Source organism: Phocoena phocoena, chromosome 1, assembly GCF_963924675.1.
Source record: "Phocoena phocoena chromosome 1, mPhoPho1.1, whole genome shotgun sequence".
NCBI lineage: Eukaryota > Metazoa > Chordata > Mammalia > Artiodactyla > Phocoenidae > Phocoena > Phocoena phocoena.
Genome location: NC_089219.1, coordinates 20,911,277 through 21,041,326, shown reverse-complemented (window position 1 = coordinate 21,041,326; position 130,050 = coordinate 20,911,277). Strand labels below are relative to the sequence as shown.

The window sequence follows — 130,050 nt, the reverse complement described above, 5'->3', positions numbered from 1 at the left end:
CCTCTAGACCCCAAATGACCCAAGTAGCTTTGGAAGGTCCTCTCCCTCTGGGGAGGCCAGAGGATGCCAGGGCCCCTCACTGCTCTCCCAGTCCACAAACTCTCAGAGTCTGTGAGACCTCCTCCTGGACTTCCCTTCCCCAGCTAAGAATGGGTTCAGGAAGTCCTGGCTGTTAGCTGAGAAACCAGGCAAAAAGTTTGGTCTGGGGAGAGGAAGAGTTAGCTGGGGGAAGGACAGGTGAGGGCCCCTGGGTCTCTACCTTTCAGAGCAGTGCACCTGACCCTGAGAACTCTGGGATTACACCAGATTCCTGTGATTCTTAATTATCTCATTCTACACTCTTCTCGCCATTCCTAAGCCCTGACATGAGGAGGGACAGCTACATTCAGAGAAGGACTGAGGAAACTGGCCCAAAGACAGGGCAGAGTTGTTCTAGGTCACACGGCAGACAAGCTGACACCAGTTCTATCTAGTCCCTGCCCCTGGACAGCAAAGAGAAACTGCGAGAAGGACACACACAGGCCTAGGACCTAGTTCTGTCCCTAGCTGACCTGACCTTGCCACTCCGTAAACAGGACTTTAAATCAGCTCCTAGGCTCCGTCAGCAAAAGCAGTGCCTGTTTCTAGGTGTGATATAAGAGAATAAAACATTTTTCCATGATTTATGGAAAAAGACAGACCTCTGCCCTGTGTTAACCTCACTACAACCCTTCCAAGAGGTGAAGATACCCACATCACAGACTGATAAGTGAGGTTGCAGTCAACTCAGCCAGTGAGCAGCAAAGCAGCAGCCAGGCCATTCACAGCTGAGTGGGGCAGGGGAATGGGGGGCCTGAAGGGCGTGTGGAAAGGAAGAGAAGCAGATCTCATTTCAGGTCTGGCCCTTTAAGGCCCCACTTTCTAGAATCTAGAAGCCAATGACATATCTGCCCCCCTGGGGCCTGTTAAAGGATGTCACCTGGCTCCATCCCTGGCAGAGCCATCTTAGTGACAGGTTGGGAGGGAGCCCCTAGGAGATCCGGCAAAGCTTCAGGCAGTCACCAAACACCCCACCCTGGTCATCTGAGTCAGACTGTACTCTTAGCGAAGCTGCATGGGGGCCTGAGAAAAGACCTGTCTCCTAGAAGTGGAACGTCCTAAGTATAAGTACGATGGGAGCAAATCCATAGCCTCTCTGGGATTCCATCTCCCCGAATGGGAAACAGGGGCTTAGGAGAGGAAAACTCAGAGGTACATCGCTGTGCCAGCCCCCACCCCATCCTGGGGCCTCATTATTCTGGCCTCCCGGAGGGTAGTGCCAGAAAGCAGCAGCCTCAAGGGCAAGACTCTTCTTACAGCCCCAAGGGACCCAGGAAATGTAGCGCTGGTGGAAGGTGAGGGTGGGGTGCTGCGTCAGTGCAGGAGGCTCCAACAGGTAAAAGTTTGCTGGCAAACCCCTTCTGGGATCTGAGCAGCCTCCATTTGTTCAACTCTATAATGGGGACTTGGTGCTACTACCTCATTCCGCCGGAGGTCTGGGAGTGGCGGCAACAGAAAGCGGACAGCTTTATTAAGGACCCAGCGGACTCCAGAAGCCCTAGGGAAGGAGGTCTGGGAGCCTTGCACCGCCCCGCCCCGCCCCACGGATGCACCAGCCGCTAAGACCGCACCTCAGTTTAGCCTTCTATACTGGGCCCTCGGCCCCCCGACTGTCTCCTCCTGGGGTCGGGCAATCTGTCCATCCGCGTCGGTGACGCCGTCCATCCAGCCGGCGTCCACAATCCGTCGGTCGGCATCTCCGCAATGGCCTGTCGGGGTGGCCAAAGGTCCCGGCGCGGAGGTCAGCGCTGGGGGGAGGCGGGGCCGCGGGGCGGGCTCCGGCGGAAGGGCGAATCGGGCTCGGGGCAGTGGCCCCGCCGCAGGCGCCCGGCGCCCCAGGGCACGCAGCCGCCCAGACCGAGCGCAGAGGCAAGCAGCGCGGGCGGGCGGCCGCGGCGGCCGCGGCGCGAGCCCTTCTTGAGGCGTGACCCGTGCGCCGCCAGATAGAGCTCGGCCTGCGCCACGCCGCCCCCCAGGCGGCCCAGGCTTTCGGCGCGGTGCGCCAGGCGCAGCTCGGCCGCCAGGAAGACGCAGTGCAGCTGCAGCACGCGGCTCTCCAGCTCCGACACCAGGCGCCGGCGGCCCTCCACCTCCAGCAGTCGCCGCCGCGCTTCGGCCAGCTCAAGCGCGCGGCCCCCTGCCGCCGCCGCCGCCGCCGCCGCCGCGCCCGGGCCGCCGCCCGCGCCCCCTGCCGGCCCGGTGCGCCCCGCGCCCCCGCTAGCGCCCTGGCGCCAGCGCTGCAGCTCCTGCCCCTCGGCCGAGCCCGCCGACTCCTGGGCCACTTCGGGCTGCGGTGAGGCCTGAGCCGGGGTCGGGGTCAAGGTCGGAGTTGGGGACGGGGGCTGAGGGGAGAATAGGCGCTCCCCGGGCGGCAGTGATGGGGACCCCGGTTCCGCCGACCCTTCCTGGGCCCCCGGGCCGCAGGCGCTGATGCGGCAGCCCGGCATCCCCCGTCCCCCGGCGGTCCGCAGCAGTAGGTCCGCGGGTCTGGCCGGCTGTCCCCCACGCTGGGAAGGACGGAGGCCTCAAAACGGAGAGAGACGCGGCCGCAGCCCCCACACTAGCGCCAAGGCAACCGCGGGTGCGTCTTATAGGCCATGGGGCGGAGCGAAGGGCAGCACAGCCAATCAAAGACTAGCATGCCCTGAACCCTCCTCCCCTGCCCCGCCCCGTCAGGACACTGCCCAAACCCTTCAGCTCCCTGGTCCTTCGACCCAGGCTGCTCTGCTAGGGCATCCAGTCCCTATCCACCTCCTCCAAATTTTGGGTGGAAAGGGGACCGCATCTTCTCTAGCCTGGCCCCTGAGTCATAAGCTCTAGTAGCTAGTGCTTATAAATCATGGACTCCAGTCCCCACCTGTGGTAGGCTTTTGCCTGCAGCCACACTATGTGACAGTGAAAGCCTGAGACACAACTCAGGAGGCTTGTCTCCTTGCACATACCAAACGCTGCACCTTGGCTGAATCGGCTCTACCTGGTCTCCTGGGCCGCAAACTTCACCAGGACCACCTTCTCCAATCTCCCTGCGGCCATGGAGAGGTTAACACAGAGGGGCGACTGGCCTCCTAGTGGGGATCTGGCAGTGTTGGTTCCTCACCAGGCAAGCCCTTCACTTGCAGAACAAACCTCAGCACTGCTGCTGAGCTTGGCGCGGCTTTCGCAAATCTTGGTGGCCCCCCAGGGGAGCCCCACCCCTCAGTGGGCAAAATTCTTTCCAAGCCCCTGCTCCTGTCTGCTCCTGCCAGTAGGTGTCCCCACACCTATCACACAGCGGGAAACAGACCCAGAAGGTGTAGTGGAGCCTTGCCCAAGGTCCGTGGCTCAATCTGGACAGCCGAAAGCGACAAGCTCATCCATTCATGCCCTCTGGGAACTCAGATACCTGGGTCTCCTCACTGTCATTGAGGGGACCCTGCTTAACTGGGACTTTAGTCATACTGGCAAAACGATAGAACTGAGCTCTAGCCATTTTTCCCACAGCGGAAGTGATCTTGCCATACCCCCTCCAAACATTGACCCAGACAACATGGCACTGCCATCCACTTGAAAGTGCCATCAGAAAGGAAAGAGCTCTGTGTTGGGCGGTGGCAGGGGCTGGAGGGCCAGAAACCAGCTGAGACCAATTGGGAAGAACTGCAGCAGACCGTGGGCTCAGGGGACCTGCCGAAAGTGTGGCCAGTGTGATTACCGCCCCAGGCTGAAGAGGAGGCTGATGGGGGCGCTGCACTGGCTTGATGTGGAGGAGAAGGAGGACGTTAGAGCACACCCCACCCCCACACCACCCCGCCCCACCTCCGCATCATGTTCTCTAAGTGCTTTTAAGTGCCTTAGATTGAGTGATTGGGATTCGTGGGCGAGACAGCTCGGCTCCTGAGAGGCAGCTCAGAAGGGGCTCAGAGAGGACGGTGAGGTCCATGAGGGGGCGTCAAGCTCAGTGAAGGGTAAGGGAGGAGGACTTTGAAGGAGGGAGTGAGGGGGAGGGTGTTCAGTGACGGGAGTAGCGGAGGCTCAGTGCAGGGCGAGGGGAGGGGCTCAGTGAGGGAGGGGCTCAGTGAATGTGATGGGCTCAATGAGGGGAGAGGGGTTTAGTGGGTGCATTGGTGCTAGAGGCTCACAGAGGGAGAAGAAGGGAAATTCAGTGAGGAGGATGGGGTTCAGGGAGTCAGAGGGGCTCAATGGGGATGACGGAATGCCCTGCTGAATGGTTCATCCCTTTGAATGGTCTCCTTTGTGTCATCAAACTTTGTGTCTTTCTCTGTGCCGAAGATCCCTCCCCCACCACCGTGGGGAGATCTACAGGTGTTTTGCCTGCATCAGGCAGATCACTGCTCCCAACTTCTGGGGATGAACCAAGAGGAACAAGACTAGGACTTATCCCCACCTCCCACCATCAGCCAGATCCAGAGAACCAGTCAGATCTGAGTTCAAATCCCACACACACTGCCCATCTGGGTTACCTTGGGCAAGTTGTTTCTCTGAATAGAAGGAGATACTCAAACTATATTTGTTGAATAGATGAACATTCTCTCTCCACAGTACCCCTAAAGGAGGGGCATCAGCAGCCTTTGTTCCTGATGAGAAACCAAAGCCCAGAGAAGTGAAGAGACTCGCTCAAGGTCACACAGCTGATAAGTGGCCAAAGATTCAAACACAGATGTGACCCACCCCAAAGTCATAGCTCACCTCCCTGCTGTTCTCTGATATGTCCCCTGTTCCTATCCTCTATGGCATTTCCCACTAGTCATATATAAGTATGTATTTATTTATAGTTTAGTTACTTAACAGTCTCTCCTTAGACTGGTTTTGCTTAGCATGAGATTCCCTGAAGTTAGGTAGAGTGCCTGGCCGCATAAGGCCACTCAAACAATATTTGTTTGAATTGAAAAATAATACAAGGGTAGACAGAGCTAGTTGAGAATAGAGAAGTCCCCTTGTTCATTCATTCATTTATCCATTCATTCTTTATTTCACTCACTCAACAAATTTGATCATTACCTTCTCTGTTGAGCTGGCTGCTGAAGGTACAGCAGTGATCAGATGGGGCCCTGCCCTCAGAGAGCACACAGCCTAGGGAGGACACAGGTGACTGCAGTTCAGTGAGGTATCTCTTGGGATAGGAGAAACACAGTGGCTGTGCGAACGCAGAGCAGACACTGAGCTGGGTGGGGAGGGGATCAGAGAGAGTTCCCTGCAGAAGACGGCATTTAAACTGAGACCTGAAGGATGAATCGAAGTGTGAGATGGATGCACAGATGGCGGAGGGACAGGAAGGGAGAAGGATTCAGGGTAGGAACAGCACGTGTACAGGATTAGAGGTTAGAGAGCTTTGGCATCTGCCAGCTTCCTTCCCAGCTTCCTTAATTGCCCTGAGCTCCATGCTCCCAAGAATGGGCAGGGGACACAGCCAACCACCTCTTAGGGCACAACCAGCCTGGCAAACATAACATTAGGAATTAGAAAATACACTTTTATTTATTTATTTTTTAATTTATTTATTTTTGGTTGCATTGGGTCTTCATTGCTGCACGCAGGCTTTCTCTAGTTGCGGCGAGCGGGGGCTACTCTTCGTTGCAGTGCGCAGGCTTCTCATTGCAGTGGCTTCTCTTGTTGTGGAGCACGAGCTCTAGGTGTGCAGGCTTCAGTAGTTGTGGCACGCGGGCTCAGTAATTGTGGCTCGCAGGCTCTAGAGCACAGGCTCAGTAGTTGTGGCACATGGGCTTAGTTGCTCCATGGCACGTGGGATCTTCGCGGACCAGGGCTCGAACTCGTGTCCCCTGCATTGGCAGGTGGATTCTTAACCACTGTGCCACCAGGGAAGCCCTAGAAAATACACTTTTAAATTATAATGATTATTCTTTTTTTCCGATCTTCATCAAAGTTATGCATTCCTTTTGTAGGAAAGATAGGAAATAGAGAAAATACTAAAATATAAAAAAAAGAATAGAGAGGAAAGGCATCTGGAATTGGAGAGACTTGAATTTGAATTGAAGCTCAGTTCTTTCCTAGCTGCACAACCCTGAGAAATGCACTTTTTCTCTGTGAACTTCAGGACCTGAGGCATGGAACCACTAATACTTATGGCACAAAGACATACAAAGATCAAGGATTTGTCCAAGGTCTCACAGCGAGTCATGTCTCTCTGTGGTCTGAGTCAGAGACCTTGAAAGAGAAGAGGCAGCCCAGGGGGGACCTGGTTTCAGAGTCCTGTCCATTATACACACTCTCCTTCCAGGACAGCAGCCGGCGGAGACAGAACCTTACGGAGGGAATGGCAAGTGCAGCTGTGGCCCAAAGCAGGATCCACTCCATCAGCTGAGAGTGGGGTGGGGCAGGAGGTTAAGGCTTGAAAAGTCAACTTCTATCCCAGCCTAGAAGATTCAAGGCCTCTGCTCAGAGATCCAACCCCTCCCTTTCAGTCTCTTCCTGGCAACCTGGGCTGGCACCCTCTAGGATGTGATATCAGTTTAATAATTTAGCAGATGCAGACAAAGATAGCAGCTCTGAAAATAACCCAGCTAGGCCCCAGCCTCCATCTCCTCTTTCCTCAGCAGACTCCCCTGCCCTCCCCCCAAGGACTCTGGTTGCCCCACATACCTGTCAGTGCCCCTACCCGCCAGCGGGCACCTGATCCAACACCTCTTCCTTCTTCCAAACTTCTCCTCCCCCTCACCTCCCCTTTCTCTCCATTCTCATATTAAGAGCTTTTATATTAATTAGAGCTTAAAGGAATCTTGGGCTAGAAGTCAGAAAACTTGAGTTTAATTCATCATGCGGACTAGAGCAAGTCCCTTCTCCTTGCTAAGCCTCTGTTCCCACATTTGTCAAATGAAGCCGCTGGATTCCTAAATGTGGCATGAACAGCATGTTTGGGTGGGGGGCGGACAGCAGCTCAGACAGGGCACTGGATATCTTTCCCAGGAAGTCACAACTGCAGTGTCAGCCATCTCAGTCAACAGCACTGCAACCCATCCTGCTACTCCAACCAGAGAGCTCACAGGTTTCCTTTTTCTTCCTTTTCTTTTAAAATTTCTCTTGTGATGAAAAATTTGCCCTGGTTCCTATTCCTAGAATAAAAGGCTGTGACTTGTGTTCACAACGGATGTCGGGCTCTGTTCGTTCCATGTGCTTTTGGTGCTTCATCACGTTTCTGACAAGTAGGAGTTTTACTTCCCTCTAGAAAGTTGGAAAGAGCAATACCCCTTCCGCCTTGAAGCTTTACTCGAATCACCCCACCTTTATGGGTCTCAGTTTTCACAGCTCTAAAGTGGCCAGGTGTTGAAGGGTAAGAAGGACAAGGTTAGATTCCATGCTCTCTAGATTGTAAGCTCCAAAAGGGGTGAGTTCGAGTCTGCCTTTGTGCATTCATTCCGCAATGTAATTAGACACATACCATGTACCAGCCACTGTGCAAGGTGCTAGGGGCACACCAGTAAATAAGAAAAGCACAAACCCTGTTCCCACAAAGCTTACATTTCAGAAACCAAACTAATTAAATCCCAAGAAATGTGCCAGGAAGGAGCAATAAAACACCTGCCAATATTTACCTAACACTTACTCTGGGCCATGTACAGACTACCTATCCTTTGAGGCATATTATTAACACACCACATTTTACAGATAAGGAATCTGAAGGACAGAGTGGTTAAGTAAATGCGGCCAAGGCCACATGGTCAAGGAGTGGCCAAGCTAGGATTCAACACCCAGGCAGTCTGCCTCCAGAGCCTGTTTTCAACCACTAGGCCGTAGTGCTTCCCTAGAAATCATGAACAAGGTCTAATCTGGTGACATGAGGGACTTCCCCGGGGCTTCCCCGGTGGTCCACTGGCTAAGACTCCATACTCTCAATGCAGGGGGCCCGAGTTCGATCCCTGGTCAGGGAACTAGATCTCACATGCTACAACTAAGAGTTCGCATGACACAACTAAAGATCCTGTGTGCCAAAACAAAGATCCCGTGCGCCACAACAAAGATCCCGCGTACCACAACTAAGACCTGGCACAGTAAAATAAATAAATGTTTTTTAAAAATCTGGCTATCTGATAGAAAGGGGAGTCAAGGAGGGCTTCTCCTTAAGAGGTGACATTTAAGCTGAAACCTGAAAGATGAGCAGGAGTCAGTTATGTGGAATTGAGGAGAGAGATTTCCCAGCAGAAAAAATAGTATGGGCAAAGGTCCTGAGACAGAAAGATCAGTGTGTTCAGTGCCTGGTAAGCCAGAAAATGGGGAGAGCTGAGATCAGAGGAGCTGGGTCTGGAGGCCAGGGTGAGGATTTGGGGTTCTACTCTAAGTGCAGGGGAAGCCTTTGAAAGGTTTAAGTGGGGATCAACATGATCTGATTTGTTTCTAAAAGGTCATGCTGTTAGCCATGTAGAGAATGAACTGAAAGGCAACAAGAGGAGGATGAGGGAGACCAGTTAGGAGATTACTGCAGTAATCCAGCTGAGAGAGGATGGAGGCCAGGCCAGGAGTAATGGCAAGAGGTGGGAGGAGAGACGATTTGGATTTTATTTGGAGATGAACTGAGAGGACTTGTGGATGATTAGTGAGGGGGTGAGTGAGGCACCATTAGGTGTGATACTCTTGACTGAGATGGGAAAGACCAGGGGAGGAACAGGTTTCATAGAGAAATCAAGGTCAAGAGGTTTTCTTTTCTTTTCCCCCTGCATGATAATTGCTTCATTACAAAAATAAAACAAAAGAAGTCAGGACTTCCTTGGTGGCGCAGTGGTTAAGAATCCGCCTGCCAATGCAGGGAACACAGGTTCAAGCCCTGGTCCGGGAAGATCCCACATGCTGTGGAGCAACTAAGCCCATATGCCACAACTACTGAGCCTGCTCTCTAGAGCCTGCGAGCCACAACTACTGAAGCCCACGTGCCACAACTACTGAAGCCCACGCACCCAGAGCCCATGCTCCGCAGCAAGAGAAGCCACCGCAATGAGAAGCCCATGCACCACAACGAAGAGTAGTCCCAGCTCACCACAATGAGAGAAAGCCCAGCAAAGAAGACCCAACACAGCCAAAATAATAAACAAATAAAATTAAATTTAAAAAAAATAAAAAAGAACAAAAGAAGTCTATAGTAATAGCCCATTGTATCTTCCCATTTTTTAGTCTAACTAAGAAAGAATATACCTTGCAAGGGGTATACATTCAGTTTCAAAGGTGGAAAGAGGACTTCCCTGGCAGTCCAGTGGTTAAGACTCCACACTTCTATTGCAGAGGGCACGGGTTCGATCCCTAGTCAGGGAACTAAGATCCCGCATGTCACACGCACAGCGTGGGCCCCCCCCCAAAAAAAAACATGGAAAGATTATTTAAAATAATTGACATTAGCACAGCAGCATTCAGATGTTATGGTTTGAGTTACTGTGCACTGGAAAATGAAAGTCTGACTTGTAAAATCCTCTCTGTATCAGTCTGATGCAGAGAAGCAAAACTCAATTAAAAAAAAAGTAACACAGAAAGGGAAAAAAATATATTTTACTAGCTAGTAAAGGTCTACACACATAGAGGATAGGTAAACCTTTGGAAAGAATTTTGTTTTGGATGCCTATTTTGGAAAATCTTTTCTGTTTTTCTTCTCTATTCTCAATCCTCTATTCATAGAATCCTTCACTTCTGACACTTCTGGTCATTAAATGTGTGTGTGTGTGTGTGTGTGTGTGTTTTCCTGCACCAACCAATTCTTCAACCCTAGCCGGGTGTCCTGCAATTCAATGTGATTCGATTCTGACACTAACCGGAGTTAACACAGACCCCACAGGTTAAGGACCTATTCCTACAAGAGTGCCCTTCACTTGAGACACCAATCACAAGTAGTAGATTCCCCCCAAGTTATCCACAACTTCTGTCTGACTTACCTACAAATCAGAGGTTCCCACGACCCCCTCCTTGGATTCAATAATTTGCCAGAACAGCTGGAAAATTCAGGGAAACACATTTACCAGTTTATTATAAAGGATACAGATGAACAGCCAAATGAAGAGATACGTAGGGTGAGATCTGGAAGGGATCTCTGAGCACAGGAGCTTCTGTCCCATGGAGTTGGGGTGCACCACCCTCCCAGCATGTGGGTATATTCACCAACCCAGAAGCTCTCCACACCCTGTACTTTGGGGATTTTTATGGAGGCTTCATCACATGAGCATGATGGATCATTAACTGAATCTCCAGCCCCTCTGCCCTTCCCAGAGGTTGGGGTGGGGGTGGGGCTGAAAGTTCCAAGCTTCTAATCATGCATTCGTCTCTCTGGTGACCAGCTCCCTTCCTGAAGCTATTCAGGCACCCACCAACAGTCACCTGGTTAGAATAGAATATTCTAGAAATTCCAAGGGGTTTAGGAGCTCTGTGTCAGGAACTGGGGGCAGACAACAATACACATATTTTTTCTATTATTTCACAACACCCAAGTTGGATATCCATGATAAGTAGGCAGGTGTATAGAAGCTTCTGGAAGTCAGCACTGGAGAGTCAGAGCTGGAGACTTGAATTTGGGGAGTCATCCATAGATGGCACTTGAAGCCGTGGGATAAGATGAGTGCCCTTGGGAGAAAGTATTGATGGAGAAGTGAACAGAAGTCTGAGACACCACATTTAGAAGCCAGGATGATGGGAACGAACCAGCAAAGGAGCCTGAGCAGGGATGGTTGTCAATAAAGGGGGGAAACAGAAAAGTGGGCAGAGCAATAAATTGAGATTAAGGAAGCAATTATGGCAAACACAGACCATCCTTCTGTGTAAGCTTTGTTTTGAAAAGCAGAGAAATAGGGTGGTAGCTGGCAAGAAAGGGGGTTGAACAGGGGTTCTGTAAGATGGGAGCTGCTAGGAACACCTTTGTATGTGATGGGATTGATCTAGTAGAAGGGGAAATATGGCTGCCTTGCATGAATAAACTCACGTGGGAGATTCTTTTTTTTTTTTTTGGCTATGCTGCCCGGCTTGCAGGATCTTAGATCTCCAACCAGGGATTGAACCCATGCCCCCTGCAGTGGAAGCATAGAGTCTTAACCACTGGACCGCCAGGGAAGTCCCTGCATGGGAGATTCTTAAGACAGCAAGAGAGGATGGGCTGTCCAGCAAACTCATTCCTACCACAAGCCTTCATTAAGCACTTACTATGTACCAGACACTTCTAAGTGCTAGAAATATAGCAGTGATCAAGACAGGTAAGGTCCCTGCCCTCTGAGCACGCTCAATCCAGAGGAAGAGAGAAGGCCATAAAGAATCAAAACAAATATCATTTCAGATTGCATTATATGTATACTTTGAAGGAAGAAAACAGGGTGATACGGTAGGGCATAACCCCAGCAATATACTTTAGATAGAGAAGTCTAGGATGTTGGAGTGGGCAGCTGTGGGCTTTGCCTTCCCACCATTTATGTCCTACTTTTGATAACAATGCCTTTATATTTTGGGGGGAACCACTTCTCCTATATGCTCTGTGCATGTTTCTTGTGGGGCTGACCCCAGCCTATCTCCAGGAATGGGGTTATGATCCTGACCTGGCCAGTGAAACTCAGTACTAGGAAGTTTACTAGAACTATTGAGAAAGAGAAACTTTCTTTGCCCAGGAATTGTTGACCAAGTAGACTATAAACCTGGAGCTGCAGGCAGTCATCTTGCCACCACAAAGGAAGTGTGGGCCTGGTGCCTGGCAGGAGAGCCCAGAAACAGAGACCTGATGAGCATGGAAATCACTTGAGCACCTGATTCCAGCTGTACCTGAAGGTACCCTTGGACTTTTCACTTAAGTGAGACGATAGATTCTCCTGTTTTTCTTAAGCTATTTTGAGCTATTTGAACTTATAATTGAACAAATCCTGATTGATGAAGAAAGCAAAGGAGTGCTTTAGAAGTGCTAGGGAGAAGCGATCCAGGTAGAGCGAACAGGAAGTGCAAAGATTCTTTGCAGGATAGTTTGGCACATTTGGGGAACACAAAGGAGGCAAGTGAAGCTGGAATATAATGAGCTGTGGTAATGGAATGAGATGGGATAGACCCTCAGGAAGAGAGCTGCATTTCCAGCAAAATGGCAGAAGAGGGGATCAGAGAAATGCTTCCTCACATATGGCACTTAAAAGTGATGGATAAATTTTTAAAATTTTTCTTGTGAAGCATCAGTGAGCTGACTACAAAGTAAGGGAATTAACAGAGGTCAGAAGTGACAAGAAAGGGCAATTCCTCAAGAGTAAATGAGTCTTGTAGCTGGTGTTTGCCCTGAAAGCACCTGTTGAACCCTGAGACCTAGACCAGTCAAAATTTTTAAATTTAACCCACAATAAGACATTTCACAACATAATCATTTCATGACGTATATAAGACAAATCAGGACTTCCCTGGTGGTGCAGTGGTTAAGAATCCGCCTGCCAGGCTTCCCTGGTGGCGCAGTGGTTAAGAATCTGCCTGCCAATACAGGGAACACGGGTTCAAGCCCTGGTCCGGGAGGATCCCACATGCCGCAGAGCAGCTAAGCCCATGCGCCACAACTACTGAGCCTGCGCTCTAGAGCCCGCAAGCCACAACTATTGAGCCCGCGTGCCACAACTACTGAAGCCCGCGCTCCTAGAGCCCGTGCTCTTCAAAAAGAGAAGCCACCGCAATGAGAAGCCCGCGCACCGCATCGAAAAGTATCCCCCGCTCAACGCAACTAGAGAAAGCCCACGCGCAGCAAGGAAGACCCAACACAGCAAAAAAAAAAAAAAAACCATTCTGCTGTACACCTTAAACTTATACACTGTGTGTCAATTATATCTCCATAGAACTGGAAGAAAAAAAGACATTTTTACACCAGAACCCGGCATGCAGACAAAAATTTCACAAGCAATATTCACCCTAATTACATGTGAGGCAGGCTGATATTCCTTGGTCTAGTCTATTCCATACTACTCAATTGCCTTTTTTTTTTTAATACTGCTTTAGTTCCATTAAACAATGGAGTGCTAGGAGCTGAAGATTATTCTATTTGGGGAGGGGAAGCCAAGTTGCAATCAAACTGCAAGTTGCAATCAGGAAGCATTCAGAAGAAAGGGACCATTTGGGTTCCCAGCTCCAGCATTTTGTTGGATTTTTCTTTTCTAGGGAGTTAAAGTTTGACCATGTTGAGTTTGAAATGTCAATTAGATATCTGAGCAGAAATTTCGAGTGGGCAGTTGACTTTATATGTCTGGGGCTCAGGAGAGAGGGCTGGGTCGCAGGTGTGAACTCGGAGTCAGATAGGCAGTATTTAACTGGATGAGATGACCATGGGAGGAGAGAAGGCAGAGGAGAGACGAGGACAAAAGACTGAGCCTGGGGCACTCAGATGTTAAGCAGCCAGTGGGAAGAAGTGACCCGCAGCCTCTACCTTTTTCTTTCTTTTCTCCACCTTGCTGTCAGAAACACAGATGTGGTGGATGCCATCAAGGACCTTAAGACCAGGGCCTCACTCTAGGGATGGTAGAACAGTGAGCTGCTGTGCTGTGGTGGGGGCGGGGGGGGTCTGATACTTCCAGCTGAATCTAATTCCTAACTGACACAGAAACAATACTGAGAAACTCCTGGCAAGATTGACCAAGGGAAAAAAAAAAAAGGAAGGTGGCACAAATAAACAATGTTAAATTTGAAGAGCAGGACTACAGAACTACAGCTATAGCAGAGATTTAAAAGATAACTGGAGAATATTAGAAACAATTTTATGACAACAAATTTAGAACAAAGGTAAAATAGACAAATTCGTGGAGAAATAAAAATTTATATCAAAAATGATCAAGTAGAGTATGAGAAAGAAAAATTACAGAACAATATTACTTAAGAACATAGATGTCAATGCCCTAAACAAAAGATTAACAAGCTAAATCTAGCAATGTATCTACAATATAATAAACACAGGAATTCCCTGGCAGTCCAGTGGTTAGGACTCAGCACTTTCACTGCTGACGTCCGGGTTCAATCCCTGGTCGGGGAACTAAAATCCTGCAAGCCACGCGGTGCAACCAAAAAAAATAATAATAACATAAAAAATGATAATAAACACATCATGACCAAGATGAGTTTATTCTAGGAAGTTTGATTCAACATTAGAAAATCTACTAGTGTAATTAATCATATTAACGTTAGAGGAGGAAAACCAAGTGAATATTTCAATCTATACAGAAAATGCACCTGATAATTCAATTTTTTATGTTAAAAATTCTTAGCAGGGCTTCCCTGGTGGCGCAGTGGTTGAGAGTCCGCCTGCCGGTGCAGGGGACACGGGTTCGTGCCCCGGTCCGGGAAGATCCCACATGCCGCGGAGCGGCTGGGCCCGTGAACCATGGCCGCTGAGCCTGCGCGTCCGGAGCCAACGGGAGAGGCCACAACAGTGAGAGGCCCGCGTACTGCAAGAAAAAAAATTCTTAGCAAACTAAAAAAAAGAAAGAAAAACGAATTCTCAGCAAACTAGGTATAAAGCACCATTAAGCTGATAAAGTGCCCCCTCCTGGAGGGGAGGTTATCTACATATATCTGGAATTCCATAAGGAAAATGTCTCTTCTCCCCATTTATTCAATCATCTCTGATTTTTTTTTTTTAGTTTTATTGAGATATAATTAACATACAGTTATGTACAAGTTTAAAGTGTACAGCATAAATCAGCTCTCATTACAAAAGAAATTAAAACGTTTTTGTGGACCCCCTAAAAGTATTGAGACTCCTAGGTACGATGCTTATTGTGTCCAGTGGATAAATCAGCCCAAATGATTAACACCATTAAGGGAATGATTAACACTATTTTCAGGATGTTTTTCTCTGGAAAGATGAGGAAAGGGGAGGCCACAGAGGAGGATCATACAGAGAGCTTCAGAAGTACTGAAATGTCCCATTAAACTAGTGGTGGGTGTCTTCCTTTTTACTGTTTAAATAATACATATATTTAATATTTTTATATGTATGTATATATACATGGATATACACACATATATTCTTCTATATGTATATTTCATAGTAAAATTTTTACAATAAAATATGTAAGGACCAGGTCATGGGTGGGTGGGTGGGGGGGTCTTAAAGACCAGGGTAGGTCCTGGCTGACCACAGGCACAGGTAAATTTGCTCTGAATACTTTAATGACCATCTGGCTCTGGATCAAGTCCCTCCTGCTCACTCACAACGAGGGTCCTGCTCTGCCTGTCTGCCATCCCCAGCACCACAGGGGTGGCTGGTGGCGGTTCTGGGGATCATCCTCCAGGCTCCAGAAGGACCACTGCATTGGCCTCAGCTGCTCAGCTGCAGGATGCTAAGGAACAAGGACTCTGCTAAGGGACAGATTCCCAGACCCAGGGTTCAGGATGATGCAAGGGTATGGCTCTGGGACAGAAAACTGCCCGGAGCTTCCGGGGACCACAGTGGGAGGCTCTTTCTCAACCTCTTAGATAAGGGGTGGGAGTGGCCGTTCAGGCTTCCCGATCCCAGGAAATGGATGGATCTAGGCCCTGGATTCAAGGGGACAAGTGGCATTCAGAAGACTGGACCCCATATTGAATGTCCCTTAGATCACCAAAGATTCCATGTGCCAAGCATGGCTGGCACTGAATGGCACAGTCCCTGACCTGATAGGGTCATGCTGGTCAGGTGACCAGGGAGGCCTGGTGACCAGACTGAAGGACCTTGTTCATGTCTGGTTCTGTAACACCTCTGGGCCTTGGCCCAATCCTACGGGCTGTCATGGGCTGAGAGAGTCCAACAATAATGGAAACTGGATTTCCCACCAGCCAGATGGAATGAGGGCTCTGAGTGGGTTTTTAAAAATAGCCTGTATCTTCCCTACCTGATTGTGTGCACCCATCTTCATACCCACTACACCTGCTTCAGCCTTTTTTCTCGCTTCTGTCTCTTTCTGACTCTCTCTAGGTGTGTCTCTATCTTCCTTTCCAGGTCTTTCTCTGATTCTGCCTTCCCCTCCCCCCAGCCTCCCTCCCCGGCCCCACCTGCTGCAGAGCACTCTGGCTCCAAGGAAAAGAAGCTTTTGCTGTGAGCGCATCAGATGCTAGGACCTCCCCTCCCACTACCTCCATCTCCTCCATGTGCCCCCTCCTCCTGTATCTAGGCCTGGGCTCAGCAGCCACTGCCCCCACTGCCACCCCCAGACAAGCTGGGAGGAAGGAACAGCTTGGATGTGGGGCTTGGATGGGGGTCGGCTTGGATGCAGGGCTGCCTTTCCCTTCTGCAGGGAGGCCAGAGCCCAGCTGGCTCGTGAATTATTGAGCTCCTGTGCTAGTGGCTCTACTTGGCGGAGCGCTGGGACCCACAGCACCAGCCTAGAAGAGTGGGACAAACTCAAGGTCATAGAAGAGTGGGACAAACTCAAGGTCATTCACGTTGAAGCAAGACTCTAAGCTCTCAGCCTCCCCCCTATCCCCTCACTTGAGCCCCCAGGGCTAAACCTGGCAACTCCCCACCTTTCCTCACTTTATAGGGAAGCCATCCCAGCCCTAGTCAGTGGTACCCCATGCTCTCCCCTGGCCTAGGCCTCTGACCTCCACACGGTTGCCCTCCATCCTTTGTCCCTCAGACAGAGGGCCCCTGAGGGTGGGACTCCACAGGAGGGGCCTGAGGGCAAGCCTGCTCAGACTGGGGGCTCCAAGTCTGGGTCTACCCATCCCCAGTCTGTGTCACCACCTCCCTTAATGTCTCCTCACAGGGCTCTACCTTACTTAGGGGAGGTGGCACAAAGCCAGGACCCAGAGAGGGGCACTCCACAGCAGCTCCCACGCCAGCCTCTGGGCACATCCCTGCAAGCTCAAGAGAGAATCCTCCCCTTCCCAACCACCCCTATGATTTCACCAAGAATTGGACAGTGTGGAAAGAAGCCCAGGATGTGAGCAGCTGGGTCTCGGTTGAATGACTTACCCGCTCTGAGTTCCAGTTTGCTCATCCATAAAATGGGGAGAATAATATCTGCAGGTGGTCTTCCCAGAGCCTCCTTGTGGGCCTGCTTTCACCTCTCCACTGCCACGGCCCAGGCTGGGGCCCAGGCTGACCTCTATCTACTCCAGCTCCACTGTCTTGTCTATTTATTTTTCTAGTACTCCTCCATCGGGAACCACTCCTGGAATCCCTCCCCTGAGACCCCAAAATGCCCTGGACAACCTTCCACTGCAGCACTAAGCTGCCACCTCTCACACTGTGTTGGCACCTGTGGGTATGATCTGTCTTCCAAGGTCACATGCCAAGTCTTACTCCTCTCTGTGTCTGCAGCAGTCAGACCAGGGCAAGGCGCAGAGTAGGGCCTCAGTGATGCCTGTTGAGTGAGGGAATGGCCTAGAGGCTTTTCAGGTTCTCTACCTTGATTACCATCCCCTCCCCTGCCTCACCATACTTGCCGGGGACTTTGTCCACTGCTGCTGGCTCTCCCAAGCCTACTGTTCTCCTCAGTGGCTCACTTGGGAGATCTGGGGGGCGGGACACTGCACCACCACCCTACCACTTCCGACAAACCCTGTTCTTTCCCCTCTACCCTTGAATTTCACCCATTTCCTTAAACCACAAACCCAGGGGGTTGTGCTAAACTGTTACTTTGGTGGCCTCCAATGAAGCAGGTCTCCATATATCCATGCCCTTGTGTGTCCCCTCCCATGCTGACTCTGGGCTTGGCTATATGACTTGCTTTGGCCAATGGGATGCCAAGAAGCGTGAAGTAAGCAAAGAGCCAATAAACACTTGCACAGTGGGGCTTGTCCTCTTGGAAGCCAGGTGCCTCGCTGTGAAGGTCAGCTAGACTTCTTTTTTGTTTGCTTGTTTTTTGAATTTTATGACGAATTTTATTCCAGAGTGGCTCTAGTAGTAAATACCAGAGACATTTATGTAGAGTTTGAATACTGTTTCAGGTAAAGTGAAAATGGATAAAAGCAATATTTCTAGTTAATATGTTTTTAGATAATATGATTTTAAATGTGTGACTTAAAATGTAATAAAATATTAATGAACTTATTTACAAACCAGAAACAGACTCACAGACATAGAAAACAAACCCATGGTTACCAAAGGGGAAAGGAGAGGGGGATAAGTTAGATAAACAACAAGGTCCCACTGTATAGTACAGGGTACTATATTCAATATCTTGTAATAAACTATAATGGAAAAGAAAAAATGTAATAAATATTTAAAATAGGAGTTTTACTATTTTATCTATTTTGAAAGGTTTATGTATTCAGAATCATAGGGGAGTTTTTTTTTTAAGGAGAACCACTTTATTTTGAGTAGTACACAAAACTCCATTTATAATAAACAAACCTTCCATCAATTTCTTCACAGTTAGTCCAAAGAACAAAACCTCTGGCTTAGTTAGAATTTACACTTAACCTTAAATATTCTAAAATCCATCCATGTCAATTTTGGAATTTTAATCTTGCCTGATACTATGAAATAGGGCAAACCTTGATCGATGGTCAAATTTCTAATTTTTGCTGTTAAGCCACTTCTCTTGACCTTGCTCTTGATTGTGTAACATTCCAGAATGTTCAACGGATTTGTAATAAACTTCCAAGATGAAGGGGAATTTCTTGTTCATTGTTTGCCTGAAATCTTGGCTTGTGTTCTTCTTCTCAAACAAAAAATATATTCCAAAAAATGCTCACAGTTCAGCTACTAAAACTCCTTTAAAGATCTTCTTTGCCAGAGGATCCATAGTACGGGCTACCCTGAGGCACGTACTCGTGGAGCTGTGTAGCAGACTTCTGAATGGTAAGAAACCGGGTGACGAGAGGTCCTGAGAGAGGCGATGCCCTCGTGGTAATTGAGCCCCCGCTGCTCCCAGCTGAATGCAGACCCATAAGCAACACCAGGCAAAACCAGCAGAATTAGCCAGCTGACCCCCGCTGAACCACAGAATTTTTAGAAATAATATATCATTTTAAGCCACTAAGTTTTGGGGTGGTTTATTTCTCAGCAATAGATAACTGAACCAAGGGCCATCCTGAGCCCTCTCTGCCAATGTCTGGCACATCCAGTCCTGTGGGATCCACATCCAGAATATACCATGTATCCGACCACTTCTCACCTCATTCCCAGGCACACCCTGGTCCAGGCCACTGTCACTCTCGCCTGGATTATTCCCAAAGCCTCCTCACTGGACTCCCTGCCTCCACTCTTACTCTCCGGCAATCATTATACAGGGACCAGAGTGAAGCTTCTGGGGTATTAGTCAGATCAAGTCACCACCCCCCACTCGAGACCCTCCAGTTACTTCCTATATCACTTAGATTACAAGACAGACTCTTCGGTGGCCTTTGAGCCCTGTGCAGTCCAGTGCCCGCCACGTCCCCACCCCACCACCAGTCACTCTCCCCTTGCTCAATGCGCTCCAGCAATGCTAGCTTCCTTTCTGTTTCTCGAACATGCCAATCTCATCTCCATCTTATGCCATTCGCACCAGCTCTTTACTCGGCCCAGAAGACTCTTCCTCTAGGTCTTTCTGTCTAAGTCTTCCAGTTCTCAGCTTACATATCCGCATCCCAGAAAGGCTACTTATAGAAGAGGGAACTGAGGCTTGGAGAAGTGAGGTCATGTCCCAAGTACCCACAGTTAGGAAGAGTCTGGGCTGAGTTTTCATCCTAGGTCTATGTAAGCCCCCACTCCAGGGTTCTTTCTGCCACATCAGTGGTTTGGGAGGGCTCCCGAGAAAGGGAGCCCTTCACTTACTCCTCCCACAAACACTCCCAGCCATAGCCCTTGGACCCTGTCCTGAGCTGGGTGCTGGGAACTCAGAGATGAATCAGACTAGACTTTACTCTCTGGGAGCTCCTGTCTTGGGAGAGGGAAAGCATCAGAGGAGGGCTCAGACAGCCTTCTGCGGTAACTCAGGGAGAGAGCCTTCTAGATGGGGCCTCTCTGGGAAGGCTTAATAGGGGATGTGAGACTGGCTGGGGGTGGGCGGAGAGAGCCAGAAACTGGGGGTGGTGTTCAGTGACCAGAGCTGCCTATTGTTCCCTGTGAGGGACCGGGAGACTCAGCATCGACTATGTGTGTCCAAGCCGCTGTGTGTGTGTGTGTTGTGTGTGTGTTGTGTTGTGTGTGTATGTGTGTAAGAGAGCGAGGGAGCAGTACTAGGGGTGAGGTAGAGGCTAGGCAAGAGAAGGGCTGAATGAATAGATTTTACTGTTGTGGAAACTAAAGCCCAGAGAGGCTGAGTTGCTGCCCCAGCTCACAAAGCACTAGGCGGTAAAGGCAGGATTTGAACCGAGCCTGTCTTGACACCACCTCCTCCAGGGCCCACTGCTTATTCACTATGTGACCTCAGCTAAAGCCATTCTCTTCAGGAGGCTTATTTCCTCATCAGTAAACTGAAGGAGTTGGATGAAGTTTCTTCCAGCATGAGGACGCTGCAGAAAATACCTCTACTAGAGCTTCGAACCAAATTCAGAACCAAAGAGCAGCCACTGGCTCAACCTGGTACAGGACGGCTTCTTAGCCTGCAGCTCCCTCCAGGCCTAGCAACTGGGTGCCATGCAAATTAAAGCCAGGGAGCCCCAGTAATTCCCCCAGTGTCAGGTGGACCTGGGTTCTCCCTCTCAACAGCCCAACCTAGAGTTCCAAAAGCACTTATAGCCCAGCTCCTCAGAACTCCAGGGCTCCAACTACACCTCTAACCACATTATCAGCCCAGCCCAGAGCCCAGCTTACTTGTCCAACATTCCCCAGCATAACTCCAGGACTCCCCTGGTTCTCTCCAGCCTCCAGGAAAACCATCCTTTAGCCAAAGAAGGAAAGGGGAGAGGCAACTCTGAATGGTCATTGGCCCACTGTTTGACAAATATAGACAGACTGACCAATCAGAAGAGCCAAGACAGCCTCAACTTCCAGGTTCCAATTCTGTTCATCCTCCATCATTCTATTCCCATGGGGTTCCCTTTCAGGTGGTTCCATTCCATTTATGCCATTCAGAATTCCAGGAAATTATATCTGGGAAAGAGAGGTATGGTTAAGTAGAATTAGAGCTGATTACAGAAGGGAATTCTTGAGGGGAGAATTCCCCCATTCTGCTGGGGCCTGGGGCATTCTCCAGAGCCCAGTTTCAGTGGTATCCAGAGGAGCCACTGCAAAGAGCTCAGGCTCTGAACAGAAAGAACTTGGGCTCAGTTCTGGGCTCTGCCCCTTAACTAGTTGTGTGAACTTGGGTAAGAGGCTTAAATCTCTGAACCTCTGTTTTCTTCGCTATAAAATAAGGAGCTGGGATCTATATTCACCTAGTTATTGTGAGGATTAAATGGGAATAATATACCTGACACATAGTAGATGATTATGGTCAGTCATAGTAATGTGTTCTCCTGCTTATTCTGGCCTCTGAGAGTCCTGGCCCCAGAATAGCTGGGGAGGCAGAGGGGGGCAGGAAGAAGGGGTTAAAATAAAATAGCTGTCATTTAATTACCATGTGCTGGCCTCTGTAGTAATCACCACATGAAACTATTACTACTTTAACATTGTGGACAAGGCGTCTGAGGCACAGAGAAGTTCAGTAACGTGGTCAAAGTCACACAGCTAGCACGTGGCAGAATTGGGACATAAATTCAGGCTCCCTGGCTCCAGAGTTCAAACTCTGAACCACCGTTCTGGCCTACCTCACATGAATCCCATTTTAGGATGAGAAATGCTGAGGTTCAAAGAGATAAGTTCACACTGCTGCTGAACAGGGGTATATCTAGGACTCCAACTTAGATCCTGTGATTCTGAAGTTCTGGTAATTTCTGCCATTGAGTGCTGCCCCCTAGTGCCCCTTATGGGAGAAGCACACCAGAGGCACAGAGCACATACCCACGGATCCACACTCCACTGCCCACACTCCCCTGACCCACTGTTTCTCCTTACACCCAAAGCTGCAGGTCTTATAGCTTCTGAGTATCACTGTGAATGTCATCCATATATACAATCATGATATTTCTTGGCCATCTCACAAATCCTTAAATTCAACAGGTCTAACTCCATGTTTATACTTTTATACCCCAAACCTGCCCTCCCCAGTCATCTCCATCCATCCACTAGCACAAGCCAGAACCCCAGACATCCTTGACACCTCCCTCTCCCCCTCATTCTTTCACCAGTCCAGGAGCCTGAATGGTGGCCAAGGAAGGAGACCAGAAAAGTAAACATCGATCAGAACAGAGCAACAGCAGTGGAAGCAGAGGATCAGGACAATGGCCCCCAATTGTGGCCAAGAGGGAAAACTGAACTCAGGTGGTTAGAAAGGCAAGACTTTCTGCTTAGAAAGAAGCCCAAACACAGCTTTAAGGGCCAGGAGGAGGACACAGTGTTTCTTACTGGGAGCCAGAAGGACTGGGTTCCCACCCAGCTCCACTACTAACTCACAGTATGGCCTTGGGACCTTGATGTGCCTCAGTTTCCCCATCTGTAAAATGAATATGACCATGGCTACCTCTAGGGCTTGATCCTTTGTTGTAAGGTTCAAATTTAAAGGTGTTTGCTTTGTAAACTGTAAAGAGAAGTGCACAGGAGAGGAGGACTATTATCTGGAAACTTCACTCCAATAGACTTTTCTCCTTTGTTATGCTAAATGCTGGACCCATAAGGTACCTTGTTTTGTTTTCAAAGAATGTCATCAGTTTGGGGGCTTTTTTTTTTGGCCAAGCCAGGATTTTAGTTCCCCGACCAGGGATTGAACCCAGGCCCTCAGCAGTGAAAACACCAAGTCCTAACCAGTGGACCTCCAGGGAATTCCATTGGGGGCTTTTTTTTTTTTTTAATCTTCTCTTTTCTTTTTTTTCAATTGATTTATTTTTGGCTGCATTGGGTCTTCGCTGCTGCGCACGGGCTTCAGTAGCTTTGGCACGCGGGCTCAGTAGTCGTGGCTCGCAGGCTCTAGAGCACAGGCTCAGTAGTTGTGGCACACGGGCTAAGTTGTTCCACGGCATGTGGGAATCTTCCCGGACCAGGGCTCAAACCTGTGTGCCCTGCAGTGGCAGGCAGATTCTTAACCACTGCGCCACCAGGGAAGCCCATTGGGGTTTCTTTTGTTTTTTTTTTTTGCGGTACACGGGCCTCTCACTGTTGTGGTCTCTCCCATTGCGGAGCACAGGCTCCGGACGCGCAGGCTCAGCGGCCATGGCTCAGGGGCCCAGCCGCTCCGCGGCATGTGGGATCTTCCCAGACCGGGGCACGAACCCGTGTCCCCTGCATCGGCAGGCGGACTCTCAACCACTGCGCCACCAAGGAAGCCCTGGGGTTTCTTTAATTGTGGTAAACAAACAAACAGAAACAACAACATATATATATATATATATATATATATATATATATATATATATATATATACAGAAAAATTGCCATTTTGCCCATTTTCAAGTTACAATTCAGTGGCATTAATTACCTTCACACTGTTGTGCAACCATCACCATTTTCTATTTCCAAAATTTTTCATCATCCCAAACAGGAACTCTGTACCCATTAAGCAATAACTCCCAATTCCTCCCTCCCTCCAGCGCCTGGAAACCTCTAATCCCTGTCTCTATGAATTTGTTTATTCTGAATATTTAATATAAGTGGAATCACAGTATTTGTCCTTCTGTGTCTGGCTTATTTTACTTAGCATGATGTCTTCAAGGTTCATCTATGGTGTAGCATGTATCAGAACTTCATTCGTTTCACGGCTAAATAATACTCCATTGTGCGTATATACTATATTTTGTTTATCCACTCATCTGTTGACAGACACTTGAGTTTTCCACCGTTTGGCTATGGTGAATAGTGCTGCAATGAACACTGGCATATAAGTACCTGTTTGAGTCCCTGTTTTCAGTTCTTTTGGGTATATACCTACACTGTCATCAGTTTTTGACAGAGTTTTTCAGTATACACTGTGGCAGGGGTATGGGCCCTTGGGAACAAGGCCCAGTGTATTTGAGTGTGGGAGGGAGAAGGGCAGATGAGGAGAGAGGTTTCAGTGTGGCTATGATTAAAATACCAGCTAACTTGTGCCTTTTGCAAGGTACTCCACAAAACACTCTGGAGGAGGAACTACTATCATCTCCATTTTACAGATGAGGAGAAGGGAAGTGGCTTCTCCAGGGCCCCACAGCTGGTGAGAGGCAGGGGCTCCAGAGAAAGGTTCCCTCACACATCAGCAAGTGCAGGCAGAGGTTCAGAGATCATATTTCCCTTCCTTCCCCTTTTTTCTTTTTTTTCCTTTCTAGACAAAGAAAGTAGTTCTGAGCTGCTTCAGTCATCATGTTCCTACTTATTAATCTACAGCATTTTAGGTACTACAGAATCAGAATTTTGTAATGTACTTTTACTAAACATGGTCTGGAAAAAGCAAAACTATGAAGACAGAAGAAAGATCAGTGGTTGCCAAGGGCTGAGATAGTGGGGAGGAACTGACCGCAGAAGGGTTTAGGGAAATTCACGGGGGGGGGGGGGCGGGGGGGGGGGGGAGATGAAATTGATCTATATTTTGATTTGTGGTGGTGGTTATGCAACTGTATGTATTTTTCAAAACTCACAGAACCATACCCTAAAAAAGGTAAGTTTTACTGTATGTAAATTATACTTTAATCTTTAAAAAAAATAATGAATACATGAATGGGGGAAAACTAAATAAGATTCCAGATGCTTGGATTTTTGCTACCTTGAAAACCTGGCAAGTAACCGTGCCCTTAATTATTTAGTTACAGCATAAGTTGCTATTTTTTTCACGCATTCATTCATTCATGATAAAATGAAAGTCCTTGAATCCAACACAAGAATCAGAACATCACGAAAACTTAAATCTGCTTATGGTTCCCCACCATTCCTGACCCCTCCACTACCCCACCCCCCAGGCAATCACTATTCTGAATTCTGTGTTCCTCATTCTCTTGCCTTTTTTTTTTTGTTTTTTTTTTCACACATAAATTACGTTTAACCTTCTGAATTTGCCCTCTCCCCCTGTTTTTAGGTCAAAACAAGTCAAAAACAGCAACTTCATATGGTTCAACCCAATATTATGCCTAAATATAGTACTTCTAGTTGTATTTGAACTTTATGAAAAGGATACCATTCCACATGCACTCTTCTGGGACTTGCATTTTTTTCACTCGGTATTATGTCACCGTGATCCAGCCATACTGCTATTTTTCACTCATTTTCTACTGCTATGTAATTATTCCACATTTCTTTACCTCCTGTCAACGGCATTTGGATGTTTTCAGTTTGGGGCCACTGTGAACAATGTTTCTACTACCATTCTGGTACATGTCTCTTGGCATATGCGTGAAATTCTTGTGTCTGTAACACAGGAATGCACTTACTGGGTCTTAGGGCACACAGATGTTCAATTGTACACTATGTGACTCACTTTCTGAGCTCCAGATGAAGGTACAACAGCCACTTGCCCCAGGTGAGAATGTGAACAAGATCGGTGGGAGGGACTGCCAAGGAGGGTCTCTGGTGGAAATTGAGCATCTACTCTGTGCACATGGCACGGCACCTGTGGAATGAGACAATGGTGTCCTGAGAGGTGAGATAGGGAAGGAAACCCCCCAGTTGCCATGGGAATTAGCTTCCAAGGAGTGTCCCACCCTGGCTGGGCAAGGAGAGGACTAGGCAACTCAAACAGGGCAAAGATACTGTCCTAATTGGCAGTATCTCCATCTAGGCTTAGGAGGTTGTGTATCTTTGGTACACCTGGAGGGAAAAGGGCTAGGCAGTACTGAATTCCTCCCACTTACCAGTCCTTACCCCAGTGATCTCTTCCTGTATCCTTTAACTCATTTTGCAACCATTATCTTTTTTAATTCACCCAGTTGGAGAGAGGTACTATTATCTCCACAGATGAGACTTAGAGAAGGAAGTGTCTTGCCCAAAGTCACACCATTTGGGCCAACTGCCTGAGCAAATAATTTCCCCGTCCTAAGTCTCAGTTTCCTCACCTGTAAAATGGGAATGATAACACCTGAGGTGTTATCCTCAGGTGTAAGGACTAAATAATACTATGCAAGTAAGGGGGTTAGCATGGATCGTGAAGATGTTCCCTAAAAGTCACTTGTTTATTGGTGCTATTGTTGTTATTAAGTTGGTATTAAGGGAAGCAGGAACCCAGAATAATCCAACCCCTGACTCTTGCCACCCAATGATGTTGCCTCTTGCAGAGACCCCATGGGATGCGGTGATCAGGGCCCATTGTGGCCAACTCTGCTGATCTGGGATGTTTCAGGACTGCACAGCCCAGTCTCCTCCTCCACCCGCCCCAGAGCAGAGGCCTCTGTCTTCCTCTGCAGACTTCCTGGAAAAAAGAAGGTGAAGTGATCAGAGCAGAGGAACCAGTCCCCCAGTTCTGCCTCAGGACAAACGGAGAAATCAGGTCCCAACGATTCAATCAGTAGAGAATATCTGCTGAGCGCCTAGGATGTGTCAGGTCCTGCTCTGGGCACCCGGGGCATTTGGGAACAAGAGCATACCCTAGTCAGAGGCTAAAGGAGGAGACGGAAGACAAGAAAACAGTGTGCTGAGTATTATGATAAAGAGTACAGAGAAAACCAGAGAGGCGTAGGGGTCAGGGAAGGAGTTTCAGGAGACATGCCCTTTGAGCTTAGCCTTTAAGGCCCGGCAAGTCCTCCGCAGCAGCTCAGGGATTGCTGGGCCCATCTGTCCATTTAACAGAAAAGCAAACTGAGCCCCGGCGTCTGTCCACCGTGCCCGCCACACCTCATTTACCCGGACTAGGCCGAGCGCTGCTCTCGCAGTCCGCGGACCGAGGGCCAGAGGCCGGCTGCAGTGCCCGCCCAGCTCCCAGGGCGGGGCCTCGGCCCAGGTGCGCGGCGGAGGCGCTTCGCGGAGGCAGGAAGTGTGTCCCCAGCGGCGACCCGTGCAGAGCTCCCGCGAGACGCTCACCTGCGCCCCAGGTGAGCGGCGAGGGGGGCGGGGGGAGGGCCGAGCTGGAGGCGGCTCACCTGGCGGGACAGGTAAGCCCCGCGCGGGCCCGAGGGGGCGCGAACCAAGGCGGCACCGGTGTGGAGAGACCCCCGAGGCTACGCCCGAGCGTGCGAGGGTCCCGGGGCCGGTTCCATCGGTGCCACCCTCCCACTTCCGGGGTGCGCGGGCCGGGCCGGGCCAGGGAGCGGCCTGAGCGGGCCCCTGGGCTGGGCGGGCAAACTGGGGTGAGGGGGCCGTGTTCGCCCTTAGGGCTGCGCTGGCTTGGGGTGGGAGCCGTGCTTGCCGGGGAGGCGGGGGCGGGAGGGGAGAGGGGGCCGTGCACACCCTGAGGAACAGTGTCGAGAGGCTGGGTCCGCCCGCGGGAAGAGGGCCCCTGCATCTGGAGAAGCTGGTGCTTGCCCCGAGGGCATTGCTGCTGTAGGGGCTATGCTAGTCCGAGCGGCAGTGCCTGGGTCTGCTTCTCCCTTGCCCCCGGGACAAGGTGCCCGCGGATGCGGGAGTCCCGGGCTGAGCCTTTGGGGCAGGAGATCAAGGGTGCACGGATGCCAGGCACGAGAGCCGACGGCTGTTTCGTGAGCAGGGCTGGGGTGCCCCTCTCGGCCGGGTGTGCAAGACTCGTGTGGGTGGGACACAGGCTGGTGCGACCGGTCCTGACCTGAGCACCTTCGGAAGAAGGGGATGGGACGGGGACAGACCTCGGCGTGTGTGTGTTCTCAGGGACTAAGGGGGAGTGGGAGAGCATCAATTAGAAGTTTGGGGAGGGTGTGCCTGGGGCCTGGGAGCTTCTGACCCTGAGGAGGATCCCTGCAGTGCCTTGGGGCGCCCAGTGACCCAGCCCCTCCCAGATGCCAGGCACAGCTCTAAGGCCCCTGGGCAGTAAGATCTCATTTAAACCTCAAGGTGGCCCCTGAAGATTCTCCTCACTCCCCTTGTTAAAGACAAGAAAACTGAGGCCAGGAGTCTTACCCCAGGCCACAACAGGAGCCCCTGCTAAACCAAGAGACTGGTGTTCCTAGGATTTTGGAGGTGGGGGCAGCAGCAGTGAGGGGGAGATATAGCCAGGACAAAATGGGTTGAGATTGACTTTAGGAGGGTTTAGGGCCTAGAAAGGAGGGGGAAAACTGAAGTCAAGCACTGTCCTTACCCCAGGTCTTCTCCCCCTTTCCCCCATCCCACCCCGCCCCACCCCCTCCTCGAGATGTGTGGCACAGAGCAAAGTACAGGGGCTCCAGAGTCTGGCGGACCACAGTACAAATCCAGCTCCATTCCTTTCCAGCTAGGTGTCTCTGGGCAAGTCACTTCACCTCTCTGAGCTTCAGATTCCTGACCTGTAAAGTGGAGATATAATACTCAGCGAGCGATTGTGAGTGTTAGATAAAGCAAAAGTCCTCTTGGGCTGGAGCCTATTTCTGGCCCATTTGCTGCTGCTTCCTCAGCATTCAGTACAGTGCTGAGCACGTGGTAGGTGCTCAGAGAATATTTGTTGGATGAATTTAATGAATGGTAGCGACTGCTAAAGCCTTGGAGGTAGAGGAGGAGACAGTAACCAAGACCACGAACAATAACCTCTTGCTGTTCTTACAAACCCCAGGTACCCCAGAGCTCAGTGTGCTTCAAACAGTGTAGATGTGCCCACCCTCCTGATCCAAGGGCTGAGCCTGGAAGACTCAGGGCTCTCCCTATGCAGGCCCTCCTTGGGCACAGGCTCACCCATGGAGCTGGCAGCTGACCACCTTGCCCCCTTCCTCCCAAATAATAGATGGGATGGGGTAGTGGATAAGAGTCTGGGCCAGGCCACTTGCATTCAAACAGCTGTGTGGCTTTGGACAACTTAGTTAAGCTCTCTGTGCCTCTGTATAACAACAACGACAATAATACCTACAAATAGGGTTGTGAGAATTAATTAGTTGAATACATTTAAAGCACTGAGAATAATGTAAGCTTTCAATAATTAACTCTTTCACTAGAAGGCAAACTCCTGAGGTTAGGGAATTTTGTCTGTTTTACCACTTTATCCACAGAATTTAGAAGTGTCTGGCATACAGCAGGCTCTCAGTAAATATTCGTTAAATGAGTGAATGAATAAATCCATACCCACCCCAACATTGCTCAAACCCAGGCAAAGGTTTTTTTTTTTTTTTTTTTTTAATTTATTTATCTTTGGCTCCGTTGGGTCTTTGTTGCTGCACGCGGACTTTCTCTAGTTGCGGGGAGCGGGGGCTACTCTTCGTTGCGGTGCGCGGGCTTCTCATTGCGGCGGCTTCTCCTGTTGCGGAGCACGGGCTCTAGGGCGCGCAGGCTTCAGCAGTCGTGGCTCGCGGGCTCCAGAGCGCAGGCTCAGTAGTTGTGGCGCACGGGCCCAGTTGCTCCGTGGCATGTGAGATCTTCCCGGACCGGGGCTCGAACCCGTGTCCCCCGCATTGGCAGGCGGACTCTCAACCACTGCGCCACCAGGGAAGTCCCCAGGCAAAGGTTTTTAACCGCTTGCTTCTCTGGATTGTGAGGGACTTCCAAGTCACCTATTACAATTTCAGTTTGCACACCTTTGGAGGGGGACTTCACCTTACTCTCGCCAGACTGCTGCTCCCCCCACTCTGGTCAGCCTAGAGCCTAAGTCCTTTCTCTTTCTACCTAATGGTCCTGGTTCTACCCAGAGGTCACACAGAATGTATCAGTCTCCTGAAGTACTTACTGTACCAACCCTGTTCCAGACACTGATGCAGAAAGGAATCAGACACAGTCCCTGCCCCTCGGGGTCATATAGGCTTATCTTCAAACAATTGGTTCAAAGCCAACTCAGCTGACCAAGAGCCCAGCAGAATGCTGTGGGGAGAGGGGCTCCCATCTGACTTGAGGTTCTGGAGTGTCCTTGGAGAAGGACCAAGCGGGGCTGGGGGAATGGGTTGAAGAGTTGCAGGAATAGTTAAAGAATTCCTGTATCCTCCTCATCCGCATTCACCATGGCTAACATTCCCTCCTTTTCTCTGTCTACACACATATACCTTCTGTTTTGGGGGGAACCCTTTGAGGTTGGGTTGCAGGCATCATGCTTCTTTACCCCTAAATGCTTCAGTATATGTTGCCTAAGAATAAGAACATTGTCTTATTTAACATTGAATTTAACATTGGAAATTTAACATTGACGTAATACTATTAAATAATATACAGTCTATTTTTAAATTTTACCAATTATCCAATTTCTCCTTGTGATTCAGGATTCAATTCAGGATCACACAGTCCATTTAGAGTCGTGTCCCTTAACCTGGGCTTGTCTGATGTTTCTTCATGATTACATTCAGGTTATACATTTTTGGCAGGACTACTCCATAAGCGATGCTGTGTCCATTTTAGTGCATAGTATCAGGAGACACATCATGTCAGTTTGTCCCATTATTAATAATGTTAACTTTGATCATTTGATAAGTAGTGTCTGCCAAGTTTCTCCAGATTTGTGTTTTGTTGTCGTTGTTGTTGTTTTAAATTGTTCCTGGCTGCCATAAGTAGAAGGGAATAGAGGTGGCCAGAATGGGGGCCTTGACAGTATGTGGGTGAGAGATGGTGGTGGGCCAGTTTAGGGAGGTAGCATTGATTTGCCCAAAGCACATTGCCTATTAGAGCCAGATCTGGGACTAGGATACAGATATCCTGATGCCCAGTCCCAGGTTCCTTTCACGTCACCAGCTCTAGGACACTAGTGCCATTAAATCAGGGATAAATAAAAAGTTAAGAGATTACTGTCTCAGAAAATCCAGGCTAAGGATAGTGACTCCCCAGCACACCCCTACATGTGATCAAGGACCCTCCCAAGTACATCACTATGTAATGTTCCCGCAGGCAGGGTTGTTTACTCCCATGATGCCCCATATATCCTAAACGTTCCAGCTCATGAGCTTTTAAGCATCTGTTTTCCCTACAAAACCATGTGTGAATCACAGGAACAGCGCCTATAGTCCATTCATTTTTGGTTCTTCTGTACCTAACACAGGGCCAGGTTCAGTGAAATCTTAGCTCTGAGATTGCTAGCAACCAAGTCGAAAAGGGAAAGAAGATGTATTTTGAGGCTTGGCTTTCTCGTCTAGTCAAAGGAAGCAAAACAGTGCTTGATGTTAAATGTTGATAGGAGAGCAAATCTGAGCCATACTGAAACATTGACCGGGGACCTGTTGATTCCCGTGTCTGATTTGAAAGAGGAGGGGAAGAAAGGGACGGTGGTAATGATCAGGTTCTGTAGCAAGTCAATGGAAAGGCATTTGTTGAGCAGCCTCGGAGGCTCTGTGCTGCTGGGCTTACCAACAGTGGGAAGAAACTCAGGGAGACCATGGCCCAGAAAGTGAGATCCCAGGAGCTTTTTCTTTTTATGTGGTAAAACATGCATAAAATTTACCATTTTAATTTTTTTAAGTAATTTTAACGTTATGGTTAGTCCTGTGACGTTAAACACATTCACACTGTTGTATAACCATCACCACCATCCATCTCTAGAACTTTTTCATCTTCCCAAACTGAAACTCTACCCGTTATATACTAACTTTCCATTCTCGCCCATCTCCAGCAACTACCATTCTACTTTCTGTCTCTGTGAATTTGACTGTTCTAGATATTTCATATAAGTGGGACCATACAATATTTGTCCTTTTGTGTCAGGCTTATTTCATGTAGCGTAACGTCTCAAGGCTTATCAATGTTACAGCGTGTATCAGAATTTCATTCCTTTTTAGGGCTGAATAATATTCCCTTGTGTGTATAGACCACATTTGGTTTATTCATTCCTCCATCGATGAACATTTGGGTTGTTTCCATCTCTGCCTATTGTGAATAATGCTGCTGTGAACCTTGGGGTACCAATATCTGTTTGAGTGCCTGTTTTCAATCATTTTGAGTATATACATAGAAGTGATATTGTTGGATCAGATGGTAATTTTATGTTTAACTTTTCAAGGAAACTCCACACTGTTTTCCACAGCAGCCATACCACTCTATATTCCCACCAGCAATGCACAAGGGTTCCAACTTCTCCATATCTTTTCCAATGCCTGTCATTTCTGTTTTTAATAGTAACCATCCCAACGGGTGTGAAGTCCTAGGAGATTCTGATACATAGTTAGACCACAGAGAGAGCTTCCTCTCTGGGGAGCAAGGGGATACTAGACAGGGTTCGTGAGCACACTTGGGCCCATCCACATCCCAGAGCTCTCAGAAACCAGAAGTCTGAAGCTCCTCAGGTCATAGCGCAGGAGCTCGCCGCTGACCTCTGATCCTGACTCCTTCCCGGCCTCTCCCCCACAGGTGCCTGGCTACGGCAAACCATGCGGTGAGCCATGCCCCGCCCTGGACACCCCCGCCCATCATCTGGGCCCCCACGCTTGGGACCCTGGGAGCGGCCAACGGAGCTATGCCTGGAGACATATGACGAGCCATCCTGGGCCCCACCGAGCCGCCGCACCCGGAGGCCAGACCCCAAGGACCCCGGCCACCATGGACCCGAGAGCCTTACCTTCATCTCTGGCTCTGCTGAGCAGGCTGCTGAGGCCCCAGCCTGCTGCCTGCTCTGGCGACCCTGGGTGTGGGACTGGTGCCGGGCTGCCTTCTGCTTCCGCCGCTGCCGGGATTGCCTCCAGCGCTGTGGAGCCTGTGTGCGGGGCTGCAGCCCCTGCTTGCCCGCTGGGGACTCCCCTGAAGGGGCTGCTGAAGCCAACTGGGTCAAGGAGCACAACGGAGTGCCCCCCAGCCCTGACCGTGCCCCTCCCAGCCGGCGGGATGGCCATCGGCTCAAGTCGGCCATGGGTAGCAGCTTCAGCTACCCTGACGTCAAGCTCAAAGGCATTCCTGTGTATCCCTACCGCAGCACCACCTCCCCAGCCCTGGACGCGGACTCCTGCTGCAAGGAGCCACTGGCCGACCCCCCACCCACGCGGCACAGCCTGCCCAGCACCCTTGCCAGCAGTCCCCGAGGCTCTGAGGAGTACTACTCCTTCCACGAGTCGGACCTGGACCTGCCCGAGATAGGCAGTGGCTCCATGTCCAGCCGAGAGATCGATGTGCTCATCTTCAAGAAGCTGACAGAGCTGTTCAGTGTACACCAGATCGACGAGCTGGCCAAGTGCACCTCAGACACTGTGTTCCTGGAGAAGACCAGTAAGATATCGGACCTTATCAGCAGCATCACCCAGGACTACCACCTGGATGAGCAGGACGCTGAGGGCCGCCTGGTACGCGGCATCATTCGCATCAGTACCCGAAAGAGCCGTGCCCGCCCGCAGACCACAGAGGGGCGCTCGGCCAGGGTGGCTGCCTCCGCTGCCCCTGCCCCTGACAGTGGCCATGAGACCATGGTGGGCTCAGGGCTCAGCCAGGATGGTAGGTGGGGCCCCACAGGGCTGAGGGGCAGAGTAGAGGAGGCTCTGGACAGGGAGGGTTGCACTGGGGTCTTTGGCCACTGTGGGTCCCCCCTCAGCCGGTCCCAGCTCTTCCTCCTCCTTTTTCTCCACTCTTCTACATCCCCTAACAGGTTCTTTGTCCCCTGCTGCCACCTGCCAGAGTGGCTTTCAGGCCCAACCAGCTAGCCTAGTTAACAGGACCCAGGAACCCATGCGAATTTGGACCTCTGGCCTGGCCTGGCCTAACCAAAACCCCTATCTACCCACTCATCCCTGCACAGACAGACCAACAGACACACACACACACACACACACACACACACACACACACACACACACACACACCTCTCTCTCTCTCTCTCTCTCTCTCTCTCTCTCTCTCTCTCTCTCCCTCTCTCTCCTCTCTCTCTCTCTCTCTCTCTCTCTCTCTCTCTCTCTGGCCCCTCTCTCAATGGGCTGGGGGCAGAAGTGGGGAATAGGGTTGAAAGGATGTGATAATGACCACTGCCCCTTCATGTTCCCTCCCTAGAACTCACAGTGCAGATCTCCCAGGAGACGACCGCAGATGCCATCGCCAGGAAGCTGAGGCCTTATGGAGCCCCAGGTTTGGTCCTGACATGAAAGTGTGGAGAGGAGAGGGGACTGCCCTAGCAGCCCCCCACCTGTCCCTCTCTCAACTTCCTCCTGGGGTGGGTGAGGATGGGATCAGAAAGGGACGAGAAGCCTGAGCAGCCTTATACCCCATCCCAGTCCTGCAAACTGGCTTAAAGGTTCAGCTGGGAGAGATTCAGGGGGATGCCCCTGAACCAGAGGGGAGGGGGGCAGGTGCCCAGAACCTGCATCTAAACCCAGGTCACTGGAGAGGAAAGTGGAGGGCGGGTGAGGGGGGCCATCCATTGGTGCTGAGAAGGCACCATGTGTGGTTTCTACTGCTATCCTCTTGGCTTTTACAAGCCCTGGGAGCAGGGTCATTACCCTTTAGAGAGCGAGACTGGGGTTCAGAGGGGTCAAGAAACTGAGTGGATCACCCAGCCAGGATCAGACTGACCCAGGCTCGAGTTCCCCTCTGCTCCTTCTCAACAGGTTTCTCCCTGCCTGAGGGACTTGCATGAGCCCCTCCCCACCTCTGAGCCTCTGTTTCCTGCTCCCTTTCCCCTCAGGATACCAAGCCAGCCACGACTCATCCTTCCAGGGCACCGACACAGACTCTTCAGGGGCACCCCTGCTCCAGGTCTACTGCTAACCCGCACTGGGCCCAGGGGCCGCAACCCCTTCTGAGAGAAGCACATCTACTGCATGAAGAGAGGGACCAGAACCCTCTTTGTGGGAGGGAGGCCATGAGCCCAGAAGCAGTGCCCACTCTGGCTCCTCCTGCCTTGGCTGACTGGTTCCTGGACCACATGCATTTCACTGGGCCACGGTGCCCACATCCCCCGGGTCCTCCGCTGGCCTGACCCCTGCCTGGGCCTGTTCCTTCCTGCCCACAGTCTTCAGGAAGCCTAGGTCATGGAAAGCGAAGACTGAGGGGTTAATTTCTGGAACTGGATCCTGACTCTGCCCCCATAACATGCTCCCCCTGTAACATATACCCCATAACCAATCATGCAAACCTCCCCCTCCCCAGGACAGCTGGGAGGGAAGGTAACAGGTAAAAGAAGCTTGTCTTAAATGGATTGGGTTTGGGGGCAGGCAGGGCCTCGGGAATTCTGTGGGCAGTGCCCAATCCATGTTACGTTCTGTCGAGCAGTTAGGTTCTCGGCTGATGTTCTACATGCTAACATGACTATAGTACAAAACTTAATAGACATCTGTCTGCTCATCTTGACTGTGATACTGTCCTTTCCGTCCCATTTGCCTGACTGCTGCCCGGAGCAGGAGACAGCATAGAGTATCCAGCCTGGCTTAGTGTCGTGGGGCTGAGGTCAGAAGGCAGTGATGCCCATCTCTCAGGCTCACGGGGAGTTCTAGGAGATAGAGCCAGTTACAGTGTCTGTGCCTGAGAAGGGTTTACCAAGTGCTTTCTGTCATTGTTGAGAGGTCCTTCTAGGCAGGCCTGCCTGGACTCCCTCTGTTGCCCCAGTTCACTGCCTGTAGGCTGGCCTGCTTCTGGCCATCCCTGCAGTTTCCGCAAATCCCGGAGCACACGTCAGCCCACCCCACCTCAGACCTGCTGCTCCCTCCACCCCCCCCTGGTGCGGACAGCACTCAGGGTCACGGGTGTCTGCTCAGCACTCCCAGGAGTGCGGGTCAGTCTTTCACAGGTGCTGGGGCTCAGAGGTGTCAAGGAGTTTAGTGGGTCATGCAGCTAGTAACTGTGGCTCTGTATCCGGAAGCTGGCCTCTTGGCAGTTGTGCCCCCAAGCTGGCAAGCTGACCTGCTTGGGGTAGAAGCAGGCTCCCCCCATTTGGACATCAGAGCCCAGCTGGGTTCAGAAGGACCCTACTTGGCTACTCCTCACACACAGGGGTGTGTCTGTTCTCTCAGTGAGACCGGAGCAGGCCCAGCAGCCCAGTCTTGACTGATGATAAGCTAGGTGTCCAGGATCCCTCACTGCCCCACTTCACCTGCAGTGCCCCCACCCCCGACCTTCTATTGCCCTCATGGGCACCCTTTGGAAAGGGACGGGACAAACTGTACTTGTCTGTTCAGTTTCCTATTGGACACACAGGATGGTCCCTTGTGGCCATGACCACAGGGCCCAGTACCAGTGATAAAACTGGCCCCTTTCCTTAGGCTCTGCTGTCTCTTCCAGGTCAAGGCCTCTGCGATTGAAAATGACCACAGGCCGGGAATTCCCTGGTGGTCAGTGGTTAGGATTCTGCATTTCTACTGCAGGGGGCGTGAGTTCGATCCCTAGTCGGGGAACTAAGATCTCATATGCCATGCCACATGGCATGGCCAAAAAAAAAAAAGAAGGTAAAGAAAATGACCGTGGCACTTCCCTGGTGGCGCGGTGGTTAAGAGTCTGCCTGCCAATGCAGGGGACATGGGTTCGAGCCCTGGTCGGGGAAGATCCCACATGCCACAGAGCAACTAAGCCCGCACGCCACAACTACTGAAGCCTACATGCCTAGAGCCTGTGCTCCGCAGTAAGAGAAGCCACCGCAATGAGAAGCCCGCGCACCGCAACTAGAGAAAGCCCACGTGCAGCAACGAAGACCCAATGCATCCAATAAAGAAAGAAAGAAAAGAAAAAATGACCACAGGGTACTGAAGCTCAGGGATATTGCTGGACAGAGTAGGAGAGTGATGCCACAGTCCTTCCACCTTAGCCTTGGCCCGAGAGCGCAATTTTCCAAGCTTAGCCTTGGGAACTACTACTGGCATTCCCGGGAAAGAGGGTTTATAAGTTTGGTAAACAGACAAAGCCAAACACTGCATACCTTCTTTAAATCTTTAACAAGCTATTCTGAAATGCCAAAAGGACAGACATGCTGTGTTCCAGAAATTCAGGGATCACCCACGGCCCACAGAGCATAGCACCCTGGCCAAGCCAACCTAGACATTCTTGCTGTAACCATGACCTCTGTGGCACCCTGCACTGTGACCTGTACTCTCCCACCAAAGGGTCAGCTCTGGTGGCTGGATGTGGACCGAAGGGAACACCTCTCCAGCCCTGGCACTCCCTCGGTGGCTCACTCTGTGAAGCCCTAAAATCTGCAGAGGTCCAGGTCAGAGACACACAACAGGCTCCACTGGGCTTCACCCTGCCTTCCCGGCCAGATCCCCACCACACACACAGCCAATCTGAGGCCTGGGCGGTTCCCCAGCCTTTGCTGCTCTCTGCCCCTGGGAAATAAGAGTGTAGTTTTAGAAACACTTGCTCCAGGGCTAGAGGACAGACCCATTGCTGTGGGAAATTGTCTTAGAGATGAAAATGGAATCAAGCCGGGCTGGTCTTAAACTTTGCTGAGTCATGGGCCCCTGTGAGAATCTGACATATGTTCTGGTCCCTTTGGCCACTTTTGCTCAGAATCATACACAGACTAAAAGCCTTGTTTAAATCCTCCATTTAAGTAATGAGAAACCGAGCCCCAGGGAGGGGCAAGGACTTGCCCTTGATCACATGGCAGAACCTGGGCCAGAAGACAAGCCCCCAGACCCCAGCATCAGCCATAAGAGGCCTGTCCCCCAGGGAAAGGCCAGAGGGAAGAGAGGACACAGGTGGAATTGGGTAAATAGTTTTAATGTGTAACAGCAGGCCAAATGGAACAAGACACCCCCAAGGCCCCAGCCCTTTTCCCATGATGCCCTCAGACCTGTGTGGGCCAGCCCCATGCCTGCCCCAGCCCTGAGGCCCACAAGTCCCAGGGAAGGGTGGGAAAGGAAGGTGGGTAGCTGGGAGTTCAGCCCCAAGAGTTCAGGGAGGCAAACACAGGGGCTAGTTGAATTTGGCCTTGGAAAAATCCATCTCTGGATGCTGATCCATGAACCTGGGGAGGGAAAGTAGGAAGAAGGTGAAACAGGCCATCCCTCTCCCCCAAATTAGTCCCTTTCTCTTAGCTCCCCACATGAGGTCTAAACTCTTTAGAACGCTGAGCAACTTGGAGCCAGGCCCCAAGGACTCTCTCTAAGGCCCACTGGAGGACCTGAGGCTGAAAGCTGAGGTGCCAACACTGGCACTGTTTTTCTGTCGGTGACAATGACCGCCTGTTACCCCTTCCTACCCTGAGGTGGCCTTGCCCTCAAGATGACCTCACCAAGTGATTACGGGAGGCAAGCCAAGGCTATAAAGCCATAAACTTGGCTGGCTCATCCTGGAAGGGGCAGGGCAGCTCCTGTGTTCCGCTCAGTACACACTCGTTGCTGTCACCCAGGTCCAAGCCCCAGACACCTTCCCCAAACCCCCATCTCTCAGTTGCTCACTTCTTCAGAATCTCCTGTTTCTTCTGCTCATCTGAGGTGGGCAGCCCCATGGACTTCTGTCTCTGGTCGTACATCATCTTCTCCACCATGCTGCGGGTCTCACTGTCCAGGTCTGACAGCTGGGGGGCAGGCATTGACAGGGATGGGTGAAGCTCTGGGGCCACCTAGGCCCCTCACCTCCCAACCGAAGCTCCTCCAACCGGCCAGGGCTCACCTTGGAGTTCTCAGGATTGATCTTCTTGGTATTGATCTCGGGGTCACTGGACACCAAACGGCTCCACCACTCCATCTTGTTGATCTGAGAGGAAGAGGAGGACCACCGGGGGATGGGTGGTGGCTTGCTCTGTGCCCTGGGAACAACCACCCAACCCTTCCAGCACCAAACTCTCTCCCATCCACGTCCTGCACTGGGGACCTGCGAAGGCCTGTACTGGGACCTAGGGTGCAAATGAACAAGACCTCTGCCCTCCCCAGTGGCTGGGGGAGACAGACACGGAGACAGTCACACATCAGCATGATAACGGAAAGAATAAAGTACAGAGGGAGGACTTCCCTGGTGGCACAGTGGTTAAGAATCCGCCTGCCAATGCAGGGGACACGGGTTCGATCCCTGGTCCAGGAAGATCCACATGCCCCGGAGCAACTAAGCCCATGCACCACAACTACTGAAGCCCGGGCGCCTAGGGCCCATGCTCCGCAACGAGAGAAGCCACCGCAATGAGAAGCCCGCGCACCGCAATGAAGAGTAGCCCCCACTGGCCGCAACTAGAGAAGGCCCATGTGCAGTAACGAAGACCCAGCGCAGCCAAAAAATAATAAATAAATAAATAAAATAAATTTATACCAAAAAAAAAGTACAGAGGGAGATATTCATCCAGCATGGAGGGAGAGGTCAGAGCAATACATGGATGGGCTAGGCCTTTATGGACATGCAGTAAACCACATTAAAAAGCAGGGAAGGACATTCCAGGTGGGAGGAAATGCAAGTGCAAGGGCACAGAGGCAGCCAAGGCCAGTCAGGTAGGCTGGGTCAGGTGGTATGTGCCATGGATGCCTTCCTTGGACCCCTGGCACTTTACAGAGACCACATTCGTTTACTGGTGTCTGTAATCCCAGCTCTCTGAGGGTGTAAGGGAGGGAACATAGGCTTCCTCAGGGCACAGTTTTCTACGTGTTGTTCACTGTTCTCTCTCCAGTGCTTAGAACAGTCTCTGGCACGTAGTAGGTGTTCAAGTATTTGTTGAATTGAATGCATGTACAAACCTAATGGAAAGGAAAAGGCTTTGGTACTAAGGACAGTTCTGATCCCAACTCCACCTCCTCCTAGAAGCAAAAGCCTGGGCAAATCTCTGAGCTACCCTTTTCCTGACTCTAAAACTAGACAGACCTACTTTAAAAGTCTCGTTGTGGGGATTAAAAAAGGTATGTCCATCAGGGCCCCAGCACGGTCTCCGAGTTCATGAGCAGCCCCCCTCCCTAAGTCACAACACAGGCCAGGAGACGGGGCTTCTCGCACCTTCTCCAGATGCACCGTCACCACCTTGCCGTCCTCGATGAGCCACGAGCTCTCCTCCACCTTCACCTCGTTGTAAAGCTCCCCGTCCACGATCGCCGGCTGCCCCTTGAGCCCCACCCGGAGGCGCCTCCGCTGGATGTCCACCACCACGTCCTTCCCCTTCAGCCGGAAGTTCACGGGGAAGGGCACTGCCAGCTGCACGGGGCAGGAGCAGTCAGGAGGGGCCCCGGGCTGGCTCCCTCACCTCAGCCCCAGCCCCTGCACTCACGTCCAGCTCCGACAGGGTCTGGGTCCAGCGGTAACTGGGCAGGTCTGCCCCATTGCCGAAATTGGGCTTCAGCTTCCCTTTGTCCTTCTCGTCCTCCTCCTCCTCAGCCTCTTCAGCCTCCTGCTCACAGTTGGGGTGCTCAGCTACTTACTTGACAGACCTAGACTGAACCCCACTGGGCCAGGCCCAGGGCTGGCACTGGGCATACAGCCACAGAACAGTACAGACCTGTTCCCTGCCCAGTCCACGGCCCACTAGGAGCCTGAGCTCAGACTGCTAGACCGTGTGACAGCTGGGGGACGGTGACAGTCAGAGATGGGCCCACGGGACCCACCCAGCTGGCAGTTCAAGCCAAAGGACTCAGGAAGAAAGCCCAGCACAGAACAGGTCATGAGGTGGCCGTCAGTAGGGCTGTTCTAAAATAAAACCAGGCTGACAAATGATCAACTTCTTTTTTCTGTGTCTCTAGGGTTGAGACCCTAGTCTCAGACCAGAACCTCTGCAAAGCCAAATGAGTGCCCCAAGGATTATCTGGGAAGCTGGACTCAAGTCAATGGGAGGAGCCCTGAGGGGAACATGCCCCAGGCGTGTCAGAGTAATCCACATGAAGGGCCAGGCTGGGCCCACGGACCCAAGCCCACCCAAATGGTGCCTGGACAGGCACTGCCCTCCCTGGCTCTTGGGCTTTCCTGCCAAGGCTTAAAGCCAGTGGGTTTTGTTTTGTTTTTTTTAACCCACTTTGGTCCAGTGTGGAATCTTGAAGTATGGGGAGGATTCCCAAAGCTAAGGAGGGGTGGGGTGGGGAAGGGGAAGGCTTTCCAGAGAAACGGAAAGGCTGAAGAGTCCCCGGAAGTTCCCAAGCCCCCTGCTAGTCCTGAGCGGCCCCAGTCCATCTCACCTGCTTCCCTGGTGAGCCGAGACTGCCATTCTTGAGCTGGGCTTCATGACTCTCTGCATCCTTTTTCTGTAGCAAAGGGCAAAACATTTGGCAAGAGGGTACCCACTTCTAGTGCCAATGGGGATCAGGGGGGCAGGGGAGAGAAGCCCACTCCTACTTGGTCAATTTCCAGCTGCAGCCTCTCGGCCTCCTCATCAGTCAGTTCCTTGATCTGGGGCCCAGAGGTCTCTGACTTGGCCTCCTTGGCCAGCCTGGCTGCCCGCTCCGCTTTCTCCCGCCGCTCAGTCTCCTGCTGAGCTCTCTTCTCCCGCCTGGCCTTCTGTGCCAGCTGGTTGTGGTGGTTGAAGGTCTGTGTGATAAGCTGAGGAAGGAAGAGAAGGCAATGAGGCATCAAGGGACGGGACATGTCCCAAGACGTGAGGCCAGTCCTATCCCTATTTGCTGAGTGCCTGGGCAAGGCACTGCACTCAGAACCTCAGTTTCCACATCTACAAAATGGGATTTAATACACACCTATATCATTGAGTTGTAGTAAGAATACCTGCAAAGAATCTGCTTCAACAAACAGCGACCACTTTAAAAAAAACAAGGCAGTCCAGGGACTAAGACCAAACACTGAAGCTGGACAAACTGCATTCTGATCCAGGCTTTGTCACGCACTAGCTACTGTATTTTTGGCAAATTACTTAACCTGTTAAGAGCTTCAGATTCCTTATCAGCAAGGATGAGTCCCTACCTCACAGGGATGTTGTGCAGACCAAATGATAAGTGCTCTGAAAAGTCCTTCATTGTGGAGTGAAGCTGTTAGAAGCAGAGCTCCAGCCTCAGCCCCTCTGAGCAGCTTTTCCCCAGCTCTCAGGCCAGAGAGACCTTTCTTGAGGGAAAAGGTAGTCTCCTCCTCTCCTCAGCCTGCAAGCTATCCATTTCAAATCCTACCTCTCCCATGAAACCTTCCCAGGATGCTTCCAACGCACATCCTGCTAGCTGGTCCTCCTGTTGCCCAAGAGCAACCCCAATACTGTTGCCACCTGTCTGGCTCTGTGGCCTTGAACAAGTAAACAACTTTGACACTTTCTGAGCCCCAGTTTCATCAGCTCTCATGACATGTGTCACCTGGCTGAGGCTAACTCAGTGTCAGCTGGTGGAAGGTGGGGAGAAGCACCTTCTCTGCTATGAAAATACGATGGGAGAAATGGTTCTACCTCATGTTTTACACCAGCAGCTCTCAGTGTGCGCTCCCCTGACCCACAGCAACAGCGTCACCCAGAATTTGTTAGAAATGCTAAATCTCAGGCCCCACTCTAGACCTCCTGCATCAGAAATTCTGGGGATATGACCCAGCAATCTGTATTTGTAACAAGCCCTCCTGGCCAATTCTTGTGCATACATGAGAGTCACACCTACATTTGAGATCCTGGTCTACTCCTACCTGTGTGACCCTGAGGTCATCTCTCTGTGCTTCTATCTTATTTCTAAAAGCAGTCTTACATAGCTATTCTTTGCCTATAGTGTCCTTGCCCCAATTCCCAGGTTGCCTGGCAAACTCCTACTCATCCTCCAGGACCAGCTCACGTGTCTCTTGAATTTCACCTCTTCACCTCTGGCAGGCCTAGGAATCTACCCAACTTAGGAAACCCAACTCTGTGTCAACCCACACACCTGGAGGAGGCCTCACAGGGCACCCACCACATGATCAGCGGTCAACAAACCATCTTTCAAGAATCTCTGAGCCACAGCTGCAGGGAGAAAGGGACCTGCAAGAGCTGGGGGGAATCACGTGGGGCTCAGGGTCACTGGAGTCAGCCAGGGGCTCCCAGATCTAGGGTTCTGCCAAATGCCCTGTGGCCTCTCATTCATTTGAGGCCAGTTCCTCCTCTTACCCTTAAACCTCCAACCTCACGCCACACTTCAGTAGCTCCACACTCTTCAAGGTCAAACGGTACCAAAAGAACCCCCAAACCAAATGGGTTAACAAAATGAGGTGTGTGTAAGAAAGAAATGAGCCACCTGAAGGCCATTCTGCTTCAACAGAAGGGATCAGTCATGGCACAATTACGCCAGCAGAGGCTGTTCCACCACGGGGCCTTGGTCCCAAGTCCCTAATCAGGACCTTGAACTCAAGCCATCTGCCAATGAGTGGCCAAGGGGAGGCAGGAGTGGAGCCATCCCCTCTTCCAGCTCCAGTGAATCATGTTACGTCCCATTCCGTCCTGTTCTTTCCTAGCTCCTGGAGGTTAGATGAGGGCAGAGCTGAACCACCAGGCACAGTCAAGGCCAATGACAGCAGCCTCTGATCCCCTCCTCCCAGTCTCCTCCCACCAGCTTTACCCAGGCCCAGCCCCACGTAGAGATCGCTGGGAGCACGTAGCCTACGCAGGAGTACCAACTGGCAGGCTGTCAGAGCCAAGCTTCTGTCACTGGACACATCTTTGGGAACCACAGACCAGCAGAGTGGGGAAGCGGTAAGGAGGGTTGGGCCAGTTCTAAAAGACAGCCCCAGACTGCTCAGTGGGCATACCTGAACACAGCGCTCCCTGACCTAGGCTGGGCGATAGGGGAGCAAAGGGTGGTTCCCACCAGCCTGGCCGGGAGACCCCAGAGGGAAATGTAAGCTAAACCCAAAGGCATGAGGTCCTGATCCTGACCATAGGGCAGGGGGACACATCTGAGGGAGAAGACACACTCCTGTTCTAGAACTTCATATAAATGGAATCATTCAATATGTGCTCTTATCTGTCTTCCTTTAAAAGGCTGAATAATATTATGTGTATACATGACATTTTGTTTATTCATCCATCAATGAACGCTTGGGTTGCTTCCACTTCTTGGCTATCATGAACAGTGTTGCTATGGGTGTACAAATCTCTCTTTAAGACCCTGCTCTCAATTTTGGGGGGTATACACCCAGAAGTGGGATTGCTGGATCATATGATAGTTCTATTTTTAATTTTTTTTTTTTTTTTTTTTTTTTTTTGCTGTACGTGGGCCTCTCACTGCTGTGGCCTCTCCCGCCGCGGAGCACAGGCTCCAGATGCACAGGCCCAGCAGCCATGGTCCACGGGCCCAGCTGCTCCGCAGCATGTGGGATCCTCCCGGACCGGGGCACGAACCCGCGTCCCCTGCATCGGCAGGCGGACTCTCAACCACTGTGCCACCAGGGAAGCCCTATTTTTAATTTTTTGAGGAACCGCCATAGTTTTCCACAGCAGCTGCACCATTTTACATTCCCACCAACAGTGCACCAGAGTTCCAATTTCTCCACATCCTTGCCAACACTTGGTGTTTTCTGGGGTTTTGATAGAAGCCATCCTAATGGGTGTGAGGTGACGACATCTCATTGTGATTTTGATTTGACTTTCTCTAATGATTAGTGATGTTGAACATCTTTTATAATAAGTTTTTAAACAGCTATGATAATTCACTTTTACCAGCAATGTCTGAAGAGTACCCTTTTTTCCACATCCCTGTAAGCAATTTTTAAAAAAATATTTTTGTCAGTTTGACCAGAAAAAAAAGGGCATCTCACTGTTTCTTTCTCCTCCATTTCCTTGATTACTACTGAATTTAAGCATCTTTTCACATGTTCTTCAGGGAACTGCCCATTTTTCTGTTTATCCTTTTCTTGTCAATTTACAAGACTACCTGCATATTAAGTTGGCTATTAAATTTTATGTCCTCTGCAATGCTTTTCCAGATCTATTGTTTTTCAACTGACTTCATATGTCATTACGTCTCTTTTGCCACACATGTGTTCTATGTTAGAAGAAGCAAACAGCTACCTTTTATTCTGTAGTTTCCAGGTTTCTATCCTTGCAAGGTCTCCTCCACACAAGGTTATACATAGTTGCCCAGCTTTCCTTACTAAGCTCTTCTTGACCTGCAGTTCATTTTTAGATATGAGTAAAACAGATGGTACAGTATGGTACACGTTTTGCTTTTTTACCAGTAGCCAGTTGTAGCAGCATGAATCATTAAATCGTCCTTTGCCTACTGAACTGAATTACCTACCTTATGGGACACATCTTAAATCCTCATACGTGCTAGACTTTTTCTGGATTCTCTATTCTGCTTCACTAGTCCATTCGTCTCTTCCTATGTCAATAACATACTGATTAGATCATTATGGCTTTATCTGAATCCATAATGCCTAGCCCCAAAGCTATAAAAACTAAAAGTATTTTTGTATTTCTCTAAGTTTGTAGCATGAAGGTATTTACAGTCATTTACAGTGGGAGCCATATCTCCCACTTGGTATAAATATTGCTACACATTTCTCTGTAGAAATATTAATGTTTCATTACATGATGCTGCTCCGGCCCCTGGACTGGGCTACTGTACGTAATGTACAATATATGCACTGTACTGCCTCCTAAAATCCGATGAATTCTAAACCCCAAAACACATCTGGCCCCAAGAGGTCCAAAAAAAGGGTCTGTGAACTTGGAGCCTCATGTGCCAGCCACACTATATGACCTCTTTTTAGCCTTAAAACAGCCCTGTGAGGGAAAGATTATCCCCTCTTCCAGGGAAGAAAAATGAGGCTCAGAAAGTGATTCACCCAACACCACACAGCTGTCAAGCAGGAAGAGGGGGAGACCAGGACCCATTCACATCTGCCTATAGCTCCAGAGAACATGTTCTTAACCAACGCACTTGGAAACGATGCATCTGGCGGCCTGGTGCACAGTAGGTCCCCAATACAAAGAAGTTACCGGTGTTACAAATGGAGACCAGGCAGGAAGGCTAGACAGATTTCTGCCTGCCTGAGAGTCGGACCAACCTCCTGGGAAAGAGCTGACTCTAAGGGAACAAAGAGCCAAGGAGCGTAACGAGGTCTAAGAGGGACCAGCAGACATCCAGTACGCAGCAGTGACACCATCATCCCGTGACACCTGAGACACCACTTCTCAGTATTATTCATCTCTCTCCCTTCCGCCTGCGATCTTACTCATCCTTCACACCTCAGGCACCTCTTTCTCATCAAGTCTTCCTTGAGCCCCCAACCTAGGTTAGTCCCCATTTTATGCTCCCAGGACTTCCGCCCTAACACCCATCACTTCCGCCCTAACACCCATCACTTCTTCATTGTCTTTTTTTTGGGGGGGCGGGGCGGTTTGTAAGGGGGCTACACTGTGAGATCCATGAAAACAAAGACCATTGTCTGTATTCACCTCTATAATCCTGAAGGCTCTGTCACAGTAGCTAACACAGGCAAAGTATTTAGTGCTCAATAAACATTAGTTTACAAATGAATGAATGCAGATATTACAAGGTCGTGGCCCACAGAAAAATGGGAGGTGCTAGTGCTAATACAGAAAGAGTATTTGAGCCACAAAGGGCCCTACAGGTCAGTGAGTCCACCTTCTTTCATTTTACAGATGTGAAGATTAAAAGGACCAGAGAATTGGTGGGAAATCAACCAGGCCACACAGCTAGACCAAGAACCCAGGACTCCTACTCCAGGCCAAAGTGTCTATAACAGAGTAGCCTCAGACCATCAAGACACATTATCAAGCATTTCAGCTTGTTAGAACCCTGAAGCCACAGAAAGCAGTTTGCAAAAAATCTCCTTCTTGTTATTATGTCTCTTAAATTTAAGTGAAAACAAATATCAAGGTTATAAAAATCACGGTTCAGTGAGGTGACATCATTTACCAATCTTCAAAAACATAATCACAACCTAAGGAATTAGAAGATGTTCAAGGTATCAGAACCCATACCACAAAACACAATTCTCAGGAATCACCTCACATCCGTCAGGATGGCCATCATCAAAAAGTCTACAAATAATAAATGCTGGACAGGGTGTGGAGAAAAGGGAACCCTCCTACACTGCTGGTGGAAATGCAAATTGGTGCAGCCACTATGGAGAACAGTATGGAGGTTCCTTAAAAAACTAAAAATAGAGCTACCATATGATCCTACAATCCCACTCCTGGGCATATATCCAGAGAAAAACATGGTCTTCAAGGATACATGCACCCCAATGTTCACTGCAGAACTGTTTACAATAGCCAAGACATGGAAGCAAGCTAAATGTCCATCAACAGAGGAATGGATAAAGAAGATATGGTGTGTACACACACACACACAGAGGAATATGACTCAGCCATAAAAAAGAATGAAATAATGCCATTTGCAACACCATGGATGGACCTAGAGATTATCACACTAACTGAAGTTAGTCAGAGAAAGATAAATATCATGTGATATCACTCATGTGTGGAATCTTAAAAAGTGATACAAATGAATTTATTTACAAAACAGAAATAGACTCACGGACACAGAAAAGAAACTTATGGTTACCAAAGGGGAAAGGGGAAGAGGGATAATCCAGGAGTTTGGGATTAACACACTGCTGTATATAAAACAGATAAAAAACAAGGACCTGGGGCTTCCCTGGTGGCGCAGTGGTTGAGAGTCCGCCTGCCGATGCAGGGGACACGGGTTCGTGCCCCGGTCCGGGAAGATCCCACGTGCCGCGGAGCGGCTGGGCCCGTGAGCCATGGCCGCTGAGGCTGCGCATCCAGAGCCTGTGCTCCGCAACGGGAGAGGTCACAACAGTGAGAGGCCCGCGTACCGCAAAAAAAAAAAAAACAAAAAAAAAACGGACCTACTGTATAGCACAGGGAACTATATTCAGTATCTTGTAATAACCTATAATGGAAAAGAATCTGAAAAAGTATATATATATATATCTCCGTGTGTGTGTGTGTGTGTGTATATATATATATATCTGACTCACTTTTCTGTACACCTGAAAACTAACACAAGATTGTAAATCAACTATTTCAATTTAAAAAAAGAATTTTTTTAAACCCTGCAATTCTCAAATCCTTGAACTTTTGCTTATAGCATCTGGGAAGACTAGGATAGCCGGCTTCGAGTTTTCCTATATCTCTGTCTTCTAAGCTCAATTTCTAACATTTGCCTACTCTCATCTCCCAGCTAGGTAATTAGATAAAACCTCAATGGAAAAGGAACCAAAAAGCATGGTGTCAGGGGCAGAAGGCAGTTTTACAACAGACTCTGGCTCCAATCCTGGGTCTCCCATAACTCAGCTCAAATATTTGGACAACCCTGGCTCTCCCGTAACTCAGACCAATTTCCTCACTTGTAAATGGGGATAGTAACATCTGCCCCTCTCAAACTTCTAAAGGACCATGGGGATAGGGCAGATAAAGCACTTGGCAAGGAGAGGGGCTTCAATAAATGACAGCTTGCTTCCCTTCCCCGACTCTTTGCCCTTGGCATTTTACTTCTGCTATAGGTTATTATTATGCCAAAGGAAGGCCAAGTAAGCTCTTCTTCTGGAGAAACAGAGCTGCCCAAGGGACAGTGGTCCCCAACACTCACCTTCTCTGCCATCCCCTCTTCTCCTCCAACGAAAAAGTCTGTTTTGCGTCGAAGGAAGCTGAAGAAAGTGTTCACGAGCTGAAAGAAGACAAAGACCAAAGCTGTAGAGATGCCATATTGGGAGCCCCTCACCTACACAGAAGCTAACTTCCTTAGTCTAGAAGGGAACTTGGCACTGGACTGTTTTGCCCCGAGCCTCCCCACTGAGAAAACAGGCCCTGACTTAGTCACTTCTGCCAGGAAGCCTAGCCTAACCTTACCTAGATCACCTGAAAGGCAGATTTCTCATTTCTTGTGTGCATGTGTATATGTGTTCCACATTTTTTGTGGTGCTAGAAGCAGCCTGAGGATATTGGACACTCCTCTGCATCCAGGGCTTGAAACACCTGGGATCCAGCTTTCCTCTCCACAAAATAAAAAGCCCATCCAGGGTGGCACTGGCTGAGTTACTAGGGCAGAGCTAGGAGGAGGGGAACAAATGAAACCACTTCAAAGAAGGTTAAAGGGGCTTCCCTGGTGGGGAAGAGTCCACCTGCCGATGCAGGGGACGCGGGTTCGTGCCCCGGTCCGGGAAGATCCCACATGCCGCGGAGCAGCTGGGCCCGTGAGCCATGGCCGCTGGGCCTGCACATCCGGAGCCTGTGCTCCGCAACGGGAGAGGCCACAACAGTGAGAGGACCGCGTACCACAAAACAAACAAACAAAAAAAAAACAAAGAGGGTTAAGACCAACTAACTCTGGCTGGGTTATCAGTGCAGCCAAGTCATTTAAGAGCATTGGTCTGGGTATCAGACTGATACACATTAGCTCTATGGCCTTGGGAAAGCTTCTTAACTCCATAAAACAGAACCAGCAGCAGGACCTATTTCTAGGGATATAGGTGAGGATCCTCTGTGAGGACCAAAGGAGGTAATGGAGGTGAGGTGCTTAGCAGTGTCTCACCCAGAGCGAGAGACCCTCTGCGGGAGAGTGAACTCCTCACAAGCAGGCACTGTGAACCATGACTTTGTCTACATCCCCAATGCCTAGCACCAGATCTGACTCAGAGTACATGCTCAATAAAATTTTTGCTGAATGAAAAGACCTAGTAGTGACCTAAGATTAGCACATATAACTAAGCCCCCCTTCTTTTTTTGGAGGAGAAGCCAATGTAATGGCTAGTCTTTATTGGAAAGAAGAAACTTTACATCACATTTTGAGTGAGTTAGTGCAGGGGCTCAGTGGGCCAGCTGGTGGGGCACCGGCGTGTAATGGGTTCCACAGCTAGGGCATCGCTGGGCCTCGCCTTTATGCAGCCAGAACCAGATGACAGCACTGTTGTCTTCTTCACAGATGCAGCCCACTATCCGCTTACTGGTGATGGAGGGGACTAGATTAGGGTCTTCCTTGGTACCTGAGGCTGCCTTTGGGGCGAGCATATTGTATGGGTCTAGTCCCTGCGTGCAGCCAGCATGACCTCCCTCTCCAGCCCAGTGGCCTGCTCATCATCAGTAGGAACACCACCTCCAGACGCCATAGAGTGCACCACGGAGACTCTACTGGGACCGCGGGCCCTCAGGGCCTGCGTGGCCAGCGCTTCAGCTCCGCACAGTAACCTTGAAGCCTTCACGCCAACTAAGCCCTTTGATTTGGCCAAGTGAGTGGTTCTAAATCTGATGCTAGAATTTATCTCAATGGTTTCAATTCCTGCTTCTAGACACTTTTTCAATTCACTCAAAAACAAACTCACTCCCAAATCCAACTGTGTCAACAATTTAGGGGGGTGGGGGATGGGAGCCTTTCACATCTCCAAATTAATAGCACTCTTCCCACCTCAAAGGGCTTAGGAGTCCTTGGCCACCACAGGCACCTAAATGAGAGAATGGGAATGGAAAGCTCCATGAAAACTTGTCCCCAGAGAGACACAGAATCAGAAATGGTCTGTGGAAAGCACACACTGGCCTAAGGATTCTGGTCCCCTCTAGGTCAGGACCCTTTTGGATGATCTTGGGCAAGTTCCTTCAGTTTCTTTATAGAAAGACTGATTTTGATAGGCTTTTCTACCTTTTGAACTTTCCATGGTTCAAAACAACCAACTCTAGAATCTCGACTAGTTGGTTTTTATCCTTCATACACTACGTGTTATCGGGTCTGGTCACTACGCATGAATTATGTTCTTGTACACATCAATCACTCAACAGATACTTGCTGAATGTTCAAGCCTGATTACTGAGAATTCCTCACTGTCCTTCACTTCAAGACTACTCTCCTACAAATTCAGGAAATAAGGATTCGTAGCTCTGTCTCAAAGAAAGAAACTGAGGCCTGGAGACGTGGAACGGTCTCAAGCTGATAGGTGGTGTAGAACAATTGTGAACACAGGTCTCCTATTCCCTCATTCAAGCCCTAAAAAGACCACGTGTTAACATCACCACCCCACCCCCACCCCCACACACCGCACACATTCTTCCGCTCGTTCCAAGTCTTGGTACATGCAAATCTCAATGTCTAGAACAGTTCATCCTAAAGGATGCTCTTCGGGAGCGGCCAGCAGAAAAGAAACGGGACCAGAAGTATGTGGGAGAAAAAGCGTGGGGGGCGGGGAGAGATCCCAAGACTCTGGATCTTTTCCAGGGGCGGGTGCAGGGACGCCGAGCTGCTAAGACAGGAACTACTGAGGGGCCCCGGGGTCCCATGACTGACACGAGTGCAAGACTTGAGGCAAGGAGGCCAGGCCGGAAGCTGGAGTGCAGCAAGAATGCGGGGGGGATCCCAAAGCTCGCGAGGCCCAGCGGTGTATCTCGGCCCTTGAAGGCAGAGAAGGGCTGAGAGAGCGTGGCTGGGGCATCCCGGGTGGGCCAGGCCGAGCCAACGCCGAACTGGCCGTTACCTCCTGCACGCCGCCCTCGTGCTGCTGCGCCATGGCCAGCAACATGCCGTCGAACCGATCCTCCTCCTGCTCTCCGCCCATCGTGCCGGCCGCTAGCCTCACTCCGAAATCTGAGCTCCGCACACGCGTCCCGCGCTCTCCGCTCCTTAGGGTCGCGTCCGGCCCAGCCGCTCTAGTTCTCGGCCTTCCGCAGCGGAGCCGGAAACACGCACACGCCCAGCCGCCCAGGCCCGCCTGCTTGTTCTCTCTTCCCGCCTCTCTTCCGGCCTGCAGCCATTGATCGCGAGGCAAACAGCCCGCTTCGCCGGCCATTGGTCAACGTGCTAAGCCAATCAACGAGCTCGTCAGTGAAGCTGTGGGCGGAGACGAGGGCCCCTGAGTTTGGTGTGAGTTGCTATGGTCACCAGACGCTTTTTATGGAGCCTTCCAGAAAGCCCTGGGCCCAACTCCTGCGGGTTTGGAAGCTAAAAAGGCACGAACTTTGTTCCTATGGGAATGACCTCCCAGCTTGTAGAACAGTGAAGTGGAAAGTGTTCTTAGTCATCTCTTCTAACCCTTTAATGAGTCAATTGAGGCCCAGAAAGGAGAAGGGACTTGCCCGAATGACAGCCCACCTCCGGCATCATCACATACTCCATACAAATCTGGAGGGTCCCCGAGCTTATAAGGGCTCTGTGTTTGGGTTAATCTCTTCTGCTGAAGTCCTGAAATTTTTTTTTTGGCCCCGAGGCATGCGGGATCTAGTTCCCCGGCCAGGGATCCAACCCCTGCCCCCTGCAGTGGAAGCGTGGAGTCTTAACCACTGGACTGCCAGGGAAGTCCTCTTAAATTCTCAATAATTTTTGAACAAGAAACTCCACATTGTCATTTTAAACTGGTCCCTGCAAATTATGTGATGAGTGCTTTATTCAACGTTCAATTCTATTAATGTGCGGGACGGGTCCCAGCCATCTAAGGCCAACCACTTTACTTTTGTATTGAATTTCATCATCTTAGTCTTTTCAGGGATTCTACTTTTATTATCCTTTTCTAAATCTCCTGCATCACAATCTTCTTTCTTCTGGATCATTCCTTTCAACTTATAAACGCAATTCAATGTCACTTTTTTTTTAAATAAATTTATTTATGTATTTACTTTTGGCTGCGTTGGGTCTTCATTGCTGTGCGTGGGCTTTCTCTAGTTGTGGTGAGTGGGGGCTACTCTTCGTTGAGGTGTGTGTGCTTCTCATTGCAGTGGCTTCTATTGTTACAGAGCATGGGCTCTAGATGCGCAGGCTTCAGTAGTTGTGGCGCGTGGGCCTCATTAGTTGTGGCGCACAGGCTCAGTAGTTGTGGTGCACGGGCTTAATTGCTCTGCGGCATGTGGAATCTTCCTGGACCAGGGCTCAAACCCGTGTCCCCTGCATTGGCAGGCGGATTCTTAACTGCTGTGCCACCAGTGAAGCCCGTCACTTCTTTTTTTACTATTCTATGAACCCACCTTCTCCTCCTACCACCCCAATTTTCAGTTCTCTTTCGCAGCAAAATTTGAAAAGATTGCTTGTTTCTCCACTTCCTCACCTTCCATCTCTTCTTTATTTACTCTAATTAGTCTTTTTTTAATACTCTGACCAAGGTTACAATGACCTACTTATTGCCAAAGCCAGTGGACCACTATTGCTTTACTTGACTTACCTGCATTTGACACAGTTGACCCCTGACTTACCTGCATTTGACACAATTGACCCCTTCTTCCTTCTGGAAATAATTTTCTTTTTCCTTAGGCTTCTGTTATGGACGGAACTGTATTTCCCCCAAATTCCTATGTTGAAACCTTAACTCCCAGTGTGACTGCTTTTGGAGATAGGGCCACTTAAAGAGGTAATGAAGGTTAAGGGAGTTTGTAAGGGTGGGGCCCTAATCCAATATAACTAGTGTCCTTACGAGAAGAGGAAGAGACCCCAGGGACTCATAAGCAAGCAGAGGAAAGACCATATGAGGCAGCTATCAGCAAGCCAAAGAGAAAAGCCTCAGGAGAAAGCAAACCTGCCAACACCTTGATCTTGGACTTCCAGCCCTGAGAACTGTAAGAAAATAAATTTCTGTTGTTTATCACTCAGTCTGTAATAGTCTGTTATGGCAGCCCTAGCACACTCATAGAGCTTCCATGTCACCACACTTACCTGGTTTTCTTCCCACCTCACGAACACTCTTTCTCAGTGTCCTGACTTACTCAGATTTATAACTGTTGGGGGCTTTGTCCTTTATCCCCTCCTCTTTTCCTCTATCTATACTTTCTTTGTAGGTGATCTCTTTTCTTTTTTTTTTTAATTTGGCTGGCTGCATTGGGTCTTAGTGCTAAGATCCCTTAGTACACGGGATCTTTGTTGAGGCATGCAGGATCTTTCATTGTGGCGCGCAGGCTCTTCTTTGTGGTGCGCAGGCTTCTCTCTAGTTGTGGCATGTGTGCTCAGTAGTTGCGGCACGCAGGCTTAATTGCCCACAGCATTGTAGGTGACTGCATGATGCCTCTGGCCCAGACCTCTCCTGAGCTCCTGGAGAGCCCTACTTGGGTCGATTAACAGATATCTCAGAACTCACATGGCTGGTGATGGATGGTGGTGACGGTTGCACAACAATGTAAATGTACTTAATGCCACTGAACTATAGACCTAAAAATGGTTAAAGTGATAAGTGTAATGTTACGTATATTTTAACACAATAAAAAATTTATAACTTTATGAGACAATCTGAAATTTGAACTCTTAATAGATATTCTATTATATTCAAGAATTATTTTTTTTTTAAAAACCAACATGGCCAACACTGATACTCCCACACACACACACAAATTCCTCCCAAATTCTTCCCCATTGAGCTAAATGGCCCCTTCAAGCACCAATTTGCAAAAGCCCAAACCTCCGCTCATCTATGCATTTGGACGAGCCAAAATCTGACCTCATCTAATCCATTAGTAAGTCCTGTTAGCTCTCCTTCCAAAATATATCTTGATTCTGTCTCCTCACCTTGCTGTGTGAAGCAAGATGCTGGGACTACTCCAGTCTAAACCAGCGTCATCTCCTGCTTGAAATCGACTCCGACAGCTTCCTCTCTGGTCTCCTTACCTCCTTTCTTGTCACTTTGTAATCCATCCTCCACCCAGCAGCCAGAGCAATTGCTCTTAAGGATAAGCCAGGTTTTGTTATTCCCTTGCTTAAAATTAGCCCTATTAGGGCTTCCCTGGTGGTGCAGTGGTTGAGAGTCCGCCTGCCGATGCAGGGGACATGGGTTTGTGCCCCAGTCCGGGAAGATCCCACATGCCGCGGAGCAGCTGGGCCCGTGAGCCACGGCCGCTGAGCCTGCACGTCCGGAGCCTGTGCTCCGCAACGGGAGAGGCCACAACAGCGAGAGGCCCGCATACCGCAAAAAAAAAAAAAAAAAAAAAAATTAGCCCTATTGCCATTGCATTCAGGATAGATTCCAAGCTCCCAACCATGGCCTCCGAGGAGCAGCAACATCAGGGCCCTGCCCACCTGTCCAGTCTCATCTTGTCCCACACACTCCCCTTCACACACCAGGCTCCCTCCTCACTGGCCACTTTTACTTCCTCGAATGCCCTGTCCTAGTTCCTAGGCCTTTACCAGCAACTCCTTTTCACCCATCAAGTCTCAACCCAAATGCCACTTCCTCTGTGAGGTCTTTACTGACCTTGATATACAGATTAAGTCTCCATCTCCATGATTTTTGCTTTCAAAGTACCTTGTGCTCATCCTGTGTAATTACTTACCACAATTGAAATATACAGTTAAGAAATTTTGGTTCTAGGGACTTCCCTGGTGGTCCAACGGCTAAGACTCCGTGCTCCCAATGCAGGGGGCCCGGGTTCGATCCCTGCTTAGGGAGCTAGATCCTACATACATGCCACAACTAAGAGTTCACGTGCCGCAACTAAGACCCAGCACAGCCTAAATAAATAAATAAATAAATAAATATTTTTAAAAAGAAAGAAAGAAATTTTGGTTCTATATCCATCCCCTTTCCCTGGAATATAAACTTCAAGAAAGATAGAAACTGTCTGATTCATCCGAGCATTCAGCTCAGAGCCTCAAATGTAGAACCTCAATAAATATTTGGGGAATGAATAAATGGTCTGTGCCTGTTACTGTTGACTCTCATTATATAACTTTTCAATAAATATTGGTAAAATTTATTTTACAAATTGGTAAAATTTGTTGGTAAAGTTTAAGTGCCCAGTACCGTACCAAACACTTTATAAACATTATTTGACTTAACATAATGCTCCTATGTTGTTATCCCCATCTAGGGGAGGAGAAAACAGGGCCAGAGAAATGAAGTCATGTGCCCAAGGCCACACAGCTGAAAGGGTAGAGCCAGGATTCAAACCCACGCAGCCTGAGTCCAGCGCCCACACACTTACCCACTTCTTATCTCAGAGTTCCGCCTCCCTGAACTGGCATTCTGATTTTATAAATCAGACCCAGGTGCTTGTTTGATGTGACTCCCCGCTGAGAGACCTAGGCCTGATCTTGAGCCCCGGTAAATTCACTGAAATAATCAACGTTGCCCAGGAAGGCCTCTTGGTGATAAGTCAGCCTCCCCTAGTCTGACCCCATCTATATTTGAACACCATCAACAGCAGGTAAGTGCGTGATTACACCACCATGTGCTAAGTTCTCTATTGGGGGGGTGAACCCGATGACCTGGGAACTCAGGGAGTGAGCAAATTGTTCTGCCAAAGAGGTGGAGAGGGAAAAGCTGTGAAGCCTGTGCTAGACCATAAAGGGTGACCAGGAACTTACCAAACAGAAAGGGTAACAGAAAGACATCCCAGGCACAGGGAACAGCTTGGAGGCACAAAGTTGCATGACGTGTTCAGAGTATGAAAAGGCATCTAGTCCTGACCCTGCCTCCCAGTTCCAGTCCTTAACCCAGGCCCTCTGCTGCCCAGGGTTTCCCAGCTGCATCCTCAAGTAGTCAGGCCTCTGTACAGAGCAAGAGCATACGTGTGCACCGTGGTCATAGGATTGCAAAGCACTTTCACCCACATTGCCTTGCGGGGCACCCTTTAATTTACAGATGATGCCCAGCCCAATGCCTGACACTGGGCAGTAGGTGCTCAGTAAGTGTCACTGTTTAGAATGATGATGGTTGTTGTCCCTGTTTGAATAGTAACACCTTCGTCCCGTTGTCACATGACGATTAAATAATTACTGGGAAAGCACTTTGTAAACCATAGAGTGCTGTACAGATGAGAGAGTGTTGTCATGACCTTTTCCTCCAGAAAGCCTTCCAAATTCAAGCTACTCAGCCCCATGGCTCCACTGTAGGGTTCCCGCCCCCCACCGACGCTCCCCTGTTAGAGCTACTGGGAGCAGGGCTGTCTCTCCCTCCTCAGAATGGGGCCTCCTCAGGGCTGGCCTGTGTCTCCCCATCACACTGAAGACCCCCAAGAGCCAGGCTTATCTCCTCTATCAGACTAGGGTCTCTGGGGCCTGGCCTGTGCCACCCCAATTAGGTCTGGGGTTCCTAGAGCTGTGTCTTCCTCTTGAGACTGGGGACTCCTAAGGGAGACACTCCTGTGTCTCTCCCTTCAGATAGAGGGCAGCTGATGGACCATCTTCCCCCAAGAGGCCTCCTACCCCTCTGAGTGAATGGCCCCAGTCAGGCTCCAGGCTGTGGAGATCCCAGCTGAGGCCTTTCCTTACCCTCCAGGGCCTCCAGGGCTGACTCTGGCCTTCAGGCCACACACAGGGCTCAGAAAACACAGTTCCTCACGGTGCAAAAAAATGCAAGACTTAAAACCCGGAATCCCAACTTCCAGCCCAGCTTTTCCATGACCCCCAGTGAGGGTTCTCCTCCCTCCTCTGGGTCTCCTCTTCCTCAACTTCTTCCTCAACCTCTTCCTCTAGGAAACAAGGGTGAAAGCAGCAACAATAACAATTGTCCTCTTTTACAGAGCACTTGCTGTGCCAGGCACTTTATGTTCTCACAGCACCTAAGAAACGCATTATTAGAAGCAGGTTTGCTGTAAAACTAATGAAGCTCAAATTCCAGGACCTTGCATTTGCATGGGCCCTTCCAAGGCAGCAATGCCTTCTTAGGTCCCAGCAATGTCTTCTTAGGGTCAAATACATGTATATTTTTTTCTTTTTAATTTGCAAAAAATAAAAATTTAAACTACAACTGGTCAAGATCACTGTTTTTTCCCACTCTATCCTTCTTCCCAATATAAATTACTCCCAAGGCACCTGGAAGTATGCGGGTGGTGGAGGAGAAACAAGGATTTGTATGGAGCAAGAAGCAAATCTGTGCAAAATTCTTTCAATCATTCATCACTAAGTTGTCATTTCATATTGACACCAACTCTAAAAGGAAGTTCCCTCCTATAAGGAATAGGCAGCATATGCAATTATAAATGTTCCATGCATGTTTTTCTTTTCCCATAGGCATTACACAATGTAGAATCTATAAAAATTCTGATTACAAACCTACAAGCAGTACTACAGGTAGCAAATACTGGGTTGGCCAAAAAGTTCATTTGGGTTTTTCTGTAAGATGTTACGGAAAAACCCAGATGAACTTTTTGGCCAACCCAATACATCTATGTGTGAAAGGGCATGTTTTACATCTCCTTACTATCAAGAATAAAACTTAAAAAAAATTAACATTGCAAGAGGAAAGACAGAATCATCTCTCTATTCTCACTGTAGAAATTTATTTTTAAAAATCATTGACAGCTCTACCTCCTTCTCTTCCTTTGTCTTCCTGAAAATGTCCATCCTAAAACTATTGGGTAGAAAGGAACAAGGTAAAAGCACACACCAGTGAAAGAGGGCACCACGGTGGCCTCAGCAGGGGCGGGAGGGTGTCCTCAAAGAGCAGCGACCTGGCATAGAGGGACAGGCCCAGCAGGGTGAAGAAGTCCATGAGTGGGAGGGGGCAACCTGACCCGAGGAATCAGAGCCCAAGTGGGGAGAGGAAGGCCTCTTACAGCAGAGAGGGTTGTGGCGGAGACGGCAGATTGGTTACAAATGGAGGCTTGATCCAATGAGTAAATAAGTTAAAAATAATGAAAACCAGATTTCTCAGTGTCAGAGAAGAGAGGTATAATATAGAAAGGGCGAAAACTAGAATGAATCCCATTATAGTGGATTAATATTACAGGTAATAGTATGAACTCATGTTTTTCAGTATGTGTAAATAAACATAGGTATAAATGTGTGTGTGTGTGTGTGTGTGTGTGTGTGTACATTCCCTAACTCTGGGAGGGCTGGGAAGCAGTGGCACCCTAATAGCGATTAATAGATCGTCGTTTCTAAATATGATTCTGGTACCCAGATCATGGTGGGGTTTTTTTTGTTTTTGGGGGGTTTTTTTGCGGTACGCAGGCCTCTCACTGTTGTGGCCTCTCCCGTTGCGGAGCACAGGCTCCAGACGCGCAGGCTCAGCGGTCAAGGCTCACGGGCCCAGCCGCTCCGCGGCATGTGGGATCTTCCCGGACCGGGGCACGAACCCGTGTCCCCTGCGTCGGCAGGCGGACTCTCAACCACTGCGCAACCAGGGAAGCCCCCCATGGGGAAGCCCCCCGATCATGGTTTTTAAATACTATCCTCTACTAAAAGATTAAATCAGAGCTACACGTAGTACTAGTTGATTCCAGGGGCTGGAAAAGTGATATCTTCATATACTAGGAAACAAAGGATGTTCAAAGAGTAATGGGGGCATGTCAAAAGGACATAGACCCCAGCTTGAAGGGGATCCCATCGGCCAAGTCTGTGACAATCTGAGCATCAAAATAAATAACGATAGTAATGACTACAAGCCACTGAATAAAATAGGAGACCATGAATTCATAGTTAAATACAAACACACACAAGTACATTCAATGTATGAGGAGGAATGTTTACATAGTTTCAAAGTACCTCCTCAAGAAATACTGATTCAGGGACTTCCCTGGTGGTCCAGTGGCTAAGACTCCTCGCTCCCAATGCAGGGGGCCCAGGTTCGATCTCTGGTCAGGGAACTAGATCTCACATGCTGCAACTAAAGATCCTGCATGCCGCAAGGAAGATCCCGCATGAGCTGCAACAAAGATCCCGCGTACCACAACTAAGACCCAGTGCAGCCAAATAAGTAAATAAATACATATATATTAAAAAAAGAAAGAAATACTGATTCATTTAAAAGGGGGAAAGAGTAACTGGTATACAGAAGAGTCTGACAGAAATCCCCTTAATCAAGTGACCAAGTGAACCCTGGGACAAATGGAAATGTGTCCTCCCTGATATATCAGGGTGTATCAAGAACACAACATCACTTCCAGGGACAGTCTAATCACAAGAAAGCCACAGACAAACTCCAATTGAAAGCCATGAGACAAAATAACAACTCTTCAAAAGTTTCAAGGTTGTGAAAGGCAAGGACAGACTAAGGATAGTTTTCCTGACCAGTAGGGGCTAGTCATGGCGAAGAAATGCAATGTGTGATTCTGGACTGAGCCCTTTTACTATAATGATTTCACTGGAGCATTAAAGGCGAAAACTAGAGATTAGATATTAATTTCCTGATGTTCAATGAGATTAGATGTTAACTTCCTGGTTTTATTCAATGTTAATTTCCTGACGTTGATGATTATGTTGTGGTTATGTAGGAAAATGTCCTTGTTTGTAGGATTTACACACTGAAGTATTTGGGGGTGATGGGGCTCAGGTTGGCAATTTACTTCCAAAGCGTTCAAGGTAAAAAAAAAGTTCCCTGTACTGTACCTGCAACCTTTCGGTGTTTGCGTCAGTTTCAAAATAAATATCATTAACGTGTGAAGAGGCGAGCAAAGAGTGTGCAGCTAAAATATGTAGGCAAATATTGTCAGGCAATTGATCAGTAAAAGTACTTTGTTATTCTCCTGGGTTTGTGATGTTTGTACTTTGTACTGATTTGTTTTATCATTTATTAAATGTTCACTTTCACACCTGATTTTCTATTCTTAATGAAGGCCCTACAAAATTGTATCAGCTCATGCGTGGGCTTTCTTACTACCCTTTTAAAGATGAGAAAACTGAAGCACAGAAATATAAAGAGACTTGCCCAAGGTCTCTCAGTTAAGTGATGAAGAAGAATTTGGACCCAGACAGTCTGACTGTAAACTCTCCTTCCATGGGATGTTGTGAAGACCCAGTAAGATAAAAGGGCATTAAAGGAACTTTATAAACGTAAGAATGAAGATTATTATGCAATTGTAATTGCATGAAAGATGCGTGCCTGTCTGCTGGGGCCTGTTTGCCTTAGTTCCTTAGTCAGAGGGAAGGGGGAGCAAAGTCCTCCTACTGTATGCCAGAAACTGCTTGGAATTCAACACGTAGGATCTCACTTTGTCCTCACAGCATCGCTGCAAGCAGGCGTTGTCCCGGATGAAGCTTCTGAGGCCCACAGAGATTTGGGGTTCAGCCCACAGTCACATAACTGAAAAGTGATAGAGCCAGGAGCAGATGCCAGGGATGGTGATGGCTGCCCAATAGTGTGTTAGCAGAAGGGTTGCCAGGCTGGGCTTGCCAAGGTCTACAGACATAACGCAGCCAAGGGCCTTCCCACCAGCTCTCACAACCCATGCCCCAGCATCTGAGACAGATGCCTGGGACAGGGGAGCCATATGGCTGGTGGCAGAGCAACGTTTCTGCCCAGATCATAAGTGGGCAACATCAGCAGACCAGGAAGCAGCAGCAAGGCAGGGGCCCAGGTAGTCACCAGCTCTGGCTGCACAACTGGGGCAGTGGGTCCAGGGGAAAAAGCAAGGACTTTGGAGTCAGACTGGTGTGGGCTCTGTCTCTTCTTAGTGGTGTGAACTTGGGCAAGTCACTTTACCTTTTGAGTCTCAAAAAGTAAGAATCGTGCCTCATAAGGAAGCTCTGAATATTAGAGTGGGAAGTGCCTGGCACATAGTAGGTGCTCAGTAAACAGCAGTATTTCATTGTCATTCTGCAAGGGCTTCTCAGCAGATATGGCCCCTCAGGAGCCCCAGGAATCCAGGCTGGGGAGAAAGAGCTCTTAAGGACCTTATTCGTGCAGGGCCCCCCAGAACTGGAGGAAGAGGAAGGCAGCCTCCTAGACTGCACAGTGGGCAAAGTCCTCCCAGCCCCCCAGGATCCTGGCTCCCTTCCCCGAAGCCTATTCCTCACCAACAACAGGAGTAGGGCCCCAAGGTTAGGCAAACAAGTGAGAGATAAGGCGCTTCCAGGCTGGGCCTTGTATTCAAGGCTTGTCCAGCTCTGGGGCTGGCTTCCTGGCTGAGCGAGAGTCCTGCAGGCACAAATAGGGCCACCTGCCATGGCCACCTGCTGATCGTGCACCTGAGGCCTTGGTGCCCTGGTACAGCCTGGGTTAATGACCCTGTTTATCCACTTGAATCATCTGATAAGGGGCAGCAGGGCCAGCAGGCAGGTGACCCTGTGCCCTGCACCCGCTGCTTCATTGACTGAAGTGATATCAGGGCCACGTGGAGCTTCCAGGCCTCCCTCCCCCGCCACTTCCCCACCGGTCCTGCCAGGGTCAGTGTGAGTTTCTTTTTTTTTTTTCAATGAACATGACTTCTGGAGTCAAGGTTGTTGGGCGGTTCCCCCCTCCCTCCCCCATTTGCGGATATAAATAGCACCCACAGCACAAAGCAGGGGGCGGGAGAGCCTGGAGGAAGGAGGAACAGATCCTCAACCATGAGCTCCAGCCAGCCAGGGACCTGCCCATGCCAGGGTGCTGCAGGCCGCCCAACCATTCTGTATGCACTTCTGAGCCCCAGCGTCAGGGACTGGCCCTCTGTGCCCCCAGCCCGTGGCCACTGCCTGTGCAGGCAGCACCGGCCCGTCCGGCTGTGTACTCCCCATCGCACCTGCCGGGAGGCCTTGGATGTTCTGGCCAAGACGTTGGCTTTCCTCAGGAACCTGCCGTCCTTCTGCCAGCTGCCCCCCCAGGATCGGCGACAGCTGCTGCAGTGCTGCTGGGGCCCCCTCTTCCTGCTTGGGTTGGCCCAAGACACTGTGACCTTCGAGGTGACTGAGGTCCCAGTTCCCAGCATACTCAAGAAGATCCTGCTGGAGGAGCCCACCAGCGGTGCAGGCAATGGCCAGGTGTTGGATCGGCCCCAGCCCTCACTGGCTGCAGTGCAGTGGCTTCAGTGCTGCCTGGAGTCCTTCTGGAGTCTGGAGCTGGGCCCCAAAGAATATGCCTACCTGAAAGGGACCATCCTCTTCAACCCTGGTGAGCTCCCAGACATTCCTGGATGGGCCAAGCTGGAGTGGGGGGCAGGGCCCAGCCAGGGACAGCGCCTTCTAAGGGCTTGACATCTGTGATCACTTTGGGTCCTGATTATCACCAAGTAGTCATCTCACAAAAGAGGCTCAGAGAGGCTAATTGACTTGGTGAAAGCCACACAGCCAGGTAGGGGCAGAGCAAGAATGCGGACTCAGGTCTATTCATATCAGTATCTAGTCCTTGCCACTCTGCCTAAGAAATTGCCCTGACCCTCAGGGAAGGTGGAAGTGGGGAAGGGGAGGGTGGGCAGACACAGCTGTGCCTCAGTCACGCCTTCATGAGCGGACTGCATGGGGAAGTTCTGAAGGTGAAACTCTGTGGGTTCAGAAAGACCACATAGAGAAGAGGAATAAAGATGAAGGAGTGTAGGGGAGGAGAGGGAGGAGTCCCCATAAACTTCAGCTGGGAGAGCAACGGATAGAGGAAGTGTTCTTTGTAATCTGGAGAGCATCTAGATGAGAATTCCTCACCAAAGGCCCTCGTAGAATGCATTATCATAATTCATTATAATCATAGTGAATACTCATATTAACTTACCATATGTTAGGTCCAGTTCTAAGACTTTTACATATACTAGCTCATTTAAACCTCATAACAAGCCTAGGAGATAGGTACTATTATTTATCCCAATTTTACCAATAAGGAAACCGAGGCACAGAGATTGAGTAACTTTGTCCAAGGTCACACAGTTAATAAGTGACAGTGTGGGATTCAAACCCAGGCAGCCTGTGTCTTAACCATTGCTCTATACTGCCTCTCCATAAAGGATGGAAAAATGAAGTGATAAATAAATAAATGAAGGAGGTAATAATGGGGCCTCAAAGACCAAGCCGGTGGCCTCCGGTCTTGGGCCAGTCTTGCCCCGTGGTGTCAGAGTAGGCTACTCACCAGCTATCTGTGCCTTCTCTGCCCGCAGACGTGCCAGGCCTCCACGCCTCCTCCCACATCGGGCACCTGCAGCAGGAGGCGCGCCAGGCCCTGTGGGAGGTCCTGGAGCCCTGGTGCCCAGCAGGCCAAAGCCGCCTGGCTCGTGTCCTCCTCACGGCCTCCACTCTCAAGTCTGTTCCACCCAGCCTGCTTGGAGACCTGTTCTTTCACCCTGTCATTGGAGACGTTGACATCGCTGGCCTCCTCGAAGACATGCTTTTGCTGAGGTGACCTGCTCCAGCTCAAGCAGAGACTGGGTGGAGGCTGGCAGCACTGATTAGGCCTGGTCGTTCCCTGGGTGACCCAGTGTTCCCAGAGGCTTCCCATGAGCAGCTGGTCCCGGCCCAGCCAGGTGGGCTATGGGGCCCTCACTCAGCCCAACCCCATCTTGGCCTTCCTCAGTTTGGACACAGTGCTCCAGCTGTCTGGCCAGCCCTTGGTGGTCCCACAGCCTCTGGGCCAAGACTCCTATCCCTTCCTGGGACGGGGTTGGAAGTTTCTACTGCTCATTGGGCCAGGAGTCCTATTGACTTTGTACAGAACTGACTTAAGTTATTGGGTTTTGTAATAAAAGGTGTGATACACTTGGAGCCTGACACTGTAATTTGTACATGTGGAAGGGACCCGTTCACCTCCCGAGCCACCCTGCCCCTGTCAGTGGGAGCCCAAGAGGAAGGAACTATAAGTGGCACAGAAGCCAGACCTCAGGAAACTGGAATTTTAATTTTTCAGAGTGGGATGATGATTTCATTTCTGGGGGTGAGATTTATTTCACGTGGGTCCGAGTTCAGGGGGCAGTGTCAGTTCAGGACCCTCTCATGTCCTTGCCTTTATCTTAGGGGGTAGGGAGTGTCTCTCCCTGTCTTCAAATCCCCTGCTGACCCCTCCCTCAGCTCCTGCCCCAGCCTCCCTCTCACCTCAGTGAGAACTGCCAATTATAGCCAATAAGGAAAATGCAGCAGCCCATTTCCAAATTGAAACAGGTTACAGGAATTTCTTCAGTTTGGGATCATTTGCTTCCCCCATTCCTTCAGCGGACAGAGGAGTCTAGTCCACAGTTCTCCCAATGGCAGGGGGCAAGGGCAATTAGGGCTGGCCTGGAGGCTGCTTGGAAACCGGAGCAGACGGAGGCTTAGTTACCACACCAGCTGGTAAAGTCCGAAACACACTTCCATGACAGTTGGCTCATAGCCACTGCCTGGAGCTCCCCTGCCCCTCTGTGCCAGCCCTTCTCCTGGAATCCATCCCCATGTCCAGCAGCTAGAGGGCAACGCTTGGCATAGCCACGGCTTCCGGGGCTGCTCCATTCAGTGCATGGCTTGTGTCTATTCTGATTAGTCAATGTCTGTGCCTCACTGTTTGTTAAATAGTTTGAACATCACTCAGGTCAAAGTCACTGACCTGCAGGGTGGGCAGGAGGGAATGATAACAACACACATGCCTATAGGACCCCCTTTCAGGTCTCCTCCTTTCTCCAGCAATGAGGCCTGTCCCAGCCAGGCCCCACCCCCCTCACCACCACAGTTTGGATTCTTCTCACGGCGGGGCCAAGTTAATTATTACTCAGTGAGAGGTCATTCACTCAGGGACAGCAGTCTAGGAGTCATCATCACTCAGACCTTTCCCTAAAGCCACAAAGAAAGGCACCACAACTGAACCGGCCATGTACCCATTATGGGCACCCAGTGCCAGCAGCAAGGGCACCCCGTCCCTTACCCAATCACCCACTCACCACTCAGACACCCAGAATGAGACAGAATGGCAGAGCTCAGACCCCACAACGAAGACACTCACACAACTCAGACCTACAACCCTCTCTCACAGGCACACTAAGTTGAACAACTCAGACACGCTTACATAGACCCACAAAACAGACCCTCCATCGGCCCACACACAGCACAGAAATGCACAGTCCAGATACACTCACTCAGCGACATACGGCAAACACATCCACAGAGAGGAGACGTGCCCCCAAGCCAGACGTTCACACCTACATCCCTCCACCCATGGGGGGGACACACCAGAGCATGCTCTCCACCTTCCGTATTTCACAGTAAAAGAAAAAGTGGCCCCCAGCGTAGGGGGACCTGAGTCCGTACACTTCAGGTTCTACCCAGAAGCTGCAAGTACAGGCCAAACTGCTCTGTCCAGCATTTAGGGCCTCAATCACTCCCTTTTCCCACGGCGACCCCAATATCCACCCTCCTCTCAGAAAGGCCATGTCCTGCTCAGCGACACCCCCCCAGCCAGGACCTAATCATATCCCCAAGTAGAGATGTCCTCTAGAGCCCAGGAACAAGCCCTGCACCCCTCTACCCCTTCACCCTCCACCAGAACCCCAGACCCAGACCTCAGTCCCTGACACCTGTCCCTGCCCTGCCCCTCCCAACCCTTGGGCCCATCTCACCTTGCAGACTCATGAGTCAACGCGACGCTTTCAAGAGCAGATGACTCATCTCCCCATAGGAGTCAAATCCTGCAGATTCAGGGATTTGGGGTCATTCTATCTTTCATGTCCTTTCACCAACTGCCCCCATTAGTTTACTGTTGCTCCTCTCTGAACTTCAGACTGAGTCTTCCTGCCTCTCACCCACCCTCCCTAACCCTGAGCAGGCATTAGAAAGCGCTCCTCTCCACTCTCCACCCCAGCCTTTTCCCTCAATTTACCTAATGTTTCCATCATCCAAATAGCTTCCCTATTAGCCTACCTTGTTCTTTTGCAAATTTCTTCCCTACCCCTACACACGACTGGGGAGATACACTTCTATTTCTCGTCTGTATCTTTTGAGTCACTCCCTGTACCCTACCCAAGCCTTCTAGAGGAACATAAAGACAAATTTAGCAAAACTAAAGAGAAAATTATAATACAGTTTTTAAAAATATTTTTATTTATTTATTTGGTTGCACTGGTCTTAGTTGCGGCACGCACGATCTTCGTTGCCGCATACGGGCCCTTCGTTGCAGCATGTGGGATCTAGTTTCCTGACCAGGGATTGAAACCAGGCCCCCCCTGCATTGGGAGAGTGGAGTCTTAACCACTGGACCACCAGGGAAGTCCCTATAATACAATTTTTAAAAATAAATTTATTTTATTTATTTGGCTGTGTTGGGTCTTCGTTTCTGTGCGAGGGCTTTCTCTAGTTTCAGTGAGCGGGGGCCACTCTTCATCGCGGTGCACGGGCCTCTCACTGTTGCGGCCTCTCTTGTTGCAGAGCACAGGCTCCAGATGGGCAGGCTCAGTAGTTGTGGCTCACGGGCCCAGTTGCTCCGCAGCATGTGGGATCTTCCCAGACCAGGGCTCGAACCCGTGTCCCCTGCATTGGCAGGCAGATTCTCAACCACTGCGCCACCAGGGAAGCCCCTCCTATAATACAATTTAATAAGGGCAATAATGCTTTCTCCATGAGACTGCAGGGTTTCCAAAGGTGGTAGGTTGTCTTCACTATCAGTATCTTCACTATCAGATGGGAACTGTGTCACATCAACCAGAGAGGGTAGAGGAAGAAACAGGCTTAGACAGGGTATGCAAGGTTTGGACTGATCACCATCTGTGCTGGGATTTGAACTCAGGCCTGTGTGACTGTGGAGGCCAGGCTCTGGCCAGCACAGGCTGGAGTGAGTCATGGCCAAGCTCAGGTTGTCTGGAGCCAGCTCAGCCACTGTTTACTGACTGTCTCTCAGCCTGATCCCTGTCCTCAGGCCCAGCCAGGGCTGACGCACTAGGAAGCAGGAGAGTGGCTGTGGCTCTGGGTCAGCCTCAGGTACCACTTTATTATCATCATTATTTCTACCTTCATTAGCCATATCATTGACTGCTTATTAAGCAGTCAGGCTGTTGACGGGTGCTGTGCCCTGCACTGACACACCCTGCCCTTGGTACAGTCACGTAACCTAGAATTTATGATGCCAGCAAAAAGCCAACACCCAGGTATCTATCCATCCATTCATGCCATTTTCAACATCTTTCTTGATGTCCACTGTACCAGATCCTGTGCTAGATGCTGAGGAGCACAGAATAAATAAGATACAGTCCCTGCCTTCATTGAACATCCTGCCTATATGGCAGAGAGACACACAAGTAACTGTAACACGGAGTGATCTGAACTGTGATAGAGGGACATCCAACAGGCAGCAGGGGCTCAGAAGAGGTAGTAATTAAATCTGCCTGGAGATGGGAAAAATGCTTCAGCCAAGTGGTAGCTGCTATGAGCTAAAGAGATTGAATAGGGAGCTGCCAGGCAAGAGGGAACGATAGGTGCAAAGGCACAGAGGTGTCAGAGTTCAAGGATGTTTTGCTAACTGCCAGTGGTCTGGGGCAACTGGGTCCCAGGAGACCTAAGAGCAAGAGAGGATCCTGGAGAGTTGAACAGGGGCCATGTCACAGAACAAGGCAGCAGAGAGAGTCAGTCCCAGTGAAACTGGTGGAGGCAACAAGGCTAAGGTCTCGGGGAATCAGGGTTAACAAAGGGGACCATCCATTTCTGGCAGGTCATTCTGGATAGCTACTAAACAATAACCAGCTAACAGTTATGGAGAGCTATGCTGTAAACATGTTATATGGATTATGTTATTTAAGTCTTACAACTCTATGCTGGAAGTACTATCATTATCTCCATTTCACAGATGGAGAGACCGAGGCACCGAGTTAGGTAACTTGCTCAAGGTTACACAGTTAATAGTAGTGGAGTCAGGATTTGAACTCAGCTGGTCTGGATTTAGGGCCTATGCTCTTAAATGCTATGCTATCTTGAGTCGTTAATGGTCAGAGATGATCAAGTGGAGAATAAATAACAGCACCTAGACTCCTTCTCCCCACCTCACTGTAAGGTAGAATGAGAGTGGAAATGTAGTCTTGGGACTTCCCTGGTGGTGCAGTGGTTAAGAATCCGCCTGCCGAATAAAGACACAGACCTACTAGAGAATGGACTTGAGGATATGGGGAGGGGGAAGGGTAAGCTGTGACAAAGCGAGAGAGAGGCATGGACATATATACACTACCAAATGTAAGGTAGATAGCTAGTGGGAAGCAGCCACATAGCACAGGGAGATCAGCTCGGTGCTTTGTGACCACCTAGAGGGGTGGGATGGGGAGGGTGGGAGGGAGGGAGACACAAGAGGGAAGAGGTATGGGAACATATGTATATGTATAACTGATTCACTTTGTTATAAAGCAGAAACGAACACACCATTGTAAAGCAATTATACTCCAATAAAGATGTAAAAAAAAAAAAAAAAAGAATCCGCCTGCCAATGCAGGGGACAGGTGTTCGATCCCTGGTCCGGGAAGATCCCACATACTGCAGAGCAACTAAGCCCGTGTGCCACAACTACAGAGCCTCCGTGCTGTAACTACTGAAGCCCACGTGCCTAGAGCCCATGCTCTGCAACAAGAGAAGCCACCACAATCAAAAGCTGGTGCACCACAACACAGAGGAGCCCCCACTCACCACAACTAGAGAAAGTCCCCGTGCAGCAACCAAGACCCAACACAGCCAAAAATAATAATGCTAAATAAAATACACAACACACACACAAAATTTTTTTTAAATGTAGTCTTGGTTACCTTTGAGTTTGAGTTTTTGATGAGAAATCTGGCCTGTTTGTTCCCCCAAGGAAGTGGCCCACTTTCCCTGGAGAAAGTACCCAGCCACACTCAGCAGCACATCCCCATGTTAGTGCCAGGAATATTCATTCCATCAATGATGATTTATTGATAATCTACTACACACTGAGCATCCTGTGAGTCTCGGAAATTTCATCCCACAAATGGCAACTGTGTGTAGTCATAAGTGCGTAACTTCTTGGGTCATCTAACAGCTTTTCCAGAGCACACCATTTTAATTTCACTTCACATCCTTTTTTTTTTTTTTTTTTTTTTTTTGCGGTACACGGGCCTCTCACTGTTGTGGCCTCTCCCGTTGCGGAGCACAGGCTCCAGACGCGCAGGCTCAGCGGCCATGGCTCACGGACCCAGCCGTTCCGCGGCATGTGGGATCTTCCCGGACCAGGGCACGAACCCGTGTCCCCTGCATTGGCAGGCGGACTCTCCACCACTGCTCCACCAGGGAAACCCAGTTCACATCATTTGTTACGTAACACTTATTTTTCAATTTTCAGATTTTTAAAAAGATAGCTTTAACTAAGCCTTTTCTGTATGATATACATAAAAGTATGCAAATCAGACCTGTATAGCTTGGTGAATTATCACAACATGAATACAACCCTGTAACCATCACCCAGCTCAAGAAATAGAGCATTAGCAACGCTCCAGAAACCCTCCCCATCATTACCACTCTCTCCTGCCCAAAGGGTACCACTAACCCCTGATTTCCAACATGATAAATGAGATTGCTTGTCTCAAACTTTATATAAATGGAATTGTATAGCATGTACTTTTTTGTGTTTGTCTTCTTTTACTTGATATTATATCTGAGATCCAGATATAATCTATGCTCTGTGTAGCAGTAACCCATTCACTTTCATTGTTGTAAAGTATCCCATTACACTAAAATACTGCTGAGGAACATTTGGTTCATCAAATAATAATGCTAGCATTATTCTCGCACACCTATTTTTGGTGCACGGATGTTTGCAGAACTGGTGCTATATAACAAGAATCGGAATTACCGAGTCATAGAACACGTGCTCAACTTGAGTAGATCTTGCTAGTTTTCTAAAATAGTGTACCAATCTAAACATCCCTCGGCAGATTTTAAAATCCAGACATAACGTTGTCCCTTTTCACAATTACCCAGATGCTCGTTAGAACTGTTTTTATTTTTTATTTCTTGAATAGGTGGATATTTGTGATCACCACAATGTAATTACTTGCTTTATTGCTTTTTGAAATATTATTTTCCCTTTTAAGATTTTAAAAATATTGAGTAAAATATGGGACTTCCCTGGTAGTTCAGTGGTTAAGAATCTGCCTTCCAATGCAGGGGACGTGGGTTTGATCCCTGGGCAGGGAACTAAGATCCCACATGCCACGAGGCAACTAAGGCCACGTGCCGTTAGTACTGAGCCCATGCACTCTGGAGCCCTCGTGCCACAACTAGAGAGAAGCCCGCGCACCACAGCGAAAGATCCCGCGTGCTGCAACTAAGACCCAACACAGACAAAAATAAATTAATGTTTTAAAAAAACTTGAAAAATATTGAGTAAAATAAGATATTTATAAAATATATGTAATATATAAAGAGTAACAGTACCGAGAATTCCCCGGCATTCAGTGGTTAGGACCCAGTGCTTTCACTGCCACGGGCCCAGGTTTAAAAAAAAAAAAAAGAGTAGCAGTACAAGAACCCTCATCCTTTTTCCACAGATCATTATTGCCATCAACTTTTGACATCTTTCTAAATCTATCACCCAAAGGTAATGACTACCCTGAATTGGGGGTTAATCATTTCTTGATCCCTCCCAAAGGCAGCAAGGCCTCCAACAACCAACCAGCTTTCCCTAAGCACCTACTATGTGAAAGGCGTACAAAGATGAAAAATTAAAATAAGTAGGGAGGGACTTCCCCAGTGGCTAAGACTCCACGCTTCCACTGCAGTTTCCATCCCTGGTTGGGGAATTAAGATTCCCACATGCCACAACTAAGATTTCACATGCTGCAACTGAAGACCCTGCGTGCCGCAACTAAGACCTGGAGCAGCCAAATAAATAAATAAATATTTATAAATAAATAAAATAAAATAAGTAGGGAAAGCCCTCTCATATTTGTGGCTCCCCATTCTCATGAAAATAACAGGTAACGTCTAAGGAGGGTTTACTGTATGCTAGGCATTTACCGGACGCGCAGGCTCAGCAGCCACAGCTCACGGGCCCAGCTGCTCCGCGGCATGTGGGATCTTCCCTGACCAGGGCACGAACCCGTGTCCCCTGCATCTGCAGGCGGACTCTCAACCACTGCGCCACCAGGGAAGCCCTACTGAAGACTTTTATACGCGTGATGACATTAAATTCTCACCACAGTCCTCTAAGGGTAGGGACTATTATTCCTATCCAACAGATGAGGAAATTTAGGTTCAGAGAAGTTAAGTAACTTGCCCCAAGTCACACTGCTAGCTAAGGATCAAATTTCTAAGCCTTTTTTTTTTTTTTTTTCTTGGCAGCGCCACGTGGCTTGCGGGATCGCAGATTGAACCGGCCTGGCAGTGAAAGCCCAGAATCCTAACCACTAGGCCACCAGGGAACGCCCTTTATGATCTTAAAGCATACTTATATGTGTATCCTTAAAAAATGTTGATTTGTATTTTTTGAACTTTATACAAGTGGAATATTCTGTTTTCTGACTTATTTTCACTCAGTATCATATACCTGAAATTATTGGTACTGAATGCCAGTTTTTGCTCTTACAAACACTGCAGCTATGAATATTCATACATACTGTCAAATAACAAACAAATCTGGACTTAGGAAGGAGGGACTTTATTTGAAGTGATTATTGCAAGGAAGGAAAGGAACTACTGAAATAGGGAGAAGGAAGCTATTGCAAAGAGAGAAGCTCTAACCATAGACCTACACGTGTCTCAAGGGTTAGGCAAAGAGGTTTTCTTTCACAGGGAGGAGTAAATAAGGCTAGAAAGAACTGGGTGAGAGGAAGTGGGATGACCAGGAATGGCTTATGGCACAATAGATAAGAGAATGTTTTACCCTGAACCCAGCCTATTCTCAGGAGGGGCTGTTAACGAGGGGTTGTGTACAGCTCAAGCTGGGGGAGGGGGACACAGTGCAAAGTTCATGGACCTGGAGGAAGGAGAGAAGCTTAACCAAAGTTTAGTTAACAAGCATTTTGTTTTCGTTGTTCTGTGGGGAAAAGCAATTCATCTAAGCGTTTATGAGGCAAAGAATTGAAATTTGGAGTCTGTGTCTAGCCTTGCCATAGGTAAACAAGGGGGCACCCATGAGTTTTATCTAAGTAATATAAGGAAGGGTGTCTCTTTGCAGTAAGTTGTGTTCCAGAACACAAAAGGGTGGGAGGGGTTTCTTAACTTTTCCAGGATCACAGGGCTTGAGCGAGGTTCAACATTGTCAGTACATCTCCTGATAAACATACTTAAGAATTTCTTTAAAATATATAAGTGGAATGGCTGGGTCAAAAGGTATGTGTAGTTTCACTTTTACAGGGTAATGTCAAATTGTTTTCCAAAGTGGTGGTACCAGTTTACACTTCCAACAGCGTAGGGGAGCTCCAGTTGCTCTACATCGTCAGGGTTTAAAAGAGGATTTGAGGATTTAAAATTTTTTGCCAACCTGGTGGCTATGAAGTGGGTCTCATTACATTTCCTTGATGATTGAGATTGAGCATCTTTCATTGTTAATTGCATGTGTTTCTCTTCTGTGAAGGGTCTTCGGCCCACTTTTCAATTGGATTATCTTACTGATTTTGTGAGAGTTCACCAATATGTTTTGGTAGCATAAATGGATTTACGACTGAAAAGGCCCTAAACTGATAAAGAATTGCGATTAGGTTTGGGAGATAAATCTTAAACACTGCCTCTCCCTCAGGCTTCTGATCTGATCCTCACTAGCGTCTTATGAAACAGAGCCGTAACCCCACTTCTCAGGTCAGTTTTACCCATCACCACCGGCTTCTGTCTGTGGGAAAGGGACCTAGCGACTTCCGTGCTTTCCCAGCTCTTGGTTCCACGTCCTCAATCCCGGCGAACTAATCACCGGTTACGCAGTATTTATTGCAGCATCTCAACGCCCCTGGCAATATTCTCGCAAGTGTTGGTTCCAGCCGATCATGTGACACCCAAGATGGCGGCGTCCAGTGCGGCGGAGGAGGCGGCAGTTTACTTAATAGTGAGCGGTATCCCGTCGGAGTTGCGCTCAGCCCAGCTACGGAGCTACTTTAGCCAGTTCCGGGAACAGTGCGGCTGTGGCTTCCTCTGTTTCCACTACCGGCATCGGCCTGAGCGGGCCCATCCCCAGGCTGCTCCCGACTCTACCCTAACTCCTATCCGCCAGGGTCTCGCCCAGACTTCACTCAACGATGCCCGCACTGTCTCCACTCAGGACTCTGCTCCCGCCCAGACCCGCACCTGCTGCTGCGTCATCTCGGTACGGGGGCCAACTCAAGCCCAGAGGTTTCTCCGTATGTACTCGGGCCGCCGGTGGCTGGATTCTCAGGGGACTTGGTTACCTGGTCGTTGTTTCATCCGCAGACTTCGGCTACCTACTGAGGCATCAGGTACGCGTAGGAGAGATAATAGACTGGGACTACTAGAGGCACTGGAACGGAGGCACCGTCCCTGAGGATTGTTGAGGATAAGTCAGGTCTCTCGTTAGGGCTCTTTAGGAGTTTATATCATTTCTGGACAAAGTTTCAGGCTCAACTCTCACGTTAGAAAAACTCGGGGGAAAGAAAAAAGAGGCCTATTAAGATGATCGTTCCAATTTATTAAGTCTATTCATTAAGTCTATACCCTTTTGCACTGACATAGAAGGGGAAGAAGGAAATCAGATATTGTCTTTGTTGCTCCCCACCCAGTCCTCTGTTGGCAAGATGCAAATGAAGAGACAAACTCTTTTCTCTGGACAGCTCCCATTTTCATGGGAAATCACTTTGATAGGGAAACGGGAAGCACAGTGCAGGGCCCTCTAATTTATTCATTCAACAAATCTAGCCTGTATTGCTAGACGTAGTGTGACTCTAGCTGGTGTGCAGAGAACAGTTGGACACAGTCTGTGCTCAGAATCCAGAGAGGAAGACAGATTTGTAAAAAGGTAAGTGTCACAGAGATGCCATTCTAATTGTTAACGTTTACTGAGCACTTCCTGTGCACTTACTGGGCACAGTTCGAAGTCTTTTCGTTTTCTTATTGACTCTTCACAACAATCCTGTAAGGTAGGAGCTATTGTTACCCATTTTATAAGTGAGGAAACTGAAGAATACGGAAGTTATGTTATATTACAAGGTAACAGAGTCACAATACTAACTGGGCATTTTGCTCCAGAGCCTGTGCTCTTTAACACCAACTGCTGTGAGATGACAGGGAAGGGAGAAACCCATTTCCTAGAAGGATTAGGAAATGTGGTTTTGCATCTGGATCTTGAAAGATAAACAGGAGTTGGTGGGAAAGAATGGTGTTCAAAGTAAATGGCATTTGCAAAGACACAGATATGTGAAAGCCCATGAAACTCTCAGGGCATGTTAAATTGTTTGATGTGATTGGAACACATGGTATGACAGTGTGCAGGGGGTGAGGGTTGGTGGCAGTTGAAAATCAAAAGGTCATCAGGAACCAGATCTGGAAGAAACTTGTGAGCTTAGCCTAGGTGATGAGAAATGGCATGTGATTACTAGGTGGTTCTGGTCAGGGAACAGAGGAAGGGACTCTGGAAAAGTTTGAAAGGGAGAAACAGCATTAGGCTAAAGGATTTAAACCTTGAACAGTTTCTGACTCAAGTGTTGCTGGAGACTTCTAGGTTTCAAGAGCTGTTCTTCTCCCTGCTTCCCAAGGTTGGGACTCCTTTCCCTTCAAGACCCGGAAGGAACTGCAGAGTCGGAAGGCTGAGAGTGAAGCCTTCACGCTGGCCGACCTGAGGCGACTGCCAGAGCTGAACCCACCGGTGCTGATGCCCAGCGGGAATGTGGGGACTCCCCTGCGGGTCTTTTTGGAGTTGATCCGGGCCTGCCGTCTACCCCCTCGGATCATCACCCAGCTGCATCTCCAGTTCCCCAAGACAGGTTCCTCCCGGCGCTACGGCAATGTGCCCTTCAAGTATGACGACTCGGAGACTGTGGAGCAGGCAGAGCTTGTGTACACAGCCGAGGGTGAGGAGATACCCCAGGGAACCTGCTTGGCAGACGTACCAGCCAACCCCTGTGAAGAGCCAGAGGAAGAAGAGGAAGAGGAAGAAGAGTCACACTCAGATGACGTGAGTACAGGGAGCCACCTTGTCCTTGCTGGCAGCTTAGAGAGGCCAAGGCGTTAACAGTGCCACTCTTCAATTGTGTATTACCAGAGTTCTAAACCTGGGGTCCTCAGGAGGCTTCCAAAGACTTTGAACTCCCTGACATTGAATGTAAAACTGCATTTGCACGTGGAGGTATATGTTTCTTTCGGAGAGGGGCCAGAGCTTTTATCAAAAGATTCTCAAAGGGGTCTTCTTTTCATTCCTTCAGAAGAAATGTAAGGAGGGTCCCTTTCATTGATGAAATCCACTGACCAAGAGATAAGATCACCTAAGGAAGCAGAGGCACAGCTGGGATGTGAACCCAGTCCCCTTCGCTGCTTGTCTAACTTCTGTGTGCTTTCATTATGTGGTTGAGAAGTCGCCTCTATTTTCTGACCTTGAGTCTGTGGATTGAACACTAGCCTCCACTCTAACTTTATCAATGAAATAGACATTTCTTCTACCTCTTTCTCCAAACTTGTTTGTTCATCCATACAATCGGGAGAGGTGTGATTTGTTGGGAAACTTTTTTTTTAAATGCATACTCTGGGTAAGAAGTAATTGACCTGTGTCTTCAAAATTCCCAGCTCAGAGTTGCTAACACATCTGGACCACATCCTTAGTGTGTGGTACTGTCCTGCCTTTTCTCCAGCCCCTGCTCTGTAGCAGTGATTCCTGAGACCTCCTGGAGTTTAACTGGGGCAGGAGTCCCCAAGATTTCAAGCCAGGAGTCATTCTGTCATTCCACAAGTCCAGTCAAGCAGTTGTAAACACAGGGGCTAGCACAGGATTCCAAAGACATTTTAAGACTCATTTCCTTCCCACAAAGAGCCTTCAAGCTCCCTGAAGAGAGAGAACCAGCATCTGGAAAGGGGATGTGGTATGGTATGGGTTTGAAAGCTGGCTCTGCCCCTCTCTTAGGCAAATCACTTTACTCCTCTAAATCGAGGTTTCATCACCTGTAGAATGGGAATAATGGTACTAACCTCACAGCGTTGTTGGGAAGATTAAAGGAGCTAAGGTATGTGAAGGGCCTGACACAGTAGACGATAGGTTTAGTTCCTGTCCCTTCTTTCTTTGTGACATAATGTAGAAAGGCATAAACAGGGTGTATTGATTAGCAGTGAGAAATTCAGAGACCAGTGAGAGTGGTGGGGGACCTCATGTGAGCTACAGAACTTGAGGAATGAGGAGGATTTAACCAAGTGAAGAGGAGGTGGTGGTGGAAGAGGAGGGCAGATATTCGGGCAGGGAGAACAACATGGCCAAAAGCACAGGGATAAGAGTGAGTCAGGCTTGTGGCGGAAGGGGCCAAGTATGTTGAGAAACAGGGCATGGAGAGATGTTTTGGTCCGGCTTAGGGGCCAGAAAGTGCTGCTTCTCAGAGAAATTTGGAGGAAAGGAGCCGAGGTCCCATCTATGGGACCTCCTGTGCACTGAGCTGCCCTCCTCGTGGGCCTGAGGTCAGGAAGCTGGACAGGCAGGTCACCTCTCCCCACCTTCTCCCAGGACGACGAGCGGGGTGAGGAGTGGGAGCGGCACGAAGCGCTGCATGAGGACGTGACCGGGCAGGAGCGGACCACTGAGCAGCTCTTTGAGGAGGAGATCGAGCTCAAGTGGGAGAAGGGCGGCTCAGGCCTGGTGTTCTACACTGACGCCCAATTCTGGCAGGAAGAGGAAGGAGGTAACACTGGCACCCGGGCAAGGGCAGGGGTGATCCCTGCTGCGTTCGCTCAGGGCGCTGTGCTCCACACGGTGGGTTCCCTGGCAGTGAGCCCAACTAAAGAGGCTTACACTGGTCATATATGAGAGACCAGCCATCCTTTCTAGGGGTGAGGGATCAGTGGAGTAGAGAGAAAATGCCCTCCTACAAATTCTGAATGACCCCCCTTCAGAGGAGAGATTTGAAGATAAAATCAAAAGCCCCAAGTTCTAGAAAGTCTAATTTAATTTAACTCTTGACAGAACTGAGAGTCACTCTGCTTGATGCTTTTCTATCTGCAGACTTTGATGAACAGACAGCCGATGACTGGGATGTGGATATGAGTGTGTACTACGATGCAGGTACTGGGCCAGAGGTTGCAGTACTGGGAGGTGGAATGGTGCCCTGGCCTTGCAGTGACACTTTACCAGACCTAATTAGCAGAGGCTGAGACAGGGCACCAGTTCCCTTGGGGTAGCCCGCTAAGAGGTTCCTCTCTTAAAACATCGCTAGTTGAGTGCATTAAGTGCTGGTTGTGGGCAGAGCCTTTTTCCTTTCTTTGTGCAGGAAGGACATGTGGTGACAGCCCTCAGGGAGCTCTGGTTCTGATGGGCAGACCCTAGTAGAGTGGGAGGGTCAGGAGTTCGGGCTCTGGTTAAGAATTTAGATTCTGGAGTCAGAAATGACCTAGGGTGGTTGGGGGGTGGGAAGGGAAGAACTGGGTCCTAATTCTCTCTCTCATTTTTTGGCTTTATGACTTTTCTGTACTTCAGTTTCCTCATCTGTAAGATGAGACAGCTGTGGTTCTTATTCTTGGTGAGCTCCCAGTCTAATGGGAGAAATAATAATACAGTAATAACACACCATAAAAATGAATATTTAAATCTTGTGAGGGGGGCCTAGAAACCTGATTTTCCCCCCTTCTGCTGAGAGAGACCCTTCCACAAATTGGGCTCTACTTCCTCAGATGGTGGAGACAAGGATGCCCGAGACTCTGTCCAAATTCGTCTGGAACAGAGACTCCGTGATGGCCAGGAGGCCGGCTCCGTGATTGGACACCAGGTGGGCACCTTCGAGCGCCACACCAAGGTGAGCACTGTGCCAGCCCGCTGACCCCTCTCTTTGTTCCTTCTTTACCCTCATTCCTTTCCCCGCCCCCACAGGAGCCCCATCTCGAGTCTCCTCCCTTCCCTCTGCAGGGCATTGGGCGGAAGGTGATGGAGCGGCAGGGCTGGGCCGAGGGCCAGGGCCTGGGCAGCGGGTGCTCAGGGGTGCCCGAGGCCCTGGATAGTGACGGCCAGCACCCCAGATGCAAGCGTGGATTGGGGTGAGTATGGGTGAGGGACTTCCCTGGGAGCCCAAGTGAGCCTTTCAGCTGTACCCTCTTCCCTCTGGTTTTGGATTGGGTGCTAGAGACGCCTAGGGAATGAACTTCAAAACAGAATTAGAAGGAAAAAGTATGTCTGGCGCTAACGTTTTCAAGACCGAGTCCTCAGGCTTGACACAATCATTAATCTCCTGGGGGAGTCATTCCCCCAAGTCTGAGGAGTTTGGACTTGATGATTGCTATTAGAAAGTGACTGTAAGTCACAGAGTGGTGACAGTTGTTCTAAATTTCGTGTACCATTTAAAATGAAAGCAGTATGTGAGGCCTGTGGTTGCTGGCACTGTCAATGGATGGATAAGGAGGCTGGAGAGCAAAGATCCAGATTTAAATGCTCAGTCTTTGGGACAAACCACATATGAAGTAGCTTCTACCCTGTTCTTTCTCAAACCCTTTACTGCTGTGAGATAGCAGCCCTCTCACTGAGAGCTCTTTTTGATCCAGGTACCATGGAGAGAAGCTCCAGCCATTTGTGCAACCAAAGAGGCCCCGTGGAACTGGCTTAGGGCTCATCTCCACCATCTACGATGAGCCCCTACCCCAGGACCAGGGGGAGTCGCTGCTCCGCCGCCAGCCACCCACCAGCATGAAGTTTCGCACAGATATGGCTTTTGTGAGGGGTTCCAGCTGTGCCTCGGACAGCCCCTCAGAGCGTGAGTGGCAAGTTCAAGGGCTTCCTTAATCAGGATCACTCATAATTGCACAGCAGCAGCCCTCTGCCTGGCCCTATCTCCCACGGAAGCAGAAAGAACTCTGGGAGCAGCAGTCTGCGCGGCTTGTTCAGAACTTGCCTTCTGCCTGTCTACCTCAGGGGCATTTTTATAAAAAGCCCCCTATCCTCCCCTTTGATGATAGGGCTTAATGACTTGTCCTCGGTGGTCTCCTAACCCTAGTCCCTGTTTGGGCTTGCTCCTGTTGCCTCCCCCAGCACCTTGAAAACTGGATTGACTGAGGTTATCGTCACAACCTTCCTGGGGGCAAGGGGAGGGTGGGAGTGGGTTCAGCCTGAAGCCCAGAAAGAGGGGAAAAGGGACATGGAAGAGGAGAGGATTTGTGGTTGGAAGAGACGGTCTTGGGGCGGGCCCTCCATCGCCTCTACCCTTAACTGGCTGGGACCGGGCAGCGGAGAGTCCGCTGCAGGTGTCCCGGGTCTGCGACCTGACGAGAGAATAAAAAAGTTTACTACCGAATTTCTCTTTCTCTTCTAATTCGGCCGGGAGGAAGGTGGAGAAATCCCCAGAAAGGTAACCGCCCCCTCCCCCAGGCCCCCACGTCCGCCCCACGCACCGACGTCACCACGCCCTTCGGCGCCAAGCTGTGTCGTCGCCGTATGGGCGGGACTTCCTCTCCCGGCCCTACTGTTTCCGACGTCGTCCGGAAGTCCGGTGCTGGTCCCGTCAGTACCGGGCCATTTGGTCGCCTCACATCGCGCGGGTCTCTACTCTTCCTCCTTAGGCGACCCCCGGGCATCACCGCCGGCCCCCGACGAAGTGCACGTCGGGGATCCCGTTGCCCTCGGCTCTCGTCTTCGGCTTGGCTCCTGCCCTGCTTCCCTGCCGAGCTTACCTGCCCCGCACGGGGCCGTGTGCCGGCTGCCCATGGCGGGGGCCGCTCCGACCACGGCCTTTGGGCAGGCGGTTATTGGCCCTCCGGGCTCGGGGAAGACCACGTACTGCCTGGGCATGAGTGAGTTCCTGCGCGCGCTGGGCCGGCGTGTGGCGGTGGTGAACCTGGACCCGGCCAATGAGGGGCTGCCGTACGAGTGCGCCGTGGACGTGGGCGAGCTGGTGGGGCTGGGCGACGTGATGGACGCGCTGCAGCTGGGGCCCAACGGCGGCCTGCTGTACTGCATGGAGTACCTGGAGGCCAACCTGGACTGGTTGCGTGCCAAGCTCGACCCCCTCCGCGGCCACTACTTCCTCTTCGACTGCCCTGGCCAGGTGGAGCTCTGCACGCACCACGGAGCCCTGCGCAGCATCTTCTCCCAGATGGCGCAGTGGGACCTCAGGGTGCGTCTGGGGACGGGCAGGCCCATTTTGCAGATGGAGGAACTGAGACAGGGAAGAGAACAGATGCCACGCCCCCATGTCCCACAGCGAGGTAGGGGCCGAGACGCTTTGGAGTAAAACATGTGAATTCGAATCCTGGCTCTGCCACTGCCACTGACTCGCTGTGTGGTCCTGGGCAAGTCAGTTTATCTCTCTGAACCTCAGTTTTCTCATCTGTAAAATGGATGTGTCAGTACCCAATCTGGGATTATTGGGAGTATGGAAGTAGTTATGTGGAAGGTGGTATGGTAATTGTTGTTGTGACTTGTGGGCAAAAGAAAGTGAAAGAATAGAGTCAGGTGCAGTGTGAATTGAACCAGTTGCCCACTGGGAGGCTCAGTGCAAGGCATCTTGTAGGAAAAGATGCCCCACATCTCCTGGAATAAGGAAATGACTGTGGCTATTAGAATGAAACAGAAGCAGGAAAAAACTAATGGGAAGACTTTCCCTTTACCCTCAGAAGTCCCCAGTCTGATGGGGGAGACATAGGCCCTAATGTTCCCTGCCTCCCCAGGCCACTCTCACCCTGTCTCTTCCTTCCCTCCCAGCTGACTGCTGTCCACCTGGTGGATTCTCACTATTGCACAGACCCTGCCAAGTTCATTTCGGTACTGTGTACCTCCCTGGCCACCATGCTGCATGTGGAGCTGCCCCATGTCAACCTCCTCTCCAAGATGGACCTCATTGAACACTATGGGAAGCTGGGTAAGAGATCCTGTTCTGACAGGCAAAAAGTAGGGCAGCGGCTGGGCTGGAGTGAAGCAGAGATCTCAGCTGAAGGAAGCTGCTTCCAGGGACCATGCGTGGCCTGATGATAGTAGCCACGGTCAGGTCTGACCCCTGCGCATTTATTTTGTGGCACTCTGTGCCAGATACTGTTCTGGGTTTTGGGGACAAGAGAGCTACAGATGGTGATATGTATTATGAAGGAATTAGAAGAAAGTGATGGGATAGTGAGTGGTTGGGAGTGAGGGGAGTGAACAGTACCATCTGAGCTGAGACCAGAATAGTGAGAAGGAGCCAGCCAAGGCAGAACTGTTCCTAGGCAGAGGGACCAATAGGGGTCCCTATTTCCCTAATCCTTAAGGAAAGAGTTTTGTTTGTTTGTTTGTTGGTGGGTTGTTATTGGGTTTTTTTGCCATTTCACATGAACCACAATTTTTTTTTCTTAATTAACTTATGTTTTTGGCTGCGTTGGGTCTTCTTTGCTGAGCACGGGCTTTCTCTAGTTGTGGCGAGCAGCTACTATTCTTTGTTGCGGTGCACGGGCTCCTCATTGCGGTGGCTTCTGTTGTTGCAGAGCACAAGCTCTAGGCACGCGGGTTTCAGTAGTTGCAGCATGCGGGCTCAGTAGTTGTGGCTCGTGGCTCTAGAGCACAGGCTCAGTAGTTGTGGCGCACGGGCTTAGTTGCTCTGCGGTATGTGGGATCTTCCCGGATCAGGGATCGAACTCATGCCCCCTGCATTGGCAGGCAGATTCTTAACCACTGCGCCACCAGGGAAGTCCCGGGAAAGAGCTTTTTGTGTTCAAGGAAAAGGGGGTGGGGAGTGAAGGGAGTCCAGGGTAGCTGAGATAGTGCCCAGGGGAAGGGTGGTAGGAAACGAGGTCAGAGAGGTGGGCAGAGGCTAGAACCTGTACTGTTGAAACACAGAGGAAAGCCATTGATGAATATGAAGCAAGGGAACACCGTGAACTAAAAGGCCCTTCTGGCTACTTTGTGAATTGAAAGGGGCAAGAATGAAAACAGAGATCCTGTAGGAGATGTTTGCAGCAGCCCAGGCAGTGGTAATGGGAATGGAGAGAAGTAGGTAGATTCAAAACTTACTCAAGAAATAGGATTTGCTGGTGGATTGGATGTGGAGACAGAGGAATTAAGGATGACTCTCAGGTTTCTGACTGAACCAGTGGACAGATAAAGGTGCCATTTGTCAAGGTGGGAAAGACAGAGAGAGAAGTAGGCTGGCATGAGGCAGGGACGTTGCCTAGGGGTCTATGGCCAACATTTTTTTTCCTGCAAAATTAGTGCCCTGCTGACTGGGGCATTAGTTCCCTAAATAGCATCTTCAGCCACAAAGGAACCGAGAGAAGAATAGCTGAAATGACCAGCAGTGAGCAGGAAGGGAGGTTGTAGGGAGAGTGAAGTGTCAGGGCCTTGTCCAGGGAGGGTGACTGGCTGCCAGTTGGGACATGGAAGGATGGAGATAAAAAAGCCCCATTTATCTATGTCCAGATTTGTGTCTTCCCAAGCCTGTCTCCCCCTTCACAGCCTGCAGCCCAGATGGCTACATGCTGGTCCTCTACATTTCTAGCTCTGACTCTTGCCAGTCATCCTCACAAGAGACTGAGGTACAAACCAGATCAGGCAATTGAGGCCCAGAGACATTACATGAATAGCCCAAGGTCAGTCACTCAGCTAGCCTTTTAACTGAGGTAAAATTTAAACCAAGTGTACCTGGCTGCAGTTTCTGCATTCTCAGTGAGAAACGTACCTGTCAGGCAATCCAAGAAGTTTGTTGGAATGCCCAGCACTTTCTTCCTTGTAGGCACAGGGGTGTCAGTTTCTAATTAGAGCTGATAAGAACACAGGAAGCAGAGATCAGGGAGTGAGTCAGTCGATCCCAATAGCCTGATTCCCTCGGCTCACTTTGGGACAGACCTACTGAGTAGCCCAGCTGCTTGAGTCTTCCAGGCAGAAGTGGACAGTGCAGAGAGGCCCACTTTCCTTCTCTTAGTGCAAAGTTGGTATTCATAGAACTGAGTCAGGGACCTCTGAGTCATCTAGTCTAATCTTCTCATTTTACACTAAGAAGGAACTGACCTGGAAAGGGAAAGTGATTTTCACAAGAGGCCATCCTGCTAGATAGAGGCGCTAGATAGTGTGCCAGGTCCTGGGAGCTCTGCCTGGCTATGAGCTTTTTGAGGCAGGAACCAAGCACTATTATTGGTACATGTTCTACCTTACTACCACTGATCAAGCACTTCTCTGAACCAGACACTGGGGTTTATAGCACTTAATCCTCACAGTAGCCCCATGAGGTGGGTAACTGCCCATAGAGCTAGTAAATGGCAGAGCCAACAAGTGAAATCAAGTATTTTCTTCTTAGTAAGTTCATTTCACTGCCTCAGCAAAAGTTTGTTGAATGAATGAATGAATGAATGAGTGAGTGAGTGAGTGAATAAGGCAAAGGAAGAAGGAAAAAAATATGGTCCCTGTCCTCAAGTCTTTAGCCTGATGCCAGTTGCTCCTGAACACCAGTTTCTCTTCTTTTTATTTTCTTTTTAATTAAAATATAGTTGATATACAATGTTGTATTAAGTTCTGCTGTACAGCAAAGTGACTCAGTTATATATATACATTCTTTTTTTATATTCTTTTCCATTATGGTTTATCATAGGATATTGACTGTCGTTCCCTGTGCTAACCAGTTTCTCTTCTTAGCCTTCAACCTGGACTACTACACAGAGGTCCTGGACCTCTCCTACCTGCTTGACCACCTGGCTTCTGATCCTTTCTTCCGCCACTACCGTCAGCTCAATGAGAAACTGGTGCAGCTCATCGAAGACTACAGCCTGGTCTCCTTCATCCCTCTCAGCATCCAGGTACAAACACACCTCATTTCATTGTACTTTACTTTATCATGCTTCACAGATACTGCTTTTTTTTTTTTTTTTGGCCATGCAGCATGCAGGATTTTAGTTCCCCAACCAGGGGTCGAACCCATGCCCCATGCAGTGGAAGCACAGAGTTTTAACCACTGGACCACCAGGGAAGTCCCATGCCTCTCACTTTAAAAGCTAGAAATGATTAAGCTTAGTGAGGAAGGCATGTTGAAAAGCCAAGATAGGCCAAAAGCTAGGCCTCTTGTGCCAAACAGTTAACCAAGGTGTGAATGCAAAGGAGAAGTTCTTGAAGGAAATGAAAAGTGCTACTCCAGTGAACACAGGAATGATAAGAAAGCAAAACGGCCTTATTGCTGATATGGAGAAAGTTTTAGTGGTCTGGATACATCAAACCAGCCACAGCATTTCCTTAAGCCAAAGCCTAATTCAGAGCAAGGCCATAACTCTCTTCAGTTCTATGAAGGCTGAAAGACATGAGGAAGCTGCAGAAGAAAAGTTTGAAGCTAGCAGAGGTTGGTTCATGAGGTTTAAGAAAGGAAGCCATCCCCATAGCATAAAAGTGCAAGGTGAAGCAGCAAGTGCTGGTGTAGAAGCTGCAGCAAATTATCCAGAAGATCTAGCTAAGATAATTAATGAAGGTGGCTACACTGGGAATTCCCTGGCGGTCCAGTGGTTAGGACTCTGCGCTCACTGCGGAGGGCCTGGGGTTCAATCCCTGGTTGGGGAACTAAGATCCCACAAGTGGCCGGTGTGGCCAAAACAAAAAAGGTGGCTATACTAAACAACCGATTCTCAATGTAGACAAAACAGCCTTATACTGGAAAAAGATGCCATCTAGGACTTTCATAGCTAGAGAGAAGTCAGTGCCTGGCTTCAAGGCTTCAAAGGATAGGCTGACTCTCTTTTTAGAGGCTAATGCATCTGGTGACTTTAAGTTGAAGCCAGTGCTCATTTACGATTCCGAGAATCCTAGGGCCCTTAAGAATTCTGTTAAATCTACTCTGCCTGTGCTCTATAAATGGAACAACAAAGCCTGGATGACAGCACATCTGTTTACAACATAGTTTACTAAATATTTTCAGCCCACTATTGAGACCTGCTGCTCAGAAAAAAAGATTCTTTTCAAAATATTACGGCTCATTGACAATGCACCTGGTCATCTAAGACCTGTGATAGAGATGTTGTTTTCATGCCTGCTAACACAACACCCATTCTGCAGCCCATGGATCAAGGAGTCATATTGACTTTCAAGTCTTAGTATTTAAGAAATACGTTTCTTAAGGCTGTACCTGCCATAGATAGTGATTCCTCTCATGGATCTGGGTGAAGTGAATTGAAAACCTTCTGGAAAGGATTCACCATTCTAGATGCCATTAAGAACATTCGTGATTCTTGGGAGGGGGTCAAAATATCAGTATTAACAGGAGTTTGGAAGAAGTTGCGTCCAACCCTCGTGGATGACTTTGAGGATTTCAAGACTTCAGTGGAGGAAGTAACTGCAGATGTGGTGGAAGTAGCAAGAGAACTAGAATTAGAAGTGGAGCCTAAAGACACTGAATTGCTGCAGTCTCATGATACAACTTTTTGGATAAGGAGTTGCTTCTTATGAATGAGCAAAGAAAGTGGTTTCTTGAGATGGAATCTACTCCTGGTGAAGATGCTGTGAAGGACGTTGAAATGGTAGCAAAGGATTTAGAATATTATGTAAACTTAGTTGATATAGTAGCAGCAGGATTTGAGAGGATTGACTCCAATTCTGAAAGAAGTTCTACTGTGGGTAAACTGCTGTCAAACAGCATCGCATGTTACAGAGAAATCGCTCGTGAAAGGAAGAGTCAGTTGATGCAGCAAACTTCATTGTCGTCTTATTTTAAGACATTGCCATGGCAACACCACCCTGATCAGTCAGCAGCTATCACCACGGAGGCAAGACCCTCAACCAGCGAAAAGATTACGACTCACCGAAGGCTCAGATGATGGTCAGCATTTTTTAGCAATAAAGTCCATTTTTTTGCGCGCGGGCTTTCTCTGGCTGTGGCAAGCGGGAGGTACTCTTCGTCGTGGTGCGCGGGATTCTCACTGCAGTGGCTTCTCTTGTTGCGGAGCATGGGCTCTAGGCGCCCCGGCTCAGTAGTTGTGGCTCACAAGCTCAGTAGTTGTGGCTCACGGGCTCTAGAACGCAGGCTCAGTAGTTGTGGCACACGGGCTTACTTGCTCCACAGCATGTGGGATCTTGCTGGACAAGGGCTCGAACCCATGTCCCCTGCATTGGCAGGCGGATTCTTAACCACTGCGCCACCAGGGAAGTCCCAGCAATAAAGTACTTTTAAATTAAGGTACGTACATTGTTTTTTTGGGCATAATGCTATTGACTGTATGCTTAATAGACTACAGTATAGTGTAAACATGACTTTTATATGCACTGGGAAACCAAAAATCCATGTGACTCACTTTATCATGAAATGTGCTTTACCTTGGTGCTCTGGAACCCAACCCACAGTATCTCCGAGGTGTGCCTGTACTGGGCACTAAGAGGCCTCGTCCCTTGGCTATTGGCTCTGCAGTGCCTGGGAGCACACCAGGCTGTGTGTCCAGGAGGCTTTGAGGCCTCAAACAGTGGTCTTTGTCCTGGGTCCAACAATCATTCAGTCTCCTTGGTTTCGAGACCAGTGGTGGGCAGGATTCCAGTAAAGAGGGTAGACCAAATTTTGGCCCTATCTGTTCTGTTTTTTTGTTTTTTAATTTATTTATTTTTGGCTGTGTTGGCTCTTCGCTGCTGCGCACGGGCATTCTTTAGTTGTGGGCTACTCTTCGTTGTGGAGCACGGGCTCTAGGCATGTGGGATTCAGTAGTTGTGGCACACGGCCTTCAGTAGTTGTGGCTCACAGGCTCTAGAGCGCAGGCTCAGTAGTTGTGGCGCACGCACGGGCTTAGTTGCTCCGCGGCATGTGGGATCTTCCCGGACCAGGGATTGAACCCATGTGCCCTGCATTGGCAGGCAGATTCTTAACCACTGTGCCACCAGGGAAGCCCCCCTGTTCTGTTTTGCTGGGTTCTCTCTACACATGTTCCCTCCTCGGTGTGAAAAAGGATGAGTTCAGAAAGTCATTAGCAAGGGACTTGACCAAGGCCAGGGACAAGTCTTTCAGCCCCCTTCAAGATGGGCAACTGCCTGTTGACTTTGCAAAGTAGTACCCAACCCTTGTGCCTCTCACCTTGCACCCTGCAAAGGTAACCTGGGAGACAAAGGTGCGTGTTAGATTCCTTTCTGCTGGGGGGGAACTTAAGGGAACTTGTCTCTTCTCTGTTTAATGCCACACTTTTCTCCTCTAAAACGAGGAGGTGAAACCTATAATATTAATCATACAGTACCACTTATTGAAGACTTTCTGTGCTAGGCATTGTGCTGAGGACTGTACATGCATTATTTTGATCTCTCTTTCCCATGATGTGATGTAGGGACCATTCTTACCACTTTTATGTGGACGAACAAATAACTAACATGCATATTTATCGGGTGCCTACTGTTAGATAGGTTCTGTGCCAGGCACTGGGGATGCCTGGACAAACAAGTTCCCGACCTCAAGGGGTGCACAGTCAAGTAGGAGAGGCAGATGAGTTAATAACTTGCTAACAGTAAGATGGTAAGGATCATAGCTACAGTGGGGATAAACCCAGGGGACTGTGGGTGTGCGTAGAGGTGCTTATCTGTTCTAATTTGGGTGGGTTGGTAGTCAGGAAAGATGAGGTGTAGCCGGGCCTCTGGGCACATGTAGAAGTACTCCAGGCCAAGGGAGCTGCATGGACAGAGGCTTCATGAGGCAAGATCAAGGGGGGTGTTTGGAGACTGCAGTCGGTTTGGTACAACCTCAATTCCACATACCCCTATTTCACTCAAGAGCTGTTTCTCTCCTCCCTGCCCAGGACAAGGAGAGTATCCAGCGGGTCCTGCAGGCTGTGGATAAAGCCAATGGCTACTGCTTTGGGGTCCAGGAGCAGCGGAGCCTGGAGGCTGTTATGTCTGCCGCGGTGGGAGCTGACTTCCACTTCTCCTCGTATCCTTGCTCGCTAGCCTCCGCCACAGCCAAGAGCGGGAGGCCAGGGGCTCAGGAATGGCCATGCCTGCCCTTGCAGACGACTGATTTCATGTTGACCAGTGGGCTCCCTGGTAACTGGTCCCTTGGAAGGCTCCAGGGTTGCTTGTTCCTGAGGACAAGGGAGGCTGTTGATCAGAAGGAGCAACAAATACAGAGGCCCAGATATGAGAGAGCACTGGTCACTTAGGAGAGATGCAAGGGATTCGGTTTGCCTGGTGTCCTGAGTGTGAAGGGGAAAGGGAGATGCAGTGGGAAGGGGAGGTAGGCGATGGAGGAGTGTGGACTTCGGCCATGGGTGGCCAGTGGGAACCAGCATACTGTTGTTGAGGGGAGCGTGACGCAATCAGATGTACATTCTTGAAAAGCACCTCCAAGTGTGGAAAATGCATTTAAGGGATGTGATTGGGAGCAGGAAAGTCTTTACAGTCTCCAGGTGAGATGGGATGCAGCATTAGTAGTGACAATAGCAAAAAGGGTGTGGACTAGAAGAATGTGAAGGAGACAGATAGCTAGAGCTCGTGACCAGGTGGTTATGGGATAGAAGGAGGTGGAGCAGAAGTTAGACTCCCAAGTTTCTGGTTTAGTCAGTGGTAGGGGGTGGCTGTAGTCACTGAGCAAGAAAAGGAAGAGGAGAGGGCAGGTTTGTCACGTGGGTGGCAGGGATGGGAACTGGCAGCTGTGCTGTGTTTGAGGGGGCCATGGGATGTATTGGAACCTCAGTCTCCCTGGTTGTAGAATCTCAAGTTCTGACGCTGGAGTCCTCTAGTATAAGAGCCATGGTGGCCAACCTAGCCATAGTCAGACCCCAGACCCAGGCCTCAGGTCGGCCAGCCTCACACAGCTCCATGGGCAGTTTCCTGTGTGACTCTGATTGATGTCCTTCCTGCCCCACTTTCCTGCTATTCCAGAGAGAGCTAGAAGGCACCCTATAGCCCAAGCAGAAAGTTGTTGTTTTCTTTGAGCTCCCTTGACTTCCCTCCTCTAGCTGAAGCAGAGAAGTCATTTGCTGAGCACCTACCGTGTGCCGGTTGCCATGCTGGCGCTTTATATTCGTTGTCTCATTTGACAGAGTTCCTCACAGCTCTGTATTACAGATGCGAAAAAGCAAGTGGCAAAGTCAGGGTTTAACCCCACAGCCTGGCTCCAGAGCAGGTGCCACAACACAGAGCTGGAGGGTTAGTGCTCTCTGCTTCTCTGCTTCTCTGCAGTGTGGGCAAGAGGCAAATAGAGGAGCATTTGGGTCTGGTTACTTGGAGGGACTTCTCAGACCCAATTGTTCCCTGTTGCCTGAAGCTCTAATTATGAGGAAGGGAGTGGGATGGGAGGAACCTCCAGATGCAGCTAGAGGGCACACGTCACAGAGGTCAGATCCTACCCAGACCAGTTCTCCATCCTTGCCTATGCTATCAGCCTTGACAAGCCCTCCATCAGCACCCTGGGCCTGCAGGAGAAGTACCTGGCGCCCTCAGAGCAGTCAGTGGAGCAGGAGGCCATGAAGCTATAGCAACAAGCTGAGCTCTGGAGAACAAGACACACGACCCAGCACTGGGGAGAGTGGCAGCGGACAGCTCAGTGGCCTGCAGATCCAAGGGCAGCCCTCCCAGCCAGAGCTGGGAGACTGGCGAGGGCATACTCAGCCTTGCGGAGGACTTCTGGCCAAAAGCCACACATGTAGCCAAGCAGAGCACCAGTCACAGCCTCATGAACTCTGGGCGCTGCCACCAGGGATTCAGCACTGGTCCCACTCAGGCTGTGACGGAATGTGCTACAATACAAGAGTTTATCTTCTACTTTTTGTGGCTTCCAAACTTTCTTCAATCATCCAGGCCGAGTGAGTTGGGAATATGGGAATGTCCCCTTTCCTCAGAAGAGTCCTATTTCTTCATACTACAGGGCAGTGTTTCCCCCAAAGCACGGGATCATACTAGACGGTTGACTCTCAGTCCTCAGTTATGCTCTTTGGTTAATCTTCAGTTTTAACAGTGAACCTCAAACTTGAGGTCTCACAGACAACACTTCCTAGCAGATCTTGTAACGTTTTATTTTCATTGTCTTTATGTCATGGTTTTACTGTTTTTTGAGGTTGTGTTAACTAGTTTTCCATTTATATTAGTGATGAAAAGTTGACTTTAAAATGAAATTATTTATACAAAATGAGTTGCTTAAAGGAAAATATCAGTATGTAGTCGTATCATGAGGGCTGTGGGAAAAGTGAAGACGGCTTGAAGTTGGAAATACTGGTGTTTGCTTCCTTTGCTCTTCTTGCAACTGGTTGGATGCAATTCACATTTTCAACCAGTAGGTGGCATCCCAGGCTTATTTTTTAATTTAATTTTATTTTTTTTTCCGGCTGTAGCCTGGAGGCAGAAGGGGACAGATGGCTGTCCTGCCAGTAGTCTTATTTGCAGACACTCAGTGCTGTTAATACATGGGAAGGGCTTAGCATTTCACAAAGAGCTTCCACACACACAGTCCTCATGTGGCTTTCACAGCAGTTCCTAGGGACATAGACAAGATGGAGAATAGTACTAAGCCCCACTTTACTGTGAGGAAACAGAAAGATGAGGAGTTTGAACTTCAGTCAGCCTGTCTCTCTCATAGCTCACTTTGCTGAATACTTAATGGTGAAAAGTCAGGGCCCTCCTCCCACAGGGTTTATGACCAATCAGGAGAAAGAATTTAGACACCTGTAGGGTATTAACTGAATCATAAATCAGGGGGAAGATAGATGACTGGTGGTTCGGACAGTTGGAGAATTCAATTTAGGAAAACCGTTCTGAAGCAGCATTGAGATGGGGGTGACCGGGCTTTGCTTCTCACATTTGGTCACCAGAGCAGAAGGCAGAAGAGTTAGGGGCTGTGAGGAGGCCCCTCGGGCTGGAACAGTGTAAAAGCAGCCGACCCCGACTCCCACACCTGGCGGGACAGGGGATGATAACTGGGTGCTCCTTCCCCCGACTCTCATCTAAGGAGTTCAAAGCACCTCATCCCTATTGACACTGTACACGGTGGGGAGTGTCAACAGTGCATGCCAGGGAAACTGAGGCCAGGAGGCACTGCCTGGGGCTGGCTGTGAGTCACCTATGGGGCCTGGAGCCCAGGAATAATGACACCCAGGCTGCTGGACAGATCCCTCATCAGTTAGGGCATGAGGGTGGGTGCTGTGTTTTTGAAAGTAATACCAGTAGCTGTGGTCATGGGTTTTGATGCTTACCCCATCCTGGAGGCCCCAGCTATCACCAAAGCACCCAGCTGGAAGGAAGCATCATTTAGAACTTTATGGCCTCATATGCAAGCACCCTGAGCATTTATTCTCTGCAGTCATCAAGTGAAGAAGGATGGACAAATTCCAAACTTTATTTTCAGGCCTTGGTGTGACAACAAGGGTGTTTTCTCCTCTAGTAAATGGAGCTCTGTCCACTTCCCACTGATAGCAACGTGATTTTCTATCCCCCCTGTCATGATTGGGAGGGGATAGCACAGTGCAGAAAAGCAGAGGTGTCTGGGTTCCAGGTGAGGTCTGTTCAGCATGAAGTGTGTAGGGTAAGAGAAAGACCATCCTCGATTTGTCAGCATATGACGACTGTCCTTAAGATTTCTTTTTTTCCTGATAGAAAAGTGAAAAGCTTGGAAAATGAAAATAAGTCACCCATGATCCCACCACAGATAAATAATTTTTAAATATTTATAATAAATTTTCTATTCAAATGTATATTTTGTGTTTTTTATTTCAAGTCTTATTTTTCTATGCGTTCAGAGGGATAGCTAAAGCATTTATATACGTGGGATATATTGTTAATGCTCTGTAACCTGCTTTTTTCAGTTACCTTTATTTCATGTAACTAAAACTATAAGGACCTTTTAAATGTCTACATGATAATATTCTGGAGTATGGCTATAACATTGTTTATCCAGACTCCCATGCTTAGCCTTTAAATTGTTAGCAATTTTTTTGCTATTGTAAATAGTGCTGTGATTAATATCTTTGTCTGACTCTCTTTTTTTTTTTAACATCTTTATTGGAGTATAATTGCTTTACGATGGTGTGTTAGTTTCTGCTTTATAACAAAGTGAATCAGTTATACATATACATATGTTCCCATATCTCCTCCCTCTTGCGTCTCCCTCCCACCCTCCCTATCCCACCCCTCTAGGTGGTCACAAAGCACTGAGCTCACCTCCCTGTGCTATGCGGCTTCTTCCCCCTAGCTATCTATTTTACGTTTGGTCGTGTATATATGTCCATGCCACTCTGACTCTCTGACTTTTAACTTATGATAAAGTCCTAGAAATAAAATAGCTGATGTTTTCTAGGTTCTGGATTCATATTGCCAAAATGCCTCCCAGAAAAGTGCCACTTTACAACTCACAGGCACTGTCTGGAAGTGCTCTTCTCACCCCCGACCTCACTTGGCAATCGTGAACTTCCGGAGGGAGGAAACCATCCCTGAATGCTTTCCAAGGGACCTTCTTGGTCTTCTCTGCTAACCACTGACACTGGGCTATACTATGCATATCTTGGCTCTGAATTGGGGACTTCCAACAACTGGAAGATAGTGTTTGGAACCTATCAGTGACCACAGCTAATTGGAAAGGCTTCCAGCCCAGACAAAGAGGCTTAGGAGTGAGGGTGACACCCTAAAGCCCACAGAGCTGAAGCACAGACAGTCTGCCCTCAGCCGTTTCTGAAGTAGCAAAACGCTCACCCACAGCTGGCTGAGAATAGGAAGCCTGATCCCATTAGGGTCTGTGGGAAGATGAGGATCCCGTTAGGATCTGAGAGATTCTCTGTCCTTTCTCAAGGCTCCTGAGAGAGGCAGGGGAGTGACTTCCCAGCACTACTAAGGCCCACCCCGTTTTTGAAAGAAGCTGGGAGGGCCAACTACCTCAAAATCCTGGAGGGAAATTCTCTATCAAGCTGAGTAGCTCCCCTCCTCCCCCTTTTCCTCTCTCTTGCCCCTGGTTGTTGAGCCTTTACCCAGCCTCCTCTGGGCTGCTCACCTCCTCTTCCTGTCCCCTTTGGAAGGAAGAGTCTCAGATTACACAGACCTCAGTGGCATCAGGCTTGCTGAGGGTAGGGGAGAGCCATATGCCTCATTTCCAACCCACTGTGTCCTCCATGTCCAGCCAGGGAGCCAACTTCCCATAGCCCCAGAAGCCCAGGTGTCAAAGTGGCTCTGAGCCTTAGTCTCTTCATAAGCAAAACAAAGATGATAATATGTGTTGCCATGAGGAATAAGGTATGAAACTGCCTGGCACATAGCAGTCATGCCACGTGCTCTTATTACTGTATTCTGTTCTTTAGGAAGAAGCAGGAGGGGGGCACTTTTGTTCAGAAGAGCAATCTTGGAGCAAGCATCTGAAATCAGGTTTTCCCAAAAAGGCACTGGACACTTGGACATTTTGTGTGTGTGTGTGTGTGTGTGTGTGTGTTGGTGTGTAGGAATATCGTGCCTTTCTGGAAGGAGACACAGTGGCCTGCCTGACCCCAATGCCTTGGCCTAGGGTGCCCGGTTAGTTCTGAGAAGGTACCTTAACCCCAATACCTTGCTTTCCATCACCTACTTCTGTGGATCTACAGAGCCAATTTGGACTTTGCTCTCTGAAGTAACTGCATATAAGAGAGAAGAGTAGATACCTTCTTTAGAGAATTTTAGGTTGCAAACTTTCCCCATACAACTCAAATTCTTGGGAGAGGAAAATCTTTGTAAGCCCTGGGCCTCTGTTTCCTAGGGGATAACCTAGCAGTGCAGAAAGGATAGGACTGTGGTTACTTGACTCTTTGTGAGCCCAATTTCTATCTAGAAAGCTTTGCTTTATCCCAGAACTAGCTATATTTCCATTTTCCACAGTAGAGGACCTGGCACTAACCGGGTTTCCAGGCATTTGGAGGGACAGTTTTAAAACTAAGTTTTGAGCTCCTTCCTGCACACAAAAGCGTGCTGGAGACGCTGTGGGAAGAAGGAGGAATAATGGGACAAAGTTACCATTTTTAGGGTAACTAAAGAAAGTGCTCAAGTGGAGAGGAAACTGGAAAGAGTGGCCACCACGAAATTTCCAGCAGAACTTGGCAATCTTACCAACTTTGCCCTCTGGGACTGATTTTTTTAAATTGAGATATAATTCACATATCATAAAATTCATTATAGAGTTTACAGTTCAGTGTTTTTTCATATATTCACAAAGTTGTGCGACTATCACCACTATTTAAATCCAGAACATTTCATCACCCCAAGAGAAATTCCATATACATTAGCAGTTGGACTGAAAAAAAAAATTTTTTTTTAATTTTATTTAAGTATAGTTGATTTACAATGTTGCGTAGGACTGAAAAAATTTTAATGTCAAATTTAGGCCAGGAAAAGATGACAAGAAATGCTCACTGAGACCCCACCCTGGGTAACATTAAGAAAGCTTTAGATAGAGAAGTCTGGGACCCAGTTCAGAAGCTGGTGCCTAAGCCAGCTCACAGCTAGCTGTCTGATTTGGTGACATTCCAATCCATAGCATCTGCTTTTAAAATCTGTCAACACCAACATGCTGCCTTAGGGTAGCTCATTTCTTTCCCCATAGAGGGCAACCATGAGCGGTGTAGAGGAAGCAGGCAAAAGTCAAATGCTGAGAGAAAAGAAAGAATTTCCTTTCTCAGGACCTACCCATTAAGAGGAAGTCACCAGACCTGTCCGGTAAGAGAAACCAGGTCACTTCCAGAGCTGAGGGTAAGTCACTTGCCCTCTCCCAGAGTCTATGACTGGTTTGGAACCTTGAAACCCAACACCGTTCTGGGAAAAGAGAGGCGAAAACGAGGGACCCAGAAAGCATCAGAGTGGTCCTGCCAGCTTCCCCTGTAGAATTAGTAGCTCTGATAAGAGCCCTTTGAGTCCCATGGGTGTGACCAAACTTGGACTCTGGGGAACCTGATGAGGCTGGACTGAGTTTCCCCAATACTGTCAGGTGGAGGAGTGACCACTTGATGTCAGGCCAGTATTCTCAGGAGGCCCAGTGATCATGTAGGTCATATTTGGCAGTAAAGCTGTGCCTCAGTACTGGGCCTGATTATTCTGCTTTTGGCACAGAAATGCTGGATAAATCCTAGACTATTGATGCTGGAAGGATTAATAATGCGTAGCATGTATTGAATACGTACTATGGGCTACTTTACATGCATGTATTTGCTCAAACTTCACAGCAACTTTAAGAGGAAGGTACTATTTTTTAATCCCCAGTTCACAAATGAGGACAGAAGGTAAGCATGGTGAAAAGCCTTGGCCAAGGCAGGCTGGGAGTCAAACCCAGGCAGTTTTAACTTCACATTTTTTCGTTAGAAAGCCTTTAGTCCAAGCCCCTTATAATACAGAAGGGGAAACTGAGCCCAGGGAGGTATAACGGCTTTTCCAAGCCAGTCAGGGACACTTCCAAGCCTCCTGGTTACCTGTTCAGTGCTGCCTGGGCCCCGGAGTGTGATGGGGACACCTTGGGGGCCTTTTCCTAGCCGACCCTGCCTGCCCTGCCAGGCCCAGGCACCGCCCGTAGATCAAATGACTCAGAGGGCAGGGACTACTTTTACCGCACGACCCCGCCCTGTCCCGCTGCTCTGAGGATGCCGAGCTCTCGGGTAGGGCGGGTGGCAACTCGTCCGAGCGAAACCGGGAGAGCGCCGCCTCCGGTACCTGGCGGGGGGCGGGGGCCCCTCAGTGGCGCAGCCCGTCTCGGCGCCTGCGGGGCCGGATGGGCGGAGGGAAGACGCAATGCGCGCCGGCCGCCGCTCATTCTCCTATTGGTCAGTCGGGCCCCGGGGGCGGTACCCTGAGTATCTCCCTCCCGTGATTGGGTGACATTGGCCTCGGGCCCGCCTCCAGCCTCGGGCTGTGAAGGCCTGGCAGCGCGGGGAGGCCGCATACGTAGGCGTGTTGCAGCTGGGAGCCGGGGTTGTGGCGGGGGGGGAGGGGGGGACGGGGGAGGTGTGGAGGCGAGGGGGGCGCGGGGGAGGTGTGGAGGCGTAGGGATTCGCCGACCAAGGCCGGACGCGCTCCTCGCGGCCCTTCCCACTCAACTTGAGTCTCCTCGTCGTCAGCCCGTTTCATTTTTGTCCCCATCTCCGAAAGCTGGAGGGCGGTCTTCTCAGACCTGGGCCAGACCTTTAAAAAGGCGGCGTCATACCCCTGCCCCAGGCCGTACTCCCCTCCGCTCAGATCTAATGACTCTTTCCCGCTTTCAGATCTCAGGTGCCCAGAGCGGCTCACTGCAGCGTACCCCTCCGGCGCTGTCCTCGACCTCACACCTGAGACTGCACTGGTTTCCTGTCCCCTCAGACCTGAGCTCTTAAGCCTCCCGCCCCGCGGCCCCGGCAGAGAAGCCTCCAAGCTGTCTTTGCACTCACCTGACCCTCTCGGGACGGACCAGTTTCGGGGGACCAGACCAGACCCTGATGGAGAGAGCTGGACCCCCCCCAGCCTCTCTCCTGGAGTCACTGGCTCCAGAGTCTTGTCTGCGGGTCACTGAGCCAGTCCCATGGGAGGGTCTCTAACTCATACACCAAACCCTGTCCCGTCCCTCTGCAATAACTGGAAAAGACAGGAGGAGTGTCACAGGGGAACTTTATTGAGAGGAAACATGGTCACACCCAGCAGACATGCTTTCCCTCGCTTCCTTGGTCTTGCTCGCTGCATGCACACACCCCCTCTCTCTCTCTCTCATCTCCAGCCTCTGCCACACAATTGAGTTCTCAGCCACAAAGGTGGGATACTCCTCAATTCCTAAGATCCAGAGGCAGCAGGGGCAGGAGGGGGGCGGGGTGGGGAGGAAGTGGCCAGGTTCAGGGGTGGGGTCGGGGGGCGGCGGAGGTGCAGAGAGCAGGGCTGGGTGGAATGACCAGTGGCCAGGAGCACCTGACAGCTGCAGGAAGCATGGAATCCTCTGGCTCCAGGCGGCCTCAGCTCTGCTGGTTCCTCTCTGTGGAGCCTTTCTGAGCGGGGGCAGAGCATTTGGGGAGAAGGGTTGGGCCTCCCACCCCGTACAAGTCCTCTCTGCCAGGAGTGGGGGACGAGCGGGCAGGGCAGGGAGGGCAGCGGGCACGGCTCAGCTCTGGGGCTCCTCGGGAGCCTCGCACCCCTCTTCCCCGGCGTTGTCGGCCGTCCACAGTGTCAGGTTGTCCCGCAGCAGCTGCATGATGAGGGTGCTGTCTTTGTAGGAGTCCTCGCTGAGGGTGTGCAGGTCAGCCATGGCCTCGTCGAAGGTGGTCTTGGCCAGCGAGATGGCCGCCTCGGGGCTGTTGGCGATCTCATAGTGGAAGACGGAAAAGTTCAGGGCCAGGCCCAAGCGGATGGGGTTGGTGGGCGGCATCTCCTTCTTGCTGATGTCCATGGCATCCTGGTAGGCTGACCGGGCTGAGTCAATGATGCGCTTCTTGTCATCACCGGTGGCCACCTCAGCCAGGTACCGGTAGTAGTCGCCCTTCATTTTCAGGTAGAAGACCCGACTTTCGGCGTCACCGGCCTCCTTGATGAGATGGCTGTCCAGCAAGCCCAACACCGTGTTGCATACGCCCCGGAGCTCCTTCTCCACCTTCTCCCGGTACTCTCGCACCTCCGGGCCCTTCTCTTCTGAGCCCTCCTCGTTGCCCTTCTGCTCGATACTGGTCAGGACTCTCCACGCAGCCCGCTGGCCACCCACCACATTCTTGTAGGCCACTGAGAGCAGGTTGCGCTCTTCGCAGGATAGCTCCTCACCCTTTTCCACGGCGCTCTTCATGAAGGCTGCCATGTCCTCATAGCGTTCAGCCTGCTCGGCCAACTTGGACTTCTGGATCAGGCTGGCTCTCTCCATGGCTCTGGGGACAGACAGGCGGCAGGCTAACTGGCTGCCTCGGAACCGATGCCGGGTTCTGTGCCTCTCCCGCTCTCGGCCTGCCTTTTGGCTGGAAGGCCAGGCCCACAGCAGGGTGGGGAGGGGCAGAGGGCGGGACTGGGGCCCCAGACCTGCCTCCTCTCCTCTTCCCCACCACACCCTTTCCGGCTCTTCCTTAAAGGTGAAAGGGCTGGGATGTGGGGTGAGTCATTGGGACAGTCAGCAGGAGAAATCTGGGCGTTGGCCACACCTGCACTGACACCTCTCCAGCCTCCAGGCTGCCCCCTCTTGTTCAGGGTTTCCATTACATTGCCACATGAGGTAGCTGCCCCAGTTTCTCAAATCAGATCCTCCTTCACCGTGTCCTTCCAGGGGCTGAGGATGGCTTCAGCTACCTGACCGCTGTGGGCCTAGGCAGAGCCCATGAAGCCAGGTGCAGGAGGATGGGGTTCCTGATCCTGCCAGGTACATTTCCCCCATTGGTTCAGGTGAGATAACTCATTGTTTAGGTAGGGCTGTAGTTTCCCAAGCACCTTCATACCCGTGATCTATAGTCTCTGCTGTGTCTCTGCAAAATGGGCAGGACTGTGACTACTACTCCCACTGCAGAGATGGGAATACTAAGGCTCAGAGAGGGATGAGATTTGCTCAGGGTCACACAGCTTTGGCTTCTCTCCCATCAAGGCTTCTGACTTGTGAGCTCCAGGCTGTATTTAGAAGTAAGATGCAGGCTTCTTCCAGAGTCTACCTGAAATGGTTCCATCCCCCACTCCTCACTCCCCCTCAGGGTCCTGTCCCCTCTGAGCTCCCAAAATGCACAAGCAGCAGCGTTCAGGGTGTCACTTAATGAGGTGTTTAACGATCGGCTTCTGACGCTCCAGCCCAGCCTTTGTAATCAGTCACCCAGTAGGTTTTTTTGATACCTTCCCCATCACAGCACAATTTTCCCTTTCAAGTTGGTGGCCTGTTGCCACTTGTCTGAGGACTTACCCTCTGGCTCTCCACACCAGGTCACCTCGCCCCTCCAAGCCACCTGCCATCATGCATCAGTGGGGCTCGCAGAGGGTGGGGACCCAGCTCACTGACTATCCCACTTTCCTGCCTGACTCAGCCCGCCTTCTGTCAGAGGCTGGGAAGCAGGCCACCTGGGTACTCTGCCCAGTTTGCTTCCCCAGGGTGGGATGCTAGTAACCGGGGAGAGGGACAGGACCGAAAAGAAGGAGGTGGCTGTCACACAGGCCATTTTTTTTTTAAGGGCTTTAAATGCTTGGCTTTTTATTTATTCTATTTTTTATTTTATTTATTTATTTATTTTTGGCTGTGTTGGGTCTTCATTTCTGTGCGAGGGCTTTCTCTAGTTGTAGCAAGCGGGGGCCACTTTTCATCGTGGTGCGCGGGCCTCTCACTATCGCGGCCTCTCTTGTTGTGGAGCACAGGCTCCAGACACGCAGGCTCAGTAGTTGTGGCTCACGGGCCTAGTTGCTCCGCGGCATGTGGGATCTTCCCAGACCAGGGCTCGAATCCGTGTCCCCTGCATTAGCAGGCAGATTCTCAACCACTGCACCACCAGGGAAGCCCCCACACAGGCCATTTTGTTTTACGGGGCAGCAGTCCTAGCTGAGTGCTGCCTTCCCCAGCCTGCCTCTCAGAAGTTTCCCTGCCCCTTCCCGTTGACCATGGCCCCACCTCTGACCCCTGGCAGAGGCCTCAGAGATGGAGACTGCTCTGTTGCCAATCTTCTGTCCCTGTTCACTGAGGTGCTATCTTTGTGTCAGCCAAGAATTTCACCTAAAGGTGTTGGCATTGCACCTATGAGGGTGTGTTCCTGCTTATCTGCTCCACCCCTAGCCAAAGCTCAGATGGGACTCAGGGGTGGGGCTCCTCTCTCTGGGATCCAGCCAGTTTAATCCTTGAACCAGGACGATTTCACAGGCCTGTCCGTCCCCAGTTCCTCTTGGTGTCTGAATACCCACCTTCCCCTCCTGGAGGGACTCTGAGGCCCAAAGATGAGATCTGCCAAGGAAGCAGAAGGGATTTTAGGCTTGCCATCCCGAAGGCTTTGCTTAAATCAGATCACTGACACGGAAAACGCTAGAAACAAAATACACTGAAGTACCAATTTACAGAGTATATCTTAAGGTAGTAGGAGTCAAAGTAGGGTTTTTTTTCTTTTGATTTTCCTAGTATCTTCAGGTTACCAATGGTGAATGTGTATTATTTTTCTATGACAGACAGAATAGCCTAGTATGTTTGGAATCAGACTGCCTGGGTTCAGTTCTCACAAGCTGCTGTGGCTTTGTCTAAGTGACAACCTCCGTGAGCCTTAGTTCTCCTAAGTATAAAACGGGGCTTGTTGTGAGGAAAGCACTTAGTAGAGTGGATGGTAACTATTAACATTGCGTGAAAAAAAATCCACATGATAATAATGTCTATTATTATAAACATACACACTCAAAGCACTAATATGGAGCTGGTTTCTATGAAATAAGGTAGGACCTCAAACCAGGCCTCAGCCAAAGGCCAGACCCTGCCCAGCTGCAGAGAAGACGAATGAATGGTCAGATGCACTCGCTCAGCACTGCCTCCTCGCTCTCCAGCCCAGACATTCCTCTGGCCTGCGCAGGCCCTGGGCCCTCAAGGACCTTCCTTCGTATTAGTCATCCAGCTCAGGCTTTCCCAAGTCCTGGGGGAAAGCAGGAGATCCCACAACACTAGAAACCTGGAGGGCAGGGCCTGATAGGCCTAGGAATTTTGGAGATGCTTCTGTCACAAGGGAGGAAGCACGCTCTTCCTACCACTCGAGCCAGGAGACCTGAGGGTTCACACTACAAGCTCTATGCCCTCCGCACAGTGATGAGCAGGCCAGGCCACCTAACACCTCCTGCCCGCTCTGGCCTGTCGGTCCTGACTCAGTTCCTGTCTCAGGCACCTCCCTTTGCCTCCAGGCCTCCCTTTCCCAAGTCCAGGAGCCCAGGCAGGCAGGAGGCAGCAGGCCCTGGCAGGGCACGGAGTTCCACCGTCAGCCACCTGAGTCAGCAGGACAGGAGTGGGGGCTGCAGCCCAAAGGGGCTTTCCTCATCCTGCCTGCTACCTCCCCACCCTCTCATATAGCATCCATCCTACCAGCAGGATCAAAGCCTCTGGTCTCACAGACAACCAATCCGTCTTAGCCAGTAATAGCAGGCTTTGAAGGGTTGTGGCATAGAGAAGATAGCTACCTCCGTTGAGAAAAAGGCTAGGGCTCTGATTGTAGCAGGAGGGATTCTGGTTAGATTTCAGAAAGAACTTCCTAGGAAATTTTTTCAGTCTTGGAATGATCAAATTAAACAGGTGACTGGAGAAACTATGGCACCTTCTCCCTTGGTTAGCTGTGAACAAGGGTTCAGTTATTCAGCTAAGAGCTCACGGTACTAGTTGGTTGCCTTTGGGAGAGAGATTACTTTTAAGTGACTCAGCTATCTGAGTCTTTTCTTCCTCAAGGTGCTGCTGTTTAGAGCACCCTACGTCTCCTAGGCCATTCCAGTCGAGGACACAGTGTGGAATTACTGGAAAGAGAATGGAATAAGGTCCGGGTGTGGAACTGCATCCCAGCTCTATTATAAGGCTTTGAGCAGGTCCCTTCCTGCCTTTTGGCCTCAGTTTCCCCATCAGTACAAGGAGGCCAACACAGATCATCACTAAGCCCCCTGTTGGCTCTGAATGACATTCTCTAATTTTAGGGTTTCTCCCTGAGATCCCCTCCTCCCACAGCAGCCAAATTCATTCCTTGGGTGGTGCAGAAGGGTCAGAGGTTGGGGCAGAGATCAGGTTCAAATCCTGGATTTATCAGCTGGGAGACCCTGGGAAATTTCCATGCCTTTCTTGAGCCTCTGTTCCCTCACCTGTAAAAGGGCTGTCATTGCCTTCTTCATAGGTTTAGGGAAGAGAACGGGTAAGCCCTTGCTGAATGGCCACCGTAATTATTTTTTAGCTCTTAGAACACTGTGTGTGTATCTCGATGTGGGGCAGCAGCTGGGGAAAGGGAAGGTTCCATTGTTACCCTGGCTGGGCTCAGTTCAGGGGTGTGACAGTCCCTGACTGGAGTTAAACCCTCTGTCCCAGCCTAGGCTGGGACCTTTCCGAGTTCAGAGGTCAGCTAAGGTCTCTGGAACTGAGACCAGGAGTTCCAGAGGGGCAGGGTGACGATGACACTAGCCACTCTTCCTGTGTCACTTCTGGCTCCGCTGTGCCTCTTTTTTAAATCTCCAGGACAGCACTGACCAGCTGACAAGGCTGGCGATGAGGGTGAGCCAGGTGTTCTGCAGGTCCATCACAGGCCCCAGCCCTGGACCCCAAAGCAGAGGTGGTACCAGACAGCCAACGGTGTGGCAAGAAGAGGGAAATCTTTATTTTGGTTAAAAAAGGTACAGGACAGCAGACAAGCAGCACCCACCGCACGCCCATGGGCTCAGCTGACTTCCTGGGCCCGGCCTGGTTTCCTTTAGTTCCTCTGGAGAGCACGGGGTTGCCAGAGCCAGCTCAGTCCCTCAGTGCCTGGAGCAAAGGGTACAAGCATTCTCCCGGCGTCCTACCTGCTCCGGGGGTGGGGGTGGCGCCGTGGGAACAGCGTCAGACCAGCTGTGCTTAGGACAGTCACCGAACTTGTTCAGCAGCATCAGTCAGCACCCCAGACGGCTCCGTGAAGAAACCTGCTCGGCTGACTAGAGCTGCGCCTGATTCTGGGGCTGGGCAGGCTCTAAGGCGAGATTCCTAGAGTCCTGACTCCTTACAGATCCGGGGAAGGGGAAGGAGAGCGGAGGAGGGGAGGGCGAGTTTCAGCATAGTATTATGTCATCGTGCCGACAGCAGCTTTATGGCTTTCTACGCTGGCCGCGTGGAGGGGGGCGGGGGCAGAGAGGCCAGCCCCTGCCTCCTGTGGGGGGCCCTAGTGAGAACACGTGTGGGGCAGGCTTGGGGGCAGACCCTGTAGGCACAGACGGTGGCCCGGGTTAGGCAGGTGGAGGTGCCGGGTGCCTGGCTCCCCCCAGGCCGCTCCTGGAGAGGCAGAGAGCAGCGGTCTTCAGGAGGTCCTTAAGCCCCCGCACGCACTGGAGATCCAGGGCAGGAGAGCAAAGAGGGAGAAGAGAGAGGGTTAGCGAGACGGGAGGAGAGAGGAGGCCCACAGGGGTGCCACAGCACCTGCCTCTTCCCCACAGAAGGGCCAAGGCTTGGGCAGCAGGCAACAAAGCAGGAGAGAAAAAGGGCAGGTGAGAGAAAGCTCAGCAGGGACAGAAAGCCAGGACACAGTGTTAGTGATCGAGGGCCCCTGCACGCCAGGACACCACCCGAAGGGGCCCCAGCACCTCGGAGCAGGGGCGCATCCTCTCCCCGACCTCGCTCTTCACCTCCTGCTCCAGCTGGGGAGCTGCTCTGTGCGAAGCCACTTCCTCAGTCCAGAGTGGGGCTGGGCTTCTAGACCTGCCCCAACACCCCGGCCCTTCTGCTTAGGGGGGAGTCCTGGGGGCCCCACCACGGCCAGCACACACACCACACCACACGCCAGACAGATGAACGGGCTCCGTGGGGGTGGCGAGGCATGCGATGAGGATGAAACAGTGTGTGAGGGGAGCAGGCGGTGCTGGCTGACGGGGAGATACGGTCTTACCAGCTAACCCTCTGCAAAGAGGCCTGTTAGCTCCCCTCAGGCTGTGCAGGAGATGGCAAAATCCTGACATGTGTCCTGGGGGAGATACCAGAGGTGGGCCAGCGTTACGAGCTGTCTGGCCGGGCCCTGCTGCCCAGGCGGGGGCGGGGGCCAGGGAGGCTCTGGCTCTCAAACTGGAATCCACTGCCTTATAAACATTTTCTTAGCTGAGCAGTCCCTGGGGGTCAGCATGGAAAGACAGCAAGGAGGAAGAACTCAGGGGTCTCCAAGCCCCCAAGGCAGGGGAAGGTAGAGGCGACAAAGAAGAGACAGGATGGCCTTTTCTTACACGCCTGCGGGGGCCTAGCTGCAGCCCCCTCTGCTCAGCCTCCAGCAGACAGACTCCAGCCAGGGGAGGAGAACGTTAGCCAGGTCACTGGGCTGCCTGCCTTCTTTCTGTCTCCCCAGGAAAGACCAAGTTTGGCTGGAAGAATAGAGAGCTGCCAGTTGGGGCCTCAGCAAAGAAAGAGCAAACAAAAACCAAACCAAAGCAAATCAATTCTTAAAAACAAAAATTTTATTACAAGCAGGAACAAAGAATACTGGCTTAAATAAAAGGCAGGTAGGAGCCCCCTCCTCTAGCCAGCTTCCTCCCCACCCCCACTGCCACGGCAGCATGGCCCAGGGTCCTGAGGCTGGGGCGAAGCTGCTTCTCCCAGAGGGAACCCCTTGCAGCTGCCACTTCTCAGCTGCCTGTGACCCGCTAGCCTCTGCAGCAAGGACGGACAAGACGCGAGGACTTCCTGTGTCACCTTCCAAGGGCTTCGGCCCACTTAAAGGGCCAAGGAAGGAGACAGAGGGACAATTTCCTATCTATTTTGACAAGAAACTAAAACTCCCAGGAGAGGAGGGACATCCTCTAAGTTTCTGACCCAGATTTAGGCCAACCTTCACTCGTCTCTCGGCCCACCCTGTTCCTTCCTTTTCTCTGGAGGGAGGCCTCCAGTTGGCCGACTCCCCATACTCTAGCCCCTGGCACTGGGTCCCATACTCAGACCTTGGAGGAAGGAGTGTGGCGTGCAGGATGGCAGCCGCTCCCCACAGCCATTACCCCATCCACCTGACCAGGCCCCAGCCTGTCTGGGCAGGTCCCAGCTGGAAGCCTGACCTGGGGGCTGGGCGGCTGAGTCCCAGCCAGTTTGTCTGAAGTCCTTGGAGGAGGGGAAGATAGGAAGGTGAGACTGAACTGCCGCAGGAGCCCAGGGGTCTCCTGTGACCAATGCACACACTCCCTGTGCCCATGGTTCAGGCTGCTCCCGCTGTTGCCACCACCAGCTGACACCCAAGGGGGACAGTGGCGAGTGAGGCAGCCCAGGGGGTGTGGGGGAGTGGGAGCCAACCACATTCATACGGGCACGCGACCGCACACACACATACACACACACACACACACACACACACACACTCACTCACTCACGGCCAGAAGGTCTCTTGTAATAAACTTATTAAAACCAAGTTGCCTTCTGATAACCCTTAACCTGGCACTACACAGATAGCAGTGTGGCCGACTTCATTTTTCTTCTTCCATTTAAAAAAGGCTATGTAGAAAAGAGGTCTATAAAATTGTGCAAAATACCCAGCATTAATAAACCCATTTCAAGTATTGCCAGCATGAGTATAAGCTGCCCATCCCCAGACCTGACTTGGGAGGAAGGTGAGGGGCCAGGCTGGGGCCCTGGAGAACCGTCCGTGGGCAGAGAGAGGGCCAGGCCCCCCGCTTCCTAGTGTGCTGCCCAGGAATCATGCAGGAGCTGAGGTCTCGGGTGCCTGGCTCCGGTTTGGCTTCCTCTGACACAGGCTACCCCTGCCACCCCCAGCTCTGCCCTCTCTACCTGGAGCCCCAGCTCTAGTCTACTGGCCAACTCCATACAAAAACAAAAATGGAAGAAAGAACAATGGCTATCACAAAAAGAATGAAGGAGACCACAGACCAAAGCAGACCCCAGAAGCATCCTCTCCGACAGCCTGCTGTCCAGAGCCGATTGCTCCTCCGTCCTGCTTCACCCCTTGGACCCCGGCCCAGCAGGGCCCAGCAGCTCTCCCACCTCGGAGGCATCACACTGAGTCCGCACCCTCACTCACACGGGGCACGGCTCAGAGGCACGGCAGAGGCTTGGCGTGGTCCCCTGGGCGGCCTCAGGAGCCCTGGCCTCTCTCTCCTGTCACTCCTGCCACTGATCAGCTGGGGGAATTTGGCACCCAAGACCGTGGGAACCTGGCTTAGGGAGCAGAGGGTACAGCCATGGCACAGTGTGGGGAAAGCCACGCAGGGTGGGAAATAAATATGAAAAGACTTAAGAAGTCTTTGGTGGCTCTGCTTCCCTTCGGGTGAAATGGGGAGGGTCCTGGCAGGTGTGGAGGGCGGCAGGTGAGTGCGGAGGGGCATACAGGCCAGCAGGTGGCAAGTACTGAGCCCGGTTCACGGGTGGCCTCCTACCATGCTGGCATCAGGCTTGGCTCTGCAGGCTGGCTCGTCGCTTCTGATGGGCGAGGGCAACACGGTGTCAGACTGCACAAATCCCCTCCGGTCAATCAGGCTTTCAAAATACAAGGTGGGGGGACACATGAGGCCCTGCCTGACACCAGAGCTCCAGGCCGGGGGCTGGATGGCAGGGTCCATCTCCCAGCCAAGGAAAGACCCAGCCCTAGAAAGGCTGAGGAAAGGGGAGCTGCTCTCCAGTTGGCGGCTCAAGACCCTTCCCTTCTGGAAGGGCCCTCTCTGTACTCCGGACACTTGGCTTTTGGCCACAGATTTTATCCACAATTAATTCAAACTGTCCAGCGTTCTGTCGGGCTCCCAGGCTGCAGGTAAGGGGAAGAGCAAGGATGAAAGGGCATTGGGAGATGGTGCAATTCCTACTGTCCTTTCCCCGGGGGGCAGGATCAGAGAGAAGCATATTGGATATTGAGCAGGAGAAGGTGGGGATGGTGTTGGGAAGTCTTACCAGCCTCCCTCCCCCACCCCCACAGTGCCCAATTTAACTCCGGAGCTGGACATCTAGCGCCCCCTGGTGTCAAGACAGAGGGGGGCGCTTCCCAGCAAGGCTGAGCCACCGGGGCTCTCCTCTGCCAGGAGGAAGACGGAGGCCCCACCCAGTCCAGCCTTCAGCACCAGAAAGGCAGCCTCACTCTAGCATGGACAATACATTAATTGTGGTTATCCCTGGGGAGTAGGATTACATGTGATATACAACACTCTTGTTAGTATTTTGTACTTAATTTTTTTCTACAATGATCGCACGGGATTACAAGTTAAAACTCTCTACAGAATTCCTTTATGTGACAAGTGTCCTGAGTACATCCAGCAGGGGATGGTGGACAGACAGAGAGCATCTGTGGTGTGGGGAGAGGTCTGCTGATTCCAGAACCTCTTTCAGAGGAATAGACTCACAGGGCCACCCCCCACTGGCCTGGCCAGGCCAGGCCCTATGACCTTTCCCCTCTGCCCCCTGGCTTACCTGGGAGGTAGGGGGCCGCAGAGCACAGCACAGCAGTTAGTGATAACACTCTTATGGCTGTAGGGATTGACAGAGGCCTCACCGCTCCTCTTGTTGGACCACGAGCCTTTGATCTGCAAGCAGGAAGGAGCTCTGGGTCAGGTACCTCCCTTCATTTCACTTGTTCTAGAGGCTGGGGAAGATCAGCAAATTCTGAAACCAATTCTGGCTAGTCTATTGCAGGGAACATGCCCTTAACCCAGGCCATTCGGTGAGGATGTGGGGGACTGCTGGATGTTGGGGGGCACCCAGAAGAGGAGGCGCTAACCAAGACAAGACAGAGCAGAGCCAAAGAGAAGCCTCCAAAGGAGACTTTGTGGGTGCACCCTTCCTTCTCTGTCCAGCCACCCAAGAGGGAGGATAGTGCAAGGGCACAGGGCTCAGGCTGACCTGGCCGTGAACTCTGGCTCTGCCACAGACTTGCTGCATGGCCCTGGACAGATCACCACTTCTGAGTCTCAGTCCTCATTTGAAAAATAGGGAACTCTCTGGTAACACTGTTAGATGAAATCTTGGCATCTCTAGCTCTGTGAAGCCGGCTATCAAAGGCATTAAGGAGATTAGCAGTAAAGGATACTGGCTTGAGTTTAACCTAGAGTTTTCCAAACTTCTTTGGCCATGACATCCCTTTCTGCTTAACCCCTAGTATCATCCTGCAGAAACAGTCCCCAGGAAATCACCTTGGGAGAAGCTGGCTGACATCATTTCTGCTCTGTACCAATCACCCAGCATGTGATACCCTATTGGGCACGTTAAGGTTTGTTTCCCCGAAAGACAGGCTGAGGTCAAGAAATGTATTTTCTGTTGGTCAAGGGGCCTCTGAGCAGTATCAGATGGTGGCCCTGGAACAGATGCTCTCATTTGCTTTTTTGTTGTTTGGAAGGATGGTGGGGCAGGGGGTGGGCGGTCAGGTCTGGCCCAGGGCTGGGCACACAGTGGGTGCTCAAACAGTGCTTGTTGGTAGAGATCTACAAGGCAGCAGGTCAGGAGGCTGATGGAGCTTCACGTTTCTGTCCTGGCCGGCCCCCTCAACAAGGATGCCTCAGAGAGCCCCAGGACATCCTGAGAACAGGCACATCGCTGCTGTCCACAGGGGCAGTGCGGCGGGCACAGCGAGCTTGTGAGTGCAACCCTGGCTCTGTCCCTTTCCAGCTGGGCGACCTGGGGCAAGTCACTCAGCCATCATATGAAGAAAAAGCATCCTTGTTCCTTCTGCTTCAGAGCTGGCAAAAGGACCCAAAGAGATGAAAGAAACTGAAAGAACTCTGGAAATGGTAATGAGCTGGCCAAATGTAATGACGGTTATGGTGTGAGTGTTGCTCTAGCGGGGCTAGGGAGAAAGCAACCTCGGGACCCTGGGAGCCAGCACCGAGGGGGCCTTGGAAGCCTGCACGGGGTCTCCCGGGGCCCAGCCCTGAACACTGGAAGGAGATGTCAGGTCACCTCATGTCTCCACCTGCATTTCCCTGGCAGTCTGAGAGTCAGGGCTGCACTGCGGCTGCTCCAGGCTCCCTCAGCCCTGCCTCCATCCTGGGATCGGGCCCAGGGATGAGGTGTTGCTCCAGCCTTACTCACGTCTTCATTAGTTGTCAGGTTGGAGGCGACGAGGTAAGTGTGAAACCCTGAGAGGCCCAGGATGGACCAGATGGAGAAGAAGCAGATCACCAACTCCAGCACGGTGAGCAGTGCAGTCAAGGAGGCACACGGACACTGGGGCCGGGAGCCTCCCTGTGCCTGGAGGCTGGCCTCGCCAGCCTCTCTCACCCATCCTTCCGTGGAGCTACTTCCCCAGAAAGGATATAACTTTGTAAGCTTTCCGTGATCTCAGATCACCTCCTGGGCCCCAAGCAGGGTTTGGGAGCACCCCAAGGGCAGGATGAGCCCAGGGTGATGGATGGTAGAGGGAACTGAGGATTCCAAACACCAGAACTGCGGGCACGGCATGGTCCAGGGAGCTTGGTGTCTTAAGGAAGGACAGGGACTGTGGCCCTGAGAGCTCTCGGCCATCCCAGCTCCACAACAGCCCATTCAGAATCGGCTCCAGCCAGGGGCTGAACAGAAGCAGCTAGTAGACTGGATTCTAGAGCGTGAACATCAGCCCTAGTCCATTCCCCTGTTTACAGGATGAGGTGCGGGGACCCGCCCCAGTGAAGGGGCCTCGGGTCCCACCAGGGCTCCCCCTTGCCAACAAAGGATATCTCGCTGGTGTCTCCTTCAGAGTGGAGAGGAAGTTGCTTCCCTGAGAGCCTGGGGAGGAAGAGACAGGAGAGGGCACGGCTCAAGGGAGAGTGACCACAGTCCCTTGACCTGGCCAAGCTTGCTGGCCCGGGCCGCCCGCTTGCCCCTGCCCGCACTCCCACCATCATCCCCAACTCACGCAGCGTCAGGTGGGTGACCACGCAGGCGAAGATGAAGGCCGTCAGGAATGAGAGGGAAAGAATGAACGCATAGAAGAAGCGGTAGTTCCGTTTCCCCACACAGTTGCCCACCCAGGGGCAGTGATGGTCAAACCGTTCTGGAAGGGCCAGGGAGATGGGTTAGGGCCACCCTGGCCCACAACCAGCAGGGGTGTTTAGAGGCCTCTCGCATCTCCACCCCTTCGCTCTCTCCACACGTGACTCTCAGTTCCTCGACATTCCCGGCCTCTGGTCCTTCACCTGCCAGTTCCCGTAATTCTTCCTTCTTGTCTCAGCTGCAAGGCCACTTCCTTGAGAAAGTCTCCCCCAAGCCCAGACAAGGCGAGGCCCGTTATCTGCCTTGTTGCCACGGCACTTATCCTTGTCTGCACTTTGCCCACGTGTGTTTATATATTTATTTACAATTGGTGGGCTGGCCTGTAACCCCTATTCGATTGTGAGCTCCATGAGAGGGCCTGAGCTGAATCCCAGGGTCTGGCAGTGTCTGATACAAAGAAGAGCCACAAAAAGTACTTGTCACCTGGCCTACGATCCCAGCCCCATGCCAACAACCAATGACCCCTGTCCCTTGCTCTGGAATAGAGGACCAATGAGGGGCTGGGCCGCTACGTAACTTGTGGAGAACCGGCATCGGAGGCCTAGTCAGAGGGCTGAGCTCACACCAGTACTATGTCCCTGGGGGTGGGGTCACACCCAGACCAGTGAGGAAAGTCCCCTGTGGGAATGTGGGTCACAAGCCTGTCGCAGGCTTCACACCCAGGCCAGGGCCCTTCACGGTGGAGGGGGTGGGACAGATTCTCAGGGATGAATGACGCCCACTGAGTCACCCACTTCACTTCCTGCTGTCTGGGTGTTCCCCACTGTTCTCTTGCTCAGGGAGTACTGAGCTAGCGTGATGAGCTCTCCGCCCTGGGGACCGGGCACAGTCAACGTGGCTCAGCTCGCCTGGGTCCTCCATATAGCCTTTCCCTTACAACACCCTCCCAGGGGCGCACCCTGGGTCCCCATCAGAGCTGCCAGGCCTCTGGAGAGCAGGGAAAGGGGACAAAACAGCCTCTGGCTCCCCAGCAACCACTGCAGTTGTGGGTCAGGAGCTTAGCTTCCAAGCCTGGCTATGTCCTCTCCACCTCACCAGCTTAAACTCCTCTGTTCCCAGATTCTTGTCCCTCTAAATTCTGGGAATCAGGTCAAAGTCTTTCGGTATAGCTGGCCCTGGGCCACATATCTAGAATGTCATTGCTCTAGTCTCTGGCTCCTTGGAACCTGGACCTACTGAGGACCAGGCCAAGGCCTGGAAGAAGGGTTCAGGGCATCTCTGTGTCTGCCCCACACTTCAGAGCTGGGGGAAGGAGTCCACTAATCCTGCACTGAAGCCAAGGTACCACTGGTTACATTCAGAGCCCCCGCTCCACAGCCCCTCCTCAGTCACAGCAAATCTGGGTGAACCAGACTTCCCGCCCAGCCCTGGATACTTCAGACACCACCCCCCACCGGCCCCCATGAGCGACTCCCCTGTCTGCAAGGCTCCATCCCTCTCAGGGCTCCCACTTACCCACACAGTTGTCGCAGACACTGCAGTGTGAGGTCCGGGGCGGCCGAAACATCTTGCAGGTGAAGCAGTACTTCAGCTTCACCACCTGCCCATTGATCATCACCTCCCGGGTCCGAGGGGGTGGCCGGTACGTGGAACTGCCTGTGTTGTCTGAGACGGGGACGAGAGACAGATGGGGGATGGCCAAGCCCAGAGCCGGGAGCCGTAGCACGGGGGGAAGCCAGTGCTGCCTGGCCGGGACAAGAGAAGCTTTAGGGAAGCTGTTTCTGGGGAACAAACATTAGGGCAAAATCCCTAAGTGGGGGACAAATCTCAAGAGCTGCTGCCACCTACCGAAACTTGCTATGCACCAAGTGCCGTGCTAAAGCTTCACACACCTGCCCACGTACCACTCTGAGGAGGGCTATCAGAAAGGGAGACCAGGGAAGCCTTCGTGAGGTTTATCTGCATCTAAACAAGCCTAGATCTAAGTTCTGGTTTCCAGGAGGTTCAGGAGACAGAGGGACAGAGGACACAGTGAGAGTAAAGCTATGAAGAAACAATCAGATCCAGAATGTGAGACGTCTACAAGACCACTGGCCTGCTCTCTAACAGAAGTCAATGTCAATACTGTACATCAACTATAGTTCAATTAAAAAAAATTTTTTTAAAGTCAGTGTCACTTACAAAAGGAGAAGGGAGATGGTTCTAAATTAAAAGAGATTTAAGAGATATAAACCAATACAATGCTTGATCCTAGACTGGATCCTGTTTCCAAAAACAAAACACAGCAACAAAAGAGATTTGGAGGGTGATGGGGGACAAATGACTATAGATTAGAAATTTGGGAACTATTAATTTTCCTAGATGTGACAATGGAATTGTCATTATGAGGAGGCTATCCTTAAATCTTGGAGATGCATATTGAAGTATTTATGGGTTAGGTGTCTATGATGTATATAATTTATTATGAAATGGTTTAGTAAGAATTATGTGTGTGGGTGTGTGGGTGTGTGTATGACACAAATAACTAATCTAGACGGTGAATGTATAGGAATTTGTTGTATTAATTCTTCCAACTTTTCTGAATGTTAGAAATTTTTCATAATAAAAATTTTAAGAGAAAAAAGAAATACAGAGATATATGATATTCATGGATTGGCAGAGACTCAATATTAAAAAAGGATTTATTCTCCCTAAATTAATCTGTAGATTCAACATAATCCCAGTCAGGATTTTTTTGGTGTGGAAATTGACAAACTCATTCTCAAATTCACATGGCAATCAAAGGGCCAAGAATAGCCAAGGCACTCTTGAAGAACAAAGCTAAAGGTCTTATACCACAGGACATCAACACTTATGATAAAGCCTTAGCAAGTAAGACATCCTGGTTTGGGTACAAGGGTAGAAACGCTGACCAATGGAACAGAACAGAGACTCCAGATATGAACATGTACATGTTCGTGTGGTTCACGACAAAGGTAACACTGCAGTGCCAAGAAGGAAGATGGGGGCTTCCCTGGTGGTGCAGTGGTTGAGAATCCGCCTGCCAATGCAGGGGACACGGGTTTGAGCCCTGATCCAGGAAGATCCCACATGCCGCGGAGCAACTAAGCCCGTGCGCCACAACTACTGAGCGTGCGCTCTAGAGCCCGCGAGCCACAACTACTGAAGCCCACGTGCCACAACTACTGAAGCCCCCGTGCCTAGAGCCCGCGCTCTGCAACAAGAGAAGACACCGCAATGAGAAGCCCACGCACCGCAATGAAGAGTAGCCCCCACTCGCCACAACTAGAGAAAAGCCCGCGCGCAGCAACAAAGACCCAAAGCAGCCATAAATAAATAAATAAATAAATTTACTTTAAAAAAAAAAGGAAGGAAGATGGTCTCTTCCCAGTAAACAGTGCGGGGTCCACTGGATACACAAGTGGGGGGAAAAAACATATCTGCGCCCCTGCCTCCCACTAAATACAAATTCAATTCCAGATGGACTGCAGCTCGCAATACGAACGTTCTGGATTAAAAAAAAAGAAAAAGAAAAATAGAGCAACCTCATGACTCTGGAGTAGACAAAGATTTCTTAAACAAGACACAAAGGGACTACTCATGAAAGAGCAATATGATAAACAGCATTTTATCAAAATTAAGAACTTCTGTTCATCTGAAGAGATCATCAAGAGAAGAAAAGATGACCTTCAGAGTTGTATTTGCAGTATGTTTATCTGACAAAGGACAGAGGATGCGTATCCAGAATATGTAAAGAATTCCTATGAGTCAGTAAGAAAAAGTCAGACAACTGAATTCGAACGTGGACAAAAGATTCAAATAGGCATTTCATAAAAGGTGGTCAAATGGCTAACAGACACATGAAAAGTGCTCATACTTGTTAAGTCATCGGGGAAATGCAAATTAAAACCACAATACATATGCAAACCAGTACATATGCACCAGAATGGCTAAAATTGAAAAAAAGAAACAAAAAACCACACACACACACACACACACACACACACACACACACACACACACACAATCTCTCAAGTGTTGGCAAAAATGTAAAGCAGCTAGAAATCTCATACGACCACTCTGGACAACTGTTTTGCACTAACTACCAAAGCTCAGCATACGCTCCCAGCAATCCCACTCGTAGGTATTTTCCCAGCAGAAATGCGCATGAACTGACGTGCACCAAAGACAAGTACAAGACTGTTCCAAAAACAATTCTCAAAATAGCCAAAATCTGGAACTACCCAAACACCCATCAATAGTAGAATGGATTAAAAAAAAAAAGAAATTGCAGTATATTCACACAATGGCATTCTATACAGCAATGAGAATGAATGATCCTTAATTACATATGCAATATGAATGAATCTCACAAACGTTGTGTAAAGTGAAAAATACCCATAGACGTAAGAGCACAAAATGTTCACAAATAGATCAAAGTAATCTATGGTGTTAAAAGTCAGGATCGTGGTTACCCTTGGGGGCGGGGGCTGACAGAGACTGGAAAGGGGAACAAGGGGGGCTCCTGGGACACCACTGTTTCTTGATCTGGGTGCTAATTACGTGTGTGTTCCAACCGTGAACCTTCAACAAACAGAACACTTACGAGTTGTACACTTTTAGCAAGCCTGTTATACTTCAGTAAAAATCTGAGAAAAAGGAAAAAGAAAGTAACTTGTCCGAAGTCACAAGGTGGGTAGGCTGGCAGAGCAGGAAGCTGAACTTAGATCTGCCATATGCAAAACCCACAATTCTACCCACAGAGCCTCTTGGTCCCCCAGGCCACGGAAGACCAGCGTTCCCCAGAACAGTGGCTTCTCCCCAGACAGAATTCCGAGAGTCACACAGGGCTGCCTGGGATCCCCAGCCCTCGGCTATGTTCCCAGACATCATTTCCACTGGATTGAGTCCCAGATAACATCTCCAGTTTGGCCACTTGCCCCTGACGATTACTGAGTGTCTAGCGTGTGCCAGGCACTATTCTAGGCACTTGGCATGCATCAGTGAAGCAGATTCGTGTCTCACGTTCCTAGCTCCCAGAGACTTTTGCTAGGCTGTTTCACCACCACTTCGACGGTAGCATGTTTAAAATGGAACTAAGCATCTAAGCATCTCTTCCTCAGCAATGGCAGCACGGTCAAGGCAGGGGGTTTGAGACCAATGGACAGACTCTGAAACCTGGTTTTGCCACTGACTGTGTGCGGGGTTGCAGTCCAATGAACTTTTCTGAGCCTCAGTTTTCTCATCTGTAAAATGTGAATAACCAGAATGGGACACGAGTTCTAGCTCCACCTTTTACTAGCTGGGTTTCTCTTGATGATGCCATTTGCTAGATGTGTGACAAGGCAAATCATTTAACCTCTCTGTGCCTGTTTCCTCGATCACTGAAATGGGGATAAGAAGAGTACTCACCTCATAAAGATGCTGCGAGGATTAAATGAGTTAATACGGGTGAAGTGGCACAGAGTAAATGCTTAAGAAGTGTGCACTGTTACTGCCAGCTCATAGAACTCCTGAGAGAAAGAAGGGAAAGGGGACAGGTCACTGCGTGCCACTGCAGGCTGAGCGCGTGGCGTATATTCTCCTCTTTAGTCCTGATAACACCCCAGGAGGCAAAGTTATCATCATCATCTCCAGGTTACAGTTAAGGAGCCTTTTCAGTGAGGCTAGTGACTTGTTCAAGGCCACACAGTGGCAGAATCAGGACGTGAACCCAAGTTCCCAAAGCTTGGGCTTGAGGTCTTGTAAATTTTGAAGCGTCATAATGAGTGTTATTTTTCCCTGTCTAGTTCCTTATTTCTGCTGATGGCACAATCCAAGGGCTGAAAGGAACCTCAAAGGGCATATAACACAGCCCCTGGCACATAGCAGATACCTGATAAATGTCCCTTCAATGACTGCCTCTGTTCTAACTCCTTCAGTTTACAAATGAGAAAAGAGGGCCAGAGAGGTCAGGGGATTTGCCCGAGGTCACACCGCCAGTAAGTGGCAGAGGCAGGGGAACCCAGTTTGAAGGCTCCTCGCAGACCCTTCCTTCTCCCTCATCCATGCCTGGCCAGTTGCTAGGTCTGGTCAGGTTTTTCCTTCATCACCTGTCACTCTCTCCACTCCCAACACCCTACCCCAGGCCAGGCCTGTATCACCAAACAGCTTCCCCAGAAGACTACCTGCTCCCAGACCTTCTGCCTTTCCACCCACCTTGTACACACTGTCACATTCCTCTAAATAACCCCTCGTGGGTCACTTCCCAGCTCAGAAACCCTTCACTGGCCTCCCCTAAAAAACAGGATAAAGGCAAACTTCTTGTCCTGATGTTAGGACCCTCCACAGTTGGGCTCAACCTCCATTCCCAGCTTTTCTCCCACTACTCTGCCCCAGCTTCCTGCCCCTGTTCTTGAGCCCAGCCTCCCTTCTCTCTGCACACCAGGACTCACCGGGCCTTGTCAGCAGCCTCCCTGACCACAGGAGCCTCAGGGCTGTCAGACCTCACACACAGCACAGAACACACTCTCTGCTCCGTGCCGAGCTGGGACAGGACTGCTGTGTGTGTACACTCTCTCTCCAACTGGACCCTACACTGCTTGAGGGCAAGGACAGTGGGATAAACAGGCAGTCCTGGGCCTATCAACTACGAGGCAGCAGGCAAAGAGGAGAGATACAGGCAGCCCTGGAGTTCGAATCCTGATGCTTGAGACTTCCCTGGTGGCGCTGTGGTTAAGAATCCGCCTGCCAATGAAGGGGACACGGGTTCGAGTCCTGGTCCAGGAAGATCCCACACGCCGCAGAGCAACTAAGCCCATGCGCCACAACTACTGAGGCTGCACTCTAGAGCCTGTGAGCTACAACTACTGAGCCCACGAGCCACAACTACTGAAGTCCGCGTGCCTACAGCCCGTGCTCCGCAACAACAGAAGCCACCGCAATGAGAAGCCCGCGCACCGCAACAAAGAGTAGCCCCTGCTCGCTGCAACTAGAGAAAGCCCACGCGCAGCAAGGAAGACCCAACGCAGCCAAAAATAAATAAATGAATTTTTTTAAAAAGTGGAACTTAATTGAACAAGAAAAAAAGAAAAGAAATAGTACATGTAAGGGAACTGACACTTGGTGAGTACTTACTAGTAGCTGTTTTCATGAGGGGCAGCAAGGCACAGGCTCTGGAGTCTGAAACACTGGGTTCGAATCCTGGTTTTGCTACCCACTTGCTAATTCAGGAAGTCTCTTCACCTCTCTGAGCCTCAGTTTCCTCATCCATAAAATGGAGACAAGACCATCTCACTCTCACAGAGCTGTGGTGAGGGCTGAGTGAGAGGCTGCAAGGCCCAGTGCTGGGCTCACAGGAGCCTTAGTCCTGACAAACGGCTCAGGCTGTGACACCCCGGTGTGCAGAACTCCCCAGCTCTTCCCAAAGCTGTTGATGCTACTCCAAACCCAACCCCTAATCCTGCCCCTCGGGCCCTAGGTCCCAGTGCCTGCCCCTGCCCACTGTGGTCTCCCAGGCTTGGATACAGGCTTTGGAGCCAGACAGACACTTGGGTGTGAATCTTGGCCCAGTCACTTACTAGCTGTGTGATGTGTGTCAAGTTGGATAACTTCTCTGTGCCCTCATCTGCTAAGCAAATAAAATGGGACATAATCAAATCTACCTCCTAGTGCTGTTAGGAGGGTCAGGCAAGAATTCATCAAGTGGGTTTAGCAAAGTGCCTAGTACCTGGCAAGAGCTTAATAAATATTAGCCATTATTATTACTGTTGTCTCTACGAAACACTATATTCCAACAACTGATCTGGAGAAGAGACTTGAGAAAACAACCCATCTGTGAGCAAAGGACAGCCACAGACCCTCTTCCGGACTAAGAGAAAAGTTACTGGAACCCTCACTGGATTCCCAGAGGCCCTCCCAGGGCAGAGGGGTGCCCATGCCTCTCCCCCAAGGCAGGGAGAGAACTCCTACCAGTAGGTTCTGGCCCCTGGCAGCCAGGCCTCCTCCTCTCTAGAACCCTGAGAAAGAGGAAGTGAGGCTCTGCACACCCAGCTTCCTCGGGCTGCCAGGAGCTGGAGGTAAAGAAGAGGAAAAAGGGCCCAGTGCAAGGGTGCCAGCCAGACGCTGAGTAATGTCACCAACTGCAGGGCCCTGGATGAGATGGGTCAAAGGAGGCTGTGCAGGGATGCTGCTTCAGGGCTGAGCCCCACATGGGGTAGGGGAAGACAAGCAGGTGTCCCACTGCTTTTTCTCAGGCCAGACAGTGCTGACCAATAACTGCCCTGGTCTCGGCCTCAGAACCCACCTCAACCCACTCCTCCCAGCAGCCATTACCAGTGGTAGCTTGTTAGTGCCCAGAGCAAGACCACTTGCCATTCCTGACCGCAAGTCTCAAGCCTCTTAAGTTTCAGTAGAGAAAAACCATTTTCAAAGTGCACTGACATTCCCCATCTCACTCGGACAAAAAACGCCCTGGGCTGGGCAACGACGGGACATGTGCCCGCGTTTTACAGACTTCACTCCAACAGTACAAGGTGGGGTTGAAATTAGAACCCTTGTCCTCCAGGGCATTCATTTGTCCATTCTTTCAGACACTAGCATCTATGACGTCAAGACATTGTACAAGGCCCGGGGTGGCGGGTGAGGGAAGCAGTGGGTAAGTACACAGAAATGAGCCGGATGCAGTTGCTTGGTTACTCACTTCAGAAAATACTCGTCGAAGAAATGAATGACGGAGTGGTAATAAGAGATGCTCTCCCTGCCCTCCAGAGCTCTTTCTGGTTCAGGCTCTCCCCCAAGAAGTAAAAAGCACCTCCAGGTGGGAAACTAGAGCCCCCAGGGACGTGGTAACGAGGGGGAGGCTCCTTCTCGCTGAATGGCTGGGAGAAGGAAATGAATCTCCCACGCCTTCCTCTTGACCAGGGGGCCTGCTTTGGGTATCTTCACCCCAACTCCAGCCCCGAAGAGGCGCAGCCAGGCCCCGAACGGCTGGGACTGTGACTGAAACCCAGGGCTGGCGGGGAGGCCCCTGCGGCTGGCCATGAGCCAGCGAGGAGGCGTTAGTGAGGGGAGGCCGGGGACCTCTACCTGCCCTGCTGGGCCCCAGCGCTGCCCTTCTGTTGTTCCCACCTGTGGAGGAATCGGCTGCAGGGCTGCAGCTGCCCAGCTTCCAGGCTTGAGGTCAGCCTCAGTGGCCAGGCTGTGAATACTGGGTCACCGTGACCCCCACCAGACCATTTCTGTTCGGAGGTTTATGGAGCCCCTGCCACACACAGGCTTCCTGGCAGGCCTGGGGGTACAGGAAGAGCTCGGCCTGGGGGCGGAGTGGGCAGGAGAGGTGGATAATTACAGAGTCAGCACAGGAGGCACCGAGAGTCAAGTGTGGTGATTCTGGGGCCAGTGTGATCTCATTGAGAAACCTGGCCTGGCCACTTGTTAGCTTGTGATTTTGAGGAAGTTGCTCCCTCTCTGAGCCTCAGTTTCCTCACTGGGTAATAACAGTGTCAACCCTGTAAGATGATGACGCCAATGAGAGAGGTAAAGGTGTAACCCACAGCTGGTCAGTGAATGGCGTTACCGGTGTCTGTACTCAACCCACCTTGAGAAGAAAGAGTGGAATATGTCGGGAGCGGGCAAGAGGCAGCATTCCAGAAAGCGACGAGATGAAGCAGCGCTGCAGCTGGGTGGGAGAGACTGAGACCTTGGGCTCATGGGGGCCGGGGGCGGGGCACGGTAGCAGAGGGGGCCCCGTGGGTCAAGGCAACCGCATGCAGTGTGGCCGGGGCACCGGGGAGTGGAGTGAGATGACGAGGGAAGGGTGGGCACCGGGGAGTGGAGTGAGACGACGAGGGAAGGGTGGGCACCGGGGAGTGGAGTGAGACGACGAGGGAAGGGTGGGCCGGAGCCTCCTTCATCCTGCAGGCGAGTGCGCCTCCGAGGACGAGCTGTCAGGAGGGTGGGAGGTGGGTTGTTTCCTGGCCATGACACTAAGCAGCACTGACTCACATGATGAGAAAGTCACTCCCTTTTCAATTCTCTTTCGAGCCTCGACTCCATCCAGGGGAAAGTGTCAACTTTTAACACCGAATACCTGTGACCCTCACAGGCCTCAAGGTGACTGCTTTCCACAGGCGACTGTAACCACCAAGAATTCTGTAACACCGTCATGCTTTTGTTCTTACGATTATCTTCTATTTGGAGCAACTGGCTTCTGCTAACAGGGCTGATATAAAATTTCCTTGTAAAAATCGTTTAAAAGCAAGCCATGTAAAGGAAAATACTAAAGAAAGGAGGGTACGAGGGGAGATGCAGAAGCGCAAAAATCACCGAGGTTGTACTCCAATGGCCGATCTTCAGGAAATGCTGCCGAGGGTAGTAGGGTGTCACCCAAATTCTGAGCCAGGGAGGGCCAGGTCAAATCTGGACCTTGGAGAGACAACTATGACCGAAGGGAGAGAGGACAGGGCCTGGTCAGCGAGTCCCGAGCCAATCCAGGTGGAAAATGAGGTGTGACTGCCCGGGGCAGTGGGCTTCAGAAGGAGCAGAGGGGAGACATTCTGGGGGCAGACAGGATGCGGTTTGCGACCTGCTGTGTGGTGACGGAGGGAGAGGCGGCTTCTGTGTCTGTCGTGTGAGCTGTAACCGTGGCTAGGTGAGTGTCTGTCACTCAGATTCAGGTGTTCCTATGACTTCCCATCAGACCAGGAGCTTCTTGGGGGCAATGTTGCCGCCTCCTCCTACCTCTTTTCCAACTGCCCAGAGCCCATGGGGGAGTCTAGCTCCATGGCTCACCAGCTGACAAGTCAGGAGCTCAGGCCAGGGTGGCCAACCAGCCCTTTTGCCTGTGACTCTGGGGTTCCCCAAGATATGAGGCTTTCAGTGCTAAAACAGGGACAGTTCTGGGCAAACTGTGAAGCGCTGGCCACCCCAGCTGGGACGGTCCTCGCACGGTGGGAGCCCTAGAACCAGATCCCATGGGGCTGGAGCTGCTGGCCTATGGGGCCAAAATGAGAAGGTCACACTGTCTGCACAGGCCCGGGCCCCGGTAACCAGCACACGTTTATAGGGACAGCACCACCCACCTCAGAGCCGGCCCCCGACCTTCTCGAAAAGGCTTGGTGACTTTAGTCCTTTTTAAGAAAATATGTTTCACCCTGATCAGAAGCCTCCAGTTCAAGTTTAGATTCAAAGACCCCCAAGATGCCATTTTCCAGGCTTGGGAACTGTTCTCAAAGGGATGTTTCTGACCCTGACACTCAGGGGCCCTCAAGACTGACTCCACGCATCCTCCAAATTCTCTAAAGCACTCCTGTGTCCAGCCGACACGGCCTGCTCAGCTCCCACACCTGCCCCCTCCTTCCCACTCTGTCCTCCCCTCTTCCTGTTCCATTTGCACAGAGGGCTCCCTTCACACACCTTCCTGTGCTTGAACTCCACCCAAACTTTATGGTTTGGCTCAGGGCACCTCTCCAGGAAGCCTCCACATAACCTCCAGGCAGAAGACACCCTGGTTTCTTCGATCCTCTTCCAAAACCTCCTCTAACCTGTGGCGGCCAGTCAGGCCTTCCAGCTTGGACTGGGCTAAGCTGGAAACCACCAGCGGGAGGGTTCACATCAGATTCATATCCCCTCCCCCGCAACCTCCCTGCCTCCTCTCCTTGCAGTCAGGAGTCGGCATACGGAATTAACACATAAACGACCAAACCTATAATGCCTAGTTAGGAGAAATTCCAACTGTCTCTCCACCAGTCACCAGAGGACAGCAAGGAGCGCCTCTGCAGAGGCTGGTCCGTTCAGCCAACGTCACCGAGTCCTCCACGTGACGGACAAGGTGAACAAGACACTTACCACCCAGGAAAGGCCGCTGGGTTTGCCTGACAATTCTGTAATGACCACCATGCAGCCCAGAGCCATGGTGGAAAGACAAGGTGCTCTGGGAAGGTGTCACGAAGGTGTAGCCCACCTGGGGTCACAGAGGCTTCCCAGTCAATTGAACTGAGACCTCAGAATAAAGAGCGTGTGGCCGCGGAAGACTGGGATGTCTCCCTGCCGCCATCTCAGAAGAGAAAGCATACAGCTTGGGGGTCAAGGCTCTGTCTCTGCGCCCCCGCTCCCGGCCGTGGGATCCCCTGCCTCAGTTTCTGCATCAGCACAAGCGGGCTGTTGCGAGGATTTGTGGGGATAATGGCTGGGGAGCACCCAGCACAGTCAAGCTCTCCCCAAACACAGGGGTTACTGTTGTCAGTATGGCCCAAACAGCTCACAGGTGGCCAGAGGATTCCAGGCCGCCAGACCGCTGAGCCTGGGCTGAACTGTACAATAATCCTGCCCCATGATTAGCCCCGACCTGGAGAGAGGAGACACAGGGCTGCCCCGAGCCGCCCCTGCTGCCAGCGGCCGGCCGCTGCATCAGACCGCAGGAACCTGAAGCAGCAGAGACCGGGAGGCTGGGTGGCGAGTGGCCCAGGGGTGTGAGGGGGAAGGAAGCTGGATGCAGGCAGAGGAAGACGACAACCGAGGGCGTGGCTGAAGACAGGCCAGGGCAGAGGAAAGAGACAAAGAACAGACAAGCGTGGGAGAACATCCTCTCCCCTCCCGCCCGCCCTCCTGAGCTGCTCCAGACCATCGGTGGAATGACTTCCAGGACGGATGCAGCAGGGCTCTGCCACTCACAGGCTGCCAGGGCTCTTCAGAGGCAGCTGGGTATTATTTAAGTCTGTCTGAAAGCCACCCTGTTAGGGGAAGGAGCCAACCACGGACCGGAAACCCCTGAGGTGTGTGAATCCCCACGTCACTTCTCAGCAGGAAGGAGCTGAGGTGGAGCAAGCTGAGATTAAGGCCGTGGCCGTGGCGCCCAGCCACCCAGGACACCCACTCAGCACTCAGGGAGGCACCAAGGGCCACCTGGGTGCTGGGAACACAGGTCCCTCCTGGCCACGCTGCCCTTCCTGCCGCTTCTCAAACATACCAGTCCGGTCGCCAATCCCGGCTTTTGCTTTTACTACGTCCAGAACGCACATTACTGGCTCATCTCAAGTGCCACCTCCTCCAAAGGGCTCCCCCTGACCGACTCGTCTGGACCAGCCCACTCCCCACACCACCGTGCTCTCCCCCAGACACCCACGCAGCTCAACTCCTCATCTCTGCAGGTCTTTGTGTCTTTGCTCAGATGTCACCTCCTTCACAAGGCCTTCCCCACCCCCCGATGTTTTCCCCCTATTTAAAATTGTACACCCTCCCCCAGCTCTCACCCTCCTTCCCCCAGCTTCCCTCTTCTCTGTGTCACAGGCTAGATATTTAATTGTTAACTGTCTTTCCCCTCCCACTGGAATGTCAGCTCCAAGAAGACAGGGATTATCGTCAGATTTGTTCACTGCTGTATCTAGAAAAGTGCCTGGCACATAGTAGGGGCTCAATAAATGTTTGATGAGTGAATGAGTAAGTGTGTTTAAGAGCAGGGACTCTGGTCAGAGTGCCCGGGGTCTCATCCACGCTCTTCCACTGACTGTGTGACCTTCGACCATTTACTTAACCTCTCTGAGACTCAATTTAATTAATCAGTAAAAGGAGAATAACAACAGTACCTGTCTCACAGGATTACTGGGGGATTAAATATGATCATGCATATAAAGAGGTGAACACAGTGCCTGGGCTCCAGTGAGCACTCAGTACCGTGTGGCTCTCAACACCAGCCCTCACGTGGGAGCATTTCTCGCTTATTTGCTCACGTGCTTATCCTCTGCTTCTTCCACTCTAGCATCGGCTCCAGCTTGCCCTGCTCACCACGGTACCCCCAGTGCCTAGCACAGTGTGGGAAGAGAAAATCAGGCCTCCTCTCAAATCAAGAAATGCAGAGCTGGGAGACACAGCCACAGCTGGAGTAGGAGCCTCACCGATCTGTTTCTCCAGGGCCGCTGCCTCACAGACGGTGGCCCGGGGCAGGATTCCGGGGTCGGTGAAACTTGTCTGTAGCAGGCAGCTCATGACGAAGAAAAACAGGATGGCAGCAATGATGGGGATGGCGAGGGTCAGCTGGCGGGCCAAGAAGGGACAGCTAGAAAAAGAGAGGGAGAGAGAGATAAGCAGACACTCCAAGGGCTGCCTGGGGCTCAGGGCTACGGCACCAGGCAGGCGCTGTCATCCCATCAAACACCACCACGGTCCTGAACAGAGGCAGATGTATGGTCCCTGGATGAGTGCAGCCCCGCACCCGTCCGTGCCTAGAGCAGACATCACTAATTGATCCTTGCACTTCCTCCCTGAGCCCCTGGCAGATGTGATCAACAGATCCCAGCACTCAACCCCTGCACTTGGCTGCAGACTCAGATTCCTTCTAAACATAGAACTTCAGGCAGCCACTACCAATGAACTGGACTGTCACTTGAGATGAATCATCCAAGACAGTGTTCACTCATTTATTCGGTCTCTCCACAAATATTTACTGAGGTCTTCTCTGTGTTAAAGGCAATGACTTCAACAAGCAGCAGGGATAACGGCAGTGAATAAGACAAGAGGCCCCCTGCTCCCTCAGTGAGGCTTATGGCCTAGTGAGGAAAACAGACCTGTAAGCAGAGAACTGCCACACACGGCTTGGCATGTTATAATGGGGAAGGGGAAAGTAGTAGAACAGTTAGGAAAGACTGGATGAAGGAGAGACTTCCTAAGCTAGAACCTGAATGAGTAGGGTCAGCCAGGTAAAGGGTGTAGGGGGAAGAGCATGGTCCAGCCACTGCCACTGTCACCCAAGGGCTGGCATCCGGAGTCAGTTCTATCAGGCCCCCTGACCCTAGTGGGCTCCAACAGCCTGTGCACGGGTCTGACGTTGAGGCCCGCCTATACTATTAACCACCATCCTATGTGGCCTTCCCTCCCAGAGCCAGAGTGGCACCTGATGGGGTGAGGAACTGCTATTTGGGGATGACTGACCGCTGGGAGGCCTGAATCAGCCAACATCCCAGGAGCTGGCACAGTCACAGAAGCAAACCCGTGGGCATCTGTATACACGCTGTTTCTGGAGCCTCCATTGTTGGAGGCTCTGGCCTCCAGAGAGGCCCTTCCCTTGAGGAGCAGAGACTGCCAAAACCAAGGGCTCCAAGTGGGCCACGTTCTGCTCCAAACATCTCAGTGGTCCCCAGGTCTGAGCCTCAAACAGTGCAGCGCCCTCTGTGTCACCCACATGACAATTCAACCAGTTCATGTACAACCAGACTTCTTGGGAGATGGAGAAGATTTGCAGAGCCCTCAGGAACACCAAGTCCTGGCCCCTGGTTTTACAGACGGGACTCCAAAGCCCACAGCCAGATCCAAGGTCACCCAGCCAGGCGATGGCAGGATTGGGGTCTCCAAGCCCCCAGCAAATGCTCTGTCCACTTCATTCAACAAATAAACGTATTTGCTATATTGTATTGCAATGTATTTACTGTATTGAGTGCCTACTACATACCAGGCCCTGTTCTAGGCACTGTGAATACAACAGTGAGAATAAATACCTGTTCTCATGGAGAGAGACAGGCAAGAAGCTAACAAGAAGCATAAGTGTAGTATGTCAGAGAGTGGCGAGTGTTTTGGAGAATAAGTCAGGGCAGAGGGGACAGGAGGGAGGGGGCCAGTTTCCTATATTACAGGGATGGTCAGGGAAGGACTGGAGAAAGTGAGGGAGTGGGCTAGGACGCTATCTAAAGGAAGGATATTCCAAACCATGCAAAGGCCCTGAGGTCGGAGTATGTAAGGAGGCCAATGTGCCTGGGAGGGAATGCACAGGGGACAGTGGGAGGAGATGGGGACAGAGAGGAAGCCACCACGAGGGCTCTAGCTCTTATCCAGAGAGGCAGGGAATATTCAGGGAATATTCAGATCTGACTTGGAAGTAAAGGGGGCACTCTGGCTGCTGTGTGGGGGTGGGAAGCAGGGCAGAAGCTGGGAGGCCTGTGCAATAATGCACCAAATCACACATTAGAGAAAATCATTCACAGCAAGAAAGGCCCTAGAGCCACGTTTACCTTTCCCCAGAGCCTTGGGAGAGTGTGAGCACCTCTCGCCCTCCAGGCCCTCGCCAACAGCGTTCCCATACGCCAGGTCCCTCCTGAGGTTCCACCCCAGTCCAGGCCCAGGCGAGCTCTCAGCCCAAACCCAAACCCTCCTGCCAACACCACCAGCCCAAGTGAGGAGAAGCAGCAACAAAGACGAGACGATTCACAAGCTCTCCTGGAACCCAGAAGTCCTCACTTCCTCCCTCTCTGGGGACAAATCTGTCACCAGTGAAGATATCCCCTCAGCCCAGAGGTTCTGAATTGACCAAATCCCACACTGCAGGGTCACAGGGGCCGGCCCTGCCAAGCACCACTTCCTCCTGCCTCAGCTGCATCCCTGGCTGGGAGGATCTGGTGGAGCCTGAGGGATGCTGGAAAAGGAACTTCCAAAACACCCACATGGGCGGGCCCAGTGGGGTGGATTTGAAACTCAGCCCAAGGGCCATGCTGGAGGCTGGGGGCTCCCCAGAGTTTCTGCTCGTTAATTATTCTGGAACTTTTTATCCACCCTGAGTCAGAAAGGAAAGGGTGAAAGGGAGAAGCTAATTGGTAGGAAGTCCTCACCTTGCTTCAAGGGGAAACCCAAGGTTGCAGATACATGATCTGGCAGCTGGAAAGGGTACCTGGGGGCCAGTGTCTTGGTGGAAGCCTTATCAAGGCCCTTGGGAAGGACTTTTTGGTGATGACAAGTAACAGCAGCAGCCAGCTTTAAATGCTTATCACCAGCTAAAAGCTTATGTGCATGAATTCCTGCCACCCTCATGACAACCTGAGGAAGGGGTACTATTATACACCGCATTTTATAGATGAGGAAACTGGGGTTCTGAGTAGTGAAGTGGCTGCCCCGAAGTCACACACTTGGTGCATGGTGGAGCTGAGATGTGAACCAGCTCTGTTGCCTGCAGAGATGGAGTTCTTAACCACCTGTAAAATTGAGTAAGACCACAAAGGATGGGTAGAACCAGGAGGGAAAGGTGGGGCTCACGCGGCATGGGTAGGGGTGCGTTTGTGTGTATGTGTGAGTGTGTGTGAAAGGAATCAGGAAGCAGGTGGCTCAAGCTAGAGATCAATGGTAGAGTGGAAAACTTCTGATACAAATATGTGACCCTGGTAAAGTGACAGGCATCCCTTCCTCCATCCATGAAATGGAGAACGCTGTGTGGGCCAATCCTGAGTCACTGGGGATACGAAGAGGTCAAAAAGCCATGGGGGCAAATATGACCTGTCACACGAAAATCCTCTCGACTCTTGAAAAATAACAAGGCACTGCAACTGTCCCTGCCGTGGAACAGGCCAGAAGGTACTCTGGAGTGTTGGGAAGGGAAAGAAAGCCAGGAGGTCAGGAGGTGGGGGGCAGGGGCCTGGGACATGTCTGGGGGGACCAGAGGAGGAGGAGGGAAGGACAGGAAGCTCTGGAGAAACTAAGGAAGGTGCTGGAGAGAAAAGGGGAGGTCTGAGAGGCCCAAAGATATTTGAGGGCCTAGGGTAAGGATGACTGAAGGGAAAGCAAGGGGGGAGGGTCTGAGAGTAGAGAGATGACTAGGGGACCCTAGAGGGACCCTGGAGGGAACAGGGAAGATGGCCGGGAAATCTGAGGTGGTATATAGCCAAAGGACAAGGAAGAAATTCAGAAGCTGTCTGGAAAGGATATAAAGAAAAGATGCCTCAAGGGGTCAGAAAGAAGCTGGGAACAAGAGATGGTCCAGGGGATAGGTGAGGAGAGGGGAATCTATCTAAGGAGCTGGGGAGGCCTGGGGCAGATTCTGAGAGGGCAGAGAGGATAGGGGTCTTGGAGGGACATGGGAGGGCAGTGATCCTGGCAGAGGTTGGCAAAGGCAGGGTGCCAGGGAAGGATGGGGGTGCTAGGGAGGGGCCAGAGGGGATGGGATGGCTGGCAGGGATGGAGGGGACCAGCTTAGATGGTGATCCAAATTGTCACGGAAGGATGGCGAGTCTGGGAGGGGACCAGAAAGGACAGGTGGGAGATAAGCAAGGAGACTGGAGAGGCCTGAGGGCAGATTCTGAAAGGCGCCAAGGAGAAGCTGGGAAGGGAGGGTGCCTGGCAGGTGCTGGGAAAGGTGGAGGGCCCAGGAGGTGGGAGAGGACGGGGTGCCCAGCAGGGTACCAGAGGGGCTGGAGTGTCCATCAAGGGCTGGGGAAGGTGGGGTGAGCGGCAGGCGGCAAAGGGGATCGGGGGGTATGGGGCGCCTCAGGGGGCGGGGACGCCGCCGAACTCACTCGAAGACGAAGAAGAGGACGGTGGTGGTGAGGATGAGCAGCAGCGTGAGGGCGAAGACGCCGCCGTGGCCGGATAGCATAAGGCGGCCGCCGCAGTAGAAGCGGTTGCGGCCCGGGAACACTTCCCACTTGCGCCGCGGGCGGCGGCCGATGCTCCCACTGCCGCTGCCGCTGCTGCTCCAGCGCGGCGCGGCGGCGGGCGGCGGGGGCCCGGGGCCCGGGCCGGGGGGCGCGGCGGGGCCGGGGCGTCGCGCCCCGGGGGAGGCGGGCGGCGGGGCGGCCCCGGGGTTGATCTGCTGGTATTCGCAGTCCTTCATGCGGTCGGCTGCGGACCTCGGCCCTGCACCCCGCGGGCCGGCCGGGCCGCACCAGGACCGAGGCGGAGCGGAGAAGCCGCTAGCGGTGGCAGCGGTGGCGGCGGCGGCGGCGGCGGCGGCGGCGGCGGCGGCGGCGGCGGCGGCGGCGGCGGCGGCGGCGGCGGCGGCAGGGGCGGGGGCGCGCGGCGCTCGCTCGCAGGGGGCGGCCCCATCGCCGCCCCGCCCCGCCCCGCGCGGCCTCCCGCCGCAGCGCCCCCTCCGCCTGGGCCTGGGATGGCGCTCGGGCCCCGCGGCCGGGTCCTGACCCGCTGCAGGGCCCCAACCAATCCCCTGCCGCCCCGATCCCTGCTGCACAATGACGGGGCAGCAGAGGCGCGCTCCAGGACTCTTTCTGTTCTTTTGCAATCAAACCATTTGTTGGGCGTCCGCTGTATTCCGGGCGCCGTGCCGAGCGCCGAGATTTGAGAGGTGGATTTCGTGAACTACTTCTGGCAATCTGTATTTCCAGGGCCAGGCTTCACCCATCTCTGATGACCTACTGGACAGGCATTTTGGGGGGCCAGCAGGGGTGGGGATGGGGATACAATCTGCTTTGAAAGCCAGGGGCCTGTTAATTACTGTGTTGAAGTTCGAAGTGTCCAAGGGGTATGTGTGGCACATCCTGTCCTCCCTCACCCAGCTCTGTGACCTGGACCCAGACCCAGGTTTCCTATCACCTAATGCAAGGTTGATGCCACAGGGCCCCAGTGTTTTTTTGTTTGTTTGTTTTTTAATTTATTTTATTGATTTATTTTTGGTTGTGTTGGGTCTTCTTTGCTGCGCGTGGGCTTTTTCTGGTTGTAGCGAGCGGGGGCTACTCTTCGTTGTGGTGCATGGGCTTCTCATTGCGGTGGCTTCTCTTGTTGCGGAGCATGGGCTCTAGGTGCACTGGCTTCAGTAGTTGTGGCTCACGGGCTCTAGGCGCGCTGGCTCAGTAGTTGTGGCACACGGGCTTAGTTGCTCCACAGCATGTGGGATCTTCCCAGACCAGGGATCGAACCTGTGTCCCCTGCATTGGCAGGTGGATTCTTAAAAACTGAGCCAACAGGGAAGCCCCAGCCCCAGGGTTTTTCAGGAATTCTGGGTGTATTATTTTTCTGTTGCTGTGTAACAAATTACCACAAATTTAGTGACTTAAAATAACACACGTTATATCTCACAGGTTCCAGGTCAGGAGCACTGGGACTGCTTAGCTGAGCCCTTTGCTTAGTCTCAGAAGGTTGCAATCAAGATGTCAGCAAGGCTGCATGCTCATCTGGGGACTCAACTGGGGAAGAAAATACCTGCAAACCCACTCAGGCTTTGTGGGCAGAACTTATTTCCTTGTGACTGTCTGACTGAGGGCCTGGCTGTCACCCAGAGGCCTCCCTGAGGTTTCAGAGGCCATCTGCAGTTCCTTGAGGTTACCACAGTTCCTTGCCACGTGGGCTTCTACAACATGGCCTCTTACTTCATCAAGCCCACAAGGAGAATCTCTAGCCCCAGTCTGCTAACACAGAGTTTTACATAACGTAACGTATATGTAATGGGAGTGGCAGCCCAATACCTTCACCATATTTTATAGGTTAGAAGAAAATCACAGGTCCCACTTGAACTCAAGAGGATCACACAAAAGTGTGAATACCAGCAGGCAGGAATCACTGAGGCTCACCTTAGGGTCTGCCCACCGCACTGGGGTTACTGGAAAACCTAAGGAAAAGTATAGGAAAAGAGAGAGCTGGAGACTAGGATAGGAGAGAGTAAGAAGTCAGAATACACGATGCAGAGGGGTAGAAAGACAGCAACAATGACCTCAAGGTTCTGTCATTTTTACACATGACAGAGGCCACAGAACCATGCCCTTGGTGCCAAAGATTCTGGATTTGATGAGCCCCA

General features: G+C 50.8%; 8 protein-coding genes and 1 pseudogene across 9 annotated transcripts; 4 read left to right on the top strand and 5 right to left on the bottom strand.

The window, feature by feature from the left end:
• Positions 1 to 1,820: 1,820 nt before the first annotated feature.
• Positions 1,821 to 2,525, bottom strand: TRNP1 (TMF1 regulated nuclear protein 1). Its single transcript, XM_065897832.1, has one exon. The coding sequence runs from the start codon at positions 2,523 to 2,525 to the stop codon at positions 1,821 to 1,823; it is 705 nt and encodes a 234-aa protein (XP_065753904.1).
• Positions 2,526 to 26,951: 24,426 nt separating this feature from the next.
• KDF1 (keratinocyte differentiation factor 1) lies at positions 26,952 to 35,152 on the top strand. Its single transcript, XM_065891761.1, has 4 exons — positions 26,952 to 26,985; positions 32,243 to 33,313; positions 33,863 to 33,937; positions 34,494 to 35,152. Exons 2-4 carry the CDS (start codon positions 32,275 to 32,277, stop codon positions 34,574 to 34,576), a joined length of 1,197 nt encoding a protein of 398 aa, XP_065747833.1. The 5' UTR covers positions 26,952 to 26,985; positions 32,243 to 32,274; the 3' UTR covers positions 34,577 to 35,152.
• A 2,348-nt stretch (positions 35,153 to 37,500) lies between these two features.
• Positions 37,501 to 51,289, bottom strand: NUDC (nuclear distribution C, dynein complex regulator). Its single transcript, XM_065883060.1, has 9 exons — positions 51,107 to 51,289; positions 48,238 to 48,315; positions 41,039 to 41,242; positions 40,882 to 40,947; positions 39,984 to 40,103; positions 39,716 to 39,910; positions 38,414 to 38,497; positions 38,200 to 38,318; positions 37,501 to 37,766 (listed from the first exon to the last, which is right to left on the bottom strand). The coding sequence occupies exons 1-9, from the start codon at positions 51,185 to 51,187 to the stop codon at positions 37,715 to 37,717; spliced, it is 999 nt and encodes a 332-aa protein (XP_065739132.1). The 5' UTR covers positions 51,188 to 51,289; the 3' UTR covers positions 37,501 to 37,714.
• On the bottom strand, positions 49,455 to 50,681 carry LOC136129726 (cytochrome c oxidase subunit 5B, mitochondrial pseudogene; annotated as a pseudogene).
• A 10,520-nt stretch (positions 51,290 to 61,809) lies between the features above and the next one.
• On the top strand, positions 61,810 to 63,562 carry NR0B2 (nuclear receptor subfamily 0 group B member 2). The gene is made up of 2 exons (XM_065897427.1): positions 61,810 to 62,350; positions 63,321 to 63,562. The coding sequence occupies exons 1-2, from the start codon at positions 61,810 to 61,812 to the stop codon at positions 63,560 to 63,562; spliced, it is 783 nt and encodes a 260-aa protein (XP_065753499.1).
• A 9,521-nt stretch (positions 63,563 to 73,083) lies between these two features.
• Positions 73,084 to 79,517, top strand: GPATCH3 (G-patch domain containing 3). The gene is made up of 7 exons (XM_065886800.1): positions 73,084 to 73,532; positions 74,805 to 75,223; positions 76,751 to 76,925; positions 77,246 to 77,305; positions 77,911 to 78,032; positions 78,143 to 78,270; positions 78,772 to 79,517. Exons 1-7 carry the CDS (start codon positions 73,100 to 73,102, stop codon positions 79,007 to 79,009), a joined length of 1,575 nt encoding a protein of 524 aa, XP_065742872.1. The 5' UTR covers positions 73,084 to 73,099; the 3' UTR covers positions 79,010 to 79,517.
• A 200-nt stretch (positions 79,518 to 79,717) lies between these two features.
• GPN2 (GPN-loop GTPase 2) lies at positions 79,718 to 90,234 on the top strand. The gene is made up of 5 exons (XM_065885618.1): positions 79,718 to 80,336; positions 80,924 to 81,080; positions 83,816 to 83,976; positions 87,922 to 88,052; positions 89,526 to 90,234. The coding sequence occupies exons 1-5, from the start codon at positions 79,926 to 79,928 to the stop codon at positions 89,596 to 89,598; spliced, it is 933 nt and encodes a 310-aa protein (XP_065741690.1). The 5' UTR covers positions 79,718 to 79,925; the 3' UTR covers positions 89,599 to 90,234.
• A 6,439-nt stretch (positions 90,235 to 96,673) lies between these two features.
• Positions 96,674 to 104,882, bottom strand: SFN (stratifin). 2 transcript variants are annotated; one of them, XM_065872996.1, is made up of 2 exons: positions 104,849 to 104,882; positions 97,173 to 97,921 (listed from the first exon to the last, which is right to left on the bottom strand). In XM_065872996.1, the coding sequence occupies exon 2, from the start codon at positions 97,917 to 97,919 to the stop codon at positions 97,173 to 97,175; it is 747 nt and encodes a 248-aa protein (XP_065729068.1). In that variant the 5' UTR covers positions 97,920 to 97,921; positions 104,849 to 104,882. The 2 variants fall into 2 exon arrangements, with proteins under 2 accessions (XP_065729061.1, XP_065729068.1); XM_065872989.1 differs by lacking the exon at positions 104,849 to 104,882 and having other exon boundaries at positions 96,674 to 97,967.
• Positions 104,883 to 106,042: 1,160 nt separating this feature from the next.
• On the bottom strand, positions 106,043 to 128,136 carry ZDHHC18 (zinc finger DHHC-type palmitoyltransferase 18). The gene is made up of 8 exons (XM_065882384.1): positions 127,820 to 128,136; positions 123,446 to 123,606; positions 111,090 to 111,239; positions 109,498 to 109,635; positions 109,319 to 109,367; positions 108,696 to 108,798; positions 107,082 to 107,194; positions 106,043 to 106,160 (listed from the first exon to the last, which is right to left on the bottom strand). Exons 1-8 carry the CDS (start codon positions 128,134 to 128,136, stop codon positions 106,043 to 106,045), a joined length of 1,149 nt encoding a protein of 382 aa, XP_065738456.1.
• Between the last annotated feature and the right edge of the window lie 1,914 nt (positions 128,137 to 130,050).

Bases quoted from the DNA above. Each gene is read 5' to 3' on its own strand.
- TRNP1 (XM_065897832.1), bottom strand. From the start codon at position 2,525: ATGCCGGGCTGCCGCATCAGCGCCTGCGGCCCGGGGGCCCAGGAAGGG.
- KDF1 (XM_065891761.1), top strand. From the start codon at position 32,275: ATGCCCCGCCCTGGACACCCCCGCCCATCATCTGGGCCCCCACGCTTG. The intron at 33,314-33,862 runs GTAGGTGGGGCC...TTCCCTCCCTAG, and splicing joins CTCAGGGCTCAGCCAGGATG to AACTCACAGTGCAGATCTCC. The intron at 33,938-34,493 runs GTTTGGTCCTGA...CTTTCCCCTCAG, and splicing joins GAGGCCTTATGGAGCCCCAG to GATACCAAGCCAGCCACGAC.
- NUDC (XM_065883060.1), bottom strand. From the start codon at position 51,187: ATGGGCGGAGAGCAGGAGGAGGATCGGTTCGACGGCATGTTGCTGGCC. The intron at 48,316-51,106 runs GTAACGGCCAGT...GTCTTCTTTCAG, and splicing joins ACGAGGGCGGCGTGCAGGAG to CTCGTGAACACTTTCTTCAG. The intron at 39,911-39,983 runs GTGAGTGCAGGG...TGCCCCGTGCAG, and splicing joins AGACCCTGTCGGAGCTGGAC to CTGGCAGTGCCCTTCCCCGT.
- NR0B2 (XM_065897427.1), top strand. From the start codon at position 61,810: ATGAGCTCCAGCCAGCCAGGGACCTGCCCATGCCAGGGTGCTGCAGGC. The intron at 62,351-63,320 runs GTGAGCTCCCAG...CTCTGCCCGCAG, and splicing joins GACCATCCTCTTCAACCCTG to ACGTGCCAGGCCTCCACGCC.
- GPATCH3 (XM_065886800.1), top strand. From the start codon at position 73,100: ATGGCGGCGTCCAGTGCGGCGGAGGAGGCGGCAGTTTACTTAATAGTG. The intron at 75,224-76,750 runs GTGAGTACAGGG...ACCTTCTCCCAG, and splicing joins AAGAGTCACACTCAGATGAC to GACGACGAGCGGGGTGAGGA. The intron at 78,271-78,771 runs GTGAGTATGGGT...TTTTTGATCCAG, and splicing joins AGATGCAAGCGTGGATTGGG to GTACCATGGAGAGAAGCTCC.
- GPN2 (XM_065885618.1), top strand. From the start codon at position 79,926: ATGGCGGGGGCCGCTCCGACCACGGCCTTTGGGCAGGCGGTTATTGGC. The intron at 80,337-80,923 runs GTGCGTCTGGGG...CTTCCCTCCCAG, and splicing joins TGGCGCAGTGGGACCTCAGG to CTGACTGCTGTCCACCTGGT. The intron at 83,977-87,921 runs GTACAAACACAC...CTCCCTGCCCAG, and splicing joins TCATCCCTCTCAGCATCCAG to GACAAGGAGAGTATCCAGCG.
- SFN (XM_065872996.1), bottom strand. From the start codon at position 97,919: ATGGAGAGAGCCAGCCTGATCCAGAAGTCCAAGTTGGCCGAGCAGGCT.
- ZDHHC18 (XM_065882384.1), bottom strand. From the start codon at position 128,136: ATGAAGGACTGCGAATACCAGCAGATCAACCCCGGGGCCGCCCCGCCG. The intron at 109,636-111,089 runs GTAAGTGGGAGC...TGGCCCTTCCAG, and splicing joins TGTCTGCGACAACTGTGTGG to AACGGTTTGACCATCACTGC. The intron at 108,799-109,318 runs ATATCCTTTGTT...TGCACTGCTCAC, and splicing joins CTGAAGGAGACACCAGCGAG to CGTGCTGGAGTTGGTGATCT.